The sequence below is a fragment of the Boleophthalmus pectinirostris genome, unplaced genomic scaffold, assembly GCF_026225935.1.
Source record: "Boleophthalmus pectinirostris isolate CB_2022bp ecotype Guang Dong unplaced genomic scaffold, ASM2622593v1 HiC_scaffold_16, whole genome shotgun sequence".
Classification (NCBI taxonomy): Eukaryota; Metazoa; Chordata; class Actinopteri; order Gobiiformes; family Gobiidae; genus Boleophthalmus; species Boleophthalmus pectinirostris.
Window position 1 is genome coordinate 7,642,677 of NW_026571095.1, and position 119,441 is coordinate 7,762,117.

General features: G+C 37.3%; 4 protein-coding genes and 1 pseudogene across 8 annotated transcripts; 1 reads left to right on the forward strand and 4 right to left on the reverse strand.

Annotated features, from left to right (window-relative positions):
• The first annotated feature begins 21,666 nt into the window (after positions 1-21,666).
• hnrnpc (heterogeneous nuclear ribonucleoprotein C) lies at positions 21,667-33,183 on the forward strand. Of its 5 annotated transcripts, none has more exons than XM_020922201.2 (10): positions 21,667-21,796; positions 23,473-23,552; positions 26,013-26,281; positions 27,128-27,200; positions 27,290-27,340; positions 27,523-27,570; positions 28,294-28,460; positions 28,852-28,974; positions 29,276-29,433; positions 30,211-33,183. In XM_020922201.2, exons 2-10 carry the CDS (start codon positions 23,548-23,550, stop codon positions 30,307-30,309), a joined length of 993 nt encoding a protein of 330 aa, XP_020777860.1. In that variant the 5' UTR covers positions 21,667-21,796; positions 23,473-23,547; the 3' UTR covers positions 30,310-33,183. The 5 variants fall into 5 exon arrangements, with proteins under 5 accessions (XP_020777860.1, XP_020777861.1, XP_020777863.1 ...); XM_020922202.2 differs by having other exon boundaries at positions 28,861-28,974; XM_020922204.2 differs by having other exon boundaries at positions 27,523-27,561.
• Positions 33,184-33,958: 775 nt separating this feature from the next.
• LOC129408511 (5S ribosomal RNA) lies at positions 33,959-34,075 on the reverse strand (annotated as a pseudogene).
• Positions 34,076-37,166: 3,091 nt separating this feature from the next.
• LOC129408374 (putative ferric-chelate reductase 1) lies at positions 37,167-44,798 on the reverse strand. The gene is made up of 6 exons (XM_055151898.1): positions 44,756-44,798; positions 41,740-41,822; positions 40,855-41,043; positions 40,438-40,524; positions 38,179-38,317; positions 37,167-37,312 (listed from the first exon to the last, which is right to left on the reverse strand). The coding sequence occupies exons 2-6, from the start codon at positions 41,818-41,820 to the stop codon at positions 37,167-37,169; spliced, it is 642 nt and encodes a 213-aa protein (XP_055007873.1). The 5' UTR covers positions 41,821-41,822; positions 44,756-44,798.
• Positions 44,799-46,694: 1,896 nt separating this feature from the next.
• On the reverse strand, positions 46,695-80,126 carry LOC110156346 (titin homolog). Its single transcript, XM_055151746.1, has 42 exons — positions 80,080-80,126; positions 77,472-77,521; positions 77,288-77,317; positions 77,075-77,203; positions 76,933-76,971; positions 76,389-76,460; positions 75,941-76,000; positions 72,553-72,603; positions 70,802-70,891; positions 69,736-69,786; positions 69,585-69,656; positions 69,212-69,265; positions 69,049-69,117; positions 68,666-68,731; positions 68,515-68,583; positions 68,136-68,192; positions 66,966-67,031; positions 66,377-66,433; positions 65,687-65,755; positions 64,939-64,995; positions 64,783-64,851; positions 64,612-64,671; positions 62,664-62,732; positions 62,349-62,405; positions 62,193-62,261; positions 62,035-62,094; positions 61,177-61,245; positions 60,730-60,795; positions 60,371-60,436; positions 60,204-60,275; positions 56,088-56,153; positions 55,241-55,282; positions 55,054-55,113; positions 54,422-54,493; positions 54,279-54,335; positions 54,050-54,112; positions 53,380-53,454; positions 53,263-53,302; positions 52,802-52,850; positions 52,316-52,521; positions 51,806-52,014; positions 46,695-49,919 (listed from the first exon to the last, which is right to left on the reverse strand). Exons 2-42 carry the CDS (start codon positions 77,517-77,519, stop codon positions 47,790-47,792), a joined length of 4,932 nt encoding a protein of 1,643 aa, XP_055007721.1. The 5' UTR covers positions 77,520-77,521; positions 80,080-80,126; the 3' UTR covers positions 46,695-47,789.
• A 6,251-nt stretch (positions 80,127-86,377) lies between these two features.
• LOC110157820 (nucleolar protein dao-5-like) lies at positions 86,378-114,832 on the reverse strand. Its single transcript, XM_055151899.1, has 49 exons — positions 114,785-114,832; positions 114,610-114,639; positions 114,397-114,525; positions 114,267-114,305; positions 113,757-113,828; positions 110,539-110,607; positions 110,349-110,446; positions 109,372-109,456; positions 108,844-108,894; positions 108,693-108,764; positions 107,906-107,959; positions 107,734-107,805; positions 106,693-106,758; positions 106,539-106,610; positions 106,216-106,272; positions 105,767-105,832; positions 105,271-105,336; positions 104,287-104,352; positions 103,644-103,700; positions 102,930-102,998; positions 102,615-102,671; positions 102,464-102,532; positions 102,294-102,353; positions 101,716-101,784; positions 101,391-101,447; positions 101,235-101,303; positions 101,076-101,135; positions 100,485-100,553; positions 100,178-100,234; positions 100,022-100,090; positions 99,867-99,926; positions 99,368-99,436; positions 99,186-99,248; positions 98,577-98,645; positions 98,142-98,207; positions 97,664-97,729; positions 97,497-97,568; positions 96,571-96,636; positions 95,180-95,221; positions 94,992-95,051; positions 94,322-94,393; positions 94,182-94,238; positions 93,961-94,023; positions 93,283-93,357; positions 93,166-93,205; positions 92,709-92,757; positions 92,222-92,427; positions 91,271-91,479; positions 86,378-90,882 (listed from the first exon to the last, which is right to left on the reverse strand). The coding sequence occupies exons 1-49, from the start codon at positions 114,830-114,832 to the stop codon at positions 90,226-90,228; spliced, it is 4,035 nt and encodes a 1,344-aa protein (XP_055007874.1). The 3' UTR covers positions 86,378-90,225.
• Positions 114,833-119,441: the final 4,609 nt, after the last annotated feature.

Here is a 119,441-nt window from a genome sequence, read left to right on the forward strand (position 1 = left end):
TCATTCTAAAGACATTCAGGAAAGCTTCAGCTTCTTTCCCAAGAATGGGACTTTTTCAGTATTGATACTTGTACAAAGTTAGTTTTGATACTAGTTTTGCTATTATCTGATCAGAATCTGATTTCCGATACTTTTAACAACTCTAGTATGCAGTGAATGAATAATAGGGCTGGTATCATTAAGAAGTTGCAGATACGATACGATACATGCTTCGATACATAGGCCACGATACAATACATTTTTCGATACAGTGCACTTTCGATTCAGTACGATTCGATAGGATATACTTCAAATCAATTCGATAGGGCTCATTGAAAACAAAGGCTAAATCATGGCTGTGATACTAAAAGTCTTTCTTAAACCACAAAGTCTGTGCAAAGTGAATATGAAACACACCCACACCCAACTGTGAAAATGTCAACACAACTGTTGCTCTTACGCAAAACAAATTGATACTCTTGGCGATATATCGATACAGCAGCCTACGATACCAATGCTGCATCATCAAATTAAACAATACGATATATTGATATTTTTATATTTTTGCACACCAGTAATGAATAAGGCACAACATTTTTAACTGACTTTGATTATCTGAAAAAAAAAATATAAAGTTTTACTATTGAGAACAATTTTAGTATTATACTGAACATCATAACATAATTCTTTAAAACTGGAGCTGTGTTTTGTTCCATTCACAACTACCACTTCATGACCTTACAGGTTGGAGCAGAGCACTTTGAGCTTTGGAGATGTAGACAGACTAACAATAAAGAGTTACTCAAACATGTGTGAAAGAAACAAAACACAACTCCAGCTCTGTTTTTGAGGAGGAAACAACATTATAACATGGCTTAAAGCTCACAAGAGTCAATTTTACGTAATATAGGACCTTTAAAAACCCTGTGATAATCTGTTGGCAAGACAAAAAAGCATTTCTTCTCAGTTTTGAAAATGAGTTAATCCCGGAAACAACTGTATTTTAACACTAAGCCATGTCTCACTTTTACACATCTGGGAACATTTGTTTTTCTTGTAAAATGTCAAAGATGTTTTATGGGTTTGGTTTACTGTTGTCCAAAAGATTACAGATTGATGCGATAAAATGGCTGATCAGTGCACATATCCGGATGACAGCGTTGCCTCATTTCTCTCTGATAGATTCTTTTAAGGGACACTCGGGGAAGATTTCATGGATTTGACACAAGACAAAGTCAAGCTGTTTCACACTTGTCAGAGATTGTAAAATTTAACACATTTCTTTTACAGGGCAGAATTTTAAACAGGCGGCTGTAACTGCACAAGCCAAACTATGTATTTGTAAAACAGAACAGTCAATTGGACAAAATGTGATCTATTTATTTTGTACCAAATGACACAATTAGCAAAAACACATAAGCCAGAAAACTTAAAAGTCCTACATTACGCAATGTTGACTCTTGTGAGCTTTAAGCCATGTTAGATTATTATTACCTCCTCAAAAACAGTTGTGTTTTGTTTCATTCACACATGTTTGAGTAATCTGACTTTATTAGTCTATCTACATCCCCAAAGCTCAAACGTCATTTGCGTCAATGGGAGCGACATGTGCGTCAACGGGAGCATCGTTTCCATCAACGGGAGCGTCATGTGCATCAACGGGAGTGTCATTTGCGTCAACGGGAGCATCGTTTCCATCAACGGGAGCGTCATGTGCATCAACGGGAGTGTCATTTGCGTCAATCGGAGCATTATTTGCGGCAACGGGAGTGTAATTTGCGGCAACACAAGCGTCATTTGCGACAACGGGAGCATCGTGTGCATCAACGGGAGTGTCATGTGCATAAACGGGAGTATCATTTGCGTCAACGGGAGTGTCATGTGCATCAACTGGAGAGTCATGTGCATCAACTGGAGAGTCATGTATGTCAATGGGAGCATCATGCATGTCAACGGGAGAGTTGTGCGTCAACGGGAGCATCATGTGCGTCAACGGGAGCGTCATGTGCATCAACGGGAGCGTCATGTGCATCAACTGGAGCGTCATGTGCATCAACGGGAGTGTCATGTGCATCAACGGGAGCGCCATGTGCATCAACGAGAGCATCATTTGCGTCAAGGGGGGCGTCATGTGCATCAACGGGAGCGTCATGTGCATCAACGGGAGCGTCATGTGCATCAACGGGAGCGTCATGTGCATCAACGGGAGCGTCATGTGCATCAACGGGAGCGTCATGTGCGTCAACAGGAGCGTCACGTGCATCAAAGGGAGCATCATTTGCATCAACGGGAGCGTCATGTGTGTCAGTGGAAACGTCATTTGTTTCAACGAGAGCGTCACTGGCATCAACGGGAGCGTCATTTGGTCAACAGGAGCGTCATTTGCATCAATGGGAGCGTCATTTGCATCAATGGGAGCATCATTTGTATCAACGGAACCGTCATGTATGTAAACGGGAGATTCATTTGCATCAACAGGACCGTTGTTTGCATCAACGGGAGCGTCATGTGTGTCAACGGGAGTGTCATTTGCATCAACAGGAGCGTCATGTGCACCAACAGGAGCGCCATTTGTGTCAACGGGAGTGTCATTCGCATCAACGAAGTGTCATTTCCATCAACAGAACCATCATGTGCATCAACGGGAGCGTCATGTGCGTCGACAGGAGCATCATTTGTGTCAACAGGAACATCATTTGCATCAAATGGAAGCGTCGTGTGCGTCAACGGGAGCGTCATGTGAGTCAACGGGAGCGCCATGTGCATCAACGGGAGCATCATTTGTGTCAACAGGAACATCATTTGCATCAATGAGAGCGAATCAAATGATTCTAGTGAAGGTGCATGTAGTTTAAAAACACAGTGGAGCACTTCCCTTATTATCACATGACATCACAACAGTATGAAACTACATTAGAACATAGATCAGAAAAGCGTCATGTGGGGTTGTTAAAGGGAGTATTACATTACTATTAACTCCTAACACATAACCTATTTAGATCACTGTGTTACTATTTATTGTTTTTAAAATCCTATATTCACAGAAAACAACCAATAAAAATGTTTAACTTTCATTTTTGATACTCACAATCCTCCCTCCCTTTGCTCTACAGGCTAAATCACTCCACCTTCAGAGCACTATCACATTACAATCAGCTTGTACCTCGCTAATGAAACTACTACACATTGCATCAGGTTTGTGAAGTCGTTGCGTACAGTTTTGTGTTATGTTTTTGTATTTTTATGGAGAATTGTCACGTGGGAGCATGGGTGATATAGGATTGTGGGCGAATTGGATGTAATGAGGGTTCAAAAAGAGCGTGGGAGAGATCGCTAGATTAAAGATTGGAAATATAACATGGAAGAATTTTTTTTTTTAAATGTACCTTAGAGAGGTAAAGGGAGGAGTTGTCTAGGGAGAGGGAAGTCTGTGCATGCTCAGACCCAGACAAGCCATAAAAGATTAGGAGCAATAAAAGAGATGGATTTGCAATGAACAAAGAGCACCATTTCAAGTGGAATAATGCATTTCCTTCGTCAGTGCCAAGAGATGTGGTCATCACGGAAGAGTGTGTTTGAGTTTTACAGTTCATGCCGATGCAGAGGAGTCATGTCTGAGGTTCACACAGAAGGATCTCAGGTGAACAGTATTTAAAGGTTCATTGTGTTACTTTTCTGGTGGAGAATCTGTCAAATGCTTTTGCCATGGGGATGTTTTGGCTTTGTCTGGGTTTTATGCCTAGATTTAATGCCATACCTTTTTTCACAGTATGGCGTTAAACATTTTTATCTTCATCGAGATCAAACCAGACCAAGTTACAGGTCAGATCTGTGGAGAGGTGACCCCGTTCACAGTCAGAATGCTTGTTTTTCTAGGTGTTTTTGAGCTATAAATCTTTCTGAAATTAAATAAATGTAAAGTAGAGCTGATTAATGTCATACTGTGGAACATTCTAAGCAGAGCAATGACATATCCATAGAAATAAGAAGGTTACTGACCTGCAAGCGAAACGTTACGCAGTGCACCTTTAAAGTAATGTCTTTTTTTCATGTATTTTGAGCTAATTTTGTCTTGTCCCAGTACAGATATGTTGTAAAAGCAGCTCTTGAAATCAAAATAAAAATAAAAGCTTGTTGTCTGCATCCAATTAGAAACCCTCTAAAGGGCCACGTTTACATGATGTTTTTTAATTCCGAATAAATAGTTCTGAATTAAAATATTCTCCATCAAATTTACATTGAAATAATAATTCTGAATTGAGGTTTACATGGAAAACACTTTAAATGAACTTTATTTAATTCTGCTCAACGTCTGGGGGTAGGGAAGGGTTTGTTGACCGGAAGAAAACGCATACTTTAGCTGCTACCAGCTTTTTTGTCATCTTGGTTTGTCGTTACGCCACGGACACAAACATGATCCAAACTTTTTCCCTCAGTCATCTGATGATAATTGCGCAGCAGCTGGAGAATTCTCTCATGACGCTTTATGTCTGTCAACTGAAGAGGAGAAGGGAAGAGTGTCGGAGAAGGGAGGAAGAAGACAAACTGAGTCAACGGCTGCTCTACCTCAGCCCACTCCCACATCCCGCTCACAAATCCGAAGAGACGTTTATGAAAGTCCGATGCCAGGACTGGTGGAGCTGGATTGTCCGGATCACGTCAGAAGGGCGACCCAACGAGCATACGCTGAATCACCGCAGTTATTTTTAAGAAGAATAAACGTTTACATGATCGAGGAATAAATTAAATCGGCTTTAAAATCTGAACAAACCACCCACTTACTTCAGAATTAAGTTTAATTCTGAATAATCATTTTCATTAGGAATTAAGTGTTTACATTTTTATTCAGAATTAAATTATTTTTATTTGGAATTAAAGCTCTCATGTAAATGTGGAGATTGTCCAATAATCAGTGAGTGTGTGTTAGCATGCTAGTTTTTGTTGTCTGTTGTTTTCTGAGAGTTGTGAAATGCGCTTCTAAACTCATCGCTCTGAATAATGAGGATACTCTGAATGCATAATGTAAGTGAGGAATAAGTTTGGAAATACTGCAAACTGTTTCACATGAACTAGTGTTTGTCTCGTTTTTAAGGCAATAAAACTCAGGTATAAGGATTCGTGAATGAAAAACATGAAAGTGAAGTTTAAACCTTTGGAATACAAACAGCTGCTCTGACCGTGCTGAACGCAGTCGGCAGTGATGTCATGGGCACAAATAATTCATGATAATAACATAGAAGAGTCGCGTTACCGTGGACACCTGAAAAAAACATATACAATCGGTGGTTTTCAGATTGTAGAATGTGATGATGTTATACTTCCAGATGGTGGGGGGTTACAAGAGCCAGTTTTCCCTATTGATTACATTGTACTTGCCAGGAAATATCCAAAATGTAAATTCAAAAATGCTAATCCTGGTATTTTCAATTAGTGGCGAAACCTTAGAACTCGCTGTATTACAATATAATTTTGCATGTTAACAACTCTGATTTTATCTGCTCCCCATCTGTATTAATTCATATTGTCCTATAGAATGCTGTGATGTCATCTGAAACCCAGCTACAGGCAGAATCCTCCAGTTAAAGTAGTCCGGACCAGGGGTGTAGGGGTGTGGTACATGGGTGTACGCCATCCACTCACTTCTCCCGACGTTAGATATTAAAAAGTAACAAATATAAAATTGCTACAAATTAAATGTCAAACCAGAGCTATTGGCAATGGTAAAAACAACGTGCATAGACTCATGATATCTGCACTACTGTTCTATAGTGACCTGAGACATGAGGGACCAGGACTAAACCAGGACTAAAATAGGACTGAATCAGGACTGAACCAGGAGGATTAAACCAGGACTAAACCAGAACAGAACCAAGACTAAATCAGGGCTGAAACAGGACTAAAACAGGACTAAACCAGAACTGAACCAGGATTGAGTGTCCGGACGGGACGGACGTGCGTCCATGTACACCATCAGGTGACCACAGGCAAAAGGACCGGAGCAGAGCAGCCTTCGCGCAATAACACTTTACGGACACCCTGCTCCATGGGCTCTCTCACTCTCAAGTCCAAGATTGGTCCTGGTTTAGTCCTGGTTTAGTCCTAGTTCAGTCCTGGTTCAGTCCTGGTTGGTTTAGTCCTGGTGTAGTCCTGGATTAGTCCTGATTTAGACCTGGTTTAGTCCTGGTTCAGCCCTGGTTCAGTCCTGGTTTAGTCCTGCTTTAGTCCTGATTTAGACCTGGTTTAATCCTGGTTTAGTCCTGTTTTAGACCTGGTTCAGTCCTGGTTCAGTCCTGGTTTAACCCTGTTGTAGTCTATGCTTTATGTTCTGTAGGTGATTATGAACGGCATTAATGTTAATAACATCATCATTTAGAGTAAAAAATCTGGGCTTTTACTGGGCTGGCCTTTTTTTTTTTTTTTTTTTTTTAAGTGGGTAGGTGGGCAGGATTCATCACATCGATGACATCACAAATTGCATACCCCCACTTAAAAAATCCCCACTATGCCACTGGACCAATGACAGTTTAATAAAATATAACTTAAGTGGTGGCAACATAGGCCTCACACAACCACCATCACTCACCATCACTCTCGGCTAATCAAGTCAAATTTTGGTCCAGCACAGATATACTGTAAAAAGGAAACGCCGGTCTGGTCTCTGAAGCTGTGCAAAGCGCTTATAAACTCATCACTGTGAATAATTAAGATGTTTGGAATGTCTGAGGAAAGTGAGGAATCACTTAAAAATGAAAATCAGGCGCAGTGCCTTTAACATAAATTTAAAGTTAGAAGAATTTTACTTGAATGTACTATTTTGGTAAAATTATCACAACATCTGCTTAATACTACAAATCATCTTTCAGCGTCTGGATCATTTGACCCATCTGACTGAAGCACTAAACTCTGCAAATACCGATCTATTGACCCAAGTGTTCCAGCGATGTCCTGAGAGCAGTACAGAAACGCTCTGATTCACGTCTGTGGTTTTCTAGTCACTGCGCTGGTATTTAAAGGAACATGTTTATTCAGTGACATTCTAGAGATAGGCAGCCTGTATCAGTAATGCGCTCAGCTCTGACTCCTCCGCTCCAGTGAAGTCATGGGAGAAACAACACAACACAAAACAAGATATTTTAGGAACAAAACCGCAAATGTGTTCGCATTTTAGATGATTAGTGTTTGCTCATAGCACTCTGTCAATGCCCAGTCCCGTCTGATCTCTGAAGGCGGGATGGGTTAGACTGACAGCCCCCTACCACTGTGTGTGATGAATGACTTGAAGTGAAGTGTTTTCAAGTGACAATAAGAGACCATAATGTGTGATTGAAGAAGACATATTGTGTTTGTGTCTGCTCTTTAGTTGACACCAGTGGATCATAATGTTATAACTTGAAAATTTATCACACAATGTTCATTTAAAACAGCTTAATAAGATGTTAGAAAACTGCAGTACCCAATGCGAGCTGACGTCGTCATAAACGTCATCACAACTACGAGTCATGTATTTGTCAGCCCCTCTTATAGACATCTGCACATCACATTCATTTGTACCAAAATTGCCACACAATGGCAAATCCAACGTGTATCACAGATTTTAGTAAATAAAATCAGAGAATAAAGATCGCACAAACATTTCCAAAACACAAATACAACTTCAATAGGGTAAATGAGAACATGGTTAAGTCTATTTTACGTAATACATCCACTTTAAGAGTAAAAAACAAATGCCATTTTAGCCACAAACTCTCCTCTGTCACATCTTTCACTGCAGCAGCACAACCACAAAACCAGTATATTTTAAGTCCTATATTATGCAAAAAATTGACTTTTTGAATTTTTTATCATGTTGTAAAGTTGTTATTGCATTAAAAACAGACCTTTGTGTGTGTTTATTTCATTCACACATGTTTGAGTAACTCTTTATTATCAGTCTGTTTGTTGTTATCTACAAAGCTCAAAATGCTCTATTCCACCTTGTGACGTCACAAAGCAGTAGTTTTCAAGTTAACAGCTACCTTTTTGTTTGGAAGAGATTGCCAATTCCGTGTCTGAAATAATCAAAATGATTCTTGTCAGAGGCGGCGCTATCATTAGGCAAAAGTGGGCAGCTGCTAAGGGCCCCAAAACCTGGAGGGGGCAACTAAATGTCCTCAGTGCCACTAATGACCAAGGCCTCAGAACAATCACATTTTCTCTCAATATGACACTAAATGAGAGTAGATTACTTTTAAACAATAATCATAAAAAAATAATAATCATATGTAATTAAATTAAATTAAATGCAATTAATCAATTAAAATACTTTAACCACTTCAACTATATGCTTTTAACTGTATGTATGAATAGTATTTAACTTGTTTATGTTGTTGTAAGGTGACCTTGAGTGTCCAAAAAGTTGCCTAATAAATAAAATGTATTATTATTATTATTAGTAGTAGTAGTAGTAGCAGCAGTAGCAGCAGCAGTAGTTTTTTTTACTATTAAAAAAATAAAACTACTTTCAGCTCTGGTTATCTAGTAGGCTACTTAATTAATATGACAAGTTTCCAATCCACCAAAATTCTAATAAATAGAGATGTACATGTCTCCAGAACAATGGGGAAAAACAGACAATAAATATATATTTAAAAAAAAAACATGCGTTATAGTGAGAGCCCCAAACTCAAGTTCGCCTAGGGTCCCCAAATTGCTAACTCCACCACTGATTCTAGTGAAGGAGTATGGGGTCTAAAAACACAGTGATTTTCCATTTGGGAGAAGAACTTTGCCTAATGTGCAGCATTTGAGTGTTAAACATGTGTGAATGAAACAAAACACAACTCTGGGTTTGTTTGTGGTAAGGAAACGACATTAGAACATCCTGTAGATCAGAATAGCGGCCTTTTAAATAGTCGAAATGAAGTCAAAATTTGCTTTTCATTTTATTTTTATTAACTATAAAGAACAATAGCCAGCATTATACAGTCAAAAACAATAACTTTTGCATTGTAAAAGGCCAGATTAATCACTATATTACTTCGCATGGGAGCCGATCGAAACCATCTTTACTCCATTTGTTTCATTCACCGATAGTGACCTCAGAACAGATTTAGGTAATGAAATAAACCACTGTTCTTTGTCTATCGGTGCAACTCCAAACAAAAGCATTCTGTGATTTCCCCATAAACGCTATTGAAAAAGACAACTCCCGCCTTTTGGATAATATGAGCCAGATCCAATGTTGAAATCTCACTATTCTTTTAAATTACTCACAGTGGGTCCTATTACCAGGCAGTTGTGTCACCCATGGGTGTTGCAAAACAGGGGGTACCTCAGTCCAGCAAAAATACATTTCCAAACCAAATGAAACTGAATGGACCAATCACGGTTAAAGCGCATAAAGACTCTATAGAGAAAAAAGAAAAACAAGTTATTTCATAGCTGTCAAAATGCTAAATGTCACGCTAATAAAAGATAATATGTGACAGGTACAAATGGAGGCTTTTTCATAAACGTGTTAGCTAATATTTACATTGGACTAAATGAGGTTCTTGGCTAATGCTAATTGGCTAAATAAGTCCCTTTTGAGAATAGACTGTTTATTAGCGTTGATTAGCGTTAGCTCATCTAAGTCACATCTTGTAATTTGCGGTATTAAAGTGGAACTAAGTAACGTTTAAAGCCTAAATATTGCTAAAGGTGCAGTAGCCTATGCAAGCTAAGTTTTCTGAAAAGTTAAATAGATTTAGACTTTACTGATGCACAAGGGAAATGACTTGGACACAGTAGCTCACACATCACAATATAATATAAAAACAAAGAGTAAAAATATAAATGGTAATAATAAATTCTAAATAAGTCGCAAAAAGAGCAAGAGACACGTGTCAAAAAATTTATAATTATCTAAAAGTCAAAATAAAATAGAAAAATAAGTAAAAAATATATTAAATTTTTGTTTTATACAAGACATTGATATGATGATTGACAGGACCTAGGGTTATCCGTCACATAAGGGTGAGTTGTACAGTTGTAGGGAGTATTATCTTTTACATAAGGGTGAGTGGCTGTACAGTTGTAGGGAGTATTTTCTCTTCCATACACGTGAGTTGTTGGACAGTTGTAGGGAGTATTATCCGTTACATAAAGGTGAGTTGTTGTACAGTTGTAGGAAGTATTATGTGTTACATAAGGGTGAGTTGTTGTGCAGTTGTGAGGAGTATTATCTGTCACATAAGGGTGAGTTGTTGTGCAGTTGTAGGGAGTATTCTCCGTTCCATAACGGTGAGTTGTTGGACAGTTGTAGGGGGTATTATCTGTTCCATCAGGGTAAGTTGTACAGTTGTTGGGAATATTATCTGTTCATCAGGGTGAATTGTTGTGCATTTGTAGGGAGTATTTTCTGTTTTAACATAATTTTATAATTTAAATAAAAACAGCTGGAAAAACAAATTCAGTTGTTTCTGTTGAACAATATTCAGCACAAATCTGAATCAGAATCACTACATTTGAAGCTCAAAATCAAGACCTCCAAATCTGTCCGAAATACTTTGACTTATTACTCTTTAGGTACATTTTTAAGCAGGTACTTTAATGCTTTTACTTAAGAAGATTTTTCTGATATGTGATACTTTTACTTTTACTTGAGTTTTTTTCTGATCTGGTATTAATTAATCGATACTATGTCATTTAATTGGCTGATCCAAACAGCTTACATTTCTGCATAAAAATCGTTTTAAGATGCTAATTTTCTACAAATAGAATTCTACATAAAGCGATTCTAGAAATAGTCCAAACAAAATTCCACTTTTAAAGTTCAAAAACACATCCTCGGGTTTTACATCTCTCATTAAACCCTGGTGAAAAGTCCCATGAATGTTGGCCACAGCTCAGAGGGTCGGGTTTCGAAAATTCAGTGACATTTTTGGATCTGTTTGTGTAAATTTACCTCAGAAAAATAATCCACAGACACTGAAATGTGTTTGATGAAGCCTCCTTTGGTGAGAGGGGGAAGAGCAGAGCCAAAAGAAATACACAGACTGCAGGGCCATTTCTGACCTAGAGGGGGCGAGTGTTGTCATCATACTAAAATTTCCAACTCAATTTCGTTATCAGAAAACACTTGATACCCGATACAGATTTTGACACACAAATTATGATTTTAAAAGCTCTTTTTTAGACAATATTGTAATTTTCAACACAAAATAATACAAATAAAATAAACTCAAGATGAAAACTGTTCAAGAAAGGTCAAATTTTATCCAGTTGTGTAATTTTTCCCCCAGTATTGATATCTGCTCAAAGTCAATAGATTAATATCTGATTTTTGAAATTTCTGGGGTGCCCTATAATCTTGTGTTTTGCTTAAAGCTGATTTACCTTGTTAGAACACATAAAAATGTCTAACTATGTTAAAATTTATGATGAAATACTGTGTATTTATTAAAGCTAGAATTAGATCACCCTCCACGTCTACAGCAGGATTTCCCAGCTCACTGAATAGTGGTGGTAGTAGTAGTTGTAATAGAAGTAGTGGTTGTAGTAGTGGTAGTAGTAGTAGTAGTTGTAGTAGGAGTAGTAGTAGGAGGGGGAGGAGAAGGAGTAGTAGGAAGAGGAAGAGGAGGAGGAGGTGTGGTGGTGGTTGTAGTAGCAGTAGTGGTAGTAATACTATAAGTGGTGGTAGTAGTGGTAGTTTTAGTAGTAGGAGTGGTGGTGGTAGTAGTAGTAGTAGTAGTTGTAGTAATGGTTGTAGTAGTAGTAGTGGTTGTTGTAGTGGTTGTAGTAGTGGTAGTAGTAGTAGTAGTAGTAGTGGTGGTTGTTGTAGTGGTTGTAGTAGTGGTAGTAGTAGTAGTAGTGGTTGTTGTAGTGGTTGTAGTAGTGGTAGTAGTAGTAGTAGTAGTAGGAGGGTAGGAGGAGGAGGAGTGGTGGTAGCAGTAGTAGTAGCAGTAGTGGTACTAATACTATAAGTGGTTGTAGTAGTGGTAGTTTTAGAAGTAGTAGTGTTGGTAGTAGTAGTAATAATAGTGGTAGTGGTGGTAGTAGTATAAATGGTGGTAGTAGGGGTAGTTTTAGTAGTAGTAGTGGTGGTGGTGGTCGTGGTAGTAGTAGTAGTAGTAGTAGTAGTAGTAGTAGCAGCAGTAGTAATAGTAGTAGCAGTAGTAGTAGTAGTAGCAGCAGTAGTAATAGTAGTAGTGGTAGTTTGTGATTGTTTGTGAACTTATTTTTTTTAATTAAAGGAACAGTATGTAAACTTGTATGTAACTTCTATTTAACTCTAGAGGTGGTGTTAAGTTAAAGTCATACTTTGGAACGTTCTTCATGGAGATAGACCCTCTTCCTCTAAATATCAATGTCAGGTTTGTGGAGGTGCAAGCCTGCTCACAGTAAGAACGCATGTTTTTCAGAGAAAGAAATGCAACAAAAATTTATGAAAAAAAAATTTTTTTTTTCTTAGTCTATTTTTGGCTTAAAGGTTCAAGCCTAATCAGATCACCCTCCATGGCACTGTAGTATTAGTAGTAGTAGTAGCAGTAGTAGCAGTAGTAATAGTAGTAGTAGTAGTAGTAGGAGTTGGAGTAGTAGTAGCAGTAGTAGTCGCAATAGTAGTAATTGTAGTAGTAGAAGTAGTAGTAGCAGTAGTCGTAGCAGTAGAGGTAGCAGTAATAGTACTAGCAGAAGTAGTGGTAGTAGTAGTAGTAGTAGTGTTAGTAGTGGCAGTAGTAGCAGTAGTAGTTACAATAGTAGTAGTTGTATTAGTAGTAGTAGCAGTAGTAGCAGCAGTAGTAGTAGCAGTAGTAGCAGCAGAAGTAGCAGTAGTAGTAGCAGCAGTAGTAGTAGCAGTAGTAGCAGCAGTAGTAGTAGCAGCAGCAGTAGTAGTAGCAATTGTAGAAGTAGTAGTAGTAGTAGTAGTAGTAGTAGTAGTAGTAGTAGTAGTAGTAGTGGTATCAGTAGTAGTAGTAGTAGTAGTAGTAGTAGTAGTAGTAGTAGTAGTAGTAGTATCAGCAGTACTAGTAGTAGTAGTAGTAGTAGTAGTAGTTGTAGTAGTTGTAGTTGTAGTAGCAGTACCAGCAGGAGTAGTAGTAGCAGTATCAGCAGTACTAGTAGTAGTAGTAGTAGTAGTAGTAGTAGTAGTAGTTGTAGTTGTAGTAGCAGTACCAGCAGGAGTAGTAGTAGCAGTATTAGTAGTAGTAGTAGTAGTAGTAGTAGTAGTAGTAGTAGTATAACTTGTTGATGAACAGAATTTTGGATGAAGTCATTAATGTACATACAAACAAAAAAAGCACACATTTCATATTGTCATGTTGTTGCCTCAGAGTGAAATGCTTAACCAAACGTTTTACTTGAGTAAGAGTACTTTGAGTAAATACATTACTGAAATAGAAGTCAGAGTAGGACATGATAAAAGTGAGTCACATAAACACTGACAGTCTGGTTGTAAATCGTGCTGATAAAAATGGACTTACAGATTGATGTTTGGTGTTTCCTGGAGTCGAGCCTCTCAGTTTGCAGTAAGTGTTCCCATCTCCTGGACAGAGCTGCTGCTTCAGTGTAAATGACTAAAACAATCCACGATCCTGCAGGATTTTTGGCTCTGGGACGTCCCACTTCCACCCCCTGCACTGCTCCCCTCGCTCAGGCATGTTACATAAATCTGAGAAACAAGAGGAAAAAGACGAGACACGGACAGAGGAGGAGAGAGGGAGGACTGAAGGAAAATGAAGAGACTTGAAGGTTAGAAGTGACTAAAATGGGCCAAAACTGTTACTAAATCGACTTGTTTTTGTACATGAGACATAAAACTATGACAAAAAGAAAATTATTTGTTAACTAAAAGCACAAATTGTTTGGTTGAATAATTAAAACTAAAACATTTGGAGAAGCTTCATTATGATTTGGACGATAAAGCCGACAGTTTTGGCAAGATTTCACAGCAAAGAGCAGTATATATGTAAGTTGAAATAACTTTAAATTAAGAGCATTTTACTTTATTTGAGTAGTAATAGTAATGATTTTAACTGTAGTAAAATGTATTTTCATATTTTAAGTAGCAAAAGTCTTGTTCCATCGGTAGATCATTTTACTCGTCAAGTGAAATTTACTCAAATCATCATAAATCTTTCTTAATTCAAGTCATTTCAACTTGGCCAGATTTGAGTTTTTGCAGTGTTGACAACCTTTCCTGGATCACTTATCATTTCTTTTTTATATATATACATATATATTCAACCGTCCATTTATATATATATTTTTTTCTTTTCTTAATGCCTGGAAGTATTTTTACATTGCAGTCTGGCTTTGTGTATTTTTTCTGCTCTTATACATGTTTAGTTTTGTTTTTGTCATACCAAAAATGTAATAAACATACAGTATTATAAGAAAACCCTAAATGAAGCTAGATCCAAATTCTGTTTCCACAGATCTGACCTGTAGCTGTTCTTGTGGCGCTGCGTGACCTACTTATCTCATTGGATAGAAATAAGTTTAATGCCATACTGTGAAACATTTCAGACAAAGCAATAACATCTCCATGGACAAAAGCAAATTGCGAACACTTGAAAAGTTACATAGTGCGTCTTTATTACACATATGATAATGACACTATTTTCTGATTTATGTTCTAATGTAATTTCCTCATCACAAACAGATCTGGAGTTGTGTTTTGTTTCGTTCACACATGTTTGACACATGCTCTGCAAACCCTGCACATTTAGGTGGAGTTCTTCTCTCAAACAAAATAAAAAACTCTGTTCCACCTTGTGATGTCATGTGGTAATACAGGAAGTGCTCCACTGTGTTTTTAAACTCCATACACCTTTACTAGAATCATTTGGATCATTTCAGCCCTGGAATTGCCCATCTTTATTGAACAAAAGTTAAAAGGAGATTTTGTTTTTTTACATATTTTATACATATTAGGGCTGCTCGATCATGGAAAAAATCATTATCACGATTATTTTGGTCAATATTGAACTCACAATTATTCTAACTTTTTTTTTTTTTGTTACACGAAGCATTTAATCAGCATTTCTCTATAAAAAAAGCACTTTGTTATTGATAATTTATGCAAAACTTTCAAATTGAAAATAAATATAGGCTACAAATATGTACCTTAGAGCAGTTTTGCCATGTATAAAACATAAAATGAATAAAATATACTATTGGTGCTAAAAAAATAAATTATATATCCAGCTGTTCTACAATCTTTATATTTAAAAAATTAAATAAAACTACTTATTTATATTAAAAATATCCCAAAATAAATGTTGTTAAGCTTTAAATTGTTTCAATACGATTTTATGAGTTTGGAGATTGTTTGACGCACAAGTTGAAATCATGATCAAAATTCAATTAACTGCACAGCTTTAATACATATATACAATATATACAAAACAATACAATAGTGTAGCGTCTTACGGTAATGAATGGAAAAATAGTTCACAACATGTTACTGTCAGCTGTAACAACGCCAGTACAATGATGTTAACAGTCAGGTAGGTCCCGCTCAATACTCAGATCACGCTCTCCTCAGAACAAAAAAAACAAACTCTTCTTTTCTAAACCCCTCTTTTTAACACAAGCCTAGCCCACTCCCAACTTTCATCCAATCACGTAGACCATGAACTTAGAACTGTTATTTTATGTATTAACACTCATAACAGTTATAAAAACAGGAACAAGGTTTTAACAATTATATTATTGCAGGTTGCTACAATATAAACACATAGATCAGACATTTAAAAAACAGTAGAAACATAAAATTAATAGATAAAATGAAATAAAGTCATTCAAACCTAACAGAGGGAACTGAATGACAGCTACATAATCAACATAGTTTTGTGAAGCGTCAGTGAGTGATATGGTTATCTAACTGTGAATTATGTCATTATATATATATATATATTAGTTACTGATAAGGCTTTTTTGCAGGATAGGTGGTGAATGGATTGAAAGTAAAGATTTATTTCGATTAAGAGGTTAGATTTGGAGAATTTTTTTCTTTGGTATTTGCCTAGCCAGGCTGACATCACCTAGTGCCCCCACTCAATTTCATTTCACTCCAGCAACTAGGTCAGGGATCGGAATACACTAGACAGATTGCAAGAACCCCAGAAGTTGTAGACCACGCACCAACCAATCAACGAAGAGCTGTGAAGCCTTGACCTCAAACTTGTCGTGCCTGTCTGGGTCCCTTTTGTGGAATAGCACAACAGTAAACAAAGCAGTCGAGATGGATGTAGACGAAGACAGACATTCTGTGTTGGCAACAATTCCCGACATCGAGGATTTAAAGCCAGAACAAAGAGAATCTTTGGTGAATTTTATCAAGGGGAAAGATGTAATTGCCCTTCTTCCTACAGGATTTGACCCTTTACATACGTCACGACCAAATAGCAGCGATTGGCTAAATAAAAAAAGTACCTGCCAACCGTTGAGCGAACAACTCCTAATGCTGCCAGATCAGACGGTTTCCACAAAGTGAAACCAACAAATGAATCAGGTTAGTATTTGCGAAGAAATATGAATAGATTAATGAGTTTTTCAGTATTTTTATGTGTAATGATTTTAGTTTAAAGTTAGCTATTGAATTGAAAACTACTACTTCATGACATCACAAGGAGGAAAAGAGCATTTTGAGCTTTGGGGATGTAGATAGACTAGTAATACAGTGTTACTCAAACATGTGTGAATGAATCAAAATACAACTCCAGGTGTGTTTTTGAGGATACAATGCTCTAAAATGTCTTAAAGCTCACAAGAGTCCATTTGAAATAATATAATGTAATATTTAACTACATAGACCGGGGTCATGACTTCAGAATGATATCAAATGAGCTACAAACAAGAAGTGTAATAAAAAATAACCTTTATCGTCATCTTTGGGAATTAATGGAGAAACATTTAATATAAAACCCCGCTGGGATACGTGGTCACTTTTGCCGTAGTCGTAGCATTAAATCGTCCACGGTCTGTGAGTAATCCTGAGATCTTAACGCCAAGGCTATTTACTCATTTCTCAACGGTGAGAAATTGAACTCCGCTGCTTTCTCTATGCATCATCCATCAGGGGAAAAGGGCCCATTCGTCATAAAGGTTTGACAGTTTAGTGGTCGCGCGAAATCCTAAAGCACGCGAGAGGCTGCCAATGTACACAGAAACATTATATTTGATTTAAAACGCAATTTCAATGTCCGCTCATTCAAGGAAAATCTGAAGGGAGTATACGCATTACACAGAGGCTAATTCATTGTCTCTGTACACTTTTGGTAACGCTGTCTTTGTAACTTTTTAACTGATGCACCGTCACCAGCTTGTTTACATGGAGATGTCACTACTCGGTTCAGAATGTCCCGCAGTATGCCATTAAACAGCTCTACCTTACATTTATTCAATTGCAGGTGGTTTTATAGCTCAAAAATACCTTTTAAAACAACATTCTGACTGTGAAACATTCCAGGCAAAGCAATAATGTCCCCGTGTAGAAAAGTATTTGACGGACGCTCCACCAAAAAAGTTACACAATGCACCAAAGAATAGACTCAATGCCAATTCTGATACCATATTATATGTCTGTGTGTTCTTATACTTGTTCTGATACAGCTCAGGATCATTCTAAAGCAGAACTGGCCATTGTACACAGCAAAAAGTGGAGTGTTAAAATTGACTCACACGGAATAAATTTTAACATTTTCTGGATGAAGTTCCTGATTAACTCTGAAATCAAACATTATATTAATGTTTTGAAAGTAAACAGATAACACTTTGTAGGGTTATCCTGATTTAGCTAAACAACACACAGAGGTGTTTTATTATTACACTTTATTTTAGTGAATTTAACATACTAGTAGTAACTACGCATTGTAAAATGTAAATTAAAGTACACTGTAAAAAAAAAAACACATTCAGTGCATGTAAAAACTTTATTTTCTCTAAAACATTATAAAAGATGAAATTATGTACAAAACTGATTCAAAAAATGTGGTAGCTTGGAGGTGCCAAATTAACTCTAAGGGAAGTTGAATGAATTAACTTCAACCATATCAACTATAATCCCATCTCGAACCCCCCATTTCATTTTCAAACAGTTAAAATAACACTTTTTGTGTTAAAAACAACTTATAAATATTTTACCCTGAAATTTTAATCCTCCAGTTTTTGCTGTGTCCAGCTCCAGGGCCACATATAGCCCTTTGGTTGACTCTGACTGGCCCCTTTAAGATCATCTGGAATTACAAAATAAACATATTTTATAATCTGACATCATGGATGCACTAAAGCTGCTTTGCTGTATTTTAGAGATTTTATGACATTTTTTGTAAGACAGTCTCACTTTGCTCATTGCTTAGTCATAACATAAACTCTTACCAGTCTGACCAGTGTGTCAAAACAATGCTGTTTATAAAGAAATACAATTCATATTATACAGAATTGAGTTAAGCATTTTGGCCCGACCCTCCACAGGATTTTCTGTTTCTCATGTGGCCCCATGGAAAAGTTAATTGCCCACCCCTGATACAACTTTAAGGTTTTTTGGTTTTTTTTTAGAAATAGAAGAAATGGGCAAAAAAGTTGAGCAAGTTTGACAAGTTCTGATGACTATAGATAACTGCATCTCCAAAAGCCTTTCCTTCCCCGAATGTCTTAAGAATCTAAAGAAAGGCTCATTTCTATCTTGGGAATGGGTGAATAAGGATTAATACTTGTGAAAAATGAGGACCTAGTTTTGATACTAAATTTAGTATCGATTAGTCTCTGATTTGAGATACTTTTGACAGTCCTAGTCTCATTTTCTATACCAGTTTAATGCTGTACTACATAACTTTCCTGGTCGAGGGTCTGCCATTTGTTGATCTTTGTGGGAATGTTAATGCTTTGCCAGAAACTTTCCACAATACTGCATTACTTTTATCGATATTTATGGAAACAAGCAGGTGATGCAACAAATCCAATTGCAGGTCAGATCTGTGGAGAGGCAATCCCACTCACAGTGAGAATGCATGTTTCTCAGAGTATTTTGTGAACAATAAAAACACCTGTAATTTGGTAACGTGTTCCACAGACTCAGAGAACGTGCCATAGTTTGTACATGTGATCAGTTCTGTTGGTAACATGTTTAACAGCTCGGAGAACGTGCCGTAGTTTGTCCATGTGATCAGTTCTGTTGGTAACATGTTTAACAGCTCGGAGAACGTGCCGTAGTTTGTACATGTGATCAGTTCTGCTGTTAACATGTTCCACTGACAGACGGCTGCACATGAAAAGGCTGAGTTTCCATATTCTGTCCTGCGGTTCGGGATCCTGCACTCACTGCTCACATTCACCACGCAAGTTGCCTTCTTATATCCTCTTCTTATATCTTCTTGTTTTGCAGCTTTGAGGCTCGTCCCACATTTCACATTTCATTCATCCACATTATATACAATAAACACATATAAAAAACACAACTACAAATAAAGTGTTACTGTGCTCCAGTGCAGAATGGTTTGTTCCATAAACAATTAGTTAAATTCATCCATCACACTTGGCTAAAATCACAATAAATATTAAATATATTAAAAAACACACGATTTTCCAAGACAAACGTACTAAAATTGATAGATAAATAGATTAAAATCTATTCATAAGTACAATAGCAGCTGGAAGGGAGCTCCTTTTAAAATGATTCATTCTAGCTCTTGAGACTAAAAGCCTCTGACCACCTGAAACTCTGAATTTAGTGGTTGTTGTCTTTTAAATCCTTTGGGACGTCCTCCGTAAGTGTCTTGAGTACAGAGAGTCTAGACTGCTCTGAGGATGAACAATCACCTCACTCACCCATTTAACCAACTGATTCAGGGAGTTCTTGTTTTTAGCTGAAATGCTCCCAAACCATGAGACCAATGAAAACATTAAAACTGATTCCATAAACATTTTATAGAACAGTGTCATCATTGTTCTGTCTATCTATCTGGAGGTAAATGAACACCCTAGCATTTAGATTTTGTTCATTTTATTTTTATTTATAACTTTATAACATGTCCTCTGTCATGGACACCAGGGACATTTTGGTGTTAAATCCATGTGAAGTTAACAACCTAAAACTTTTTTGATGACCAACATCTCTGAAAAGCTTCTAGTCGCCTTTTAATTTCTTTTTTTTTTTTTTTTTTACTTTTACTAGATTTTGTTTTCTTTGCTGCTGTATAGTACTTTTACAGCACAGTAGTACAAAATGCAGAACTTCATCCATCACTGGTTTAGTTTATTTTAAAACTGCTACTGCACAATTTGGGCATTTTGTTTTTCCAGTGTTTTCGAGTCAGTCAGAAGTTAGACATACACATTCGCAAACACATCATTTTCACCCCATAACACGCTTAATGCTTTTTACAGAAGCTAGGTCAACAGAACCAGCTCGTTCTTATCCCATCATGGATTATTTTCTTCTCTGAGTCAAAAGCCGTTTTAGGAACAATAAGTTACACACGTCCTGCAGTTTGTATTTCCATTGATAAACCTGTAATTTGAGGTCTTAGTATTCTTGTGGTGTCTTGTATTCAACTTTTACTGACCAAACTGTGGCTTGTAAAATGTGCAGTGCCAGTTCTGGGAATGTATATCGAGTTTCAATAATAATAGTAGGCTAAAGATTACAGTGGTTTCATTATTTTATACTTAACAGTGTTTTGTGGTTGCCAAGGGATCACTGCTACTATATTTATAACATTTAAAGCCAATTTAAATCTGTTATAGTAAAAATGGTTCATTGACATTTTGGCTATTGACCTTAAAGCTACAGTAAGTAACTTTGTGAATGATTCCATTTAAAAGGAAAGTTAGAACTATACATCAACACTGTATGGAGATGGATACACTTTATGCCATATTGTGGAAGATTATAGCCAAAGAAACAACATTTCCACAGAAACAAGCAGGAAGAGGCCCTCCAGGTCAAATAAGAGTCAGGTTTGTGGAGATGCAAGCCCACTCACAGTAAGGACGAATGTTTTTAGTGCAATAAACACAAGCAACATTTTAAAAACATGCTTTCATTTTAGTTACATACTATGGCTTTAGGTAATTCAACTTAAATGTTCTTATTTTAGGTCAACAACAACAAATTTAGCAATAGGCATTTGGGGAACGCTGTAACAATTTTTGGTAGGCTTGTGACTTTTTTTTAAATATAACACCTTTTGAATACATAAAAGTATGAACTGTCTGTACAGCGAAGAAAAAAATATCAGCTATAATGTTTTAACTTAAGATATTAATTTAAATATTTTGTTTGTTTGTTTTGTTTTTGTTTTTAGAAAGTGTATATGAATGACGTGTATATTTTAGTAAGATTAAGTCCATAAACTACAACTAATCGTAGTAGACAAACAAATCCAATCCAAGGTTGTGTTGTCTCCTGCGAACGAGACAAGAGCCCCCTCGTGTGGCAGCTTTGGTAACATGCAACTGACGTCATCCCAGTTTCATTTAGAATCAACAGGCCAAATGTTTGAATATGAGCAAATGTGGACTATTTCTAAACTGAATGTCTTATATACATGCAAATACAATTATATTTTAATTTTAAGTCAAAGCAGTCATCAAATACATTAAAATTAAATGGGACAAAGGGGGATTTTAAAGGGAGTATCTGTTTTATTGCAGGGCTCACACCGGCGGAGGTAGTGTTCGTGTCCTCGCCCTTCCCCGCCCGCTCGGACCGCGCCGTGGAGCAAACCGAAGCCACAGTCCGTCACTGCGCCATCTCAGTGCAGGAGACCGCAGCTCTGTTTGCGCTCAAAGGACGATCTATCTCACTATTTGAACCATTTTACAGAAACGACACATTTTGCTCTTAAAGGTCGTGGTGAGTATTTTGTCCGCAGACATTTTTACATTTTTCCTTCCTTTTTCTTTTCTTTTTGGATTTTTTTCAGCGATGCTTTTTCTATTTTGGACAGGAATGTGCGGGCTAGCGGGGCTAGCTCACCTCACACAGAACACACCGTGTTGTTTTTAGCCTTGCTGCTGATGGATTCATTTTAGCGCCGATTCCCGCATTTTTCCAAGTCCATATTGGTTTGTTTTTGTAGGATTCATTGTGAAGACTTTTCTCAGAGAGACTGCTAATGTTTTGGCACGCTTTCCAGCCCGTCACGTTAGCGGCTAACAGCTTTGTGCTAGTGGCAGATCCGCCATGATGGTTCTGTTTGACACACGCAGATTTGCAGGTTTTGGTTTTTGCATCAGAGGAACTGGTCAGAGTGCGGTCATTTTTGTGCTTTTCATTGTGTGTTGGCTAACATTAGCCATGCTAGCCCGAGGCCAAGGGCCCGTGTCACACTGCAGCCTGCAGGGGGCGCTGTTGTGGATGGTTTAGGTAATTGCCCTCTAATCTCTCTTTTCATTTTCTGGATCCTGCTCCTGTCAGGGGCTTTTTGTGGAGTAGATTTTTGTGTTTTTTAAAGGAAGTGCATTTTCAGATTTTGAAGTTTTGGATCAATTCTGACGCAGTTTGTTTGTGACCAGAATAAATGTGCACACGTCAAACACAGATGAACACACGCATGTGTAAGGGCCTGCGGCTCTCTGTTTAACAGTACAACATCAGTACTAATCACCTCACAGCCCCTCACAACACACCTGTTCACACAAAATAACAAACAACATTTGTTTTACAGACACACTGTTTCTCTCCCACACATCAGTGTCACCCCCTCCACCTCTTTCCTCTTTTACTCTGCAGTGTACATTTGACCAAGTGCTAGTTTGTCTGAATCAGCGTAAACATGCATTTCTATCTCTGCTGTTTTCCCCATGAACCAGCATCCCTCCACTTTCCTCTTCAGATAGAATTTAATAATAATTGAAGTCCCATTGAAATAATGTGATATAATGCCACAGAATCACTGAACCCAGATCAGGTTTCAATACATTATAAATAACATTGCACATGAACCACATGACAGTTTTAATCAGTACATTATGATCCAAGGTCTAAGCCCTGCTATAAATACTATCTGCATAATATACTGCAGTCAAATCAGAATCACATTTTTGAGCTGGTACAATTTATCAAAGTCACAAAGACTGCAATTATTTAGATAATACAAAGTTCCCTGCAAAGAACAAAATATCCTGTTGTGATAGAAAATCTGTATCTGTAGTTTAGGCCTCTACGAACATGTTCTGAAATGCAAGGGGTTCTTGTATTAGTTTGCCAGTTCAGAGTTCAGTCTTCTCTCAGATGTTAATGCTTCTGGAGATGTTTACAGTGTGCACTCTGAACAAGATCCTAGTTTTTTATTTTATCACTGAAATCTTAGAAATTACTTAAACTTATAACAGAAAAATCACATTACATTTATTTCCAATATTTGTCAGCCCTTAGAAATGCTTTATAAAACTTTTATTGTCCCCTTCATTTAGGCATCATTAGACACACCCATAGCTCCCCCTAGTGGTCCTGTAGTGAGTAGCATGTATTGGGGAAGGTATTTCCATATGTTGGAGTTGACTGGGGTATGTTTTCTGTCACCTCAGTAAAATCGAAGCGCATTGAAGGTCCACGGCACAGCTCCACACAGACGCAGGCTTCAGACGACCCCCTGCGATATCATGGAGTGAGTGCCACGGTTCCCTCCCTGTCCACTGGGGGGCACTGTTTTACATGTTTCACTGACGCTCTGGGCTTATTGTGGGGCTGCTGTTTATAACGATGTAATGTAAAAGTGGTGTTTCAGTGGTGTTGGGGGCTTAAGAATCGCCTGTATCTAATCTAACTGCAATAACATTATCAGTTAAATGAATGACATGTACAGAAGAGATGGCTGCAGTTATGGCTGGGTACTATTAAAAAAAATTGAGGCACTACTGATTAGTGTACAAAACTCAATTTCAGTACTAAAGGATAAACACATTTTTCGATGCCTAAATTATAGTTTAAACTCTATTTTTCAGAAAGTATTGTAATTTTTAACACAAAATAATAGTCTTTGTTCATAATACCATGTGGTTTTACACTAGCACTTCTGAGAAAACTCATTGAGAAAGTTCTCATTTTGTCCAGTATGATTTTTTTTCCCCAGTAAAAAATAAAGTTTCAGATAACCTCATTTAGAACCCTGCATTAGGTTTTAGCATCCAAAAGATGATTTAGGAAGAAATTTGGACGAAAAATATGTTTTAGAGGTTGCTCAAGCTGCATGAAGTTTCCTGGAAATTGACTCATTTTGTTTTCAAGCAACTTTTATGGATTTTCTAAGTAATGTTTATGCAAGTTTCAGCTTGTGTTTGCAGAATAAAATGACAGATTATTCACATTATTTGTTTTCCTATGTTATAGTATAGGCTCTATAGGGCAATTTTCAAGTGTCTTGAGCAAAATCTAAATATTTATTAATTTGCATAAAACAATCAGATATGGAACCAAATGCAGGGTTCTAATCTAGAGAATTTTTGGACCACCATAGTAAGTAAGTAAGTGTAGCTTTGATTAGTATCTGCTTTTTGATATTTTTGACAAAGAATCAAGTGCCAGGGATAGTGTCAGGCAGTTGGTTTCCCATGATTCTTAGTAACAAGGTGTCTGGATAAAAAGGAGAGCCTGTCAGTAGCTTCTGTTGTAGCATTTTCTCATGTAATAACTTTGTATAATGAACAGATTGTACTTAAATTTTTCTGATTTAGCAGCTTTTACCACACAATACATGACATAAAAAGCGTTTATTGTAACAATAATACATTTAAATCAGGTACAGGACTTTTGACAGAGAAATAGGTTTTTTAAAAAGTACCATGCACGTATACTGAAAACCAGATATGATTCAAGTACTAGTACATGCAAACTATTGAAAGATACCCAGCCCGATCTGCAGCCCATCATATTTTTTTATTGGTTTAAAACTAATGTAACTAGTGGAGCTCAACAGTGACCTCCCATCTCCTCATTCTAGAAGTAAATTTTCTGTTAATTTTTCCCAGAGACTTTTAGAAATAAATCAAAAATAAAGGTTTGAAAGGTTGCTTAGGGTTAATCAGCTCTGTGGTAACTAATGACATATAATTTCATTCAGTTAGTGTTTTAAATGTACTTTTTGGAGGCGTTATGGATATTAGTTGCCCCATAGCTGCTTACCCTCCTCAATGCAACTCTTAATATTTAAATTTTTTGAAAAGTCTATGGGAAAAATCTGAGAAAATTTACTTGTGGAGCGAGAGTAGACTTTGAAGTGGGCGGGACTCTTGAGCTCCACAGACAGGTGGTGGTGTGTAGACCAATACAGCCTTAACTACAACTGCTTTGTGTTATGTACTGAATGCCACACTAACCTTTTCTTTTCTCAGGACTCAGAAGATGTTTGTTTTTGGACACTTTTTAAATTTGAATCTTAAAATTTAAATGTCAAGGAGCCAGTTTAAGCAGATGAATGCTGGTGTTCATTTTTTTGTTTTTTTTTAAGTGCAATGCTTTTTGTTTTTAGCCTTAAAACAGGCACTGGGCACTATGACAAAATTATATCAATCTTGAATACTGGTCACAGTTTAGTGACTTTATATTGATAGTCTGCAGCTGATATCCTCAACATTCCCTGAGGGTGTGATGCTAACCATAAGCACTGCTCTGTCTGAAGCTTGTTAGACTTTAACCTGAGCTTCATTAGAATTAAAATAGGAAGTTGGATTAGTTGCAACTACAACATCTGAGCTGATTTGTGCTGTTAAACTATTTCCTCTCTCATAAAATAGCACAAGCTCTATGATAACCTCGGTAACAACTGAACATTCTGCCCTAGAGACACATGTAGAACACCCCCAGCATGATATCACTGCAAAGTATCAGTTGCCTTTATACACGATTTTTGTATACACTGAATATTTTTGAAGCGTTTTTGCAGCCACCTTTTCTAGCTCTGATCAAACACAGATTTTTAAATAATATTTTTTTTACTTTGAGGACTCAGATGGATTTAACCTTTTGTTTTTCTTCCAGACCCCTCCTCACACTCTCCAGTTGCATCTTTGTAAATCTCACTTAAACCTGTTTTATTTTTGTTTATTTTTTTCTGTCGACTTTCCGCCAGTCGCTCGCCCACCTCCTCCAGCCTCATGGCCAGCAGCAATGTCACCAACAAAAACGACCCGCGCTCCCTCAACTCTCGCGTCTTCATCGGGAACCTCAACACGCTGCTCGTCACCAAGGCCGACGTGGAGGCCATTTTCTCCAAATACGGGAAGATTGTGGGCTGCTCCGTGCACAAGGGCTACGCCTTCGTCCAGTATGCCAACGAGAGGAACGCACGATCAGCTGTGGCCGGAGAGGACGGAAGAATGATTGTGGGGCAGGTCCTCGGTAAAGACTGAACATTTAGCGTTTGGTTTCACTTTAAAGGGGCACTGTGTAACTTTTTGGTTGGGGTCCATCACCTGCTTGTTTCTATGGAAATGTCATTGCTCTGCCTGGAATGTCCCACAGTATGACATTAAACATTTTTAACTGACATTTATTCAATAACAGATAGTTTTATAGCTCAAAAATACTTTAAAAAACAGATGTTCTAACTGTGAGCGGGTTCGCCTCTCCACACATTTGACCTATAACACTGGTCTGATTTGGTCTCTATGAAGATGGAAAAGCTTTAATATCATACTGTGAAGAAAAGTTACACAATGCACCTTTAAACTTTCTATATTATGTAAAATGGTCTCTTGTCAACTTCAGTTCATGTTGTAATGTTGTTACTTCATCAAAAACAAACATGGAGTTGTTTTGTTTCATTCACCCATGTTCTTTATTATTAGTCTCTTATTATATCTCCAAAGCATAAAATGCTGTGTTCCTCCTTGTGATGTCATGGAGTGATTGGAGCTCCTTTACCGTTCACTAGAGATTGGCAATTCCAGGTCTGAAATGATCCAGATGATTCTAGTGAAGGTGGAGTTTAAAAACACAGTGGAACACTTCTGTATTACCACATGACATCACAAGGTGGAACAGAGTGTTTTCCATTTGAGAGAAGAACTCAGCCTAAATCTGCAGGGTTAGTGTGTTAAACATGTGTGAATGAAACAAACCACAATTCCAGGTCTGTTTTTGATATAGAAACAACATTAGATCATAGATCAGGCAATAGCATAATATGGGCCCTTTATTGAAATACCTTTTGACTTTTTTTAACAATAACATTTTTATTGTTAGATATAAATTTGGCGGGTGAGCCCAAACCACACCGGTCAAAAACCACTAAGCGCTCAGCAGGAGACATGTACAGGTAAGGACATCACTGTAATGTAATTATATCTGAGATTTAAACATGAGAGCCTTTCTCCTCACTCAGATGCTGTTTTTTTTGTTTTGCAGCAGTTCCTCGTTTGACCTCGACTATGACTTTCAAAGAGATTATTATGACAGGTGAGTTTCATTGTGCAGGCGGCACAATGTGAACATTTTAAGGTTGATACTAAGGAACCAATTGCGATACCACAATGATAATACAAAACAATTTTTTTAGACAGTAGTCTCTGTCTCCTTTTTGGTTCTCCATGTTTCACATTCAAACATCAGTAGAGCTTAACTGAACTTTTTCTCCTCAGCCGTCTTGCGGACCGCTCTCCTGATGATGCAGATATAAAGTATTTAAAGTATAACATTTTCTTCATATGCATCATTGATAACTGTAAAAAATGTTTTATTGTACAAAATGTTGGTTGGACTGTAGATAGACCTTTAAAGGTGCACTATGTAACTTTCCTGGTGGCATGTCCACCACCAGGTTGTCCTGGTTGTCCTGATGTCACTGCGTTCCCTGGAAGGTTCCAAACTCTGGCATTAAACTTGTCTGTCTACATGGAAACAAGCAGCTGAAGTTACACAGCCTCACCAGCAAAGAAATTCTAGTGATTTTAGAGAATTCACTAACTCTTGAAAATCCATCTTCTTCGACTCCAACTGAAGCATTTGCCTCTGATTGGTGTGAGACTGACCAATTACAGGGGACTGCCAAATAAACCAAAACAAACATGACCACCCCAACAAACATAGTATGGCTTATTTTAGCTGAAATAATAGTCATAATTTTTGTCTTGTTCTGTCATGTGTAGAACTTTATTCAGATAGCTACACATATGAATCTGATGAGAGCCAGAGCCAGGTTAAAACACTCCTCTAGTTGAATATATGTAAGATATATGTTTAATGCCATACTGAGAAACATCCCAGCAACGCAGTAAACATCTACATACAATTTTTTCTAAAGAAAACTTCCACAGTGCACCTTTAATGTCCTGTAGCCCATGATTCCTTTAGAACAGTCTTCAGTCTGTGCAGTGTTTCTTATGCATGATGCTTTGTTTTATCTGTTGTAGAATGTACTCGTACCCCTCTCGTGTGCCCGCCCCTCCCCCTCCTCTGTCCCGAGCCGTGATCCCGTCCAAACGCCCCAGAGTGAGTCTGAGCGGAGGCAGCAGCCGAAGGACGAAGAGTAGCAGCTTCTCTTCCTCCAAGAGCAGCCAGCGCACCTCCTCCAGAACCAGTACTGTCCACTCTACTGTTTAACACTGTCAAATATTATAATAATCCAGATATTATGATCAAATACTCTCTATATAATCAAATACTGAACAGAATTATACACCTCCACCAGAACCTCTACTGTCCACTTTAACTGTATCAAACATCATAATACAAATATTATTATCAAAAACTACTCAGAACGATGCCGATGTGTGAACCCTGCATTCATTTTTTTGTATTTTTTGTATTTTTACGTTTTAATCTATTAATCGATCATCAGGAAGGGCTTTAGTCGACTACAGCTCTAGAATACTGCCACACTATTGTCTAAACCACAGAGAGAAGGCTGATCAAATGTTTTTTTAAGCATACTTTTGGGTTTAACTGTATTTTTTTCTTTCACACCTCTGGCTTCCCAGTGAAAGTGGATGAGCTGCAGACCATCAAACGGGAGCTGACTCAGATCAAGAGTAAAGTGGACGACCTTCTGGACTCACTGGAGCGGATGGAGAAGGACCACAGCAAGAAGTCAGGTCAGAAAATACACTATCCACCGTATTAAAGGCCCTATATTATACAGAATGGATTCTTGTGAGCGTTAGGTCGTGTTATAATGTTGTTACCTCCTCAAAAACAGACCTGGAGTTGTCTTTTTAAATTTACACATGTTTTCAGTTTGAGAAAAGAACTCAGCCTAAATCTGCAGGGTTTGTGTGTTTAAACATGAATGAAACACAACTCGAGGTCTGTTTGTGATGAGGAAAGCACATTAGAACATAGATCAGATAATGGTGTAATCTGGGCCCTTCATAATAATGTTCTTTTCTCCCACAGACGGTAAAAGCAGCAAGACTGAGCCGGGGGAGGTGACGTCTCCTCCTCACTCCAGTAAAAACATGGATCTGAAGAGAGACAGAGACAGCCAAGAACTCAATGACTCAGAGGAGGAAGAGGAGGAGGAGGAGGAGGGAGACCTGCTGGAAGAAGAAGAGGTGAGACACAGGCCGAAGGTTTATCATGGACCTTAAACAGAGAACACCTCCCACACGCACCGATGAACTGACCCGGCTCTGACTGATAAGTGTGTTGAACTTCATTCATAGTGACACATATTGATCTGGGATGGCTCTAACGTCATGACGAATATTTGAATCTGATTGTTCAAAGAATCACAACAGAAGAACAAGTCAAGAAATCACACTTTTGTCGCTTAACTATTTGGTGCATAATTCATTCACTCCATACTCAATGGTGAGCTTGTATTGTAGACAAAGCCGCCTTGGGGCAGACTGAGGGAAGCAAGGCTGTCAATCTGCACTATTTGCCCCTCTAATCCCTCGCACACACCACTTTCATACTAGACAATGTGGGTGACATGTCTTGCCTAAGGACACAACTACATTTTTTAGCTAATGGCATCCCACTGTTGCACATGGTATTCCCAGCACTCTCCCATCCAAATACTGACCAGAGTACTGAGACCAGACTTTGACAAAGAAGTTTGAACACTTTTTCTCTATAGTGGATGGTCAGGGGTGTCGGAATCAAATTTGTGTGCAAATGGACGTCACAATTTTTCAGTATTTAAATATTTTGAAGTTTTGACCTTTGGTTTTTCAACTTTTAATCATTATATTGTGACCAAAATGATCACAATGATCAATTTAACCAAATAAACCTGACGTCCGTCATGATTTGATGCTGCAGTTCTGTGGCTCTACATCAAAACTCCAATTATTTTGAACTCATTCTTATTTCCTCTTTTGCAGGTGAAGAGTCAGGGGCGCGAGGATGAGGAAGAGGAGGAGGAGGGGGAGCACGTGGAGGGAGACGACGACGGCGACAGCGTGAACGGAGACGACTCTTAAACATAAACAACACAACTGAGCATGCTCCGAAACACACCCCTACTGAGCATGCTCCAAACCACAGCCGCTACTGAGCGCGCTCCAACCGGGCCAGCCCTCTCTCCGCGAAAAACAACCATCCACTCAGATAAACTGACTTGAAACCACTAAATTTTACTGCATTTTAATAGTTTCTAACTTAGATTTCCACTACTTCTTAAATCAAGTTTGTTTGTCTCAATATTCGGATACGAATCTGAAATGAAATTTTTAATACTCCATTGGCTGTTTTGTTAAAACTGTATTCAAACCAGTTGAACACATTGTGAAATCAGTCAAAACAAAAGCATAATGTTGAAGGTGCACAATGTAACTTTTCAGGTGTTGGGTCTCCATGGAGATGTGGAGTGCTTTGATCGGAATGTTCCACAGTATCGCATTTAACGTATCAAACCCATGGAGACAAGAGTTGCAGTTTGTAATAAACGCACAACAAATATGTTTAATGCCAGACTGTGGAACATTTCAGGCAAAGCAAAACAGTTTTATGGATACAGGTAGCTGACCTTCCACCAAAAAAATATTTCAATAAACCTTCCAAGATGCAATTGGAAAGTTCACATTGTACAGTTCACACTTCAAAACAAACAAAAAAAAACATTGGACTTGCTATTTTGCTGATGCTTAGATTATAAAGAAAGATTTTTAAAAGTGATAAAAAATAATATTAACATTTGAAGTACAGAATCTAAATTGGCCTAAGATTCAAATTCGGAGTTCAGGTCTTTTTATCTGTTTGTTTGGTTCTGTTTTGCGGTGCACTCATTGTAGATACAGCTGCTCAAATGAAGCATGCGGCTCCTTCGCTCTCCTCTTTTGGGCCTACACTGCAAAATTCAACATCTACGGACTTTAAATCACTTGAATTCAGAGCAACGATCTTGATTTGAGTTTGTGATTAGGGCTGCACAAAATGAGACAAAAATCTGAAATTCAACAGCTATTTTACCGTAATACAGATTGATTTGTGATGGTAGTGCGTGTTTTTATCTGTGTTGTAGTTCGGTTTTTGACATGGCGAGTTCAGTTTCATTTAAAGATTCACTGCGTAACTTTACCACCTACCAAGTCTTTAACTTCTTTAATTTACATTGTGTTCCCAAGCATTAAGATGGTCCACAATTATTACTGGAAAAACAAATTACTAAAGTTATAGGTGCAGTATTTAACTTTCATCTAGCATTTACAGTCTATTTGTACTTGTGAGTGGGCTTGCCTCTCCGCAGATCTGACCTGTAACTTAGCCTGGTTCATGTTAAGTTAATGCGATACTTTGGAACATTTCAGGCAAAGCATTAATCTATGTAGACAAGAAGTGCCAGGCAAAACTTTCCTGCTTAAGACTGGGATTTTGGATTAAATTTATTAGTGAGCTTTGTCAAAATCAAAACTTTGTCTAAAGCAGGATTCAAACAAACATAAAAAATGATGGGTAGATAAATTTAAAGCGGACCTATCATGCAAAATCTACTTTTTACAGCTTTTAGCCATGTTCTAGGTGTTTCTCCTTCTCATTTACTCGCTTGAAGTTGTATTTGGAGTGATTCGTGCAGGTTTGAATCATTTATTTTCAAGACTCATTTTGCAGATAAACTCGCATTTTCCTCGTTCCTAGTACACGCCTGCTGTCACGTACTTACTTCGCTCTTCAGTTTTATTTTCCTAACCTGTCATACACGTAGGATTGGGTAGCATCGCGTCGTCGTTTTGGTACAAATGAGAAAAACACTCCTACTCGCTCGTGCGATCTCCAGCTGTCCATCAGAGGGGCCGACAGCTACACGGCGCTTTGTTGTGATGACGTTTACGGCGACGTCAGCTCCCATTGGGCACGGAAATCTGCGCACTTGTTTCTTTTATGAATGTGTCGTCGTAGAATATGGGTGATAATCCACTGGTGTCGTAGATTCTAACTATATAAGAGGAACAAGCACAATAGGTCTTCTTAATTTCAGATATTGCTTTATCTGGTCATAATATTTTTGTGAAACGTTGTGCAGCCCTTTTCATGACTAGTGAATATTTTCTTGTATTTATTTTCCTATTAAATTGTGTAACTTATTTCTGTATATTTCCCATTATTTTTAAGCTGGTGATACTCTCCCTGTATAAAAAAAGCTTTATTTTATTTTTTTTGTTACTCCACTGACAGATATTGTACTGAAGTCAAATCCTGTAAAGTGCACTGTGTAACTTTTTGGTTGGGGGTCACCTGCTCGTTTCTATGGAGACGTCATTGCTCTGCCTGAAATGTTCCACAGTGTGACATTAAACAGCTCTACTTTACGTTTATTCAATTACAGGTGGTTTTAGAGCTCAAAAATACCACAGATCTGACCTGTAACTTGGTCCGGTTTGGTCTCCGTGAAGATGGAAAGATAATTTAATGCCATACTGCGAAACATTCCAGACAAAGCAATAACATCTCCATGGAGAAAAGCATTTGAAGAACCCTCCACCAGGAAAGTTACACAATGCAGCTTTTAAAATGGGTTTAAAACTTGTCTAATAGGAAAAAGTCCTCAAGTCATGATTCTGAATTGAAGTAGTTTTAACTTTTTGTAGATATATTGTTTTGCATTGTGACGACATTGTACCAGAGATTTAGCTGTAGTTCATGTTTTTACCGGGGTCACGGAGGGTCAAAGTTAGAGGCGAAATCTCAACGGACGCGATTCAGAGAAGTGTTTTTAGCTTTGAGGAAAAAAATCTGAATGTTTTTCGCTCTTTGTCGTCGTCAAATCGTGTGTCTCTGTTTGTCTGTTTTTATACTGTTTGATTTCAGTTTGACTGTAAAGGAATAAATTGCAATAAAATGTGAAAATTAAACTTGAATTTGAGCGGTTTTAATTCTTCAAGTCAGTTTACACTATCAGTCATACTACCAGTTATAATGTAGACTACCATTTATAATTTACACTACTAGTCACACTACCAGTCACAATTTATACTACCAGTTACATTACCAATATATATATATATATATATATATAATAATATATTATAATTTACACTACCAATTACCAAAGGTGGGACCAAGTCATTGTTTTGGAAGTCTCACGTAAGTTTTAAGGCTTTGAGATCAAGTCCGAGTCAAGTCCCAAGTCAAAGTCAGGCAAGTCCAAGTTGAGTTTCGAGTCTCAGGCCCATAAGTCCAAGTCAAGTCCTCAGTCAAAAACAGACAAATGCAAGTCAAGTCTCAAGTCACTGGTTCATAAGTCCAAGTCAAGTCCTAAGTCGTCTGCTTGAGCTTCAAGTCATTTCAAGTCTTTAAACCAAAGTATCAAATATAGCTTAGATTAGCTTTTAAATTGTACTTAAAAAGTCACAGTGTATTTATATATTAATTAATTAATTGATAGCATTTATATAGCACCTTTCAAGATACCCAAAGCACTTCACAGTTCCTTATTCAGTCACTCCACACTCAGTGGTGGTAAACTACTACTGTAGCCACAGCTGCCCTGGGACAGACTGACAGAAGCGAGGCTGCCAATCTGAGCCATCGGCCCCTCTGACTACCATCATCACTCACGCCTCTTTCATACTAGGCAATGTGGGTGAAGTGTCTTGCCTAAGGACACAACAAAAGTTTTTTGCCACTGGCGCCTCACTGTGGCACCTGGAATTCCTAGTGGTCTCCCATCCAAGTACTACCCAGGCCCGACCTGCTTAGCTTCTGAGATCTGACGGGATCAAGCTTTGACAAGCCAGTATGGCCACATATATGTGTATTTGTATAAGGGTTGTAGAAATGCATATTTTTCCTTTTTAAAAGTCTTGACAAGATCTTAGTGTGACTCATTGCAAATAGAAAGAATTCAGATTTAAAAGTGCAGTTATTTTGTCTGCACTGAAATGGAAGAATCATGTTCTCTGTAGTTCCCTCTGTTTGACTGTACTGTACTGTACTATGCTGTATATTACTGTATTGTACTGTATTGTATTGTATTTTACTGTAGTGCATTTGAGGATTCACAGTACTTAAGTTACATCCAAAGTAACAATCAGAGAAGTGGGAGGGACATGTTTCAGTTTGTTCCTGTAAAATTCAGCTCCACATGTATCAACTGTAAAGAGAAAAGTATTTTCTAAATATATATATATATATATATATATATATATATATATATATATATATATATATATATATATATATATATATATATATATATTACCTTCTTTACTACTTTCTATATTTTAGATGAAGACATACAGAATACATGAATATATATATATATTTTTAGGAGAAGCATCAAGTCTTCTCAAGTCACAGGGCTCAAGTCCCAAGTCATTGACCTTCAAATCCAAGTTGAGTCCCAAGTCAAGTCAAGTCTCAAGTCCTAAACATAGTGACTCAATTCTGACTTGGGTCCAAGTCACGACTTGCAAGTCCCAACCTCTGCCAGTTACACTACCAGTCACAATTTACACTACCAGCACCACTACCTTCTTTACTACTTTCTATATTTTAGATGAAGACATACAGAATACATGAAATAAGATATATGGAATTATGTAGCATAAAGAAAGATAAATATGTTTTCAAATCCTGATCTTGGTCTTCTTGATGAAATCTGAAATGTTTTCACTTCACGGCTGTGTCATGTCAGGGTCAAGAAATGTGAAAAAGTCACATTTTTACAGCACTTTTCCACTTTCAAGGCACTCAAAGCGCTTTACATCAAGGAGCCACTCACCCATTCACACACACTCACAGACACTGGGGACGGGGTAGGTTAAGTGTCTTGCCCAAGGACACAACTATAGCATTCATCTACGGGAGCTGGAATCACACCTCTGACCTGTGGATCAGTGGACAAACACTCCAACAACCAACTGAGCTGCTGTCGCCCAAAGCACCCAAAAAAATCTTGAGTTCAATGACAACGAGTGAAGAAAACTTTTATTTTACATTTGAACACAAAAATAATTTAGTTTAAAATGAGAATACATTTTATCTAAAACAGAAAAATCCCACATTAAGACCACAGACAGAGGTTCAGAGCACAAAGGAAATATTTTTAAATGCCTTAAAATGTACTGACCTTAATAACATAAACAAATACATAAATACACCACTGAAAAATGAATATTATAGAATTATGTTAAGGTGTATAGAGGATTTTCCAAGGAACGAGAAATCCAGCGACTGTTTGTCCTTTTTCAAATGTTGCGCATGCGTGAAACCACCCCCCTCCCCTACAGCTCCCTACGTAGAAACGCCTTGCCTCCTCACTACGCCAGAAACAGGTTTGTTTACAGCCGGTGAGCTGCACATGACTTGTAAACAACTAACTACAGTGTTGGTTAGGCAAGGCGGAGAAGTGAGGAGCGGGGGGAGCGGGTTGCGGACATTTCGTTCGCGGACGAGAAGTGAAGCAGGGAGAAGAGCGGAGCAGGGAGAGAGGAGAGAGGAGAGAGGAGAGGGGAGCGGTGCGCGGAGATTCCGTGCCCGGAGAAGTGAGGAGAAGGGGGAAGAGCGATCGGGCAGCGGGGACAGGAGCAGGAAAGGGGAGCAGAGAAGGTTGCGCGGAGATTCAGTGCGAATGAACTAGCTACAACACGCAGCAGCAAGCGGACTCTTTCTTTGCCTTGAAAATACGTTTTCAGACATAGGATATCGCTTTCGTGTCCTGAAAAACGTTTGACTAGCTCTTGGAAATAAAGTACGTTTTCATAATAAGCAGAAGTTCCTGTCCAGGAGTAATTGGCGACCAATTTCAGTCTTTAACCCTGCGTCTGCTTCAGTCGCGCCATTGGAATGAATCTACAAGAATCACCTTAGTTTGGCTTCGCTGCTTTTCCCCTTGTTTCTTCTTTCAGCGACCTCAAAAACGGACTTTCTTTTGCGGCTAACTGCTCCTGGATTCTTGTCTGCCATTGCAACAAACTTTGTGCTAACTGCGAGGAAGATATAGGTCAAAAAAAGCCGCTAAGAACTGTTGCATTGGTGGAGTAAACAGCGTCTGTGCGTCTTGCGTCTGTGGATGCGTGACAGGCGTACGTAAACCACGTACGGCGGCGCGCAGGCAGGTAGTTACGCTAGAACGTAGGGAGTTTGATTGATAGCAGCTTAACGATTTTATCTAGCAAATGTTTAGCACACGTTTGATGAATTTTTATTCTCTTTTTTTTGTCATTTTACAAGGCTACTGTTATAATGCTATGTTGAAACAAAAATGAACTTTGATTTTGTAAGTGAACTTTATGCTTTTAGATATAGCCGCCATTTTGAGGACTTCCCACATTTCAAAAGATGTAATTTTAGTTTTAAATTGTTTATTGTCATGGCAACAGTCCTCATTTGTCATGGTTTTCTGAAACCAATGGATAGCTTCATTTTTTGACCCTTTGAAGCAACTGTAGTTATTATTTCCTATTGATAAGCATGTTAATGATTATTGTTTTAAATGAGCAAAAATAAAACGTTTTAAAAGGTGCACTATGTAACTTTTCTCTTTGAGTTCCTGAATGTCTTTAGAATGATCTTGAGCTGTATCAGAACAAATATAAGAGCACATAGACTAGTACACACTCATGGACCAAGACCACACAGGTATAGAAAAGGAAGCACTATGATCTAATGTTGAAAATCACATTCTATTGTCTAAAGAAAGTGTTTGTATTATGTTGTTGTATCAGAATCAGTACTGAGTATCTAGTCTATGTGTTAGTATTGAAATTGAGTTTGAAATTTTTGTATCGTGAGCACTGATCTCCACAGAGACGAGCAGATAGCAGAACCCCTTTTAGAAAAGTGACACAGTGCACCTTTAAAGTACAGTACCTGGTGGTTATGTGTTTTAATTTTCGTTTTATTTCATGAGAGCCACAGTTATCAGAACGGGCAGTATGAGAGCAGAGAGCAGAGCCGAGGGACAGGCTGCTCGTCCATATGCCTTAGGTTCGGTCACATCCAGAAAACCAGTTCGCATTACCACATTCACCGGACCAAGAGGAGCTGAGAAAAAAAGGAAAATAGAATAAAATGAGTGATATATACAATACAATTGTAAAGTGTTAAACTAAAGCAGGGTATCACCAGGTTTGACTACACCAAATTTAAGACTTTTTAAAGACCTTTTTAAGACCAACATCGCACCCATTATGCGGGCGAAAAACACCAGATCCAATTCTAATAATGACCAACCAACTACTATATTTAGAATCTAAGAGCCACTGTGGGTTAAACCTGCACTTCCCCATACTCCAAACTAGACGTTCATTCACCTTACGTGATTTCACTTTTTTTTTTCCTCCCTCCATTAAATATTTCACTGCAGCCCAGTTGAGTATACACAAAAATCCACTAATGAAATTAAGACCTTTGAGTAAAAAATAAGACTTGGATAACATAATTTAAGATTTTTTAAGGCCTTAATATAGGAACAATAAATTTAAGACCTTTTTAAGACATTTAAGACCCCGTGGCTACCCTGTAAAGTGTTTTTGTTATCCTGTCTCCTCCTCTCAGTAAGCAGGTTGTGAGTGGCTCCTTCTGACCCTGGCTCCAGTTGACTTGCATTGGAATATTGTGGCCCCTCTCTCTACTGCTGCTCAATTTTGGTCTTAAAATCTTTGTATTAACTCGCTTCACATGATCCTGGTGTTCAAAAAAAAATAAAAAATAAAAACTCTGAAGTGCTCACTTCTCCTGTATTTGCATGTATTATTAAACTAAGGTGGTACATTTTGGGTAACTGACTGAACAGATCAACAGTTCACCAACAATACAGACGCCTGTTTAACGTCCAGAGAGAGCACTTAAAGACTGCAGATCTGTTTTCATGTTATAAGCTGTTGTTATGGCGTTGTATTCTCACTCACCAATCACACGGCCAGTTCCCAGCTCCACAGAGAACACAGCGTCATTGTTTGTGTTGAGTCTGGTTATGTCTGACAGAGGAAAACGGAAAGTGCATCTGATCACAGACCCTTTCACCTCTCCTGAGAAGTCCGCCTGAAACTAAGTACATGGAAAAGACATATCAATCTTTATAAAAAAAAAAAATCAAGTCTATAGAGGAAAATATAATAGAGTCTGATTTCTTCTGTGTAGACTGTAGCTCTATATTCATGTTCATGTCTCATTGTGTATGCTCTTTAACATTTGAGCCTTGTTAAGGGAAATTTGTGTATCTGAAATGTAGGTTAATATGATTAAGTGAGATTCAGGAGCAGGACCACGCCTCAGCCGCCCTCTCCTCTCACCAGCGAACCACAACTCACCTCGACCACACCTCTAATTACCCAGAAGCCTATATGTAGCAGCCTTTCTCATCATCCCAGTTTGTCTCAGCTAACTCGACCCCACCCTCCCATCCCCTATTTTGTCTTTCAGTCATAAGATCCTTACGAGGAGGGTCCAGTTCCGGCTGGGCCAATTGTAGATTGAGACGGAGCCCCCACCTAGAGTCTCAACCCAGCCATCTCTGCCTCGCTTCATACATTATCAATAAATTTCTTCTCACTATGTCGTTGTTGGTGTGGTCCTAGATAGTGAAGGTACATTTATTGTGATACCTTTGGCTGTTGTTGTTTGATTACGATTCACAGGGACATGTGTTTTTACAGGTTTTTAGACATATGTGAGTTTTATCCTGATTGGACCAATTTTGGCAACGTGAGAAGTTCTGTATACACTGTGTTTTGGAAATGTGTACATCCATTGACTTCCATTATAAACTCATTATTTGCCCCTCCTTTCAAAATCAGGGTGAAAAGTATTTTTACATATTTTATTTTTCATTTCTCTGCAGTAAACCAAATTAATTTAGAAAAAAAACATCACATTTGGACAATTTATGCCTGGAAAACCAGATGAAAAAAGAGAAAGTCACCAAAAATGGATGGATTTGTTGGTAGTGAATATCTCTGAGTCTGAATGGCTGGTGTTTCAAGGAGTGTTTCTGTGGCTATACAAATCTGAAGTGCTATGTCCCTATGTAAAAACATTTCTAAACAAAGCAATAAAAACAAAAAAATTGGGTTCCCTGAAAAAAACAAGAACATTTTCCAAAAATTATGAAGATAAGCATTTATTTTAAAGCTAAGGCTTCAAATTTTATGTTTAACTTTAACAGACTTTAAGACTTTATTATTATTAAGACTTCAACATTATTGTTTAACCTTTAACATTATGTTGAGTTGTTTAGTCTGATATGGTGTAATAGAGGGAAGCAAACATGCCTTGTGAAAAAGCTGAGAACATATCTGAACTTTTGGAAATTCCCTAAAAATTTCAGGCCATAGTGACAAGAAATTTAAGAAATTTGTGATCAAATGCACAGTTTGAACTGTGGGGATGTGTGGGAATATGTATAGGGCACAGGAAATATCATGTGAAATGGGCTGCTCATCAAAAACATGCCTTTAGAGATTTTACAACTAGGAAAACGATTTTAATTTGGTGCAATGTTGAGTATCTATCCAATTTCACTAAATCTGCAAGTATTGCTGCTAGAAAATGTGCATTCAAAGAAAATATTTTTTTTCCTCTCCATTAAGTTATATATATATTATATATATATATATATATATATATATATATATATATATATATTATATATATATATAATATATATATATATATATATATATATAGCTGGAGATTGAGCCTGGAAAGTAAAGGCATCAGTGGTGCCTGTGGTGATCGGACACTTACGGGGCTGTAACCCCCAAACTGGAAGAGTGGCTACAACAGATACCGGGAAAAACAATGGACATCTCAGTCCAGAAAAGTGCAGTACTGGGAACAGCAAAGATACTGCGCAGAACTCTCAAGCTCCCAGGCCTCTGGTAGAGGACCCGAGCTCAATGAGGGTGAGAGAGACCTACCACCGTGGAAGGTGAGAAACACATTTTTTTTTTTTTTTATAATATATATATATTATATTTTTTTTTTTTTTAAACTGAAATAACACAATTTGTATAAAACACTCCAAGTGTGACTTTTGTTTTGTTTTTTTCGTGAAGGGGCACAAAGTCCATATTCACACTGAGACAGGCCACTTACACTGTTCATAGTCAGAGTAAAAAAAAAAAAAAAAAACAAGCATTCTGTAATACATTGAATTTTCTTCTCACCATCTGCTGAGCCGTGAGGGGGGCACGGGGGGGGTCCACCTGCAGGAAGACCTCAGAGCCATTCCGACCACAGATGAACATAATGGACTTTTCCCGGAAAACATAAATAGAGAAAAACCCATAAGGAATCATCAATGTTACCAAAATATTTACACAAGGTTTGTCTTGTCACTGTCCGTGCTGCTGATGTAAACCGTGACCTTCTCAGAATGAACCGCCAACCTCCAGTTAGTGAGCAAATTCTGTACCACTGAGTCACTGTAACCTCTGGCTCTAAACCATGTCACGCATTTTCAACAGGTTGTACAGAGACAGTAGAGGCTTTGAAAGTTTGGTTGCCTGATGGTCGTATAGTTCCTGTTTGTGGGAGGAGTTACCTGAGGATGGGAGGAGTTACCTGAGGATGGGAGGAGTTACCTGAAATTTTGTGGAGCTTTTGAGCTCCAGAACCACAAAGCCCTCTGCCTTTCCACTGAGGCTGAAGCGGATAGATGTGGAGGTGCTTTCTATAGAGCTGAATAGACATGAGCCAGAGCAGGAGGAGGGGTCACAGAACTTTGGTTCTTCTATGCACAGCTTAGACTGTCCACAGCCAGAGCGCGAGATCTGAAAGAGATATAAAAACATAGACATATATAGACATATAGGGTTCACATGACACAACATTGTAAATTACCCATACTTAAAGGGCCCATATTACAGTATTTTCTGATCAATGTAATGTTTTTTCCTCTTTAAATACAGACCACAGAACACAAACCCTGCATATCTGAGCTGAGTTCTTCTCTCAAACTGAAACACTCCACTGTGTTCCACTGTGTTTTTAAACTCCATACACCTTTACTAGAATCAACTGGATGATTTCAGCCCTGTAATTGCCAATAAAGGTAAAAGAAGCTGTTAACTAACTGTAAACTACTGCTTCATGACATCACAAGGTGGAAAAGAGCATGTTTTTGATGAAGAAACAAAATTAAAGTGCAATATGAGCTCTTTAATGCCACTTTAAAGAGTCTGGACCTAACATCTGATCTGAAGATGCAAAGTACATCTTTTTGACAAGTGAGCCATTCTAAATGATTTTACCTGTTTAAAGGGACAGTCCGGAATTTTGGACATAGGACCTTATTTCCTAGTTAGCGAGAGTGTTGGAGACGTGTGGAGATACTTTTTTAAATATTCCATCCAGGTCCTATGTCCAAAATTCCAGACTGTCCCTTTAAACGGTGCTGTATTAACAGAGCTAACAGTGTGTATGAAGAGCAGGTTTGATGACATAGAAACCAAAGATGTGGACTTTACCGAAACTCCCCCGACCTTCTTCACAGCCCATAAAAACAAAACGGCTGCCGTCAACCATACCAGGAATGACTCTCGAACCATATCTGAGCAGAAATTATACAAATATAAACAAATGGCATTAATTCATTTCCAGGAGAGATGTGTATTCATGACCGTGTGTAGAAAACCAATCTAGTTTATCAATGAAATCATTTTCAAATGCTTGAAGGGCCCATATTACTTTATTTTCTGATCTATGTTCTAATGTAGTTTTCTCATCACAAACAGACCTGGAGATGTGTTTTGTTTCATTCCCACAAGTTTAACACACAGACCCTGCAGATTTAGGCTGAGTTCTTCTCTCAAACAGAAAACACTGTGTTCCACCTTGTGATATCAAGTGGTAATACAGGAAGTGCTCCACTGTGTTTTTAAACTCCATACACCTCCACTAGAATCATTTGGAAAACTTCAGCCCTGGAATTGCCAGTCTCTATTGAACACAAGTTTAAAGGTAGCTGTTAACTTGAAAACTACCACTACATGACATCACAAGGTGAAACAGAGCATTTTGAGCTTTAGAGATGCATACTAATCATAAACTGTTATTCAGACATGTTAGGTCTGTTTTTGAAAAGGTAACAACATTCTAACATGGTTTAAACATCACAAGAGACCATTTTGTGTAATATAGGACCTTTTAGTTGGTTCAGTGAAAAAAGTCCCAAACTAAAAATGTTCAGGGCAGATGATGGGAATAGGGTTGAAACACTAATGACTTAAAGATACACTGGGTCACTTTTCTGAGGGTCTGGCACCTGCTTGTCACAATGGAGATATTATTGCTTTGCCTGGAATGTTTCACAGCATGTAATTAAACATGTAAATTTCTATGGAAACAAACTGCTGACACCACCAAGTCCAATTACAGCCTGCTCACAATAAGAATGCATGTTTTTCAGTGCATTTCCAAGCTATAAAAACACCTGTAATTAAGTCATACTACATAGATAAGTTTAATGCCATATTGTGGAACATTGCAAGCAAAACAAGGACATTTCCAAAGAGCATCTTAAATTCTCATTTCAGGCCTGATTTATAGTTACTTGAGTATAGGCATTTAATACATCCCCAAGTAACACCAAGTTTGGCAATTATTATATATTTATTATATTTTCAATCAACAATATTACAGTATTAATATAGTTGGGGTCTTATAATACAAATTGTATATTGCTGGTTTCAGATGACATCACCACATTCTATAGGTCGTATAAGTAAAAAGTCCTTTTTTTTTGTTTTTGTTTTTTTTGTTTAGTATTAGGTTAAAGTTTAATATTTTGTTTAAAGTTGAACATGTATCTGCATAGACATATTTTTATTATGTTAAATGTGCTCATATTACTTTATTTGAATCATGTTTGGAATTTCAGTGCGGAGCGACTTAATGAAGGTCGATGGAAGAGCCTTAAGTTTTGACAAAATTTGACGTCATTACATTGCTTCTCCCCATTGCTTTACATTAGGGTGACCAAACGTCCTTTTTTCCCCAGACATGTCCGTTTTTCATGTCTGGGTTTTCATTACCTTTCATTTGGCCATTAAATTGACCGGTTCTCTTAGCTTTCTGTACACTCACAAGGATCAAGCAGACACAGTTGGTCAGCCTACAACATGCCAAAGCGCAATTGCACATTTAATAATGACTTGTACAAGAAATTCCCCGCTTTCCGTTCTAATCAGGACAACTGGGAGGCCATGTGCAGTGTACAAAGCAGGCACATATGTTTCAGTGTCCAGCTTTGCAAGGTGAGAATAGCTCAATGTCGATGACGAGGCCCCACCGTGTACGGTGTCCCGGTACGGTGTCCCGGTTTTCACAAACAGAAATATGGTCACCCTAATTTATATTAGCCATGAAATTCATATTGGGGGGCAGGGTGGGGGCGATCTGAAATCAAGTGATTGGTTCTGATAAGGTGCATAAAATATCTGACTGACTGCAACTTCAACTTCAAGTCAAAGTGCGTCTGAGGAGTCAGTTTTAAGGGTGAATTCTGTGGCTTCTCTTCAGTGGAACCCTTTTGCAAAGCGTTTGCTCAAAGAAAAGAAGAGAGTGAAGGAGCTCGAACCAGACCGGTCGGATACGGGTCTCCAGCAGAAGCCACGTCTACACCAGAGCATTTTCCCGCAGCTATTATGAGAAGCAGAGATGGCTAACGGGATGCAATGTGAAGAATGCCTTTTTCGGTTTTCCTTGTTTGCTTTTTAATTGTACAGGGACATTCCCTGAGCAGGCTCTAACCATCACCTTAAAGGCCTACCCTGCCCACATTGGGAACAGGTTGAAGACTAAGCTGGGTGTCATCTATACAGCAAGGAGGACTTGAGAGCATGTCAGGGAGCCATAGGTCTTCTGCAAGTCTTTGCTGAGGGTAACCTATTAGATGTTTTTCAGAAGACAGTAAAACTGTAAACAATTTTCATCACCATATCCATGACCACTGGAGAGGCTGAAAGGTGCTTCTCCACCTTAAAAAGAATTAAAACATTTCTGATAGTTGTTGTTTTTTCTAGTACTGTATATAAAGGAAGTGATAATTATTTTTTCTAATACTGTATATATAGGGATTGAAAAAGCACTAATACTGTATATAAGAGAATGCGCCGCCATTGTGACAAAGTATAATGTGAACAATATGAAAATCTGGATGTGCGCCTATCACATGCTAGAATCTGAAAACCACCAACAGTTGACTTTTAATATTTCTATATTCCTTAAGTTTTGTACATGCATTACATTTAAAACAATGCACTGTAATTGATCAGATGGAAATTTAGTCTCTAAAACTCATCACTTTATTCATGTATTTCAAGATGTAACGATAATAAAGCAACCGCGTGTTCATTATACTTAATATTAACAATATGCAATAAAAATATAAAATAAACAGCTTAATAAAGATTTTTAATAATAAAATCATACTATTAAAATTAATTATTAAAATAAAAATCATATCAATAATAAATATCTTACCTGATGGTTGGTGGTTGAAGTGGGAGAGTGGGGTTCTTGCGTCACAGGTTAAACTCTTCTGTCTGATGCTCCCTGAAGCTCAACTGAGCCTGATGCTGAGGGGTGGGGCTTAGACACACCTGTCCACGGACTGTACACCTGCGCCTGTTCAGGTTTCTATGAAGAAAAATGTAATCACATATATTATAGAATGTGTACTGAGTGTTTGCCATCTTGTCTTAGATATAGTTATAGTGATATTGCTTGTCCATCGCGTGACCTGTAATTTAAGCAAGTAAGGTCATCTGTTTCCATGGAGATAAATAAGTTTAATGCCACTATTGGAGATATCTAGGACTGCAGACTGTATGCGTTGTATGCTGAAACAGTTACACACAAACAATACTCTAACCAGAGGGTGGAAACGGACAAAGGGATGTGTTTGTTGAGCTTTAATGTGTTTTTTTTTAGCTTGTTTGTCTATCCTTTCATCAGACCTGTCCTTCTGTCTGTACTATCCTTTCATGTGTCCTATCCTTTCATTTAACCTATCCTTTCATCTGTCCTATCCTTTTGTCTGACCTATCCTTTCATCTGACCTATCCTTTCGTCTGTCCTATCCTTTCCTCTGACCTATCCTTTCATTTGACCTTTCATCTGACCTATCCTTTCACAGTGGTGCAGTCACAACTGGCGTTGGTTGTTGCACTGGGAAGGCTGGGCCAACTGATGTGGCTTGGTACTGGACTGGCATAGATATTGTGCCACCATACTCCATACTCACAGTGGCAGGAACAAGTTGGATCACTTCAGGCTGTCGTCGACACGTAGGGCATAATCGCACTTGTTACCGCAAGGGCTTGGTACGGTTGTACATAACAAGAAGGACTGAAAGGTGCTGGGGCTGGCAGCGTAGTGGGCAGCTGCTGATATACTGGACTGTTAACTTGTTGAACCATGTAGGCTGCATGCTATGACGTGCAGTATCCACTTGGTGATGGCCAGGTAATGAGGAGCCCCCACACACTACTAGAAAACCCCAATGCTGTGTTTCACTGGCTCAACTTATCGACTGCAGCTGAGGATAGAAACCGAGAGAACGTGAGCGCTGTAGGTAGCTGGCCATCACTTGTTGTAGACTCTGTCTGTTTGTGGTGTGACTGCAGCTGCTGAACGCTGGCTCTTGGGCTCTCATCCTGAGGAGAGGCAGTATTAAGGCATGAAGGAATTAGGAAGCCTGACTCGAAGGACCAGTACTGGAGATATCTAGGACTGTAGACTGTACGCGTTGTATACTGGGACATTTCATCCACAAACAATACTCTAATCAGAGAATGGAAATGGACACAATACAGGAATGTATTTGTGGAGCTTTAATGTCCTTTCTTATACTCTTGTTTGTCTATCCTTTCATCTGACCTGTCATTTCAAAAGATTCAAAAGATTCAAGATAAAAAAAAAAGTAATTGTCCAGTATCACATATTATCTTGTAGTTTCACTCCTCTTTTGAGTCTACGTCAGTATTTTTGTTCCATTGGTTGAAGAAGTTGGATAGTATATCTCTCCAAAGCTTTGTGCAATGGTAACTGGAGACTGGTAAAATGCACAATGACACCAAACTGCCCTCAAAAAGAGTAAAATATAATAAATTGCAAAAATCACCTTGATACTTGCTCAATACAATGTCAATCTATTGTTTCTTTACTTGATTAAAGCCACAGTATGCCATTTTTAACTAAAAAATGCTTTTGAGGGGAAAAAAACATCCCTACTATAAGCAGGCTTGCTTTTCCACAAACATGACTTTCTCTGTGACAGAAAATGGAAAACCCCCAAGGTTCAATAGTGGGTCCAATATTATTGTATTTCATTGACAGATCATCACTATTTTGTTTTTAATTAATAATAGGAGGAAAATAAATAGCTTCAAAAAGCTTGCAAAAAGTCCAATTTTATTAATGCAGTTTATGTAAATTTTATGAAAGAATGTTACACAAATACGTCCACTTTCCATATGTAAATCATTTTCCCTACAAAAGCCAAATTAAACAGTAAAATAGTAAATAAATATGCTAAATAATAAAATATATAAGTCATGATGTACATTCAAACCTTTTGGACACAATTCTCTATGCCAGTGGTTTACTATTTAAAGATCAACTGTGTAACTTACTGGTTTCGTCTTGCATAAAAAACTGTTTTGGTTTATTTTGTCATTTTAGTTTTTTGAGTGCTCAGAGTGAGCTTATGACAGTAAAAATGTATCTCCAGTTTTTTGTAACAGTTTGGATTCAGATCACAAGTGGTTTAGAAAATGTTAATGACGAACAATATATGCACATACAAATCTTTTGAAAAAATGCTATTAATTACACCACAGACATAACACAGTACAAAAAGGAGTGTTTTGGGTACCAAAATGTACAAATTGATGCTTTATAGCCTAATCTATCAATATCTGTCAAGATACAGGTTGTCCCAAAAAATATGCATAATTTCGCAGGCCAATAATTTTGGCAGTGCTTGTTGAAATAACCTCAATTTTTTAGAGAATGTATAGAAACAGATCAAGATTTTATATTTAATGTTTTATTTTTGTTCCGTTTTCAGGTTGGGCCATGCCATTCACTCCCAAAAAGAAGTGATTTTGTATCTTGGAATATGTTCGCACACAGTCACCCAAGACTGTGCAGCGTGTCTTCAATGCAACATTTGGAAAAACCACCACTGGAAAAACAAACTCCCATAATAAACGTATGATGTACAACACCTAAACTGTTCAATTTCATTAAGCTAGACTTAGTAGTTTTAAGATAATTGCCTTTAAAATTATGTCCAATTTTTTTAGACACCCTGTATAATAGTTCAAGCCCATCAAAGTAGCATATAGCACATAGTTTTAGAATTACATTTATGTTTATGGCTTTTTAATACAGCTCAGATTAAAAATACATTTTGTTAACTACAGTTTGACGAGTTCCTGCACGATGCTTTCCTGGACAATAAAGTGTACGTAACCCATTATGTTCCGCATTATGGCTTTAACTTTTTGTGCTAAATGTACAGTCCATCATCAAGCAGAGCATTAGACCTTGGTCGTGATCCACCGTGCTCTCGCCGTCTCTCACTATCTTTGTGGCTCCTCCTACTTTCTCTTTCTCCTTTATCATGATCTCTATGGCTCCTCCCACTTTCCCTGTTGTCACTCCTAATTTCTGCATCAATGTCTCTGTGGCTCCCCCTGGTGTCTTTATAGCCACTTGCAGGATCTTTAGCTCCATGATTACTTCTAGAACTCCTCCCACTCTCCCTGTGGCCACTCCTACTTTCTACGTCAACATCCTTCTCTCTGTGGCTCCTCCTACTTTCCCTATCTTCTGACTTTTCATGATCTCTATGGCTACTCCTACTCTCTTTATGGTCCCTCTCACTTTCAGCATGACTCCGCACATCACCCCCATGACTCCTCCCACTTTCTCTATGGCTCCTCCTACTCCCTCTCTCCGCCTCGTCGCCTTTTTCAAAATGTCCGCTTTGTTTTTCCTCTTTCAGTTCTTTCCTTGAATGATGCTCCGGCTCCACCCAGCTGCGCCATCCCTCTCTGTCCAAGCGCTCCCTCCTCTCTCCATCGCCATGGTGATGTTCTAATTTACTCCTATCAGTTCTAAAACTACTGCTACTACTACTACTATGGCTACTACTATGAAGGCTTTTTGAAGTACTTTCTAGTTTCCTACTTGACAAACTTGGACTGTCAACCTTTAATTTTTCCTCTTGTACCTTATAACTTTCTTTAGGAATCACAACTTTTTCATCACTTTTAGTCTTGACATCTTCTTTTGCCATCCAGCTCTCTCTAAGACTCTTAACTTTTTGATCTACATTTGTCTCAAATTTAGGAATGTCTTTCACACTTTTGGAATAAACTTTTTCCTCAGCATTTTCCTGTTTGGCCAACCAGCTTTCTCGTAAGCTTTTGAAATTTGATTTTTCCTCAGCTTTAGTCACATCATCTTTAATTTCTTCCTGATTTTTGACTGAAACTTTTGGATTAACCTTAGCTGTTACCTCCTGTTTAGTCAAGGAACCTTTCTCCTCCTCTCCTTTACTAATATTTTTCTCATCAGTTTTTGAATCTTGCTTAGCTGTCTGACCCTCTTTCTGACTCTTAACCTTCATTTTATCGTCTTGTTTTTTACTTTTAGTTTTTTCCAACTTTTCCTCTTCTTCCTTACCTTCTAATAACTCTTTTCCGGACAAACTAGCTTCCTTCTTGTGCGATTTCTTTCCCAATATTGATTTATCCTTCTCACCTTTCTCCTTATCTGCTGCAATTTTGTTTTCCAATTCTTTGTCTTTCTTTGTAACTTTCAAAATGGGATCTTTAAAGAATTCCTTAAGAGATTCTTTAACGCTGTAAACGCTTTCCGATTTCTCCTCATCTAATTTCTTAGGTTCTTTTTCACTTTTTAACTTTTTAATATCAGATTTGACTTTTTTAAGATCGCCATCTCCATCCTCTGTATCCTCAGACTCTTTGAGCAACTTTTCTTTTGCTGCTTTTGCTTCTTCCTCCTTCTTCCTTTTCCTCTCCTCCTCCTCTTTCTTTTTCCTTCTCTCCTCCTCCTCTTTCCTCTTCTTCTCCTCCTCAACTTTTTTATCCAACTTTTCCTCCATGAGATCCAACTCTTGCTCCAGTTCGGCTAATTTCACCGGATCACATTCAAACTCATCCTCTACTTCCTCCTCTACTTCCTGTATTTCCTCATATTCCTCCACCTCGATTCCATCCATCGTTTTTTGCAATTGAGTCTTCACTTTGTTCAGCTCCAAAAGTCCGTCTTGTAGATCTTTGCACACGTCTCGAATTTTGGACGCAAATTTGGTTTTGGCACCTTTCCGAAGTTCATGTGAATCTTTGGCTAAGAAGAAAACGTCCAGTGCGAGAAACAGAGCGGACATGACTCCAGTGGTTACGCTTATGGCCTGGACAGCCTTAGCGGCGCCCCCCGCTGCCCCGAGCACCTGCACTGTGCTGATCAGTTTGTCTGTGTTTATCATTAAGGCCTTCCCCGCACGACCGCCCTCCTTCACCACATGCTTGATGTTGTGGTTTAAAGCTTTTTTAGCAGCGCTCTCAGAGAATTTCTCAAAGTCCCACTCCTGCAGGGTGTCTATACCTTCCTGTGGAGAGAAGAGGAAACAGAGCAGTTAAAAGCAGGGGTAGGCACTTATTTATTCCACATGAGAAACAGAAAATATTGTGGGGGGCCGGGCCACAACGCTTAACTTAATTCTGCATAATATGAATTGTATTTCTTCATAAAAAGCCACTAAACCCATTTAGTTTTAGTTTTGACCTGGTTTAGTTCTGGTTTAGTCCTGGTTTAGTCCTGGTATAGACCCAGTTTAGTGAGGTTATCTTACAAAAACTGTCATTAAAAAAACACCTCTAAAATAAAAGCAATGCGGCTTTAGTTCGTGCATGAGGTAAAATTATAAAATGTTTATTTTGTAATTCCAAATGAGCTTAAACGGGCCAATCAGAGTAAACTAAAGTTCCATATGTGGCCCAGGACCTGGACAATGCCCAGGTGTGGTTAAAAGAATGCATCAAATACAAACTATAAACAACTTTTTAGCTTGTTCGTATTTGTTTTAACACATAGTATTAGCTTAAAGGGCCATATTACTCAATTTTCTGATCTATGTTATAATGTTTCCTCATTAAAAACAACACCTGAAATGTTGTTTCTTCAACATTGTGTTTAACACACAAACCCTGCATATTTAGTTCTTCTCTAAAACGAAAAACACACTTATGATGTCATGTGGTAACACAAGAAGTGTTCCACTGTGTTTTAAAAATTCATACACCTTCACTAGAATGATGTGAATGATTTCAGCCCTGGAATTGCAGATCTACTCAAAGGTAAAAGGTAGCTGGTAACTTGAAAACTACCGCTTCATGACATCACAAGGTAGAACAGAGTATTTTGAGCTTTGGAGATGTAGACAAACTCAAATGTGTGAATGAAACAAAACACAACTCCAGGTCTATTTTTGAGGAGGTAACAACGTTAGAACACAGCTTAACCCATTGACGCCGGATGCTGCGCAGCGCAGCGCTGAGTCTCCTGTCGGTGTTCTGGATTGTCTGGCGATCAGCGTAACTGGTAAAGGCGGGGCCACATCTGGAAACATGGGGGGGGCGTGTCCTCCTCTCGCTTCCATTCACTCCCATAGAGAGACGCAAAACTGCCAGAGCTGTATTGTCACATTAAACCTTCTTTATCGTGGCGTATTATTTCTCCATTGAAAAATAATCCAAATGCATCCCAAGACCTGGTTTGAAGTAACAAACAATGCTCTTTACTGCCAGCGCATGAACGCGCTAAACCACTTGATCTGGTCGCTGTTCCAGACGCTCCTATAACAGGTGCCATATCGCTATGTCGTGTAACAAATAAACATTGTCAAACACAAATGTTGTCCGTGTCTTCACTGTCATTGTCACTGTCAGCATTTTTGTGTTTGACCATGTTTATTTGTTACATGACATAGCGATATGGCACCTGTTATAGGAGCGTCTGGAACAGCGAACAGATCAAGTGGTTGAGCGCGTTCATGTGCTGGCAGTAAAGAGCAACGTTTGTTACTTCAAACACCAGGTCTTGATGGGAAAATGTGCAGGATACATTTGGATTATTTTTTAATGGGTAAATAATATGCCATGATAAAGAAGGTTTAACGCGACAATACAGCTCCGGCAGTTTTGCGTCTCTCTATGGGAGTGAATGGAAGCGAGAGGAGGACATGCCTCCCCCATGTTTCCAGATGTGGCCCCGCGTTTACCAGTTACGCTGATCGCAAGACAATCCAGAACACCGACAGGGGACTCAGCGCTGCGCTGCGCAGCATCCGGCGTCAATGGGTTAAAGCTCAGAGAAATCCATTTTGTGTAACAGATGAACTTTAATGAAAACATTTAATACAATATGATTACAATCGTCTCCTCAAAATGATGCATATAACAGGAAGCTGAAACTCATGAATAGGTTAGTTCTCACCTGAACGAACTCAAGGCACTCCCGTATGTCCTTGATCTCCTCCTGGTATCCCTGGATTATCTTCTCCATGTTCTTTCGGTCCATGTTGGAGTGAACAGCATCTGTGATATTGGCCGTTGCCGAGGTGATGCTTCCGGCTGTGGCCACTCCGATCCCCACAGCTGTAACGATGATGGACGCTCCGAATGTGAAGGGAGCCAAGATCAGACCTGTGCGACGAGGGGGCAATGAGAAAGGTAATGTTATGGTATTAAGTTTTTGTGTCATCTGTATTTTAGCCATCAACCATAGCTTGTATCGAGATTTGGACTAAGGGAGTGGGATGTCACCCAGAGTGTTTGGCTCCCGCCAAATGAAGCTCATCAAGGCTAGCTGTAGGGACAAATTTGGAGCAGAATTCCATATTTGGGATTCTGAGAAAGTGTACCAAAGCTAAGTACCAAAACTACCTGAAAATCTGAAAATGGGTGCCAGTGCACCTTAACGTTAAACTTAAATTTTATACTTTACCTGTGATGGTGGCGATGCTCCCGGCGACACTGGCCACGCCCCCTCCCACCGCTGCAGAAACCGTCCTCTTGTGAAACTGGTCCGCAGCGTCGGCTAATGCTAAAAGCTCCAGGATTTTGTGCTGCAGTGATGCTCCCCGCTGGTTAAAGAGATGAACGAACAGACGCGCTGCCATGTACACACGATCGGCAGCTTCCTCCATCACTCTACACACACACGGACATTAGACATTATTATTTAGATTTCAGTAGAAGTTACAGCTCATGAAATGTACAATTCATTACAAGGTGGCTATGTAACTTTTCTGTTTGAGCGTCCGCCACTTGCTCGTCTCCATGGAGAAGTTATTGCTCTGTAATTAAACTTATCTCTCTACATAGAGACAAACAGGTGGCAAACCCTACACCAGAAAAGTTATGTAGTGTATCTTTAATTTTTATATATGTAAATATAGATTAAAATTTAGTAGAAGACTATATTACTTACTCTTGTTCATTTTCCTCCTGATTAGAAGTCTCATTCCACTCCACCCAACCTGAGAATCAAAAACATAACATTTGAAGTTAAGATTATAATCATTTAAAGGTGCACTGCGCAACTTTTCTAGTCATTTTTCTGCTCCCTTCTTCTTACTGTTTTGCCTGGAATGTTCCAAGGTATGACTTTAAACATCTCCATCTAGCATTTATTCATTACAGGCGTTTCTATTGCTCAAAAATACAATTCCTTCTGTGAATAGGGGCGACTCTCCACAGATCTGAACCGTTATGTAGCATAGAGGTGTAACCCACTTCTCTCCATCATGATAGAACTGTGGAACATTCTAGACAAAGAAATAAAATTTCCATGGAGACATCAGGTGGTGGACCCTTCACTAGAAATGATATAAGTACACTTTTGATACCACAACAGCAATTTCATAAAAAAAAAACAAAAACGTGTCTTACCTGCGACTGTTTTCCACCACTCCATCAGTTCGTCATCCTCCTACAATGAAGCAAAAATTAGGTTTTCCTTCTCAAATTTCTGGCCTAAAATCACATGATAACAGTCTTTAGTCTCACCTCTTCTGTCTCCATGGGGGATTCTTCAGTCGGATAAGCAGCCATCTCCACATTCTCCACCTCCACTGCCTCCTCCTGGACACACACATAATAATAATCATCTTTATTTATAAAGCACTTTTAAAAATAAGGTTTACAAAGTGCTGTACAGACAACAAAAAACAGTATGAAAGCATCAAATAGCATATAGAAAGTGTACAAAAGCCAAGAGGCCTAATAACAGAAAACAGGATCAAACAATTCAATAAATTCTAATAAATAAATTAATTAAATTGAATAAAAATAAATAAGTCAAGTTAAAACCAGTTAAAGGGAGGCCAATTGGTAAACATTAGTTTTCAGATATGATTTAAAACACAGTACTGATGGTGTAGCCTTATCTCCTCAGGCAGGTCATTCCAAAGCCGAGGCGCCCGGACTGAAAAGGCTCCATCAGCCTTCATCCGGAGCCTAGACTTTGAACAGCCACAGGGACCTGCCTGAGGATCTAAAGCTGTGGGAGGGCTCATATAGGGTTAAAAGTTCTGAAATGTAACTTGGTGCAAGATCTAAACGAGCTTTAAAAGTGATCAAGTGATAAAATCTTCAATTCAATTCTAAAACATGTATAAATATGTAGTTTATTTGAACCTGTCATAGGCACTTCAAGCTGCAGTTTAAATGCACAAACCTGCTCTGGGTTCAGTTCCTGCATTTCCATTGCTTCTTCAATCATCGGCATTTTGTCTGCTCCCTTTTAGGAAAGTAAAAAACATACTTTTTTTTTAAATGCCAAATTGAAATACAATTAACAAACAACTACAATTAACTTAAATTAATTGCTCAATGTTCTTAACTACCAATCAGGAATCTATTAAATTATACTAATTGATTAACTGATAGATAAAACCAATCATTACCTGTGCAGTGAGTTTCGGTAATCTAGGGAGCGTCTTTTTTATTCTGAACGACACAACCTGAATGAAACAGATTAAAGTCATGCAGTACTTTGAATTAACCTGAAATAAACATGTATTATATTATTATTTTTGTAAAGTCTCACTCTTTTTTTCCTCATAATTGTCCTTCTCCGTTTTATTCCCAGGCCTGTTGCTGGCTGCTCATCTTCACCGTCCTGCAAATCAAAATACAAACGTATTAAAGAGGGAGTATTGTACTTCTATGAGGTATTACCTGCTAACACATAACATTTTTAGTTCACCATGTTACCTTTTATTGTTTTGAAAATGCTATATTCACCAAAAACAACATATTAACACATTTCAGCTTTGTTTTTGACACTATGCTCTCCGTGCTAGTCACTCCCCCTTATCACATTACAATTGATGTGCATCCCACTAATGAAAATACTGCACATCGCATCAGGTTTGTGAAGTTCTAGTGTATTGTTTTCTATCATGTTTTTGTATGTTTGTACAGAATCTTACAATTAACAGTAAAGAGAGTTTGAATAGGGCCTGGGAGAGATCGCGAGATTACTCAAACAAACCTCTTCAGGCCTGTTTTTAATGACGGAACAATGTTATAACATGATATAAAGCTCCAAAAAGTCCATTTGGCATAATACTCCCTCTTTTATTAAGGGTAAATCAAATATAATCTCAAATAGCATCTCATTAGAATAATCAACAATCAAAATATAAATGTCAATGTTTTTAAGAGGAAAAAAATGACCTGTGGTTCAACAATCTTGGGCGTCCTCTTAAATAAACCAGCAAACCCCGATTTCTTCTCCTGTGGACAAAGGAGTCATTCATTTTACAACATAACAATTAAACACTACACAACAAAAATATTTATAACTATAACTCTTTATTACGTATTTATATTGCACATTACATAAGTAAAGGATTAGGCCTACCTTTGCTAACAGGTCCTCATTACTGGCTGACAGATTCTCCTCCTAAAAAAAGGAAGACAAAAATTGGCAACAAATCAAATATACAATACAGCCACCTCCAATGTCTTCCAACCATCTCCAAAATAGTCTAAAAACAAACTGCACATTACATGGGTAAATCAGATATAGGACACTTTTGGATTTTATATACAATAGTCCAGGGATGGACAATTTTTTTTTCCATGGGGCCACATGAGAAACAGAAAATATTGTGGAGGGCCGGGCCAAAATGCTTAACTCAATTCTGTATAATATCTTTATAAAAGCAGTAAACAGCATTGGTTTAACGCTCTGATCAGAATCGTAAGAATTTATGTTATGACTAAGCAATGAAAAATTGAGGCTGCCTTACAAAATATGTAATAAAAACACTTAATAAAGCAATGAAGCTTTAGTGCATGCATGAGGTAGAATTATAAAATATGCTTATTTTGCAATTCCAAATTAACTTCAATGGGACGGTCAGCGTCAACCAAAGGGCTGTATAGTCCCTCCCTGTGTATAAAATGAATAGATCTACAGTATAATTTTGTTTAATATGGAAAGGGCGAGACATGAGATTGAGTCTACAACAACAATATACTACAAGATTTTAACACTGAAATAAAAAATGTACAATTCAGTTCACAATTTTGACAATCTTATATTTGCTTTATTTAATATTTTTGTTGTCATTGGAGTACTGCTTTTTGGAACTGTAGCTTCTTAAGAAATGTAACTTTCCAGCCCTTACCCCTGGGGCTGTTTTTTATCCATCCAAATGTAAATGTTGTAACCATAAATGTTACAGATGTTAGCCGAGCCTCACCTGCACCATCCTGTCTGGGATGCTGTCACAGCTCCCAAACTCAAACTGTGTGTCACTCAGAGGATCCTGAAAAATACATGAAGTTTGAATTATTTGACCATTATTTTATGGTGCATGTTTTGGATTGATGAGGGAAGCCTAAAGTAAAGCGCCGAAACAAACATGGCTAAAATGACTGATGTGCTGTATGTAGTAGAGATACAGATATATGAGGCTGATATTTGCACTTTTAGCTCAACTTGTTTTCTAATTTTGACTTAAACTGGTGGGATTATACCTGTTGTAATTATAAATTAGAACTGTACAGTCCCTGACAAAAGTCTTGTCGCTTATCCATTTTGTAGAAACAAAAGCTTATAACCTGACTTTAAATTAATCGATTGGTTTTAGAAATGTCTCATATGAAAACTAAAACCCTCCCAAATTATGCTCAATATACTAAAATAAATTAGCTTCACTGAAGAAAGATTGATCATTTAATGAACACAGAAAGGTCAGATTTGGCAAGACAAAAGTCTTGTCGCCTACAGAAAATTGAACAAATAATTTACTTCAAATACAAAAATATGTTGCATAACGTCAGTGAATTAAGTAGTGGTGCTGTGAGATCCATATTTAATATCTTGTATGACTTCCATGAGCTTGAAGGACTACATCCATGCGGTTCGACAATTATTCATACAATTTGTTGATGAAGTCATCAGGAATAGCTAAGAAAGCATCTTACAGCCTCCCAGAGTTCATCAAGATTCTTTGGTTTTGCCTTCCATGCTTCCTCTTTCATTCTACCCCAGACCTGCTCAATGATGTTCATGTCTGGTGACTGGGCTGGCCAGTCCTGGAGCACCTTGATCTTCTTCGCCTTGAGAAACTTTGATCTAGAGATGGAAGTATGCGATGGAGCACCATCCTGCTGCAAAATTTGACCCCTTTTATGGTTGGGAATGTAAGAGGAGCTAATACTTCTTGATATTTTAGGCTATTGATATTGCCTTCCACCCTGCAAATGTCTCGCACACCCCCATACTGGATGGAACCCCAGACCATGATTTTTCTGCCACCAAACTTAACTGTTTTCTGGGTGAATCTTGGATCCATGCGGCTCCAGTAGGTCTCCTGCAATATTTGCGGCGGCTGTGATGTAATTCAACTGAGGATTCATCTGAGAAATCCACCTTCTGCCACTTTTCCAGTGTCCATCCTTTTAGCAGGCTGTGGGCCTTGGCAAATGCACACGGTTTTTTTATTGCCTTTTGTTTAGTGCTGGTTTCTGTGCACTGATTCGACCATGGAGGCCATTTCGAGACAGAATTCTGCAAACTGTTCTGGTTGACACAGGGACTTGAGGTGACCAGGCCTGGTGGAGCTCTGCTGCAGTGAAAGGGGCTGGCCTTGGATTTTCGAATCAACAAACGGTCCTCCCGAGCAGCTGTCTTGCGGGGTCTGCCGGACCTGGGCTTGTCAAAAACATCTCCAGTCATTTCAGATCTTTTTCTTATTCTTTGTACTTGACGCTGAGACACATTGAAGGTGTCAGCCACCTCAGCAGTGGATCTGGGGCCTCATTTATAAAAACTGCGCAGGAGTTGTCGTAAGTTAGTGCGTACGCCTAGTAGCTACGACAAGGCGTGAGCCACGCAAACTCCATATTTAGAAAACCCACCGCACGCACCAAACCACGCAGTCTTTGCTTTATAAATCCCACCTGCAACTACAATTTGCGCACGTAAACCTACGTCACGTCACGCCCTCTCCACACCTCCACCTCACCATAAAAGGAGCATGTAAAGTGACTCGTGAATGAGATTTCCCTAAACATGAGCTGATAATCAGTGGGTTTGACTGAGACACGCGGGACAGAGGGAGGAGGACGCTCCACGCAGCCCCACGTGATCACGACAAAGACTTTATTAAAGACTTTATTAAACCTTGTTTAATAAATAAATACAAAACTAAAAGTGACAACAATGACTCATCTGTTCATTTAATCATATTTTATAATATTTAGGCAGAACATCTTTGCAGTAAAGACCATGTGTTTTTTCGCTGTTTCAAGAGTTTTATCGCTATATTTTTAAGTCTGTCTATGAAGTGTGTGTGAGGACTGGCCCTGTGTATTTATGCATATACACGTAGATACGTGCACGCGCTGATCTGAATGGTCAAATTATGAGCGCGTGCGAGAGATTCAGATGCCCTCCCCTGGAGAGGGAAAGGAGCGAGGGAGGGACACGAGGATACGAGGACACAGATTTAGCACGAAACACATCAGATACAGATGTTATTCTGCCAATTAAAGTCCACACGAAACATCCAAACTGCTCACCTGTGAGTGTGGGTCTGGGTCTGTGAGTGTGGGTCTGGGTCGGGACGGGCACGGGCATTATTCTGTTCTTCATACAGTCAGAGAGCAGCTCTCATGTGCAAGAGTTCCCCATTACACAAAAATGTAGGGAAGATTTTGGTTCGGGTCTGGTTCGGGCAGTAGGCTTCGTGTTGTCCGCAGACTCAGGTCACTCTGGCGCTCGGTGCGTAAAGACTAAAGTAAAAGTGTTAAAATTGCGTTCATTAAATCAAAGCCTGGCTCCTGCTGCGTCCAAGGGAAGAGTTTTCTCTCAGGTTGGGTCATTATTTCGTCCTCTGTGTTGGTCACAGACTGTGTTCTATAGAAGTCTATGGTCGCGGTGTGGACTGTGGGACTCTGCGCTACACCGAGTCCGGGAACGTGGCCGCGCAGTGTCAAATGTATAATATTGTGGAGAATAATGAGTGGAATAAACAGCCCTTCTCCGTATTTTGGCGAACCAAACACTTAAATGCGCAAATCAGAAGGTAATTCTTCTATATACGTGGATTTTCTGATCAAACACTTCCTCAAACTCTGTTCACTTCTGCCTCTCTCCATGAGTGTCGCTTTTTCCCCGTGGCTCCAGACTTTGCGTAGAACTTACAGGAGGTCCCGAGTTGGCGTAGAGTTAAGCAAAGAGCCACGCCTTAGGCAAGTTTTATAAATACCGCGGTTGGCGTAGGAAGCGCGCACGCACGGATTTTTGCGTAAGCAAGCTTTATAAATGAGGCCCCTGGTCTTCAGCCTCTTGATAATTAACACTTTGGTCTCAGGGTGGATCTTAGGCATGTTGTCAGAGGTCAAGTTGCAGTTGATGTGAAGGTCTGGTGTGCTGGGGTTCTTTTTATACACACCCACGAATTGATTGATCAGTAACTGATCACAGATGAGGCTGTAATCTAGGATTGGGTGCATCATATGACAAGGCCACAAGACTTTTGTCTTGCCAAAATCTGACCTTTCTGTGTTCATTAAATGATCAATCTTTCTTCAGTGAAGCAAATTTATTTTAGTATATTGAGCATAATTTGGGAGGGTTTTAGCTTTCATATGAGACATTTCTAAAACCAATCGATTAATTTAAAGTCAGGTTATAAGCTTTTGTTTCTACAAAATGGATGAGCGACAAGACTTTTGTCAGGGACTGTACACCAATCAAGAAGCAATTTGTGAAGAAAAGTTGAAAAATATGTTGAAAATCACAAGAAGCTGAAAATTACAGGAAGTATTAATGACATCACACAAAGAATTCTGTCCAAAAGTTAGACACCATTTACACAAGAAGTACATTTTTGTTATATAAAAGTGCATTGTGTAAGTTTTCTGGTGGAGGGTCTGATATTATTGCTTTGTCTGGAATTTTTCACAGTATGGCATTAAAACTTTCTATCTCCCCGGAGAACAAACCAGACCAAGTTAGGTTTGTGGAAAGGCGACCATTTTTGAGCTATGAAATCAGCTGTAATTGAATAAATGGAAGGTAGATATGTTTGAATGTCATACTGTGGCATATTCCAGACAAGGAAATGACATATCCGTAGAAACAAGCTGGTGACAGAACCCTCCACCTACAGTGAAACAATATACTTTTTTTAACGTCTAACTTAGGAAACAGACTTTCAGACAGAGCGGTGTCTACAGTTAGCGTCACACCTTCAGGGAGTGTCGATTATATCAGTTGCAAAGTATCAACTATACTTTTTTTTAAAACAAAATTGACTTTTAGTTTGTTTGTGGGTTAAACAGGTTCAGTGAGTTAAAATCATTACCTCATCAGTGGTCAGTCGTGGAGAAGGTTTTGGTGACTTTTTGAACATCCCTGCAAAGCCTCCAGACTTTTCCTGAGAAATTTAAAGTGACAAATTTGAGTCACTAATGAAATGAGAAAATGTTTAGCTGTAAGCACAAAAAAACACCCAATTATTTGGTTTTGGACCTTCGTTTTGGAGCCTTCAGACAAATTTTCACAACTTGCAGAAAGTGGTGTGTCTCCAACAGAATCCTACAAACAATAGAAAAGTTAGATATAAGTTAGCTGTATAAAAGTTGTTGACAGGGCAGAAATGAAGCCTTCCTGAATAGGTTTAGAATGATCTTAAGCCGTATCAGAACAAGTACAAGTGCACATAGAAAAGAAAGTACTATGATTTAATGTTGAAAATCGCATTCTAAAGAGTATTTTTTTAATCTTGTCAGGGTATCGAAATCTGTATTGAGCATCAAGTCTATTCCTTAGTATCGAGAATCAAGTTTGAAATTTTTATATTGTGACAAAACCATTTTAAATAAACTCACCTCATCTGCAGATTTCGCCTCTGTATTTTTATTAGGCTTTTTGAACATGCCAGTGAAGATATTGTCCTGAAAACACACGATAAGTAACTTAAGTGAAAGTTCTATTGAATGTTTAACTTTTACTTCTTTTTAATACACAAATGCATGAAATAATATTTAACAAAAAAAAAGGACACTACTGTATATACATACTTGCCACATTTACACAAGAGCTTTAAATCTGAATACAAATAATTTCATTCTGAACAAAAATGACCCACTTTTAAAAGAGCATGTAAACGCTTAATTCCTAATGAAAATGATTATTCGGAATTAAACTTAATTCAGAAGTAAGTGGTTGGTTTATTCCGATTTTAAAGATGACTTTTAATTGTTACTGTTTAATTCAGAACAATTAATGTGGAATTAAAAACATCATGCAAACATGGCCACTATGCCATCTCTTACCTCACTGTCAAAAAGGTTGTCAATACTTGAAGATCGTTTGAACATTCCTGCAAATCCTCCTTTCTTTTCCTAAAATCAAGAAAGCAAAATTAAATAAAATATAAACTTAAAATTATGCATACAATTTAAAGAGGGGGGATTTGATATTATATTCAGATCACCATATTATATTTTATTGTTTTGAAAATGCTATATTTGCCGAAAACATTTTATTAACGTTTTGAAAGTGTCATTCGCCCACTGATCTGAAGGTTGGCGGTTCGAATCCAGCTCTCGACATAAACATCTCAGGTTGAGCGGTCAGATCCACTGACCCACAGGTTGGCTGGTGTGATTCCAGCTCCCACAGATGAATGCTGCCATTGTGTCCTTGGGCAAGACACTTAACCCACCTTGCCCACAGTGTCTGGCGTACACTGGTGTATGAATGTGTGTGTGAATGGGTGAGTGGTTCCTTGTTGTAAAGCACTTTGAGTGCCTTGAAGGTGGAAAAGCGCTATAGAAAAATGTGACCATTTACCATGTTCTTTTTTGACAATCTGAGTTTGATTCCCTTTGCTCGCTGAACTAATCCACTCCCCCTTCAGAGCACTATAACATTACAATCGATGTGCATTTCGCTGATGAAACTACTGCTCATTGCATTAGGTTTGTGAAGTTGTTGTGAAGTTAACAAAGTATTAATATAATATCGTTCATGTAGCCATTTTAGATTTAAATACCTACATTTTACATTTCTTCTTATTTAAAGCTAAATTGTGTTATATTATTATTGTTCAGTCATTTTTAAATAAATTATCCATTTGAAATTCAAGACATTTTAACTCATAGTTATTCCATTCTATAGTTTGAACTCACTTTGGTCGCTTCAGTCAAGTCATCATTGCTGGCCGTCATCTCTTCTTTGTCCTCCCTATCCTAAAAAAATATACACAAAACATGTTTAAATAAGATCAAAATAACTAAAACTGTAATAATTACAAGTACATTTGAGGTATAATTATAAAAATAATCACTGGTGAAGCTGCTCTTTCTTTTGGAGTCTTTGGTGTCTTTTTGAGAAGGCCACTGAACATCCCTTTGTCCTGAAACAAACAAAACAAATACAGAACAGGATCAACACACACACTGTATTTATTATGAGGTCAATGTCACAGTTTTGATTTTCAGACCTGTTTATTCTCCGATAGATTTTCATTGCTTGCTGAAAGTTCATCACCAGACTGTTCCTGTGAAGATAGAAATATACATTGGGAGTTACTTCAGAAGAATTCACTACAAACCACAATGAATATCTGTGAGTGAATGCGGTGTGTGCTGGTTTGAGGGACAGATGGTGCAGATGGGAAGCATTTCCAGTATATTCTTGGTCGATTAAAGACATATGCTGCTGATCCATTAGTCGACTAAAAGGGGGCGTGGTAAAAGCTCTCAATACTATTATGTACCTCGGTGTATCTGACCTAAACAGTGCTCACAAGACTTACCTTCTCAGCTGTGGTGCCCTCTGCTGGTTTCTGGGGTTTCTTAAAGAGGTTGGTGAATATACTTTTCTCCTAAAATAAAATTAAAAAGTGAGTAAACATTGCAAAAAAGAAATATCTAGTTTTAATTTTTAACAAAGTATTTATCTTTATTTATAATTTTGCCATTTAAGTCCTATATACCTGCATTATATTTTACATGCTTTTTCTTATTTCTAAATAAATTTACAAAAAAAAAGCAAACAAATAAAATAAAATAAAATAAATAAATACCAAAAAATATATAAAATAATAATAACAGCAATTTAAATTAAAAAAAAAATATTTCAGACAATACATCTTAAAAGTATATATATTATAAATGAATTATAAATGCACAATTTTAAGTGTATTCCTATTTTACTTTAAATTTTTAAGAATGTATTACTATAATCATACATGTAGCCATTTTAAATTTAAATACTTACATTGCCTTACACATATTTTCTTATTTAAAGCTAAATTGTGTTATATTATTTAGTGCTGTCATGCGATTTAAAAAATTGAGAGATTAATTAATTATGATCTGTAATTAATTAATCTAATTAATCTCATTTTAATCTCACCTAAAAATTGCTGAGAAAAGCCTTCAATTTAAGGTATTTTCATTTAAATTCATTATTACATTATTGTGGCAGATCAAAAGACTGATATAGATTTAAAAAAGTGACTTTATAAAGTCATTTATTGTTTAACAAATCTCTCCAATTTGGCTGTTGAGCCCAAGTCTCCATGAATAAGAAACTGTTTGCTGTAAAGTAGCAAAGACGAGGAAATCTGAACATAATAACTTGTGTCTACTTAAAGACAATAATAAGTCCAGACTTTCCTTAATCATATTAAAAATATTATTGATAGAGAAATGCTTTATATATGAGATCACTGGTTTCAGTCCTGGTTTAGACCTGGTTTAGACCTGCTTTAGACCTGCTTTAGTCCTACTTTAGTCCTGGAATGGATTAATCCTGGTTTTAGTCCTGGTTTTAGTCCTGGTTTAGTCCTGGTTTAGTCCTGGTTTAGTCCTGGTTTAGACCTGGTTTAGACCTGGTTTAGACCTGGTTTTAGTTCTGGTTTTAGTTCTGGTTTAGTCCTGGTTTAGTCCTGGACTGGATTAGTCCTGGTTTTAGTCTTGGTGTTAGTTCTGGTTTAGAGGCACACAGGAGGAAGCGCGGTTTACGCAGCGTACGCGAGAAAACACGATCCACACGCGGCTCACGGGAGGACAGCTGTGTCCGCGCAGCGTCTACGGAAGGAAACGTGGTCCGCGCGTTCTCAGGTTAATGATGATGATGAAGGTGTGTGTTTGTTTGTGTGTGTTTGTGTGTGTTTGTGTGCGTGTCCCCTCATGTGGCAGGTCACTATAGGACAGTGCAGACATCATGAGCCTATGCAGGTTGTTTTCAGGCGATATTATATTTGTTATTTTCTTTTATATTTCACGTCGGGAGAATAATTTCCAAGACACGAATGTGTTTTTACCTGTGCACTGCTGACTCTGTTCTACTGGTTCTTCGACCTCGTCCATTGTGCGACTGACGCCGCCAGCGTTAACATAATGTTTACATCGCTCTTACTGCGTGCGTTTTGTGTGGGTTTCCGGCAATGAGAGGAATTACCGAAATAAAAAAAAATTTATAAATGTGTTTTTGTGTGTGTGTGTAAAAAAAACAGGTTTTATTATAAAGCAACTCGCATACAGAAACACTAAAGTTAGAGATTAAAAATGAGATTAACGCGATTAAAAAACATAACGCGCTAAATATGACTGTAATTAATTAATCGCAATTAACGCGATAATTTGACACCCCTAATATTATTATTGCTGTTAAGTTATTTTTAAATAAATACTATACATGTTTGAAATTCAAGACATTTTAACTTATATTTATTCCTTTCTACAGTTTGAACTCACTTTGGTCACTTCAGTCAAGTCATCATTGCTGGCTGTCATCTCTTCTTTGTCCTCTCTCTCCTAAGGAAAAAAAACAAACAAAAAAACACAAAACATGTTTAAATAAGATCAAAATAACTAAAATTGTAATAATTTCAAGTACATTCGAAGTATAATTATAAAAATATTCACTGGTGAAGCTGCTCTTTCTTTTGGAGTCTTTGGTGTCTTTTTGAGAAGGCCACTGAACATCCCTTTGTCCTGAAACAAAAAAAACAAATACAGAACAGGATCAACACACACACTGTATTTATTATGAGGTAAATGTTGCAGTTTTGATTTTCAGACCTGTTTATTCTCTGATAGATTTTCATTGCTTGCTGAAAGTTCATCACCAGACTGTTCCTGTGAAGACAGAAATATACTTTGGGAGTTACTTCATCAGAATTCGCTACAAACCACACTTAGCGTTTTCAGGCCAACAGAGAACTGTGCCAGGTGCCGGTTCCTGCACCTAACCTTGAACCAACTGACATGTTCATACTGAAAATCAGGAACCGAAAAGTTGGATCTCAACGGCAACCAGGTAAAACTTGTTTTTTCTAAGCAAATCGCACATTAGACGTCAGCAGGTTCATCCGGGTCACACGCAGAAAAATAAACAAACAAAGAAAACGTGTGTGTGAAATATGGTGGAGAAATCAAGTGACAAGAAGATTGTGCAGTGGTCAGCGGAGGAGACCAAATATTTGCTGTATCCGTGTTCGCCTGGTAAGGTTTCATGTTTAGATTGGGCGTTGCTGCCGCCTTCTCCACAGCAGATGTTATAGTAGAGCTCGGCACAAATAAATTATGATTTATATGAGTACAAATGCTCACTGGGGTCGATGATGAGATCCATTATTGTTATTTTCCTTGCTGTGACATCGGCTTTCGTATGGCCTTGTTTTGTTCACTTAAGTGGTATGAATGCGGGTCACTCACTGGTACCACTTTGGTTCAAGATGTAACTGGTGTGGGCGGGAGTGGGTGCGGCAAAAGGTCTCAAAACTATTATGTACTTCTGTGTAACCCAAACTGCACTCACAAGACTTACCTTCTCAGCTGTGGCGCCCTCTGCTGGTTTCTGGGGTTTCTTAAAGAGGTTGGTGAATTTACTTTTCTCCTAAAATCAACAGAAAAATATTTTTCTTTCAATTTGAACAACTTTTTAATCTTGGTACATTTAGTCATTTAATATTTATATACATAAATTATTTTGCATGTATTTTCATATTTCAAGCTAAATTAAATACCTAATAGAATAGTTAAAGGGTGTAGAATAGAATTCTTAAAGGTTGTATAGAGGATTTTCCAAGGAAAGAGAAATACAGTGACTTTTTGTTCTTTTTCAAATGTGCATGACACCACCACCTTTCCTCCACAGCTTCCTAAGCTCGTGGATCAGTTACACTAGAAACGTACGGAGTTTGATTGACAACCTAACAGCCAATAGATAATGATTTAGCCTATGTTAATGTTTATCTGGCCCACCATGTCCACAGTTGATGGATTTTCACTCTTTTTTTTTTTTGGATCATCATAATTACAAGGCTGCTGCATCTCTATAATGCTATTTGACAATTTCAAAAAGAAAATTCCTCCATACAACCTTTAAAAGGACCCATATTATGTTGCTTGTTATTATTTTAAGTTTGACTTATTTTCTCCTGTTGTATGTAGACAGTTATGAAAAATGCAGAGATAAATTAAATGGTTTAGTGAAATGTATTGATTTAATCCAGACCTGTTTATTCTCAGACAGATTTTCATTACTTGCTGAAAGTTCATCCCCAGACTGTTCCTGTGAAGAGAAAAGATAATGCACTTTATAATAATACACATTTACATTAGACAGTATGCCACCTGCCTGTCTCCGTGGAGATGTTATTACTTCGCCTGGATGTCTCACAGTGTAGGCTTTTAACTTGTAATTTGTATTTATTCAATAACAGGTGTTTTAATTCCCAAATAAAACCTTGAAAAATGTGCATTCTTCTTGTGAGTGGTGGTCTTCAAGGATATAAACAAATTTCACTTCGTACTGTGGAAGAATCCAGGCAAAGCAGTAACATCTCCATGGAGACAAGCAGGTGGCGGCCTCTTCATCAAAAAAGTTACACCGTGCAACTTTAAATCCTTGTAAAATAGAGTTTTAATTTCTCCAAATGTATTTGAGCAATTATTTCAGTACAGACATATTATATAAGCCGCTCTTGAGGTCAAAATAAGTCTGCTGTGTGCTGTCTACATTTAATTGTAACACGTTATATTGTCCAATAATAATAAAGTGTTTAATAATAAAGTTTTACTGTGACGGCATAGATTTTCCTTACTTTCTCTGGCTCGGGGTCTTCCACTGTTTTCTGCCTCTTGAACATGTTGGTGAAAATATTTTTCTCCTAAAAACACAGAAACAAATGTTAAATCCAACACTAAAAGATGCCATAGAGGAAACTAAAGACTGCCACACACTTCAGGATTTTTCCTTCTTCAACGATTTTTAAACATGTGACAAAAATCGCACACTAGAGACACGAGGAGAATCTTATGAGACTTAAAATCTCTGATTGCAAAGACTGCAGCGAGATATGTCTGCGGACCACAGGCTGTAAAGCTGTGAGCGCGATCACGTCAGCTGTTTCCTGTCTACAGTAAAACCACTCACTTGGAGCCTCTTAAGTGTTTAAAGATCAGTTTAGATACAAGTTAAAACTGTGTTATTATTTGTGAAATGTGGTGCAATACTTCAGATACATGATTTTTAAAGCATAAAAGTTTGCCAATTAGGTACACAGAAAGTAGAGCCTCTATCACTAATCTGCAGCTTCAGCTCGATCCATGCGCTGAGTGGATGTAAACAGTCACATGTGAGGAACTACTCTGCCTTTTTACTTTCAAAGAACGCTTCAAACTGGATTAACAGCTGTGTTTTGTGGACTGGATGTCATTATTTGTGGAGGACAAATTGTATGGATAATGCAAATGAGATGTTGCAGTTTAAATTTACAACTTTTTGAGAGGTGAGAAATAATTAGTTTCGCTATTTCCAGAGTTTTCTATTTTGCATCTCAGTGTCCGTCACTCCGTTTGCCCCTGATGCTTTATTTTATTGGCTGTTACCATAGCCTTGGTGGTGTTTGGTGGTTATGATCTGACAGAGAAGCTCAGAGTCACACTGACACCACACATGAAGACACAAAGTCGGGTCACGCCTCTCCAAACTTGCAAATTGCAGCCAAAATCAGACAAATTCTCCTTATCTAGCTCCATGAAGACAAGCAAGTGACATCAGGCCAGGTTAACAGTAAGAATGCATGTTTTTCTATGTATTTTTATCAATGAAAACTACTGCCATTTAAATTAAGAAATTATATCTCTATAGAACTGATCAGGTGGAAGTACCCTCACCACAAAAGTTACACAGTGCATCTTTAATCACTGAAATAGAAAGTTTGTTTTCATGATGATAGAAAATCTTTATATTATATTTCGAGGCTTCTAACCTTCTTTTTCTCTAACAGATTTTCACTGCCGGTGGAAAGCTCTTTGTCCAAGTTCTCCTATAAGATAAATAAGATCACTATTAACATTTTAAAAACACAATATTGTTCAAATTTAATACACACTGAAATAATGTCTGTATAATTTATTTAAATTTCTATTTATTGTGTAGATAAAACAAAAAGTAAATATTTGAATGAATTATTGTAGACATTTTGGAAGTAATAATTTAAGATTAAATAAAGTATATCAAGTCTATTAACATTAGTATCAGACAATAAAAGAAATAAAATCTAAATAATCTGATTAAGGTGGTCACACAATATAGTCGTATTAACACTGCTAAATATTAGATAAAAGCATGAGTGGATATTTTCAAACCTCATCAGTTAGGGCTTCTTCTGTTGGTTTAGGGGCTTTCTTGAACATCCCACTGAAAATTCCTTTTTCCTAAAACAAACAAATAAAAAGCAAATATCAAGTAACAAGTGTGTATTTTGTTAGATAAATATTACCAGAGTTTATAATTTACCTTAGCACTCCCTTCAGAAGTTTCACCACTGCTCGTTGAAACGGCATCGTCGAGAGGTTGTTTCTCCTGTAAGAATTAAAATGTATGTCTTGAATGCTCCACTGTGTTTTTAAACCCCACACACCTTCACTAGAATCATTTGGAGAATTTTAGCCTTGGAATTGCCAATCTCTACTTAACATAAGTTAAAATGTAGCTGTTAACTTGAAAACTACCGCTACATGACATCACAAGTTGGAACAGAGGATTTTGAGCTTTGGAGATGTTGACAGACAAATAACAAAGTTAATCTAACATGTGTTAATGAAACAAAACACAAGTTTGGGTATCTTTTTGAGTCTAACATGACTTAAACTCATTAGAGTCACCTTTCATATCCTCACCTCGTCTGGCTGCTCCTCTTGTGGTTTGGGAGATTTCTTGAACATTCCACTGAAAACACCTCCCTTTTCCTGTAATAATAAAAATGAACAAACATCGGACATGTTTTTATGAGTTCAAGGAAAGAATGTAGTAATATCTAAAATTGTGTTTCATTTTCCTTACTTTGGCCTTGTTATTGTTCTCAGACACACTGTCTTCACTGGTCAAGGCCTCAGACTGGAAAAGAGCATGGACATTTGACTTATATTATTTAATGTTTTTAGGTATTAAGCAAGTTATAATGTTGTACTTTCATCAAAAAGCGCAGCTGTGCATGTTTCTGTATTTCTGTGTTTCTTGTAAAATTATTCAAGTTATAAATAAATAGTGCCCAAACTAGTTTTAAAAAGGTGCGGAGTTTGAAGTGTGGATACTTGTTCGACCAATCACACTGTTCCTTATACCCTTTAGTCCCACTTTAAGTTCATGTTCAATTGAAAAACTGAAACTTTTAACAAACTACAGCTAATAAAAATACATGCAAACACATATTCACCTCTTCATTCTGAGCCGTTTCTGTTGTTTTGGGAGACTTTCTGAACATCCCACTGAAAATTCCACCTTTTTCCTAAAGCAAAGATTACAAATGTTATGGAGCAGCCCTAAACCTGATGTAAAACTGATGTAAAACAGTGAAGAGAACTCACCTTGTTTTCAGACAGACTGTCAGAGCTGACAGAGAGCTCCTTTTTCTTGTCCTAAAACAGAAGCGAGACCAGAGAGATATCTTTATAATACTGTTTACCCAAAAACATATCTAGAGTTGTGCTTTGATTCATTCTGATCACTCCAGAACTGTAATTAAGACTTATACAAATAATCAATGTTACTAGCTAATAAATAAATAAATAAATATGATGGCTAAATAGAAATGATATCATGTTATACAACTAAAAGCAAATCAATAGGACTACAGTATAAAATAGGACCATTAAGCATAAGTATGATTTTTTTTTTTTTTTTCAGTTTGCATCACTCACACGCAGGTCTCATTAAAGGACCCATATTACACCATTTTCTGATCTGTTATAATGTTGTTTTTTCATCACAAACAGACCTGGAGTTGTCAGATTAAGGTGGAGAGGTAGAGTACTTCACATTTCATATGAACGGGGCCTTACTTCATATTGTAAAATGGGCAAGATGCAAACCGAAGCACACTGACTGAAAATATAGTATGTCCTTTAGTACATGCGCATGGACGATATAATGTGTTTCAACCAGCAAGATGGTCTTCGTTACAGCATGAGAATAAAAGTGGGCACACAAGTGTCCCTAAATACATTATATTACTTTATAATTCTTATTGCACTCCGTAAAGCACACTGTGAAAGGTGTTCTATAAATAAAGTCTTACTTACTTATGACTTATCAGAAAAAGAAGAAAGAAAAGACTGGCCAGCTAAAACTAGAGGAATGTATATGTGACCCACAAAAAGCATGTGCTGTGTTGACAAAAGGTAGAAGTGTCCATCACATATGCATCAATAACATGGCCAGAAAAGTCGCCATACTGGACTTATCAAATGGTTTGTTCATGGGTTTTCACTTTAATTTGGGAAGTAAAAGTTCAGAATCTCCAAAAAAATGATTCAACACTGATAATTAGCAAAGTTAATGCATGCTTATTGCTTTACATTGGCAACTATGATCAATACGATAACAGGTGACATCATAATAACAAATAAGTTATTATTATGGATCTGCTCTCACCAGTTTTGTTTCTGCCTCTTTGTGTTTTTCAGATTTCTCTTCTGTTGATGCTTCGACAGAGTTCGGGTCTGGACTGGGGTCTCTGCTCTGCTGGGACAAAAACATCACATGTTTTTAAATGCTAATAAGCAGTTACATCATGCAGTGTGAACATGGACTGTAATACTTTTTAAAGGGCCGATATGACACTATTTTCTGATCTGTTATAATGTTGTTTCCTCATCACAAACAGACCTGGAGTTGTGTTTTGTTTCATTCACACATGTTTAACACACACACCCTGCAGATTTAGGCTCAGTTCTTTTCTCAAACAGAAAACACTCTGTTCTACCTTGTGATGTCATATGGCAATACAGGAAGTGCTCCTTTGTGTTTTTAAACTCCTTTCAGTAGAATCATTTGGATAATGGCCACATTTACATGATGTTTTTTAATTCTTCTGAATTAAATTGTTCAGAATTAAAATATTCTCCATCAAGTTTACATGGAAATAATAATTCCGAATTGAGGTTTAGATGGAAAACACTTTAAATCGCTTTTATTTAATTCCGTTCAATGTCTGGGGATCGGAAAAGGTTCTGATTGGACAGGGACACAGAAGTATTTATGTTTCCTGGGGAAGAAAACACACATTTCAGATGCTACCAGCTTTTTTGTCATCTTGGTTTGTTGTTACTCCATGGACACAAACATGATCCACACTTTTTTCACAGTCTGAAATTCTCTCATCACACTTTACACCTGTCAGCTGAGGAGGAGAAGGGAAGAGTGTCGGAGAAGGGAGGAAGAAGACAAACTGAGTCTGCTCTACTTCAGCCCACTCCCACATCCTGCATGCAAATCCAAAGAGACGTGGATGAAAGTCCGAAGTGAGGACTGGTGGAGTGGGATCGTCCAGATCACGTCAGAAGGGCGACCTAACAAGCGTGCGCTGAATGACTGCAATTATTTTTAAGAAGAAAAAATGTTTACATGATCGGTTACACCCACTTACTTCGGAATCAAGTTGTTTTTTTCCCAAATAATCATTTTCATAAGGAATTAAGTGTTTACATGGTCTTTTTTAAAGTGGAATGCATTATTATTCAGAATTAAATTACTTTTATTCAGAATTAAAGTGAACATGTGAACGTGGCAAATGTCAGCCCTGGACTGCCAATCTCTACTGAATAAAAAGTAAAAGGAACTGTTAACTTGAAAATTACTACCATATGACATCACAAGGTGAAACAGAGCATTTTGAACACTGGAGATGTAGAAAGCCCAGTAATCCAGCATTACTTACACATGTGTGAAGGAACCAAAACACAATTAGGTGTGTTTTTGGTGAATTAAAAATCTGGTGATTAAAGCTCACAAGAGAATATTTTGCAAAATAAAGAACCTTTAAATATCTATATCATAAACATATATCTAATCACAATTACAATTATTATTTTTTGCTAGTTTTTTTTTTTTTTTGTGCAACCCTATCCCATACAGAAATATGCAGCCCCTTCCATCCATCTAAAATGTAAACTGTATATATGGTTTTAATCATATTATCTGCAGTTTCTAGTATTATTTTCTTCATTCCAGTGCAAAGTATGTATATTTAGAGCTTTCTGGTCAAAAACATATAAAACTGCGTGTGTGCTGCCCCCTGTTGCCACTGACATTTCAACTACTATGTGACATCACACAGTACTTCTCTGATTACATAACCTGGCTGTAACCACTTCACATATTTGAGATTGCCTCTTCCTCTGTACCTTTGTTATGGATTTGAACTGCAGACTCTTCATGACGGCCTTAAGTCCTCCCTGCGCAGACACATGTGAAAAAACAGGTTTAAGTCTCCTCCACACTGTGACTCAAACATGTAAACAAAGCCAGTCTGTTTAGATCTGAACCCTCCTCCTCTGTGCCTTCTGACACATGAGTCTGCAGAGGAAAAATACAACGGAAAAAAACTGATCAAAACATGAGGAATTACAAAATATGGACATTTATTTATGTTTATATTCATCACAAGCTCCTGAAAATGAGTTGTTTAAAACCATTTTCTTAAGTTTGATAACTTTTTGGTAGTAATTGCTAATGTGTGCATTGTGTCTCCATGGTTACTGGTCAAAATACAAAAGATAAACAGCTCAAAACATGTGGAAATACAAGATATGAAAATATTGCTTAAATGATTTTCATGTGCTTATTTTGCTAGTCTTTCCTTTTTCACACTTAAAGTTAAAAGGGCCCATATTACGTTATTTTTCTTTCTACTACTGTTGTTGCTGTTCTAATGTTGTTTCCTCATCACAAATGTGGAGTTGTGTTTTGTTTCATTCATACATGTTTAATCCACAAACTGGGCTGAGTTCTTTTCTCAAACAGAAAACACTCATGTCATGTGGTAATACAGGAAGTGTTCCATTGTGTTTTTAAACTCCATACACCTTCACTAGAATCACTGGGATAATGTCCGCCCTGGAATTTCCAAATTCTACTAAACAAAAAGGTACAAGGAGCTGTTAACATGAAAACTACCACCTCATCACATCACAACATGCTAAAACACGAACATTCACACAGACAGCGGCTCCCTCTTTTCTGCATCACTCACGGAAAAACAAAAACTAAAACACAAAACTACCCACGCTAGTCCATCTTACCGACAATCAGGGAATAATTTAGCTCCATAAAATGCTTCTTTATAAAAGAAGAATAGATATTTATATAACTATACACTGTATCTATACAGCATAAGATGGGGCACAATTTGAAGGGAAATCTCCAGATTTAGCCTCTGGCTGTAGCACCCATCTTCTTCAAATTCGTGGATCTGGATCCAGGATCCCACAGTCCAGTCCAGATCCAACAAAGGATTTTGAGCTTTAGAGGTAGACAGATTAAAGGGTTACTCAAACATGTATGAATGAAACTAAACACAAGTCCAGGTATGTATATAATATAATAATACCAGACAGGTATTATATAGGACCTAAAAAATTGTACCTACCTTGCCAGTGTTCACATGCACAGCTTTAGAGCTGCTTTATCATCCCAGTGTTATGTAAAACTTTTTTTCTGTTTACACTGTGTTTACTTCTCAAGCCAAATATGGCATGATCTTTTAATGTTTGTTTTTAACCAGTACAGCTCAAGATCATTCTAAAGCTATTCAGGAAAGACTCATTTTTGTTCTGTGAATGGTACTTTAGCTAAAATGAGTATCTAGTTTCTATACTAGTTTCAGTATTGATTAGTATTCTGTGTTTATAAAATTAAAGTCTGAGTCATACCTGTGTATTGTAATGGGACATGCTCGCTCCCACCCAGCCACCCACCCCACCACACCACCACACCCACCCACACACACACACACACACACACACACAAGCACACACACACACACACACACACACACACACACACACACACACACACACACACACACACACACCCACACACGCACACACACGCACACACGCACGCACACACGCACGCACACACGCACGCACACACGCACGCACGCACACACGCACGCACACACACAAGCACACACACAAGCACACACACACACACACACACACAAGCACACACACACAGGCTTTGTTTTCACTGTCGGGTTAGTTACAGGTCACACCCAAACACACCTGTTCAATCCAACACAGCAACATCAAACAGCTGCAAACAGATCTACTGTCAGATATTATGGTGCATTCAGTGAACGTCGGAAATTTCAGTTTTCCGTGACTGCTTCTGATTTCTCTGCAGCGGCAGCAGTAGTAGTATTAGTAGCAGCAGCAGTAGTAGTAATAGTAGCAGCAGCAGTAGTAGCAGCATCAGCAGTTGTATTGTTAGTAGCAGTAGCAGCAGTAGCAGCAGCAGTAGCAGCAGTATTAGTAGTAGCAGTAGCAGCAGTAGTAGCAGCAGCAGCAGTAGCAGCAGTATTAGTAGTATTAGTAGCAGTAGTAGTATCAGCAGCAGCAGTAGTAGTATTCGTAGTAGAAGAAATAGCAACAGCAGCAGCAGTATTAGTAGTAACAATAGTAGCAGTAGCAGTAGTGGTAGTACAGTAATAATTGTGGTTAATGAGGGAGTATTTTACTTCTCTCAGCACTATCACAACACAATCAGCATGCATCCCACTAATGAAACTACCGCACATCGCGTCAGGTTTGTGAAGTTGTAGTTTTGTATCTTATTTATGGCCTGGGAGAGATCACTAAATTACTTAAGCATGCATGGGTGACATCTAAAACCTCTTCAGGAATGTTTTGGATAAGTGAACAACTTTTTAATATGGAAGCTAAAAAAAATAATAATCAATGTTGCATAACACCCCTCTCTTGAATAAATTAATAGTTTTATTAATAGCAGAGTCATAATCTGATGTGAACTAAACTACTGTAGGTGGCTAAAATAACATGTTAATATGCAGCAAAAATGCAAAGGAGGGTGAATTCACAAGTTGAGACAGAAATGAGACCTTACATAAAAAGCAGGTTGGCAGGCCTCTCAAAGCACACTCATATGGGGAAAGCTGCATTGTAACTTTTCTGGTGAAGGGACCGGCAAACGCTTTTCTCCATGGAGACATTACAGAGGTACTTACAAAGGTAATTTTGAGCTACAAAACCACCTGTAATTGAATAAATGTAAAGCAGAGCTGTTTAATGTCATACTGTGGAATATTACAGGCAGAGCAATGGCGTATCCATAGAAGCAAGCGAGAAGTGAGAAAAGCAAGTACAGATGTCCCTATAATGAATTTTGAAGTATGATATACTGCTGAAGTAAATATAAATGATAAACAATAGAAGTGAAACTAATGTATGCCACTAACACAAAAACCCAAAAGAAGAAAAACTATTCTAAATGTACAATATGCTTATAAAAAAACAAAAAAAAAACAAAAAAAAAAAACACAAACTGTAATAAATAAATTGCAGAAAGAAGCACTTGAGTAGTTATAAGAGTTTAAATGTTATAGAAGATATTATAGAAAGCTACCTGTTTAAAATTGTATGACATGATTCTTTGTCAAAATAAAACAATTATTTTCCCTTTTTTTAAAAAAACAAAACATGATAAAAACACATCAACATATCGACTTTCTTTCTTTTGTAAACACAATATAAAAGATGTAAAAGTTTGTACCTGTGGCTCTGTGGCCTGGTCTCTACGGCACTGGCTTAACTGTCTGGGAGATTTCAGTTCCTTCAAAATAAGATTCAAAACAAAAGAAGAAACTTGACACCTTTTGTCTGACTGAAACTTTTCCCACACTGTGTGACAACAGACCTTCAGTTTAAACGGTCTCCAGAGGTCCAGAGCTACTCCTCACTCAATTCTTTAACCAAAATAGTCCCACTAAGAATCTCATTTTCAGCTGAAGATATTATAGTTTCTTTTTTTTTACAAGTTTTTAGTGCTAGGGGAAAGTGAAACCTATGCAAGCATAAGTAGAATATGCAAACTTCAAAAAGGCCCCATTATCAAACCCAGGACCTTCTTGCTGTGAGGTGAGAGGTTAGCGAGATGCTGTTGTAGCCACAGCTGCCCTGGGACAGACTGACAGAAGTAAAGCTGCTACTGTGTGCCGTACCTGCTCTGTGGGTCTGGGAGGAATCACTGGAGTTTCAGTCCGTTTTTCTTTGGGATCCACATTTGCACTGACCTAAAAATACATGACAAAATGATGAAACAAAAATGTTTAAGACAATCAAGTTTTACATTTGTTTTAAATGAAGAGGTTGGATATGTTTATCAGCTAAAAAATGTTTTTTTTACATTTGTTCTACCACAGACAATTTTACTACTGTTGAAAATGCCTTAATTTAACATGAGGGTGACTAACCTCTGCACTCTTCATCTACTTTATACTATACTATACTATACTATACTATACTATACTATACTATACTATACTATACTCAGAGGTGGAACTTCTATTTCTGAAGCCACATCTGCCTCGGGGCAGATATGAGCCACTGGGCGCTCTGACCACCACCAAGCACTTAACCCAGAGCTCTCATTTGTGGCTTCTTCATTTGCTCACTTATTTGTTCTAAACATGAAAAAAAATACACTTTTAAATGAAACGTTTTCATGAAAACATACAGATCAGAGACAGTACAAACAGCTCATACCTGGAGTCTCCTCTGATGGTACTGTGTGTAACTCAGCTCCTGCACGCACACACACACACACACACACACACGTGAGGTAATAGAGACAGTTCTGACCATGAAGTTTGAACTCCCAGAAGAATTGCATCTGAACTGGACTTACTGAGTCTGAGGGCCGCGGGGGAACCACTGGGGTCTTCCTCTGCACTGGCACTGGTTTCTGGACCTGGGTCTGGAATTGGGTCTGGACTGGGGTGGGTTTCTCTAGTAAACTGGACTCAATTGTATTTGTCTAGGAAAGAGTCAATTTCAGATGACAGTTTACATTAATGATAAATACAATATGTAAATTGTGGTGTAAGGTAGTTTGCATTACCTCAATGGGAGGCTTTGGAGGAGGGTTAGCCTGCGAAAAAGTAAAATGAATCAAAATTAACCATAGTCCTACCGTTAAAATACATCCTTCATTCTCTCCTCCTCTGACTTTCCTCTGCATACGTGTAATTTTCCTTCTTAGTCATGAGTATTTTAAGATTGTGATTTAAAAGTTGTGTTCTCACTGGTTTGGGTTTCTTCTTGACCTCTGGTTTCATCACACAGGCTTCCATCTCTGCTCCTGAACAGTGTAAACAAACATAAATTAAAACATATCAAAACTCCCTTTGCACCTCCTTTGTGACATAAACCAGAGAGGCCAAGACTAATGGAATTCACCTTTTAATCCAAAGCAAAGAAGAAGATACTAAAAATAACAAAAAAAGAATTACAAAAATAAACATAGCATTTAAAAAGAGAAAAGTGCAGATAAAATCCTTTGAGTTGTCACTGTGCACAGCTAAACATAACTGTTGTCAGTCTAATCATGATCAGTGTAACATTTAGAGAAATTTGGTAGTAAAAAAGTTACTTCTACAATCACAACTGCCCTGGGGCTGACTGATGGAAACATGGCTGCCAGTCTGTGCCAATGGCCTTAGTGACAAGCACATTTGACTTTGGGTTAAGGTTATTTTTAGATGAATTTGTATGCTTGACATAATAAAAAAAAATTATATCAATTAAAATGTGTTAATTAAAGATTTTGCTCTTTGTTTTTGTCAGAGTGAAAATAATTGAGAAAATCTTAAAATGTTCATGCTTTTAGGGTTTTTACACAGATATAAGATGTACTGCGATTTACTGTTGGAAATAACATTCTATTATTTTGTCTAAATAATGATCATCATGGTATTGGAATTGCTATTGAATATTGAGTCTGTTCCTTAGTGTTGAAGTCGAGGTTGAAATTTTAGTATCATGACGGCACTACTTCTAACACACAAATACAAGATAACACATATCTCATATGGACAAATATTTGGCATAAACCAGAGAGACTCCTGAATATTTAAATAATTTTAAAACGTTTTTTGTTCACATTCCAGTACAGACACAAACACAATGGCATTTCCTTCAGAAGACGGTAAAACCGCCATAGAATCCTGGGGTAATGGGCAGCAGCTGGAGCCTCTGTATGACCTGAAATCTCAAGTCTATCTGAGTTTAGCCACAATCACACACAAATACAAACAAACCAAAGTCAGGGCGATGTGAAAATGATAAGAACATTGCTAATTCAGTAAAATGTAGTATTTTGGATATAATTACAGAAATATTTTAACATATTAAGATAAATATTCTAAGCAACACAAGATATATATAATTTAAAGGTCCTATATTATACTAAATTGACTCTTGTGAGCTTTAAGCCATGTTAGAATATGTTGCCTCCACAAAAACAGATCTGAAGTTGTGTTTTATTCACACATGTTTGAGTAATCCTTTATTATTAGTCTGTCTACAGCACCAAAGCTCAGAATGCTCTGTTCCTCCTTGTGATGTCATGTAGTAGTAGTTTAAAACACAATGGAGCACTTCCTGTATTAGCACATGACAACACAAGATGGAACAGGGTTTTCTTTTGTGTGTGAGAGAAGAACACGTGAGAACACAACTCCAGGTCTGTTTGTGATGAGGAAACACCATTATAACAGATCGGAAAATAGCAAAATGCACCCTTAAATATAACTGAGCTCAAACTATATCCAGAATTTTGCCTGAATTTGTATTTATTTATTCATTTTTTATTTGTTTATTTCATTCATAAATTGTATAAAGACATTAACAGTGTCCTGACATTAAACATACAAGAAATGAATGAAAAGGAGCAGAAAGAAGAGTCATCTCATGTTATCTGCCCCCTCTTCCCTTTCCCAGAGAATACCCTAACACTAAGAGTTACTTTAAAATTAACTTGAGCTATCTTAAACTTGAAATTATGATTGGAACCAAACAGATTTTAAAATGTATAAAATGTGTACAGTCAGTGATAGAGCTATACTAAAATAAAATTTGAATATCAGCCTATTGTCTTTGTTAAAAAGTATTAAAAATACTACAAAACTTTTGCTCATTATAGTTTAGTTCATTCACTTTTTTTTCCAATGATACTGGAACCTTGACCAAGACATTTACCATGTTTTAGTATATATTTATATATTACTATAATACTACTTTTGTAATTGTCATTGGCTATAGCTTTGATACTGTGATCGAGTTAATAATAACAGAATGTCAATACCCCCACTTCTGCATTTATTTGTCTCTTGATTCTGTGTTTTGTGATTGGCTGAAACAGGGCACACACTCAAAAGCATCACTCACGTGTAACAAAGAAGGATTCCTGTTTTGATCACAGCATATCCAGACAAAATAAATAAATTATACATTACTTTCTGTCTTAAGTTTATAATATCTACTGCACCTCTTGTAACTTTTGAACTGAACTTTCATAAAAAAAAATATATAATAAAAAAAACCTGCACAACACTACAGAAACAAATACAATGCGTTATTTTGCTGTATCAAAGCACATTTTTGTGTTTTGTGTTTGCGTTACTTTTATTTTCAGTTGTATGGTTTTTTGTTTTGTTTTTTTGCAGAAGTGAGGACTAACAACAAGCATTTCTTACCGTTATAATGCAAATTCGTAAGACAGTTTACTTTTTCGTTAGTCCAATGACAGAAACAGTAGTTTGAAGCACTTTAACGCTGTCAAGTAAAGAAACAAGCCACGCACAAATAGTTTGTTCCGTAGAATAATACTGATATAATAATGTATTAACCCACCGATAGTCCACGGATAAGTTTAAATCCACTTTAGGTTCATGTCACGGAATTTTTTTCCGGTAATTTCCGTAATTTTTAGAGAACGGTGCTTTTTTTCTGCAGCACGAAAAACATCTGCACCGAGACACGTTCATGGACAATGAGAAATATGCCAACTAATTCCATATTAGCGCTAAATTACATGAAAAGAAACGGCCTATGTAGTGAATCTTAAAATATATTCGAGGAACAATAAAACGTAAGAATGAAATTAATTGTTTACAGCTGGCTGAATTTGGCTATGTCCATTTATATTTAATTACAGTCTAAGATTTAATACGATTGTAACTGACAACCATGTAATTACGACAATGCAGCCAAAACGATGACATAACTCACTTTACATGTAATAGACCTCAGCCCAACGAAGTAGCCGAAATTTGTACATAATGATCACTGTTACAATTGAAATCATGTAGCGTACTGTTTTTCTTTTCTTTGTTTTGCATCCAGAATGGGGAAAACTGACTTAGTATAAGACATGTGAACCTATATTTTTGAATATTTTGATTTAGGCCTGATATTTTCCTTAAACATCTATAGTTTACTTTAGATTAATGAACAGAAAAATCCTTCCTATGTTATTGTTTACCATTCAAAAGATATAATTTAAAGGACTATCTATAAGCTGGTACATTGTCATACTATTCAAATGTAACATGTGGTCTACAAAAACAGATAACAACAACATTACAACATTATTTTATATTAAAAACTTGAAAACTGTTGAAAGCAGGCAGGCAAGAGCTTTACAGTCTTTGGTATTTATTTATCATATGTTCAGTGTCCAATAGATCTCACTATAGAATCAATTTCCACAGCACAGAACAGCAATAAGTAGCCACAATAACGCCAGATTGCACACGGTGGCAAGATTTCCTACGCCTATAAAGGCAACACCAGCCTCAAACCGAACAAAGCAAAGCATCTCCAAACAAACAAACAAACAAAACGCTGTCATTCTGTTCTGAGACAAGCCAAAGTTGAAATGAAAAGATCCGTTACGAGACAACACTGCCTCTATGTCATCTATGTCATGAAAAATCTGTTATGAGTCCTGAAAAGTGGAGCTCACCTGGTCCAAGATGCACGAGCCTCTAGGGTGTACCTGGTCTGGCGTTCCCTGCGCGTGGCCTCACCTGGAGAGGGGCGTGTTTTCACCGGAAAGAGGGCGTGGTTTAGGGCTCGTATGACATAAACATGTTTGAGCCATACTAGCCATTTTTCTCATGTGTCAGAGTTCAATTTAAATGCAAGGAACATGGGTGGAGCAAAAATACAGGAAGCAGCGGATCATGCGCACAACCGGACCCAGAGTGTTGTTTGCACCACGCCCCTTTTACGGGTCCTCCTTTAACGATCCCTCAGAGCACGCCAAAAAGTGACGGTTGTTGTTCCCGATAGACATGCCGAAGAGTTGCTGTGTGGTTGGGTATATAAACAATAAAGCTAAGAAGCCTTCGCTAAAATTCATTCCCCTAGAGAGGCTGGCGCCACCTAGTGCCTCCGCTCAATTTAATTTTCCTCCAGCAACTATAGAAACCGGCTGATGAATCATCCCCCTGCTATGTCCACAAGAAAATCCTGTCAGAAGAAAAATATGGCTACAAGCGATACAAAGAGAAAAGCCCAACAGGGTGCTGTTATGCTAGCTGCACCTTAATGCAGGTAGCAGGTTACAGCTTTTGCTGGCAAATAAATATTAACCTAGTTATTAAAATCTTGATTTAATTGTGATATTGTTCATTAGTCTTAGGGTTAGGGTTAGGGTTAACAACTACACCAAAAATGAATCGGACCAAAGAAAACAGAAATCTGGGCTAACAGTATCGTATCGTAGTTATCGGCGCTGACAGAAATTATACCATTTCTAAATTCACTAGCTAACGTGCTTTAAATCTGAGCCTGTGAGTCAACTATACCGTAATAAAATTCAAATATAAAGGCAAAAATACAGGAAAACTATTTCTTACCTGGAGACTCAATGAGATACGAATAAATATCCGAGTATGACACTTCTAGCCACTGAGTGGGGTACACAGTACGTGGGACACTGAAGGGGCATGTTTTCATATTAATTGAATTCAGCTTTTGTACGTATCTTTCCCGGCCTCCGGCAAAGTGGTAATGTATTGAGTAGTCATACTGACTTGGTGTATTTTCTGTTATTATCTACACCTAGGAGTTCTGTATGAATTACATTTATTGACCCTGCATAAAAGTTCATGACGGGGTCGTTTGTTTTCCTCCAGAAAGGGGCGGGAACGTCTCTCACGAGTTAAGTTCCCGGATGTGCCGGTCTAACGTATTATAAAATAAAACACCTTTAAATGTCATCAAAACGATAAATTTCACAAAAATAAAAAATAGAAACAAACGTAAGATTTTTACTAAGAACTTAAATATAATTGTTCACTATATTTTAAAAGAAATTTATCTACCCTGTAATATGCATTTTAAGTGTTATACACAGAATGCATTGCATCTTAACTGTTACATTCTGAATCAGGGGTCTACTCAACCTTTTGCCTCTGGCAAGCTACCTTTACAAAACGAAAATGCTGGAGAGCAACTAATTTTTGCAGTCACAAGAAAGTGAGTGGATATAAGAGGGCAAGTCTTAAATGATATGCAGTTAGATACCTATAAAACATAAAAACATTATCCATTCATCAGTGCACAAAGTTCAAAATAACACTTTTAGAATGGTATTTAATCAAATTTGAGTTATTCAGCACAATATGTATAATTCAGAAATCCCTTTGCGAGCTCCTTGTAAAGGCGTGGAGAGCCACTGGTAACTCCCAAGCTAGAAGTTGGAGACCCCTGTTCTGAATAATATTTGCAATACACAAACAATTTCACAGCTCCACATAAAATGACAAAGGCTTTATTGAATAAGAGTCAATTGTTGCCATAATAATTAACTATTTAAAACAAAATGTACTATCTTATTAATGCTAAAACATCCTTTAGCACCTTTAACTACAAATCCCAAATTTCTTTTGAAGTAGTTCTGTAACTTTCAGTCATATCAGTGAATGAAACCCAGGCAGGTGTAGACTATTATCGCTAAAGTAAACATCTGAACACAGTAGCATGAAACTATATTGTTTGCACAAAATAACTCACCTTAATTACATACAATGACAAAGTGCTTTTTATTCAAAGTACTTTTATTGACAGTTTCACATGTACATTAATTACAGTGTCCTACATGTACAGTGTACCTGTTTTATTGCACTTACACAGAAATAAATAGTTAGCTCTATAAAGAAAATTGAAATAAATATAAGATTTGAAACTACAGCATAGAAACTGTCCAGTGTTATGTAACTTTTAACGGACAGCAAACAAAATGCAAAAAAAAACAAAAGAAAATGCATTCAAGTTATCGTAGCATTATCAAATATTTGTTCCTACTTAGCCCTGAAACCAAGAACACGCTTGTATCCATGGAGATGTCATTGCTTTGCCCAGAATGTTCCAAAGTATGGCATTAAACCAGGTAGGTACAGGTCAGATCTGTGGAGATGCGAACCCACTCACAGTAAGAATGTATGCTTTTCAAGGGATTTCTGAGCACTAAAAACATATGATTGAATAAATGGAAATAATAGATTGTAGATGCCATACTGTGGAACATTTCAAACAAAGCAACAACAACAACAACATATTATTATTATTATTATTATTATTATTATTATTATATGATAGATTATTATATATTAGATTACATATTAGTTATTAGATATGATCCTATTGGTCAAAAACACAAAAGAGTCTCAGTTAATGGCAGAAACGCAGAGACTGCTGCTGTGCAGACTGGTGCTGGTGGATATCATGTCTCTGTGAAGTTGTAGGTGCAGAAGTCACCAACTGGTACTTGAGCTGCAATGAAGAGGGTAGCTCAGGTTGTGGAGCATGTTGTGGAGGCTGACTTGGCTCAGTGATCTGTTGCTGGTTCACTGGCTCTGCAGTCAGAGTTTATGGAGGCTGGTGCACAGGCTGTAAGGACGGAACAGGAGTGGACTGCAGCTGGTGGTGCTGAGGCACATTAGGTGATGCCGTGGTTGACTGTAGATTTTGGAAAGGTGTGAGTGAAGCTTGGGGCTGATACACTGGTGCAGTCACAACTGGCATTGGTTGTTGCACGGGGAAGGCTGGGCCAACTGATGTGGCCTGGTACTGGACTGGCATAGATGCTGTGCATAGATGCCACCTTGCTCCTTACTCATAGTGGCAGGAACAAGCTGGATCACTTCAGGCTGGTAGAAGGCTGTCGTCGACACGTGGGGCATAATCACACTTGTTACCGCAAAGGCTTGGTATGGTTGTACATAACAAGAAGGACTGAAAGGTGCTGGAGCTGGTAGCATAGTAGGCAGCTGCTGATATACTGGACAATTAACTGGTTGAACCATGTAGGCTGCATGGTATGGTATGGAATGCTGTATCTACTTGTGGTAGGTGATGAGGACCCTCCACACATCACTGGAAAGCTAGGATGAGCACATCCAAATGCTGTGTTTCACTGGCTCACCTTATCGACTGCAGCTAAGGATAGAAAGCGAGAGAACCTGAGCGCTGTAGGTAGCTGGCCATCACAGACTCTGTTTGTTGGTGGTGTGACTGCAGCTGCTGAACGCTGGCTCTTGTGCTCTCATCCTGAGGAGAGGCAGTATTAAGGCATGAGGGAATGAGGAAGCCGGACCTGGTTGATCTGGAAGGTGTTGCAATCATCCTGTTGCTTCTCTCTCTGTTACTGTTCTTCTGTTGTCCATTTGGATGTTCGGGTGAAGTAATCCGACCAGTACTGGAGATATCTAGGACTGAACTATAGACTGTACGCGTTGTATACTGGGACATTTCATCCACAAACAATACTTCGTTCAGAGAGTGGAAACAGACACAAAAATGAATGAATGTATTTATGGAGCTTTAATGTCTTTTCTTGTATCTTGTTTGAAAAGATATGTCAAATGAAAGGATAGACAAAGATTCTGAAGATTCAAAAAGATAAAAAAAAAAAAAGCTTACTGTCAATTCTTCATATGAAACATATGAAGAATGGAAACTGTGTTCCTCACTCCCAAGCCTATAAATAAATAATAATAAATGGAAAAGTCCAGGTGTTCTTTGGGGAGATGCAGATTCCTAGCTCTCTGGCAGCCTGGTGGTTACCGAGGGGAGGAGGTTCATCTGAACTATTCTTTCATCTGATCTTTTCTTTCATTGGGCAATCTCTATCATAGATGCAGACTTAGATAGCTTAAAGGTAATGATCTGAAGCTACAACATAGGCCATAAGAAACAGTATTACCATGGTATCAGTACCAGCGTTACCATGGTACTCCCAAGGACCTGTGAGCTACCTAGGAATGCCTGAACTAAATAAACTGTTACTGATCTAGCAGCAGTTATACAGGGGAATTTACAACAGCTATAATTTTTTTAAATTAAAAAGTTATAGTCAATTATAGTAAAGTAATGCATTTAAAACATAGTAAGATGGAAATATATGAACTAAAATCTGTAGGTAAAACACAATTAAGCACAAAATTATAGCCATTATTAATATGCAGCAGCTTACAAGTCTGAATAGCAGGTTTAAACAAAAGTATATTTCCTGAAATGTCATACATGGTCCTATCTCTACACTGTCTATAAACACCACCCTCTCCTCTTGTAACCCTCATTGTCCAGTATCATATGTTATCCTGTAGTTTCACTCTTTGTTTGAGGCTACATCAGTATTTTTATTCCACTGGTTGAAGAAGTTTGTGTTGTGGCCAGTATATCTCTCCAAAACTTTGTGCAATAAAGTGGTAACTGGAGTAAAATGCACAATGACACCAAAACTGCCCCCAAAAAGAGTAAAATATATATTGAGACAGAGCAGGGTAAATGTGGTTAAATTTGCTCAATACAATGTGATTAAAGCCACAGTATGTCATTTTTAACCAAAAACTAAACTTAAAATAAAATCATGCTTTTTCATTGGTTTATTGAACTGAAAAAAATAAAATAAAATAAATAATAATAATAAATGCTTGCTTTTCCACAAACATGACTCTTATTTGACTCTCTCTCTCTGTAACAGAAAATGGAAAAACATGTGAGTTCTTTAAAAATTGCATTATTTTGACTTGAGGGGTCCCCCAAGGTTCAATAGTGGGTCCAGTAGTATTGTATTTCATTGACAGCTCATCACAATTTTATCACATAATAGGACAAAAATAAATAGCTTCAAAAAGCGTGCAAAAAGTCCTATTTTATTAATGTAATTTATACAAAGGTAATGAAAGTATGTTACACAAATACACCTGCTTTCGATATATACCTGCTTTCCATATATAAATAATTTCCCCTACAAAAGCCAAACAGGAAAATAGTAAATAAATAAGCTAAATAATAAAATATCTAGGTCATGATGTACATTCAAACCTTTTGGACACAATTCTCTATGCCAGTGGTTTACCATTTAAAGATCAACTGTGTAACTTCTTGGTTTAGCCTTGTATTAAAAAAAAAAAATAAAAAAAAAATTGGTTCAATTTGTCATTTTAGTTTTTTGAAAAGCCAAAAATGTACGTAATTAAGAGAACTCTAAACATTTGACTGATACTGTCCAGTTTAAAGTGCTCTGAATGAATTTATTGTCATAAAAAGTAAAATGTATCTCCAGTTTTTTGTAACAGTTTAGATTCAGTTCTCATGTTGCATAAGTGGTTTAGAAAATGTTAATTACAAACAATATATACACATACAGATCTTTTACAAAATTATATTAATTACACCACAGACATAACACAGTACAAAAAGGAGTGTTTTTGGTAACAAAATGTGAAAACTGATGCATTATGGCCTATTCTTTCCCTATCTTTCAATATACAGGATGTCCCAAAAAATTTTACATAATTTCGTGGGCCAATAATTTTGGCAATTCTTGTTGAAATAATCTCAAATTTTCACAGAATGTATAGAAACAGATCAAGATTTTATATTTAATGTTTTATTTTTGTTCTGTTTTCAGGTTGGGCCATGCCGTTCACTCCCAAAGAGAAGTGATTTTGCATCTTGGAATATGTTCGCACACAGTCACTCAAGACTGTGCATCCATAATAAACTTACGATGTGCAATACTTATACCAGGGGAATTCAACTAAACTTTGAGGAGGTTCGCTGAAAGAAAATCTCCTCAAGCAGAGGTCCAGAACATCATAATGTCTAACTTGCGTTATGATTGTGATACAGAAGTAGCCTAGTTTTATGAATGCCTGACTGTATGAACAATAGACGAATCAATGAAAATACAAGTTTAAAAACATTTCAACAAAATGTATTGTTAACACTGAAACACACAGTAGGCCTACATTAGATATAGGGCTGCAATTTGAAATGAATTTGAGGAAAAAAAATAAAACGGCAAAATCTTAAAACAAAGTGCTTAATTTCAGAAAAAAGCAGCAGCTTGAGTTTCCCTTTTTCTTTAGCTTTCACATCTCAACTTAACAGTCTCAATACATTTTTAAACAGATATCTCAAAACCTCTTTCCTTTGTGTCTGCATTCAGAGTTGTGATCGGCTTGAATGCACAGATTTGATTGGCTAAGTAGCATCAAGATTGGTTTGTATGTTACTTGGTCCATTAATACAGTGGTGTAAAGTTTAGACTCTAAACTGAATAGGCCCTGTTCAGTTGATTCAATTTATAAAATGAAATGCATTTGGCCTAATGCAGAAATTCTACAGTCAGACTAGATCCAAACCCAGAGTCCTTGACCCAGCAGGAGCAGCTCTGGTTCAGGCCGGACTCAGATGAACTGGAGCGGGGAGTGATGTTAGGCCTGAGAAGCACTTTCTCCGGGAAGAACCAAGTGTGCAGAGGACGGACTGCTCAGAGCAATATAACTAACCAAACGGGATTTGCGCTTATATCCGGATGCTTTGCGCCACCTGAGAACAAGCCGCAGTCCTCGAGCACAGAGGACAGGAGTAGCCCACACGGCTTCACTTGCTCACCCCCGTCTGGAACCAGCACATAGAGGACGGAGTCCTCCGGACCAATCTGACCAGCGTGCTTGGAGGACGGCACAAGACCAAGGACCAGACCCCCAAACACGTTCTGAGGGGCTGAGCGCTACAGTGAGTGCGCCTGTGTCTTTAGTGCTGTTAGTTCATGAGTTCATGATGATAACTTGAGATGAGGATGGCCCATGGTGTTAACGGGGAACATCGGCACCTTTCGCAATTGGAGGTAAAGCTGTTCCCCTGAGGAACATAGGCACCAAGAAACAGAGGTATGGGGAACAACAGGCTGACCCTGTCCAAGTCTGTATGAGATGGTGTCCGGGTCCAGACTCTGACTGTTCAATTTCACTGAGCTAGACTTAGTAGTTTTAAGATAATTGCCTTTAAAATTATGTCAAATTTTTTTAGACACCCTGTTTAATAGTTCAGGCCCATCAAAGTAGCACACAGCACATTGTTTTAGAATTACATTTATGTTTATGGATTTTTAAAACAGCTCAGATTAAAAATACATTTTGTTAACTACAGTTTGATGAGTTCCTGCACTATGCTTTCCTGGACAATAAAGTGTACCTAACCCCTTATGTTCCGCAATATGGCTTTAACTTTTTGTGCTAAATGTTCAGTCCATCATCAAGCAGAGCATTAGACCTTGGTCGTGATCCACCGTGCTCTCGCCGTCTCTCACTATCTTTGTGGCTCCTCCTACTTTCTCTTTCCCCTTTATTATGATCTCTATGGCTCCTCCCACTTTCCCTGTAGTCACTCCTAATTTCTGCATCAATGTCCAAGTCTCTGTGGCTCCCCCTGGTGTCTTTATAGCCACTTGCAGGATCTTTAGCTCCATGATTACTTCTAGAACTCCTCCCACTCTCCCTGTGGCCACTCCTACTTTCTACGTCAACATCCTTCTCTCTGTGGCTCCTCCTACTTTCCCTATCTCCTGCCTTTTCATGATCTCTATGGCTCCTCCCACTTTCAGCATGACTCCGCACATCACCCCCATGACTCCTCCCACTTTCTCTATGGCTCCTCCTGCTCCCTCTCTCCACCTCTTCGCCTCTTTCAAAATGTCCGCTTTGTTTGTCCTCTTTCAGTTCCTTCCTAGAATGATGCTCCGGCTCCACCCAGCTGCACCATCCCTCTCTGTCCAAGCGCTCCCTCCTCTCTCCATCGCCATGGTGATGTTCTAATTTACTCCCATCAGTTCTAAAACTACTACTACTACTACTACTACTATGGCTACTACTATGAAGGCTTTTTGAAGTACTTTCTAGTTTCCTACTTGACAAACTTGGACTGTCAACCTTTAATTTTTCCTCTTGTACCTTATAACTTTCTTTAGGAATCGCAATTTTTTCATCATTTTTAGTCTTGACATCTTCTTTTGCCATCCAGCTCTCTCTAAGACTCTTAACTTTTTGATCTACATTTGTCTCAAATTTAGGAATGTCTTTCACACTTTTGGAATAAACTTTTTCCTCAGCATTTTCCTGTTTGGCCAACCAGCTTTCTCGTAAGCTTTTGAAATTTGATTTTTCCTCAGCTTTAGTCACATCATCTTTAATTTCTTCCTGATTTTTGACTGAAACTTTTGGATTAACCTTAGCTGTTACCTCCTGTTTAGTCAAGGAACCTTTCTCCTCCTCTCCTTTACTAATATTTTTCTCATCAGTTTTTGAATCTTGCTTAGCTGTCTGACCCTCTTTCTGACTCTTAACCTTCATTTTATCGTCTTGTTTTTTACTTTTAGTTTTTTCCAGTTTTTCCTCTTCTTCCTTACCTTCTAATAACTCTTTTCCAGACAAACTAGCTTCCTTCTTGTGCGATTTCTTTCCCAATATTGATTTATCCTTCTCACCTTTCTCCTTATCTGCTGTAATTTTGTTTTCCAATTCTTTGTCTTTCTTGGTAACTTTCAAAATAGGATCTTTAAAAAATTCCTTAATGGACTCTTTGACGCTGTAAACGCTTTCCGATTTCTCCTCATCTAATTTCTTAGGTTCTTTTTCACTTTTTAACTTAATATCAGATTTTACTTTTTTAAGATCGCCATCTCCATCCTCTGTATCCTCAGACTCTTCGAAGCAACTTTTCTTTTGCTGCTTTTGCTTCTTCCTCCTCCTTCCTTTTCCTCTCCTCCTCCTCTTTCTTTTTCCTTCTCTCCTCCTCTTCTTTCCTCTTCTTCTCCTCCTCAACTTTTTTATCCAACTTTTCCTCCATGAGATCCAACTCTTGCTCCAGTTCGGCTAATTTCACCGGATCACATTCAAACTCATCCTCTACTTCCTCCTCTACTTCCTGTATTTCCTCATATTCCTCCACCTCGATTCCATCCATTGTTTTTTGCAGTTGAGTCTTCACTTTGTTCAGCTCCAAAAGCCCGTCTTGTAGATCTTTGCACACGTCTCGAATTTTGGACGCAAATTTGGTTTTGGCACCTTTCCGAAGTTCATGTGAATCTCTGGCTAAGAAGAAAACGTCCAGTGCGAGAAACAGAGCGGACATGACTCCAGTGGTTACGCTTATGGCCTGGACAGCCTTAGCGGCGCCCCCCGCTGCCCCGAGCACCTGCACTGTGCTGATCAGTTTGTCTGTGTTTATCATTAAGGCCTTCCCCGCACGACCGCCCTCCTTCACCACATGCTTGATGTTGTGGTTTAAAGCTTTTTTAGCAGCGCTCTCAGAGAATTTCTCAAAGTCCCACTCCTGCAGGGTGTCTATACCTTCCTGTGGAGAGAAGAGGAAACAGAGCACAGTTAAAAGCAGGGGTAGGCACTTATTTTTTCCATGGGGATACATGAGAAACAGAAAATATTGTGGGAGGTCAGGCCAAAACGCTAAACTTAATTCTGCATAATCTGACTTGTATTTCTTTATAAAAAGCAGTAAACTACTAAACTCGTTTAGTCTTAGTTTAGACTTGATTTAACAACTCCATGTCTGTTTATGAGGAGGTAACAACATTAGAACACAGCTTATAGCTCACAGGAATCCATTTGGTGTAATACAGGACCTTTAATGAAAACATACAGTATAATACAATATGATTACAATCGTCTCCTCAAAATGATGCATATAACAGGAAGCTGAAACTCATGAATAGGTTAGTTCTCACCTGAACGAACTCGAGGCACTCTCGTATGTCCTTGATCTCCTCCTGGTATCCCTGGATCATCTTCTCCATGTTCTTTCGGTCCATGTTGGAGTGGACAGTGTCTGTGATATTGGCCGTTGCTGAGGTGATGCTTCCGGCTGTGGCCACTCCAATCCCCACAGCTGTGACGATGATGGACGCTCCAAATGTGAAGGGAGCCAAGATCAGACCTGTGCGACAAGGGGGCAATGAGAAAGGTAATGTTATGGTATTAGGTTTTTATGTTTGATGCAAGTCACGTTTGTTGATTCCATTGTCCCAGTATACAAATGTCTCATCTGTATTTTACCCATCAACGACAGCCAGTGTAGAGATCTGGACAAAGGGACTGTGATGTCACCCATAGTGTTTGGCTCCAGCCAAATGAAGCTCATCAAGGCTGGCTGTAGAGGCAAATATGGAGCAGAGTTCCATATTTGGAATTCTGAGCAAGCGTACCATAGTAAACAAAGAGCCAATCAGGTGTAAGGCTTCCCACCTTCTCGCCGTACTGCTGTCTTGCAGGGGGTGGGCACTTAGCGCTGTTAATCAAACATGTTGCTAATTCTAGAGGGAGTGACCACAGGGGAACAAAGCATCTGATTTGTCTGGTATTAATGTTCATATGTCTTGATATATGGAAATAAATTGTAAAAAAAAAAAAAGATCATGGATCATCAGGATCATGTAGAGTGGGTAAAAATGAAAATTTAAAAGTCAGAATGACGAGGCTGGCAGCAGCAATTACAGAGAGAGCGTGATTTTTCTTTTCAAAGATAATAAGTCGATGGAGCTAAATCAAGTCCTTGCTCACTTTCTATTTGGAACATGCCGGCTAGATGCCTATCAGTGTCCCCTTATACTGAAACTACATGAAAATCTGAAAATGGGTGCCAGTGTACCTTAACCTTAAACTTAAATTTTATACTTTACCTGTGATGGTGGCAATGCTCCCGGCGACACTGGCCACGCCCCCTCCCACCGCTGCAGAAACCGTCTTCTTGTGAAACTGGTCCGCAGCGTCGGCTAATGCCAAAAGCTCCAGGATTTTGTGCTGCAGTGATGCTCCCCGCTGGTTAAAGAGATGAACGAACAGACGCGCTGCCATGTACACACGATCGGCAGCTTCCTCCATCACTCTACACACACACGGACATTAGACATTATTATTTAGATTTCAGTGGAAGTTACAGCTCATGAAATGTACAATTCATTACAAGGTGGCTATGTAACTTTTCTGTTTGAGCGTCCGCCACTTGCTCGTCTCCATGGAGAAGTTATTGCTCTGTAATTAAACTTATCTCTCTACATAGAGACAAACAGGTGGCAAACCCTACACCAGAAAAGTTATGTAGTGTATCTTTAATTTTTATATATATAAATATAGATTTAAATTTTAGTAGAAGACTATATTACTTACTCTTGTTCATTTTCCTCCTGATTAGAAGTCTCATTCCACTCCGCCCAACCTGAGAATCAAAAACATAACATTTGAAGTTAAGATTATAAGCATTTAAAGGTGCACTGCACAACTTTTCTAGTCATTTTTCTGCTCCCTTCTTCTTACTGTTTTGCCTGGAATGTTCCAAGGTATGACTTTAAACATCTCCATCTAGCATTTATTCATTACAGGCGTTTCTATTGCTCAAAAATACAATGTGAAGGGGCGACTCTCTACAGATCTGAACTGTATCGTAGCGTAGTGCTGTAACCTCCTTGTCCCCCTTGTGATAGAAAGGTTTAATCTGTACTGTGGAACATTCTAGACAAAGAAATACAATTTCCATGGAGAGATCAGGTGGTGGACCCTTCACTAGAAATGATACAAGTACACCTTTGATACCAACAATTTCATAAAAAAAAAAACCGTGTCTTACCTGCGACTGTTTTCCACCACTCCATCAGTTCGTCATTCTCCTACAATGAAGCAAAAATTAGGTTTTCCTTCTCAAATTTCTGGCCTAAAATCACATGATAACAGTCTTTAGTCTCACCTCTTCTGTCTCCATGGGGGATTCTTCAGTCGGATAAGCAGCCATCTCCACATTCTCCACCTCCACTGCCTCCTCCTGGACACACACATAATAATAATCATCTTTATTTATAAAGCACTTTTAGAAACAAGGTTTACAAAGTGCTGTACAGACAACAAAAAACAGTACGAAAGCATCAAATAGCATATAGAAAGTGTACAAAAACAAAGAGGCAGATCAGTTAACCCAATGATCAAAAACAGGACCAAACAATTCAATAAATTATAATAAATAAATTAATGAAATTGAATAAAAATAAATAATTCAAGTTAAAACCAGTTAAAGGAAGGCAAATCGGTAAAAAATTTTTTTAGGAAGTGATTTAAAACACGGTACTGATGCTGCAGCCTTATCTCCTCAGGCAGGTCATTCCAAAGCCCAGGCGCCCGGACTGAAAAGGCTCCATCAGCCTTCATCTGGAGTCTGGACTTTCAACAGCCACAGGGACCTGCCTGAGGATCTAAAGCTGTGGAAGGGCTTGTACAGGGTTAAAAGTTCTGAAATGTAACTTGGTGCAAGATCTAAACGAGCTTTAAAAGTGATCAGTAAAATCTTCAAATCAATTCTACAACATGTATGAATATGTAGTTTATTTGCACTTGTCATAGGCACTTTAAGTTGCAGTTTAAATGCACAAACCTGCTCTGGGTTCAGTTCCTGCATTTCCACTGCTTCCTCAATCATCGGCATTTTGTCTGCTTCCTTTTAGGAAAGTAAAATACATCACATTTTTACTCAAGATTTAACTACAATTAACAAAAAACTATAACTTAAATTAATTGCTCAATGTTCTTAACTACCAATCAGGAATCTATTAAATTATACTAATTGATTAACTGATAGATAAAACCAATCATTACCTGTGCAGTGAGTTTTGGTAATCTAGGGAGGGTCTTTTTTATTCTGAATGACACAACCTGAATGAAACAGATTAAAGTCATGCAGTACTTTGAATTGACCTGGATTAAACATGTATTCAATTATCTTTGTAAAGTCTCACTCTTTTTTTCTTCGTAATTGTCCTTCTCCGTTTTATTCCCAGGCCTGTTGCTGGCTGCTCATCTTCACCGTCCTGCAAATCAAAATACAAACATATTAAAGAGGGAGTATTGTACTTCTATGAGGTATTACCTGCTAACACATAAACACACATAACATTTTTAGTTCACCATGTTACCTTTTATTGTTTTGAAAATGCTATATTCACCAAAAACAACATGTTAACACATTTCAGCTTTGTTTTTGACACTATGCTCTCCGTGCTATGTCATTCCCTCTTCAGAGCATTATCACATTACAATTGGTGTGCATCCCACTAATGAAACTACTGCACATCGCATCAGGTTTTTGAAGTTCTAGTGTATTGTTTTGTATCATTCTTTTGTATGTTTGTACAGAATCTTACAATTAACAGCAAAGAGGGTTTGAACAGGGCCCGGGAGAGATCACTAGATTACTCAGACATGCGTGTATGACATCTAAAATCTCTTCATGTGTGTTTTTAATGACGGAACAATGTTATAACATGATATAAAGCGCCAAAAAGTCAATTTGGCATAATACTGCCTCTTTTATTAAGAGTAAATCATATATAATCTCAAATAGCATCTCATTAGAATAATCAACATTCAAAATATAAATGTCAATGTTTTTAAGAGGAAAAAAATGACCTTTGGTTCAACAATCTTGGGCGTCCTCCTAAATAAACCAGCAAACCCCGATTTCTTCTCCTGTGGACAAAAGAGTCATTCATTTTATAACATAACAATTAAACACTACACAACAAAAAATATTTATAACTATAACTCTTTATTACGTATTTATATTGCACATTACATAAATAAAGGATTAGGCCTACCTTTGCTAACAGGTCCTCATTACTGGCTGACAGATTCTCCTCCTAAAAAAAGGAAGACAAAAATTGGCAACAAATCAAATATACAATACAGCCACCTCCAATGTCTTCCAACCATCTCCACAATAGTCTTCAACATTTTTCAGGCCAGGGACCCCCCAAACTAATGGAGAGCTGGAGCAGGGACTCCCTACTATATACATATAATTGGGCCTAGTGTTGCGTATAAACAGCTACTCTGTTATTACATATTCAGTACTAGGGGATATTCCATCCAAGTCCAGGCTTATCCTGAAACCTTGAGCTGAATTTAGCTACATCTCCAGTTTAAGCCTCAAGTGGTACCATGATATTAAGCCTTAATCTGACCAAAGCTAATTCAGGCCTGAAGTTTAAGATGAACTTTGAGCACTCACAGTGACTTTGAGAAGGCCAGATCAGTGGAGCAACAACATACCAGAAAATGGGCTCAAAGTGTGACTTTTTTTAATGATCTGATTAAATGAGAGCAGAGCCACAGCACACATGGACAAGAGATTGATATGGACCACGGAACTTTTCTGGTCATTCTGATATAAGGAGCGAGAGGAAAGACATGACTCCCCTCTCCTCTCCTGTTCGCTCCCCCTCCTTTCCCAGTTGCTCTGTGGACAGAGAGGAGGCTGTGGAGTGCGGAGCCTGGTTAATGCACCCGGGGAATGAAGTGCCTGATCCCTTCCTGATGCGTGGTAGTACATGCGGAGCCTTAAGTTCCACTGTGCATAAAAGTGAAGCTGTAACAGAACTCTTAACTGGAAGAAACGATAAAATTCGATAAAATTAAATTCGGGCTGACATGTTTGCAGTTTGACAGGGAGCGAAAGACGAGGGAATGAAGAGAGACAGACGTGATGAAGGAGCAAACAGACAGAACCACTGAAAACCAGTTCATCCTCATCCTCATAGAAAAAAAAAATAATGGAGAAAGTATAATCAACCAAAGATTTCACAACCCTAGACCTCTGGTCTAAAACAAGCTGCACATTACATTGGTTAAACAGGTAAAAGACACTTTAGGCTTTTATATAGAGTAGTCCCTCCCTGTGTATAAAATTACTAGATTTACAGTACTACAGTATAATTTTGTCTGTTTAATAGGGATGGGACAAGACATGAGATTACAAGGACAAAACAATGCAAGATTTTAATACTGTAATAAAAAATTATACAGTTCAGTTCACAATTTTGGCAATTTTGTATTTGCTTTATTTAATATTTTTGCTGTCATTGTCGGACTGCTTTTTGGAACTGTAGCTTCTTAAGAAATGGAACTTGCCGACCCTTAACCCTGTTTTTACCCAATCCCAATGTAAACACATGCAAAACAAATGTTATAGATGTTAGCCGAGCCTTACCTGCACCATCATGTCTGGGATACTGTCACAGCTCCCAAACTCAAACTGTGCATCACTCAGAGGATCCTGAAAAATACATGAAGGTTAAATTATTTGACCATTATTTTATGGTGCATGTTTTGGCGCCCAAATGAATCGAAACAAACATGGGCAAAATGACTGATGTGCTGTGGTAGAGATAGACAGATATATGAGGCTGATATTTGCACTTTTAGCTCATCTTGTTTTCTAATTTTGACTTAAGTTGGTAGGATTCTGTCTGTTGTAAATATAAATTAGAACTGTACACCAATGAAGAAGCAATTTGTGAAGAAAAGTTTAAAAATATGTTGAAAATCACAAGAAGCAGAAAATTACAATTACATCACACAAAGAATTCTGTCCAAAAGTTAGACACAATTTACACAAGAAGCACATTTTTGTGATATAAAAGTGCATTGTGTAAGTTTTCTGGTGGAGGGTCTGTCAAATGCTTTTCTCCATGGAGATATTATTGCTTTGTCTGGAATTTTTCACAGTATGGCATTAAACATTTCTATCTCCCTGGAGACCAAACCAGACCAAGTTCCAGGTCAGGTCTTGTGGAGAGGTGACCCTTTTTGAGCTCTAAAATCAGCTGTAATTGAATAAGTAGAAGGTAGATATGTTTGATGTCATATTGTGGAATATTCCAGACAGGGGAATGACATATCCGTAGAAACAAGCTGGTGACAGAACCCTCCACCTACAGTGAAACAATATACATTTTTTAACATCTGACTTAGGAAACAGAGTTTCAGACAGAGCGGTGTCTACAGTTAGCGTCACACCTTCAGGGAGTGTCGATTATATCAGTTGCAAAGTATCAACTATACTTATTTTTAAAACAAAATTGACTTTTAGTTTGTTTGTGGGCTTAAACAGGTTCAGTGAGTTAAAATCATTACCTCATCAGTGGTCAGTCGTGGAGAAGGTTTTGGTGACTTTTTGAACATCCCTGCAAAGCCTCCAGACTTTTCCTGAGAAATTTAAAGTGACAAATTTGAGTCACTAATGAAATGAGAAAATGTTTAACTGTAAGCACAAAAAAACACCCAATTATTTGGTTTTGGACCTTCGTTTTGGAGCCTTCAGACAAATTTTCACAACTTGCAGAAAGTGGTGTGTCTCCAACAGAATCCTACAAACAATAGAAAAGTTAGATATAAGTTAGCTGTATAAAAGTTATTATTATTGTTGTTGTTGTTGTTAATAATAATAGGGTTGTCAAAAGTATAGAAAATCAGACACTAATCGATACTAAAACTAATATTGAAACTAGATACTCATCTGATCAGATATCAATACTGAAAAAGTTCCATTCACAGGACAGAAATGAAGCCTTCCTGAATAGGTTTAGAATGATCTTAAGGCGTATCAGAACAAGTACAAGTGCACATAGAAAAGAAAGTACTATAATTTAATGTTGAAAATCGCATTCTAAAGAGTATTTTTTATCTCCTGGTGGTATCGGAATCTGTATTGAGCATCAAGTCTGTTCCTTAATAATATTAATATTAATACCGTGACAAAACCATTTTAAATAAACTCACCTCATCTGCAGATTTCGCCTCTGTATTTTTATTAGGCTTTTTGAACATGCCAGTGAAGATATTGTCCTGAAAACACATGAGAAGTAACTTAAGTGAAGGTTCTATTGAATGTTTAACTTTTACTTCTTATTAATACTCAAATGAATGCAATGATGTAAAAAACAAAACAAAAAAAAAAACACACTTGCCACATTTACATGAGAGCTTTAATTCTGAATACAAATAACTTAATTCTGAATAAAAATGAATTTCACTTTTAAAAGACCATGTCAACACTTAATTCCTAATGAAAATTATTATTAAGTAAGTGGTTGGTTTATTCCGATTTTAAAGCTGAATTAATTTATTCTGTTTTAATTCAGAACTATATAATTCAGAACAATTAATGTGGAATTAAAAACATCATGCAAATATGGCCACTATGCCATCTCTTACCTCACTGTCAAAAAGGTTGTCAATACTTGAAGATCGTTTGAACATTCCTGCAAATCCTCCTTTCTTTTCCTAAAATCAAGAAAGCAAAATTAAATTAAATATGAATTTAAATTTGTGCATACAACTTAAAGAGGGGGGATTTGATATTCAGATCACCATATTACCTTTTATTGTTTTGAAAATGCTATATTTGCTAAAAACTATTTATTAACGTTTTGAAAGTTTCACGTTCTTTTTTGACAATCTGAGTTTGATCTCCCTTTGCTCACTGCACTAACCCACTCCCCCTTCAGAGTGCTGTTACATTACAATCGATGTGCATTTTGCCGATGAAACTACTGCTCATTGCATCAGGTTTGTGAAGTTGTAATGTACAGTTTTGTATCATGTTTTTGTATATTTATGGAGAATTGTCGTGAGGGATAATGGGTGACGTAGGCATTTGGGGGCGGAGCTTTGGACGGAATCTTACGGGGAGTGTTTGAACAGGGCCTGGGAGAGATCGCTACATTACTCAAGCATGCATGGATGACGTCTAAAACCTCTTCAAGCATGTTTCTAATAAAGGAAAGTTGTAACATGATCAAAAGCAAACATTATTATACTTACTTTGGGAGCTGTGGAGGCAAACAGACTGTCACTGCTTTCAGACAGATCTTCACTGTTCTCATCCTGTATTTAGCCATAAAATATAATGTAAATATCTTATCAATCATCAGCTAATACATCGATGAATATCTGCTCATCTGAAATGTGTTAGGGAAACTGTTCAAATGATCACAGTGGTTTACCTTCTCAGCTGTGGCGCCCTCTGCTTGTTTCTGGGGCTTCTTAAAGAGGTTGGTGAATACACTTTTCTCCTAAAATACAATAAAAAAAAATGAGTAAACTTTACAAAAAAGAAATATCTATTTTTAATTTTTAACAAAGTATTTATCTTACATTTTGCCATTTTAATCTTATATATCTGCATGGTATTTTACATACATTATCTTCTTATTTCTAAATTAATTAACATTTTCTTCTATGGCAAAAAAAACAAAACAAAACATAAAAATTAAAAAAATTTAAAATAGAGATATAAATCAAATACATATCTAAAAAGTATAGATATTATACATTAATTATAAATACCAAATTTTAACTTTATTCCTATTTTAGTTTTAATTTTTAACAAAGTATTAATATAATATCATACATGTAGCCATTTTAGATTTAAATACCTACATTATTTTATGAAATTCAAGACATTTTAACTCATATTTATTCCATTCTACAGTTTGAACTCACTTTGGTCACTTCAGTCAAGTCATCATTGCTGGCCGTCATCTCTTCTTTGTCCTCCCTCTCCTAAGAAAAACACAAAACATGTTTAAATACGATCAAAACAGCTAAGATTGCAATATTATCAAGTAAAGTCAAAGTATAATAATAAAAATATTCACTGGTGAAGCTGCTCTTTCTTTTGGAGTCTTTGGTGTCTTTTTGAGAAGGCCACTGAACATCCCTTTGTCCTGAAACAAACAAAACAAATACAGAACAGGATCAACACACACACTGTATTTATTATGAGGTCAATGTCACAGTTTTGATTTTCAGACCTGTTTATTCTCTGATAGATTTTCATTGCTTGCTGAAAGTTCATCACCAGACTGTTCCTGTGAAGATAGAAATATACATTGGGAGTTACTTCAGAAGAATTTGCTACAGACCACACTGAACATCTGTGAGTGAATGTGGTGTGTGCTTGTTTAAGGGACGGATGGTGCAGCTTTTCCAATAAATTCTTGATCGATTAAAGACACACGCTATTGATCCATTAGTCGACCAAAAGGGGGCGTGGCAAAAGCTCTCGAAACTATTATGTACCTCTGTGTATCTGACCCAAACTGTGCTCACAAGACTTACTTTCTCAGCTGTGGCGCCCTCTGTTGGTTTCTGAGGTTTCTTAAAGAGGTTGGTGAATATACTTTTCTCCTAAAATAAAATTTAAAAAAAGTGAGTAAACATTACAAAAAAGAAATATCTAGTTATAGTTTTAATTTTTGACAAAGTATTAATCTTACATTTTGCCATATTAGTCTTATATACCTGCTTTATATTTTACATGCTTTACATTTTCATCTTACTTCTAAATTAATTTACTATTTAAATAAATAAATGAATAATTAAAAAGAAAACAAAAATATAAAAAATAGCAATATAAATTAAATAAAAATGATCAGACAATAAATAAAAAATGCATAGATATTATAAATGAACTATAAATACCCAGTTTTAAGTGTATTCCTATTTTTAACAAAGTATTAATATAATATTGTACATGTAGCCATTTTACATTGAAATACCTACATTATTTTACATATATTTTCTTCTTATTTAAAGATAAATTGTGTTATATTATTATTGTTGTGAAGTTATTTTTAAATAAATATTATACATGTTTGAAATTCAAGACATTTTAACTCATATTTATTCCGTTCTACAGTTTGAACTCACTTTGGTCACTTCAGTCAAGTCATCATTGCTGGCTGTCATCCCTTCTTTGTCCTCCCTCTCCTAAAAAAAACACAAAACATGTTTAAATAAGGTTAAAATAACATAAAATGCAGTATGCAGTATCAAGTAAATTTGAGGTATAATTATAAAAATATTCACTGGTGAAGCTGCTCTTTCTTTTAGAGTCTTTGGTGTCTTTTTGAGAAGGCCACTGAACATCCCTTTGTCCTGAAACAAACAAAACAAATAGAGAACAGGTTCAACACACACACTGTATTTATTATGAGGTCAATGTCACAGTTTTGATTTTCAGACCTGTTTATTCTCTGATAGATTTTCATTGCTCGCTGAAAGTTCATCACCAGACTGTTCCTGTGAAGACAGAAATATACATTGGGAGTTACTTCATAAGAATTTGCTATAGTCCACACTGAACATCTGTGAGCGATTGTGGTGTGTGCTGGTTTGAGGGTCGAATAGTCCAGACGGGATGCTTTTAGCACGTTTTCTAATAAATTCTTAGTCAGTTAAAGACATATGCTGCTGATTAATTAGTTGACTAAAAGGGTGCATGGCAAAACTTCTCAAAACTATTATGTACCTCTGTGTTTCTGACCCAAACTATGCTCACAAGACTTACCTTCTCGGCTGTGGCGCCCTCTGCTGGTTTCTGGGGTTTCTTAAAGAGGTTGGTGAATATACTTTTCTCCTAAAATAAAATTTTAAAAAAGTGAGTAAACATTACAAAAAATAAATATCTAGTTTTAATTTTTGACAAAGTATTAATCTTACATTTTGCCATATTAGTCTTATATACCTGCTTTATATTTTACATGCTTTACATTTTCATCTTACTTCTAAATTAATTTACTATTTAAATAAATGAATTAAAAAGAAAACAAAAATATAAAAAATAGCAATATAAATTAAATAAAAATTATCAGACAATAAATAAAAAATGAATAGATATTATAAATGAACTATAAATACCCAGTTTTAAGTGTATTCCTATTTTTAACAAAGTATTAATATAATATTGTACATGTAGCCATTTTACATTGAAATACCTACATTATTTTATATATATTTTCTTCTTATTTAAAGCTAAATTGTGTTATATTATTATTGTTGTGAAGTTATTTTTAAATAAATATTATACATGTTTGAAATTCAAGACATTTTAACTCATATTTATTCCGTTCTACAGTTTGAACTCACTTTGGTCACTTCAGTCAAGTCATCATTGCTGGCTGTCATCTCTTCTTTGTCCTCTCTCTCCTAAGGAAAAAAAACAACAAAAAAACACAAAACATGTTTAAATAAGATCAAAATAACTAAAATTGTAATAATTTCAAGTACATTCGAAGTATAATTATAAAAATATTCACTGGTGAAGCTGCTCTTTCTTTTGGAGTCTTTGGCGTCTTTTTGAGAAGGCCACTGAACATCCCTTTGTCCTGAAACAAACAAAACAAATAGAGAACAGGTTCAACACACACACTGTATTTATTATGAGGTCAATGTCACAGTTTTTCAGACCTGTTTATTCTCTGATAGATTGTCATTGTTCGCTGAAAGTTCATCACCAGACTGTTCCTGTGGAAATAGAAATATACATTGGGAGTTACTTCATAAGAATTTGCTACAGACCACACTGAACATCTGTGAGTGAATGTGGTGTGTGCTTGTTTAAGGGCTGGATGGTGCAGACAGGAACCTTTTCCAATAAATTCTTGGTCAATTAAAGACATGTGCTGCTGATCCATTAGTCGACTAAAAGGGGGCGTGGCAAAAGCTCTCAAAACTATTACGTAGCTCTGTGTATCTAACCCAAACTGTGCTCACAAGACTTACCTTCTCAGCTGTGGCGCCCTCTGCTGGTTTCTGGTTTTTTTTAAAGCGGCTGGTGAATTTACTTTTCTCCTAAAATCAATAAAAATATATATTTGTTTTAATTTTAACAACTTTTTAATCTTGATACAACTGAACACATATTTAGTCATTTAAGATTTATATACACAGATTATTTTGCATGTATTTTCATATTTTGGGAGTTTGATTGACAACCTAACAGCTTTTTTTTGATCATTATAATTTCATCATAACATCATAATCTTTGAACATTCATTGACAATTTGAAACAAAAAAAATTCTCTATACAACCTTTAAAGGGCCCATATTATGTTACTTTCTGATCAATGTTCTAATGTAGTTTCCTCAACACAAACAGACCTGCAGTTGTGTTTTGTTTCATTCACACATGTTTAACACACAACCCCTGCATATTTAGGCACAGCTCTTCTCTCAAACTGTGTCATGTGGTAATAAAGGAAGAGCTCCACTGTGTTTTCCAACTCCGTACACCTTCACTAAATCGAGTTTAAGATAGTTGTATTGTGATAACACTACCTCCCACCACCCTCTAACCTCTCATCATCAAATCCTACCTCTCCCCTTCAAAAAGTTTGTCTCATTATTTTCTCCTGTTATATGTAGACAGACAGGCAGAAATAAACGTTTAAAATGTTTTATAAATGTTTTAGAGAAATGTATTGATTTGATCCAGACCTGTTTATTCTCAGACAGATTTTCATTGCTTGCCGAAAGTTCATCCCCAGACTGTTCCTGTGAAGAGAAAAGATAATGCACTTCATAATAATTCACCAGGAATTACATTAGACAGGATGCCACCTGCCTGTCTCCATGGATGTCTCACAATGTAGCTTTTAACTTGTAATTTGTATTTATTTAATTATAGTAAGGCCAGATTATCCATATGGGCCAGTGGCACAGCGCACCACATTGGCTTAAAACAGTTCTGATTGTAGGTGTTTTAATTCCCAAATAAAACCTTAAAAAATGTGCATTCTTCTTGTGAGTGGTGGTCTTCAGGGATATAAACAAATTTCATTTCATACTGTGGAAGAATCCAGGCAAAGCAGTATCATCTCCATGGAGATAAGCAGGTGGCAGCCCCTTCATCAAAAAAGTTACACAGTGCACCTTTAAATCCCTGTAAAATAAAGTTTTAAAGTCTCCTGATGCATTTGAGTAATTATTTCAGTACAGATATATGATATAAACTGCTCTTGGGGACAAAATAAGTCTGCTGTGTGCTGTCTACATTTAATTGTAACACATTCTATTGTCCAATAATAAGAAAGTGCACTGTTAGCCTGTTAGTTGTCGTAAGCTTTACTGTGACTATTACCTTCTCTGGCTCGGGGTCTTCCACTGTTTTCTGCCTCTTGAACATGTTGGTGAAAATATTCTTCTCCTAAAAACACAGAAACAAATGTTAAATCCAACACTAAAAGATGCCATAGAGGAAACTACACTGTAAAGGCTGCCACACACTTCAGGCTTTTTCCGTCTTCAACGATTTTTAAACATGCGACAAAAAGCGTACACTACAGACACAAGGAGAATCTTATGAGACTTAAAATCCTAGATCGCAAAGACTGCAGCGAGATATGTCTGCAGACCACTGGCTGTAAAGCTGTGAGCGCGATCACATCAGCTGTTTCCTGTCTACAGTAAAACCACTCACTTGGAGACTCAAGTGTTCAAAAGATCAAGTCAACACTGAGTTTTTTGAAACTCTTTTTGAAACTAATTTTTATTTGTGAAATGTGGTGCAATACTTCAGATACATGATTTTTAAAGCATAAAAGTTTGCCAATAAAGTACACAGAAAGTAGAGTCTCTATCACTAATCTGCAGCTTCAGCTCGATCAGTGCGCTGAATGGATGTAAACAGTCACATGTGAGGAACTACTCTGCCTTTTTACTTTCAAAGAACACTTCAAACTGGATTAACAGCTGTGTATTGTGGACTGGATGTCATTATTTGTGGAGGACAAACTGTATGGATAATGTGGATGAGAAGTTGCACTTTAAATTTACAACTTTTCGAGAGGTGAGGAATAATTAGTTTTACTATTTCCCGAATTTGTATCTTGCGTCTCTGTGTCTGTCACTTCGTCTGCCCCTGACACTCTGTTTTATTTGTTGTTACCATAGCGTTGCTAGTGTTTGGTGATTACAATTTCACAAAGCAGCTCAGAGTCACACTGACACCACACATGAAGACGCAAAGTCGGGTCATGCCTCTCCAAACTCGCAAATTGCAGCCAAAATCAGACAAATTCTCCTGTAGTGTGTGGCGGCCTTTTGATTAACATATAGTACCTACTTTATTTGTGCTACGTTCAGACAGGTCATCAGTGCTGCCTTGTGGTTCTTTCTTCTCATCTCCCTCCTAAAAAGTATGAAAATTCAGATACTAATACTCATTTGAGCAAGTACCGATACTAAAAAAATCCCATTGAGAGGACAGAGTCTTTCCTGAATGTCTTTTGAATGATCTTGAGCTGTATAGTATAAGAGGACATAAACTAGTATATGCCCATGGACCACTATGAAACCTACCTGAACCACTGAGAAGACCACATGAGAATAGAATTATGATTTAATGTTGAAAGTCACACTCTATTGTCTAAAGAAAGAGTGTTTTTTAATCATAGTGTTATCAGAATCAGTATTGAGTATTGAATCTATTCATTAGTATTGAAAACAAATTTGAAATTTTAGAATTGTGAAACACTACTCCTAAAACAGTAATATGTTCACTTCAAAATTCATAATATTGTCCTAATGCAGGTAGATTTATTTGATTTGATTTCACATACCGGCATCTCAGTCTTTTCTGAAGTTTTTGGAGTCTTTTTGAGCAGGCCGCTGAACATCCCTTTGTCCTAAATAGACAACAGACAAAAATCAGCCATTTTGTGCACATTTTGTATGTAACTTCTCTGTGGAGGGTCGCCACCTGATTGTCCTCCTGGAGATGGTATTGTTTGGCCTGGCATGTTCCACAGTATGGCATTAAACTTATCTAGCTCCATGAAGAAAAGCAAGTGACATCAGGCCAGGTTAACAGTAAGAATGCATGTTTTTCTATGTATTTTTATCAATGAAAACTACTGCCATTTAAATTAAGAAATTACATCTCCATAGAACCGATCAGGTGGAAGTACCCTCACCACAAAAGTTACACAGTGCATCTTTAATCACTGAAATAGAAAGTTTGTTTTCATGATGATAGAAAATCTTTATATTATATTTCGTGGCTTCTAACCTTCTTTTTCTCTGACAGATTTTCACTGCTGGTGGAAAGCTCTTTGTCCAAGTTCTCCTATTAGATAAACAAGATCATTATTATCATTTTAAAACACAATGTTGTTTGAATTTAAGACACACTGAAATAATAATGTCAGTGTAATTTATTATAATTTGTATTTATTGTGCAGATAATAATATAATAATTTAAGATTAAATAATGTATATTAAGTACTATAACATTAGCATTAGACAATAAAGAGATAAAAATCTAGATGGTCACACAATATAGTCGTATTAACACTGCTAAATATTAGATAAAAGCATGAGATATTTTCAAACCTCATCAGTTAGGGCTTCTTCTGTTGGTTTAGGGGCTTTCTTGAACATCCCACTGAAAATTCCTCCTTTTTCCTAAAACAAACAAATAAAAAGCAAATATCAAGTAACAAGTGTGTATTTTGTTAGATAAATATTACCAGAGTTTATAATTTACCTTAGCACTCCCTTCAGAAGTTTCACCACTGCTCGTTGAAACGGTATCATCGAGAGGTTGTTTCTCCTGTAAGAATTAAAATGTATGTCTTGAATGCTCCACTGTGTTTTTAAACCCCACACACCTTCACTAGAATCATTTGGAGAATTTCAGCCCTGGAATTGCCAATCTCGATTTAACATAGGTTAAAAGGCAGCTGTTGACTTGAAAACTACCGCTTCATGACATCACAAGGTGGAACTAAGGTTGTCGCAATAACCTCAGAAATGAATCACCATGGTACTAAAAGGCCCATCACGGTGCATGTTGGGCCACCACAATCACTGCACGTGACCACGTGACACAATGCAGAGTCCTGCATGGGTCAATTTTTAGAGACCCGCACCCGCCCAGACCTGTTAACATTCCACCCATTACCGCCCGTGCCCGTGATAACCCAAGACTAACCCAGGACTAACCCAGGACTAAAAGTGCGCTTGTGAAGACAGTCAGGTGACCACAGGCGAAAGGACTACAGCAGCTCCGTGCCGCACGGAGGTAAATGCAGCCGTCACCCGATTGCGCTTTGCGGACACCTGCCCCGTGTGCACTTAAGTCCGTGGGTACCCGAGCCGGTGCAGGACTCTGACCCGAGCTACCACATTGAGAGCTGGAGAGATGCAGTGGCACTTGTTCCAAAGCCAAATGTTACTTCGCCCACGCTACACGCGCTATCCACACGACAACCAAGGTACATGTGTATGTGCACAACAAGCGCATCATCGGAGAGTTTTCAGTGTCACTGGAAACATTATAACTCCGGGGGATGGGGGGTGGGTGAGGGGCTGCGATATCATCGCATATAGCGCTGTTGAGCCGCTATACCGCACCACAGGAGAAATTCCCTAATGGCGACTAGGTGGCACAGAGCATTTTGAGCTTTGAAGATGTAGACAAACTAATAATAAAGTTAATCAAACATGTGTGAATGAAACAAAAAACTACTCCTGGTATTTTTTTGAGTGACTTATAGCTCACTAGATTCAACTTTCATATCCTCACCTCCTCTGGCTGCTGCTCCACTTGTGGTTTGGGAGATTTCTTGAACATTCCACTGAAAACACCTCCCTTTTCCTGTAAAAATAAAAATAAAAATGAACAAACATCAGACATGTTTTTATGACTAAAAGGAAAGAATGTCGTAATATCTAAAATAGTGTTTAAATTTCCTTACTTTGGCCTTGTTGTTGTTTTCAGAGACACTGTCTTCACTGGTCAAGGCCTCAGACTGGAATAGTGCATGGACATTTGACTTATTATTTAATGTTTTTAGGTTTTAAACCAGTTATAATGTTATACTCTCATCAAAACAGTTGTGCATGTTTATATATTTCTGTATAGTAAAATTATTCAAGTTATAAATAAATAGTGTCCAAAACTAGTTTTAAAAAGGTGCATTTAACTTTAAAGGTGCATGTATCTTTTTTGGTGGAGGTTTGGCCAAATGCTTTTCTTCATGGAGATGTTATTGCTTTTTCTGGAATATTTCACAGTATGGCATTAAATCTTTCTATCTTCAGGAAGCCTAAACCAAACCAAGTTACAGGTCAGATCTGCGGAAAGGCGACCCCACTTACAGTCAGAATGCTTGTTTTTCTAGGGATGTGACATCACTAAACACTGCCCTGATCACAGTCAGGTGTTTCTGATACAAACGCCTGTCTGCAGGGGGCGGAGCTTGAAGTGTGGATACCTGTTCGACCAATCACACTGTTCTTTATACCTCCAGATCCTGCCCCCTCCTCCCACCTCACTCTCCCCTTTAGTCCTTCAGACACCCCCTCACTCTTCCCTTTAGTCCTACAGATCCCCCCTCACTCTCCCCTTTAGTCCTTCAGACCCCCCCTCACATTCTCCTTTAGTCCTCCGCCTTTAGTCCCACTTTAAGTTCATGTTCAATTGAAAAACTGAAACTTTTAACAAACTAGAGCTAATAAAAATACATGCAAACACATATTCACCTCTTCATTCTGAGCCGTTTCTGTTGTTTTGGGAGACTTTCTGAACATCCCACTGAAAATTCCACCTTTTTCCTAAAGCAAAGATGACAAATGTTATGGAGCAGCCCTAAACCTGATGTAAAACTGATGTAAAACAGTGAAGAGGACTCACCTTGTTTTCAGACAGACTGTCAGAACTGGCAGAGAGCTCCTTTTTCTTGTCCTAAAACAGAAGAGAGACCAGAGAGATATCTTTATAATACTGTTTACTCAAAAACATATCCAGAGTTGTGTTTTGATTCATTCTGGTCACTCCAGAACTGTAATTAAATAATCAATGTTACCAGCTAATAAATAAATAAAAATTATGGCTAAATAGAACTGATATAATGTTATACAACTAAAAGTAAACCAAAAAGATTAAAGCATAAAATAGGACCATTAACAACATGTATGATTTTTTGTCAGTTTGCATCACACACATGCAGGTCTCATTAAAGGACCCATATTACACTATTTTCTGATCTATGTTATAATGTTGTTTTTTTCATCACAAACAGACCTGGAGTTGTCAGATTAAGGGGAGAGGTAGAGTACTTCACTGGGTCATAAAAATATCTCTAAAATTCACAGTACAGGTACTCTAGCATTTTTGTGTCTGGAAAAATCTAATAAGTTATTATTATGGATCTGTTCTCACCAGTTTTGTTTCTGCCTCTTTGTGTTTTTCAGATTTCTCTTCTGTTGATGCTTCGACTGAGTTCGGGTCTGGGGTCTCTGCTCGCCTGGGACAAAAACATCACATGTTTTTAAATGCTAATAAGCAATTACATCACGCAGTGTGAACATGGACTGTAATACTTTTTAAAGGGCCGATATGACACTATTTTCTGATCTATGTTATAATGTTGTTTCCTCATCACAAACAGACCTGGAGTTGGGTTTTGTTTCATTCACACATGTTTAACACACAAACCCTGCAGATTTAGACTCAGTTCTTTTCTCAAACAGAAAACGCTCTGCTCTACCTTGTGATGTCCTGTGATAATACAGGAAGTGCTCCTTTTTGTTTTCGATAATGGCCACGTTTACATTATTTTTTTTAATTCTCCTGAATTAAATAGTTCGTAATTCAAATATTCTCTATCAAGTTTACATGGAAATAATAATCCTGAATTGAGGTTTACATGTGAAAACACGTTAAATTGTCTTTATTTAATTCCGCTCAATGTCTGGGGGTCGGGAAAAGTTCTCATTGGACAGGGACAGGGAGATGTAGACAGACCAGTAATCCAAGATTACTCAAACATGTGTGAAGAAACCACATTCTCACACGGATTAAATCTCACAAGAGTACATTTTGCATTATATAGAATCTTTAAATGTCTATATCATAAACATATATCTAATCGCAATTATTATTATTTTTTCTGTTTTTTTCCCAAAATTGCACAACCCTATCCCATACAGAAATATACAGACTCTTGCCATCCATCGAAAATGTAAACTGTGTATGTAAACTGTGTCTAGTATTATTTTGTAAATTTCAGTGCAAAGTATGAATATTTAGAGCTTTCTGGTCAAGAACATATAAAACTGCGTGTATGTTGTCTCCAGTTCCCTCTGACATTTCAAGTACTATGTGACATCACGCAGTACTGCACTGATTATTTACACCTGGCTGTAACCACTTCACATATTTGAGATTGCTTCTTCCTCTGTACCTTCGTTGTGGGTTTAAACTGCAGACTCTTCATGACGGCCTTAAGCCCTCCCTGCTCAGACACATGTGAAAAAACAGGTTTAAGTCTTTTCCGCACCATGACTCACACATGTAAACAAACAGACAGATAACAAAGAGACGAACCTGTTTGGAGCCGGGAGCCAGTCTGTTCACGTCCGAGCCCTCCTCCTCTGTGCCTTCTGACACATGAGTCTGCAGAGGAAAAATACAACGGAGAAAAAAAAAAGATCAAAACATGTGGAATTACAAGATATGGAAATTTATTTATGTTTGTATTCATCACAAGCTTCTGAAAAGGAGTTTGTTTAAAACCATTTTCTTGAGTTTTGAAACTTTTTGGTATTGCTAATGTGTGCATTGTGTCTCCATGGTTACTGGTCAAAATACAAAAGATAAACAGCTCAAAACATGTGTAATTACAAGATACGACAATGCCATTCAGAAAATATTGATTAAATTATTTGCATGTGCTTATTTTGCTAGTCTTTCCTTTTTCAGACTTAAAGTTAAAAGGGCTCATATTACATTATTTTTCTTTCTACTAGTCGGTTCTAATGTTGTTTCCTCCTCACAAACGTGGAGTTGTTTTTTGTTTCATTCACACATTTAACACACAAACTGCAGATTCAGGCTGAGTTCTTTTCTCAAACAGAAAACACTCATGTCATGTGGTAATACAGGAAGTGCTCCATAAAACTCCATACACCTCCACTAGAATCAGTTAGATCATTTCTGCCTTGGAATTTCCAAATTTTACTCAACAAAAAGGTAAAAGGAGCTGATAACTTGAAAACTACCACCTCATAAAATTATAACATGCTAACGTACATGAACATTCATTTGAAGGAAAATCTCCAGCTTTACACTTTGGCACCCGTCTCCATCAAACTTGTGGATCTGGATCCAGGGTCCCACAGCCTGGTCTGGACCGAACAGAGCATTTTGAGCTTTAGAGATAGACAGACTAAAGGGTTACTCAAATGTGTAAATGAAACAAAACACAAGTACAGGTATGTTTTTGATGGGGTAACAGTATAACACGGTTTAAAGCTCACAAGAATCCATTTTGAGTAATTAAGGGGCTTTAAATTGTTCCTGCCTTGCCCGTAGTTTTTGTTTAAACTTAGTTTTTTTCTCAAGCCAAGTATGACATAATCTTTTAATGTTTGTTTTTAACCTGTATAGTTCAAGATCAGTCTAAAGCTAATCAGGAAAGGCTCATTTTTGTTCTGTGAATGGGACTTTAGCTAAAATGAGTATCTGGGTACAATACTAGTTTCAGTAGTGATTAGTATTTTATAATGCATTTTTATAATTAAAGTTTGACTCATACATGTGCATTGTAATGGGACATGCTCTCACACACATAGGCTTTGTTTTGACTTTCGGATTAGTTACAGGTCACACCCAAACACACCTGTTCAGTTCAACACAGCAAAATCTGTATAGAGATCTACTGTCAGATATTATGGCGCGTTCAGAGGACATAGGAAATTTCTGTTTTCCATGACTATTTTTGTTTTCTCCTTGTGTAATGTTTAATGTAACTCAACAAATGAATCTGCAGTCTAATGTAAGGATGCTAGATTATGGAAAAATAAGAGCTATGAATAAGACCAGCCCTGAAGACTATCTCTATAAAACCACTTTTTAGTCACTTTCGCATTTCGTTTGTTTGCCTTCGTTTGTCTCTTCATGTAAAGAGTCTTTGAATATCATGAAAAGCATTATACAAGTGTTATTTTTAGTAGTAGTAGTAGTAGTAGTAGTAGCTATAGCAGCAACAGCAGTTTTAGCATTAGTAGTAGCAGTAGCAGTATTAGAAGTAGTAGTATCAGCAGCAGCAGAAGCAGCAGTAGTAAAAGTAGCAGTAGCATTAGTAGTAGCAGCAGACACAGTAGTAGCAGCAGTAGTAGTAGCAGTAGTAGCAGCAGCAGAAGAATTAGCAGCAGTAGTAGTAGCAGTAGGAGCAGCAGCAGTAGTAATAGTACAGTAATAATTGTGGTTAAAGAGGGAGTATTTTACTTCTGTTTGGTATTACCCGCTAACACATAACACATTTACATCACCTTGTCGTCTTCTATTGTTTTGAAAATGCTGTACTTTTTTATACTTCAGAACACAACACAATCAGCGTGCATCCCCCTAATGAAACTACTGCACATCGCATCAGGTTTGTGAAGTTGTACTGGACAGAATAGACATAGACATTGCCTTAATGCTAATTGTAAAGAGGGTTTCAATAGGTTCCTGGAGAGATCGTTAAGTTACTCGAACATGCATGGATGTCACTCATAAATGTTTTCGATGAGGGAGCGTTTTTAACATGGAAGCTAAAAAATAAATAAATACATTTTGCATAATACCCCCTCTCTTGAATCAATTAATAGTTTTATTTAATTTGCACAGTCATAATCTGATGTGAACTAAGTCCAGCTATAGCAATTCTCTGACTTGTTTGGCTGTAGGTTTCTAAAATAATGTTAGAATGCAGCAAAAATGCAAACAAGGGTGAATTCACAAGTTGCATAAAACAATAATTTTCCCTCTTTTTTAAACAAAACATGATAAAAAAAAAATTAATAACGTTCTTTCTTTTTTTTTTTGGAAACACAGTACAAAAGAAGTAAAAGTTTGTACCTGTGGCTCTGTGACCTGGTCTCTGCGACGTAGGCTGAATTGTCTGGGAGATTTCAGCTCCTTCAAAATAAAATAAAGATTCAAAACAAAAGAAGAACTCGACACCTTTTGTCTGACTGTGAATTTTTTCCCACACTGTGTGACAATAGACCTCAGACAACCCACTGTAATCTGTTTACTCTGAAGGGGAGACTGAACACTGGAAAATGGGTATGTAAGAGGTAATATAACTAAAATTAAAGGTGCTCTACCTGTGTTTTTGAATTAAAAATGTAAAAAACAGAACTAGTTCATTTTAAACGGTCTGCAGAGGTCCAGAGTTATTCCTCAGTCACTCAGTTCTTTAACCAGAATAGTCCCGCTAAGGATCTCATTTTCAGTTGATAGTTCAACTTAATGTTTTTAGTGCTAGGGGAAACTGGAGCACCCAGAAGAAACCTATGCAGGCATAACCAGAACATGCAAGCTCCACAGAGAAAGGCCCCAGAATCAAACCCAGGACCTTTTTACTGTGAGGTAAGGGCACTAACTGCTGTGCCATTGTGCCGCATGCTGCCTTACATGAAAATCATCTTAGAAATTCTCTCAAAGCACGACAATTTAGTCCCTATTCATTCACTCTTTGATTAGCGAGATACTGTTGTAATCACAGCTGCCCTGGGACAGACTGACAGAAGTGAGGCTGTTAGAGTGTGCTGTACCTCCTCTGTGGGTCTGGGAGGAATCACTGGAGTTTCAGTCTGTTTTTCTTTGGGATTCACATTTGCACTGACCTAAAGATACATGACAAAAAGATGAAACAAAAATGTTTAGACAATCAAGTTTTACATTTGTTTTAAATGAAGAGGTTGGATATGTTCATCAGCTAAAAAATGTTTTTTTACATTTGTTCTACCACAGACTATTTTACTACTGTTGAAAATGCCTTATATTTAACATGAGGGTGACTAACCTCTGCACTCTTCATCTACTTTATACTATACTATACTATACTCAGAGGTGGTACTTCTATTTCTGAAGCCACATCTGCCTCGGGGCAGATATGAGCCACTGGCCGCTCTGACCACCACCAAGCACTTAACCCAGATCTCTCATTTATGGCTTCTTCATTTGCTCACTTATTTGTTTTTTTAATTTCTAAACATGAAATAGATGCATTTAAGTGAAATGTTTTCATTAAAACACAAAGATCAGAGACAAACGACTAATACCTGGAGTCTCCTTTGATGGCTCTGTGTGTAACTCAGCTCCTGCACAAACACACACATATGTGAGGTAATAGAGACAGTTCAGACCATGAAGTTTGAACTCCCAGAAGAATTGCATCTGAACTGGACTTACTGAGTCTGAGGGCCGCGGGGGAACCACTGGGGTCTTCCTCTGCACTGGGACTGGTCTCTGGACCTGGGTCTGGAATTGGGTCTGGACTGGGGTGGGTTTCTCTAGTAAACTGGACTCAATTGTATTTGTCTAGGAAAGAGTCAATTTCAGATGACAGTTTACTTTAATGATAAATACAATATGTAAGTTGCGGTGTAAGGTAGTTTGCATTACCTCAATGGGAGGCCTTGGAGGAGGTTTAGGCTGCGAAAAGTAAAATGAATCAAAATTAACCATAGTCCATCCTTCATTCTCTCCTTCTCTGACTTTCCTCTGCATTATAATATGGGTAATTTTCCTTCTTAGTCATGAGTATTTTAAGATTGTGATTTAAAAGTTGTGTTCTCACTGGTTTGGGTTTCTTCTTGACCTCTGGTTTCATCACACAGGCCTCCATCTCTGCTCCTGAACAGTGTAAACAAACATAAATTAAAACATATCAAAACTCCCTTTGCACCTCCTTTGTGACATAAACCAGTGAGGCCAAGACTAATGGAATTCACCATTTAAACCAAGGCAGAGAAGAAAATACTAAAAATGACCAAAAAAAAAAGAATTACAAAAATAAACATAGCATTTAAAAGAGAAAAGTGCAGTAAAAAAAATCCTTTGAGTTGTCACCGTGCACAGCTAAACATAATTGTTGTCAGTCTAATCATGATCAGTGTAACATTTAGATTGACATTAATTATGTTTAGCTGTGCACACTGACAACTCAAAGGATTTTATTTGCACAGCTAAACATAACCGCTGTCAGTCTAATCATGATCAGTGTAACATTTAGAGAAATTTGGTAGTAAAAAAGTTATTTCTACAGTCACAGCTGCCCTGGGGCTGACTGATGGAAACATGGCTGCCAATCTGTGCCAATGGCCTTAGTAACAAGCACATTCAACTTTGGGTTAAGGTTATGTTAAGATGAATTTTTATGCTTAACACAATAAAAAATATTATAAATTAAAATGTGTTAATTAAAGATTTTGCTCTTTGTTTTTGTCAGAGTGAAAATAATTGAGAAAATCTTAAAATGTTCATGCTTTTAGGGTTTTTACACAGATATAAGATGTACTGCGATTTACTGTTGGAAATAACATTCTATTATTTTGTCTAAATAAAGATCATCACGGTATTGGAATTGCTATTGAATATTGAGTCTGTTCCTTAGTGTTGAAGTCGAGGTTGAAATTTTAGTATCATGACGGCACTACTTCTAACACACAAATACAAGATAACACATATCTCATATGGCAAATATTTGGCATAAACCAGAGAGACTCCTGAACATTTAATTAATTTTAAAACTGTTTTTGTTCACATTCCAGTACAGACACAAACAGAATGGCATTTCCTTCAGAAGACGGTAAAATCGCCATAGAATCCTGGGGTAATGGGCAGCAGCTGGAGCCTCTGTATGATCTGAAATCTCAAGTCTATCTGAGTTTAGCCACAATCACACACAAATACAAACAAACCAAAGCCAGGGCAATGTGAAAATGATAAGAACACTGCTAATTCAGACAATTACCAGAATAGAAACACTTTAACTAACTATTCTAATCAACACAAGATATAATTTAAAGGTCCTATATTATACTAAATTGACTCTTGTGAGCTTTAAGCCATGTTAGAATATGTTGCCTCCACAAAAACAGATCTGAAGTTGTGTTTTACTCACACATGTTTGAGTAATCCTTTATTATTAGTCTGTCTACAGCACCAAAGCTCAAAATGCTCTGTTCCACCTTGTGATGTCATGTAGTAGTAGTTTAAAACACAATGGAGCACTTCCTGTATTAGCACATGACAACACAAGACGGAACAGGGTTTTCTTTTATGTTTGAGAGAAGAACATGAGTGACGGAAACAAAACACAACTCCAGGTCTGTTTGTGATGAGGAAACACCATTATAACAGATCAGAAAATAGCAAAATGTGCCCTTAAAATAACTGATTTATTTTTTATTTGTTTATTGCAGTCATAAAGTGTATAAAGACATTAATAGTGTCCTAATATTAAACATACAAGAAATGAATGAAAAGGAGCAAAAGAAGAGTCGTCTTATGTTATCTGCCCCCTCTTCCCTTTCCCAGACAATATGTTAACACCAAGAGTTACTTTAAAACTAACTTGAACTAACTTAAACTTGAAATTATGTTTGAAAAAAATAAAAAAAATAAGAAACAGAGGAACCAAATAGATTTTAAAATGTATAATATTGTTATGTATACAATCAGTAATAGAGCTATATGCAAGATTTGAATATCGATATATTGTCTTTGTTAAAAAGTATTAAAAATGCTACAAAACTTTTGCTCGTTATTGATTTAGTTCACTCAGTTTTTTCCAATGATACTGGAAACTCGACCATGACATTTACCATGTTTTAGTATATATTTCTACTGTAATACTGCTGTTTTAATTGCCGTACGCTATATATAGTTTTGATACTATGATTGAGTTAATAATAATAGAATAATACATCGATAACAATATATTTTTGGCAATACTGCCACTTCTGCATTTATTTGTCTCTTGGTTCTGTGTTTTGTGATTGGCTGAAACAGTGCACACACTCAAAAGCATCACTCACGTGTAACAAAGAAGGATTCCTATTTCATATTTTAACCAGACAAAATATAAATACTCCATTACTTTTTGTCTTAAGTATAATAATAATAGCTCCTATATATGCACCTATACATAAATATGTACCTCTTGTAACTTTAACTGAAAATCTTTCATCAAAAACAGCTGCACAACACTACAGAAACAAACGCAATGCGTTATTTTGCTATATCAAAGCACATTTTTTTGCTTTGCGTTTAAGTTACTTTTATTTTCAGTTTTATGTTTTTTGCAGAAGTGACAACAAGCATTTCTTACCGTTATAATGCAAATTGGTAAGACAATTATTCTTCAAAACGTAGTACGTTTTCATCAAATAGATAGATAACTGCGTTAGTCCAATCACAGTAGTTTGAAACAGTAGCTTGAAGCACTTTAACGCTAACAAATAAAAAAACAAACCACGCACAAATAGTTTGTTCCGTTATTACTAATATAATACTATATTAACCCACCGATAGTCCGGATGAGTTTAAATCCATTTTGTGGTCGTCTCACAGAGTTTTTTCCGGTAATTTCTCTGGAATTTTTAGAGAACGGTGCTTTTTTTCTGCAGCACGAAAAACATCTGCACCGAGACACGTTCATGGACAATGAGAAATATGACAACTCCTTCCATATTAGCGCTAAATTACATGAAAATAACGGACTGTAATAAAATTGAAAATATATTTGAGAAAAAATAAAATGTAAAAATGCAATGAACTGTTTACAGCTGACTGAATTTGGCAATGTCCATTTATATCTAATTACAGTCTATGATATTAATATGAGTGTAACTGACAACCATGTCATCACAAAAATGCAGCCAAAACAATGACATAACTCACTTTATATGTAACAGACCGCAGCCCAATGAAGTAGCCCAAATTTGTACATAATGCTCACAGTTACAATTCAAATCATGTAGCATACTGTTTTTCTTTTTTCGTTTCTTTCCTTTTGTTTCTTCTTTAGTTTGTTTTGCATGCAGATTGGTGAAAGCTGACTTAGTATAAAACATGTGAATCTATATTTTTTTATATTTTGATTTAGGCCTAATATTTTCCTCATACATCTGTAGTTTTCTTTAGATTAATGTACAGAAAAATCCTTCCTATGTTACTGTTTACCATGCAAAAGATCTAATTTGAAGGACTATCTATAAACTGGTACTGTGTCATACTATTCAAAAGTAACATGTGGTCTACAAGAACAGATTACAACAACATTACAACATTATTTTGTATTAAAAACTTGAAAACGGTTTAAAGTAGGCAGGCTAGAAAAGCTTTATAGACTGTGGTACTTATTCATCATATGTTAAGTGTCCACAATGTCTAATAAACAGTCTAGTTGTCACTATAGAGCCAATTTCCACAGCACAGAACAGCAGTAAGTAGTGACAATAACGCCAGATGGCACACAGTAGCAAGATTTCCTACGCCTATAAACGCAACAGCAGTATCAAACCCAAGAAACTTAAGCATCTCCAAAAAAATAAAAATAAATAAATAAATAAATTTTTTTTTAAAAATCACGCTGTCAGAAATGAAAAGTTCTGTTACGAGACAACACTGCCTCTATGTCATCTATGTCATGAAAAATCTGTTATGAGTCCTGAAAAGTGGAGCTCACCTGGTCCAAGACGCACGAGCCTCTGGGGTGTACCTGGTCTGGCGCTCCCTGCGCGTGGCCTCACCTGGAGAAGGGCGTGTTTTCACCTGAAAGCGGGCGTGGTTTGGGGCCTGTATGGTTTAGACATGTTTGGGCCATACTAGTCAATTTTCTCATGTGTCAGAGTTCAATTTAAATGCAAGGAAGATGGGTGGAGCAAAAATACAGGAAGTAGCGTGTCATTATAAAATAAAACACCTCTAACTATGTCATCAACATAACAAACTTCACAATTTTTTTTTATATAAACAAACCGAAGATTTATAGTAAGAGCTTAAATATAATTGTTCACTATATTTTAAAGAAATTTATCTACCCTGTACTATGCATTTTAAGTGTTATACACAGAATGCATTGCATCTTAACTGTTACATTCTGAATCAGGGGTCTACTCAACCTTTTGCCTCTGGCAAGCTACCTTTACAAAACGAAAATGCTGGAGAGCAACTATTTTTTGCAGTCACAAGAAACTGAATGGATATAAGAGGGCAAGTCTTAAATGATATGCAGTTAGATACCTATAAAACATAAAAACATTATCCATTCATCAGTGCACAAAGTTCAAAGTAACACTTTTACAATGGTACTTAATCAAATTTGAGTTATTCAGCACAATATGTATAATTCAGAAATCCCTTTGCGAGCTGCTTGTAAAGGCGTGGAGAGCCACTGGTAACTCCCAAGCTAGAAGTTGGAGACCCCTGTTCTGAATAATATTTGCAAT

What these genes read in the sequence shown, in the direction of transcription:
- hnrnpc (XM_020922201.2), top strand. An exon ending in CAAAGAGATTATTATGACAG is followed by an intron (nt 27,341 to 27,522) that starts GTGAGTTTCATT and finishes TTTTCTCCTCAG; the next exon opens with CCGTCTTGCGGACCGCTCTC. An exon ending in GCGCACCTCCTCCAGAACCA is followed by an intron (nt 28,461 to 28,851) that starts GTACTGTCCACT and finishes TTCACACCTCTG; the next exon opens with GCTTCCCAGTGAAAGTGGAT.
- LOC129408374 (XM_055151898.1), bottom strand. Translation starts at nt 41,820, where the DNA reads ATGGTTCGAGAGTCATTCCTGGTATGGTTGACGGCAGCCGTTTTGTTT. An exon ending in AAAGCTCCACAAAATTTCAG is followed by an intron (nt 40,525 to 40,854) that starts GTAACTCCTCCC and finishes TTCCGGGAAAAG; the next exon opens with TCCATTATGTTCATCTGTGG. An exon ending in CCCTCACGGCTCAGCAGATG is followed by an intron (nt 38,318 to 40,437) that starts GTGAGAAGAAAA and finishes CCATGTACTTAG; the next exon opens with TTTCAGGCGGACTTCTCAGG.
- LOC110156346 (XM_055151746.1), bottom strand. Translation starts at nt 77,519, where the DNA reads ATGGAAGCCTGTGTGATGAAACCAGAGGTCAAGAAGAAACCCAAACCA. An exon ending in AAGAGGCAGAAACAAAACTG is followed by an intron (nt 69,787 to 70,801) that starts GTGAGAGCAGAT and finishes CTTCTGTTTTAG; the next exon opens with GACAAGAAAAAGGAGCTCTC. An exon ending in CCAAGATTGTTGAACCACAG is followed by an intron (nt 54,494 to 55,053) that starts GTCATTTTTTTC and finishes TTTGATTTGCAG; the next exon opens with GACGGTGAAGATGAGCAGCC.
- LOC110157820 (XM_055151899.1), bottom strand. Translation starts at nt 114,832, where the DNA reads ATGGAGGCCTGTGTGATGAAACCAGAGGTCAAGAAGAAACCCAAACCA. An exon ending in ACAACCTTTTTGACAGTGAG is followed by an intron (nt 98,208 to 98,576) that starts GTAAGAGATGGC and finishes ATGTGTTTTCAG; the next exon opens with GACAATATCTTCACTGGCAT. An exon ending in CTGAAGGCTCCAAAACGAAG is followed by an intron (nt 97,569 to 97,663) that starts GTCCAAAACCAA and finishes TAAATTTCTCAG; the next exon opens with GAAAAGTCTGGAGGCTTTGC.